Source organism: Patagioenas fasciata, chromosome 4 (genome assembly GCF_037038585.1).
Source record: "Patagioenas fasciata isolate bPatFas1 chromosome 4, bPatFas1.hap1, whole genome shotgun sequence".
NCBI classification, from domain to species: domain Eukaryota; kingdom Metazoa; phylum Chordata; class Aves; order Columbiformes; family Columbidae; genus Patagioenas; species Patagioenas fasciata.
Genome location: NC_092523.1, coordinates 69,711,745 through 69,848,954, shown reverse-complemented (window position 1 = coordinate 69,848,954; position 137,210 = coordinate 69,711,745). Strand labels below are relative to the sequence as shown.

General features: G+C 38.4%; 1 long non-coding RNA gene across 2 annotated transcripts; it reads right to left on the bottom strand.

Annotated features, from left to right (window-relative positions):
* Window positions 1-41,649: 41,649 nt before the first annotated feature.
* Window positions 41,650-120,399, bottom strand: LOC139827944 (uncharacterized). Of its 2 annotated transcripts, XR_011739084.1 has the most exons (11): window positions 120,267-120,399; window positions 118,194-118,363; window positions 103,854-103,953; window positions 94,233-94,458; window positions 93,440-93,549; window positions 91,753-92,079; window positions 91,558-91,647; window positions 89,217-89,304; window positions 84,784-84,856; window positions 69,098-69,192; window positions 41,650-41,831 (listed from the first exon to the last, which is right to left on the bottom strand). It is a non-coding gene; the product is annotated as an uncharacterized lncRNA (long non-coding RNA). The 2 variants fall into 2 exon arrangements; XR_011739085.1 differs by lacking the exons at window positions 118,194-118,363; window positions 120,267-120,399 and adding an exon at window positions 105,846-105,978.
* Between the last annotated feature and the right edge of the window lie 16,811 nt (window positions 120,400-137,210).

Here is a 137,210-nt window from a genome sequence, read left to right as displayed (position 1 = left end):
TTTTTTTAAATGTTACTTTTAAGTTGCTTTTAACTTTTCTCTTTTAGCTTTTTTACAAATGAGATCCATATAGAAATTTCTAGAAGAGGTGGCAGCAACCAGTAAGGAGGCAGACTGATAAAGAGATTAAGGAAATATTTTAGGCAATGAAACTGGAGAATAAACAAGACAAATAAAACCTGTGGTAAATAGTTAACTCTGATTGGTAGAAACAGGTAGAAGAAAACGATGCTTGCCTTGCTCATGGATTTACCTACGGCACGATCAGTGGTGTGTTTACCTGTTTATTTCCAGGCCTCCGTGCTTAGCTGGGCTGACAAAATTTACTAAACTGTGTACAAGGGCTTTTTTACCTCTTTTTTTTCCAGACCAGGATCTTACTGTTCATATATGGTTTCAATTGCTATGTTCTCCAACAGATGGACTGTAAAGCTGTTCAGTTTTCAATCCTTATACCTAAGAATAACAAGAAAAAGGGATGATTTTGCTGTGCAGTACCATTCTGTTCCAGTGAGTCTCAGTACTTAAACATGGTGCTTATCTGAGCCAAGTCTTTGTTAGTGGCTGTTGCAGCTGCCTCATAATTCAGCATGACTGAAGCTCTATCCAGAGTTAGCGGCGTCTCTGATCAGTGTCCCTTTGACCCGTCCAACCGCGCTTGTATGCTTGAGATCATGTCTGGTCTGGTTGCTGTTCCTCTGTCTTCCCCTAATTCCTCTTCTACCTCTCTATTTATTCCCTCAGCACATGTTACAAGTGGATCTTCTCCAATTCCTTCCTCCTTTTCTGCAGGGGTTTTGTGCCTTTGATTTCCTCCTCTTTTCCTTCTACAGCTTTGGACAATCTCTCAACAAGGACATTCAGTTATCTTCTTTAGCCCAGACTGAAATCTTTGTCATTCTCCATTAGCTTCCATAACACCAGCTTGGCTCAGCAGGTCAGTTCCTCTTCTCTGCTGCAGTTACCATATAAGCCACATGGCTCTATCACTGCCCTGCTATCTCCACCAAACTGATACCCCTGTGAGATCATCTTTCCCTGTCACACAGATTTCCAAACCAGCATCCTGTGCTTTCTTCTGAGTTGTTCTTCATGTCCAGATCTTCCCATGAGTTAGCAAAGCCACTTCAAAAGTGTTTTTCAGCCTCCATTTTTTCTACATTGTAATGAGGTCTACAGAAATACTGAAAGCAGGTATGCAGATGATGTGCTGGAAGGATTGATCATACTATTAACTAATCTTAGTTGTTTGTTTTTTATTGGTAGCGTTATCTATTAATCCATATTTGGGGGCAGCAGCTATATACTTCATCTTTGTTTGTTTAGCAGCTGGACATCCTGATTTTGGACCATGTCCTAAGTAATGCAAAAAATTATAAATAATAAAAATGTGGTTTTTAGATTATGATGTTGTTTAAATGCAACAGCAGTTACAAATTCTAGGGCATCACGTGAATTGTATAAAATAGAGACATTTATTTTCACCCATGCAAAAATTCAGTACATGAATTTAGGCTTTTATTTATGTTAGTTCTCATTGGATACTCTCTGCTTTTCCTCTACCTTTATACTCGGTACATTTGGGGAATACTCTTTAGGGGTCACAGTGTATTGCTTTCAGGTTCTTTACTAATGGATCTCACTTGCTTTTCATAGTGGTTTAATTCATTGGCTTGAATTGACCTCTGTTTTTCTTTAAGCCGCTTAAAGAAATGTCTGCACTAGTCTTCTTGTTAAATTTGTAGGCTAGTTGGACAATGAACTTTGCCAGATCTTCCTAGCTGATTTATAGAACTGAAATCTCCTCATCCTCCAGGGCATGCACTCTGATTTTTACGTATAATAACCTTATTTACATTGTTCCTACTGAATTCTGGCCAAGAAATCCTCTTATTCTCCCAAATGGAGTACCATGAGTGCTGGAGCACAGTGTATCATTTTTAGTTGGCTGGCCTTTTTGAGATCTAGGAGTTTCTAATCACAAGGGTTTTCTGAATGATTAACAAACAACACATCTGTCCTTTGGACTGCTTTGACTGACAAAGAGCTGCTCCACTAAATGCATCTGGGTTTTCTCCATCTGCACAAGATTATTCCCACTGAAGTTTCTGTATTTTTCTCGTCTACCTTAATTCAGCAAAAATGGATGCGAAAGGAAGTGAAATTTGGACTAAATTTACATTAGCCTAACAGCTCTGAGGTTACAAATGGTATAATAAAGAGCAGTATTCTTCAAGGAAGAAAATTAAGTTTTGATCCAGAAACATGAGCTATTGAAGACAGGCACAAGAGTGGTGTTTAATGGAGAGGCTGAAGCTGTAACTAAATGAAAAAAGCATTTTACAAGGAGATCCAGCGTGGTGGACTACTGGGTTCCTACTATATGACCCTTAACCCAACGTAGGCTTTTCTTAGCTTCTTTGTAGGCTTCAACTCTGTCTTTAAATCTCCTTTGTCATATTCTCTCTTTTGTGAAGGGATAATGATAATAAGATAACTTTATTCCAGAAGCAAAGGTCTGCTACCAGAATCCTAGATAACCTCTTTTATCTGGGAGAACTTAGCTTTTGGCAATGTATCTACCTCTGACACCAGCAGAAATGGGGGAAAAAATAAAAAATAGGGGAAATATGTTGGCAAGGTGGAGAGCAATGGAAGAAGATGCAGATGCTGACGGTGGGGAACTAAGGGGTCAAGTTCCATGTAAGCTGGTTATTTTCACTGGTTAAGGAATGGGATGTGCAGTGTTGCTACTACTTGTATAGCTGCAGAATGCTGAGATTTCCAGAATGCTGAAACCTGTTTATGTTGAACACTATACCAGTACCTGGGTATGAGAGAAAACAGAAAAAGTGTCCTACCCCAAATCCCACAACAGATCAGTCTCATGTGGAAACAGAACTGGCCACCTGTCAGGCGCATATAATGCATGTCAGGCTATTACACTTAATGAGGATGAAGTAGCATGAAGATTGACAGACTTCAGAAATCTGAGCATAGTGTCACAGAACAATAAACGCCATCTTGAATCTAGTTGTTCCAATAAGAGAAAAGAGACATCTGAATAGGTACTGTCGGGTGGTTCTTGAATGACTCAGCTCCAGGACATGGGAGTGCATCTCAAGGGAAGGATAAATCTCTAAATACCTTGTTTTCCTAAGCATCTGCTGCTCAGCTAGCTGGACCTTTGCTCTGACCAGAGATGATTTTCTCATGTGTTGAATAGCAGTAGATAGTAGGAAAGCAGCAGGGATGAAACAATTAGTCAGGCTTCCCATCCTAAATTTTTGGTGTTCCTTTTCATCAGTTACAAGAGCACTGAGAGATGTAAGTGATAAAGGATACATCATGCATGTGAACACTCATAGGACTGAATGTTAGCGACTGAAATGTTGATAAAATAATCCTGGAATGTAGTGTCAGAAACAGTGAAAAAGATGTCAGAAACAGTGAAAAAGATCACTGCCACAGGATGCTGCTGAGTATAATTATTTCGAACAATGATGAGATTTTTTTCTCTTTTTTCCATGAAAAATTATACAGTGACAATAAAATTAAAATCATCAACATGGAAGTGGGAAATTATAACAATCCTTCCTATGCTGGCGCAGAGATGATTTAAAGAAAAAAAAGTAGCTAAAAAGTGACATTAAAACTACACCTGGAATTAGATGCAAAGATGGTCTAAAAAAATATGGAATACTTCACACTTTCCAAGTTTCCCTTGCTCCAGAGCCATCCTTTTATAGCAATAATACTCATCAGCTATGTAGGTCTACAAAGAGAGTGTAATCTGTTCTTGAATTCCAAAAACTGTGTTAACATCTTGCATCCATGTACTTGTAGACCCTGAACGCTGAATTTCTGAAATCAAGCCCTGGCTAACCAGAAGCACTGGGCTAGCACTCAGGCCCTGAGCTCTGTCATACTACATCATTGGGTATGAATGGGAAAAAGTAGCTGAGATGCAAATTACTGATTAGAATAGCTAATCGTGCTATGTTCATGAGTAAGTCAAAGCAAGAAACAAAAGCTAAGTAATTGATCCATTCCTCCTTGTGCGCCTTGCCCAACCTTCTAAATCACTTGATCTTCTACCCTGATTTTGAGAAATTTTAGACAACTCTTCTAATTCTTTTCAGTCTGCGTATTTCTAGCTTTTTAGCATATGGCAAGTACTTTTATTTGTCTCCTTTGTAAAACAGAACCAAAATTTGCAACATTTTTTGTGCTTCCAAAGCTCTCTTCCCCACAGATATACTCTTAATGTTTTCTCACAAGGAATAAGAAGTCATCTTCATTCTTATTACATTGTCAACTACAGACACCAAGACAATTTGAAAGAACCAGGCATATGGTGTCCTTATGAATTTACTAGAGGCAAGATGTACTCAATCTGTATATCATCAATGACCTCTGAAAATCTAATAGCAAAAATTTTCTAATGTGTATAATAAGCAATAGAAGGGAAGGCTGAATTTTATGTAAAATGTAATGAAGAGGTCCTAAGCTTCAACACTGAAAAAGACAAACAGAAAACTCTCTGCTGGGAAATATTTAAAAAGATTAAATGTTTGGTCCACATAAACATTCACAGATCTATTCTAGTCTTCCTTCATTTGTATGAACCATTCATCTTTACTGTTTGCAAGTTCAGTGCTGTTCTATCATGAGGATTAGCAGAATCATGCATCTGGCCCTAAAATTTCTGTATAATTGCAGAAAGCTTGTTTGCAACTGACAACAGGCATTTTGAGCTAAGTCTGAGGCTTTTTGGATTTAGCAAAGGACAAGGGAAATATTACATTTCAGCAGTTATAGCTCTGGATGCTCTTGGCTGTAGAGTATGAAGGGTGTGTGGTGATTGATCAGATTTATACATAATACAGCAATACCTGCCTCCAAACCAGCTGATGGGTGAAATGAAGTATTGCGACACTACTTCCTGGTGTTCTGCATTTGGGTCACAAGTACAGTAATTCCAGTGTTATTCTTTGTGCAGAAATACAGAAAACAGATTACTTCTGGAGTATATATCGAAGTCCATGTGAAATTACATCTAAACAAATAAAAGGGCAGTATGATTCTATGTTTCATGCTTTAGGGGCTTTATCTTATTATGTGAACTTCTCATAACCTATTGGGGACAGCATCGGTCCTGTCCAAGTTTTGGGAACTGCTCTATTTCTCCCTTTGTAAAGAAGAGTAAGAACTATGGTCTTTGGTGTTCATATTGCAATTCTCATATTAACATCCTCAATAATTTTATGGCAAGAGCTTTAAGGAGTCTCCTGAGATACCATATACTGTTTGCTCTTTAGTCAAATATTCTGCCTTTACTGGTAAAAGGATACCCTGATGTTGTTTTATTGATCTTCTTCCTTGAATCTGGTTGGGTGGTTAACCTATGTACTTTGTGGTTGAACATCTGGGGCAGTGTTTACGATGAGAAAGCAATAAATTTTACTTTTTATTAGCTGCCCCTGTTACAAACAGGTTCTCATCTGAAGATCTAACCTGCCTAGGTCAGAGAGACATAAATATTTTGGCAAGATTTGCTATCTCACATTACTCCCAGTTTTCCATCCCCCTTCTCTCCTCTCCAAATATTTGAGCCATTCCAAAATTCCATCCTCTTTTATTATACGTTCTGCAATGGGCCCCACTGTAATTTGCTTACAGGCCATGGACTTCCCCTCTCCATTTTATTCTGTTAGTTTCTGCTATGCTGGCTGGAACAGAACTTCCTACATAAGATACTGTGCTACCACAGACTCCTAAATTCTAAACCAAAGAATGCATTTTGGTCGCTTAATGGAAAATGCAAATTTGGCATCACAAATATTGCTCGTTCAGTCAGATCCAGCTCCCTGCCAGCCCTGAAGAGTATGGCATAATGCTTTATCCAAGCTGTTCTTCCATTGAGTTGCAAACACGACAGACTTTTTATGGAAATACAAATAGATGTTTAGCATGTTTCAAACTAACATGGGTGAGAACTCTACATTCTTAAAACAATAAAATTACAAAAGAAATCAGTGTCTTGCCCTAAGGACTGCTTCACTGACAGCCCATATTACTTGCTTGCTTTCAAGTTTGAGTGACTCCAGCCAACAGTTCCCATGTTTCTCATAGATATTCTCATGCCATTAATTTACTCTAACAGGAGCCAAAAAAACACCTTTACTCCCTGAGATGTATTGGAGCAATATGTCCCATCTGACTTTTTTCTTTGCACAGAATTCCCAAGGCAGTGTCATCCTAAACCTGATTGTAGGATGGAAGTGTCATTCTTTCTAAGTACGTATTGGTACCAAAAATGTGCCCTCCTTCTTCCACTGTCTTACTGCATATGTTGCAATAATATTGTTTTCAAATTTTAATTGTCTATGTCATTTTTTTTTAAAACGTGGTTTTTATCGAGGAGAAAAAGCAATAGACAGTGTCCTGAAAATTTATTGGAGGCCCATAATTTGCCTCATACCTGGCAGAGATTACCAGATGGTTCAAAGTGAAAGTTAAAAATATGAATATAGGATTCTAATGTTTCCATTGGTGTTTCTAGTGAAGCTATGTAACACAAAGTGTACAATCAAAAAAGATCTCATGTTATGTCAAAAATACTACATTAGTAGTCCCATGTGCATTAATTCAGAGAAGAAGAATGTCTGAAATGTGTTGTATCATTGCAATCCAGCCTGAGAATCATTTCATTAATGAAAAAAGAACCAGAGTTTTCTCAATTCTGTAGTCCACTGAGGGTAATGTTGGAAGTGTAAGTTGCACGCCCTAGCAAAAGGCCATTTTGTTGTCATGGTCAGGTGAAAAACAAAGATTGAAAAGTTATGTTAAGAACTGGAGTCCAAGTTCTGATCTGTTGTGGCTAGACATGGAACCATTGACTCTACTCCAGGATGTACTAGTTTGCATTTACTGAGAAGCCGAGTCTACATGTGGCTCCAGAAAGTGTTTTCACACAGCGTGACACAGAAACTATGAAAATTGTGAGAGACACAATGTCCTGGATTAAGAGGTGGTGTCTCTCCATGTGTCACACAGGCCCACTGGGGGAGAGGCTTAAGCAACTGCTTTTTCATTTAGGTTGGTAGGGCTGGTGGAAGAGCATTGTTCCTCCTCTTTGGATTTCATGTCTCTCTCCAGTAGAGTTTAAATCCTTTGATTTTCTGGCTGTTGTGCAATGTCCAGCTATTTTTATGGCCATGGGGTGATATCTGAAGTGTGTGAGGGCACAAACAAGAGGGCAAGTTAAAAACCTGAAGTATTATATATATATCAACAGATTTCCTGCTAATTGTTTCTTTCCTTGGGCTTTTTTGCTGTTTATTACTTTAGCGGTTTTATTCAGTTGTTTCAAATTACACTTTAAGCATTCTTTTATGGAATTTGGTTTTGTTAGGTTTTTGTATTGGCTAGTTCAAAATAAATTAATGGACGCTTCTCAAGAGAAACACTGAAACTGTTCTTTTGGCACTAACTAGGTTTACATAACATGTGCCATACAGTCATGCATAGCTTCCAACCATCTGAGAAATGCTTACCTGTCAGACATTTTGTGACCGCATTGCCTATTGCCAAGTTGCATCCACTAACACCAGGACTGAATTTGTCCTGTACTGATATTATGGATTTGGAAGCTTCCAGCCAAACAGTTGCATAAGATACTTGGAACCAAGTTTGGCACAATTATGAGTGTGATCGGGTTAATCATTTTGCATTTCTGAACTGTAGTGTTACCTAGGGGTTATAGAGAAAATGCAGGTAATTCAGGATTCAAAAATTCTGTTGAAACTAAAGCTTGAAATATTTCCCTACCTTTGTTATAGGTCTCAATATTAAGAATACCGTGACATGTGTCCTCAAGTGTGGCTGACCTCCTCATGTTGGTGCTCATTCTGAGATGGCATTCTGACAGGTTAGAAATGGTTTGTTCCAGTCTGGCTGTATCTTCAAGCACTTTTAGGAAAAAAAGAGCTTGATGCTTAAGAGTTTTAGTTGAAGTCTTTTGCAAATTTCACAGTGAACTTCCCTTCCCTTTTCGATATCAAGAGCCGAAGTAGTACTTCTGGAACTTGTTGTCTCATTTCCCAGGAAGTGGAAATGTTCCTAGTACAGCTTGAAAGACTGATGGAAATACACAAATTTTGAGTTAGACTATCCTTGAGTTTCAATTCAATTTTAGTCCATACAAAGTGAGAATAGTTTTCAGTGATTCAACGGAGCTACTGTGATATCAAAAGATGTGCGATCAGGAATCACTATCAATTCAGTCAATCATGGTATGTGTACACAGAGAGTATTTTAAAATAATTTATTTATTTTTTCCTGTAAAACACTTTAACAAACTTCTTTAAAGTGACCTTTCTGCATTATGAGTTACATCCAATGATTTCCACAGGCTGATGCTTAACTGCTTCTCTTTTTCTGCTTGGAGACTTGCAAGTGTATTAACTTTATGAACTTCATGGAAAAATTATTGCTTTTTAGAGGGATTATTCAATTACCCACTTCAGGTAAAATGCAATAAATCTTATATTACTATAAAGCAAAGCATTAATCAGCAGACCCTGCAAGCGTGACGGCTCTGTTCTTCTGAATGTCCAGCAGGCTTAAGACAATATTCCTTCTCTTGATTTCAGTGCTCAGGGGTACAGGTGATCAATTCTTTTTATTCTGCAGCATTTTTTGCTTACTAACCTCTGTCTTAGTCTTCTGAATTGTCTGTAACTCCTAGTTGTCCTTGTGCATTTTGACTGTAGTTTAAATTCTGTTCCCCTGTTAAGAGAGTTCTGTACAAACATACAGACAGAGGCAAAATATTACCTACTTTTCCATTAATTCTTATGCTTTTAAAATGTTTAGGAGCCATTTTAAATATTTTTAATATTTTTTTAGTAATATGTTGTTCTCTGTTTGAATGTTAAATGTTAATTACAAAATACAGTTCCTTATAACTTACAGTTTGCTCGTTAATGCATGGGGAATGTATTCTGTTTAGAAAGGGAGAATTAAATCTTTAGACAGACAAGAATAAGAAAACTGTTTTCTAAACTAAACCTTCGTGTGAGACTTTTTTCACCATGGTATTTTAATGGATTTTGCACAGCTAAGAACATTCCTGGCAGTTATACCAAAATGGCTTGTTCCTCCTCAGCGTCTGTGTGGTGAAGAATTGCTTGCAAAGTCAGTGCAAGCAAATTTTTGTTTGTTTGTACTGGTTATCTTACAGACTGGAAAGATCTTATTACCTTATATCATTGCACTCTGATGAATGTCAACAGTAATGAGAAGCTAAGAAAATATTTTCCAAGGGTGTAAGTGAAAGCCTTCTTTGTGATGAGAAAATAGAAATATTCACACTGCAAGAAAAAAAATAGGGCATATTTCCTTGATTAATATATCTTTTATTGGTCTTGTAATCCAGGCACTTTTATTCACTTTTCAGTAGATGGTGCCAGAGTCAAAGTAACTTCTCTTCACTCCCTGAAAGTCTGTTTGTCAGTGGTGTTAAAATGTAATTTCAAAATACTATACAAATTCAGTTAGTGGATACAGATATGCAAGAAAAAGGGTTTGTGTCAGAAAGCTGTCTGGTGAATTTCAAGATACGTGGTGTCATCAACTTTAAACCCTTGCTAGAAGCTTAGCTTAGAAAGCAAACAGCTGGTATGTCTTAATTTAGCAATAAGCTGGTACCGAATCTGCTTTACCTGATAACTCCAGATTTTATATGGGAGAGGAGCACTGCTGGAAACAAAAGAAAATAAAAATTATAAAAAATGAAACTTATTGCAAAATGAAACATGACACAGACATAACACTCCTAAAGACTCCTTAGCTTTGAGCATCTCCCTAATAATATTTATTTCTAGCATGCATGCACCTTTCTCCTGATTTGTTGAAACATTTCTCTGCCTTGGAAGAGGAAAGACTTTTGATATTTATTTGCTTCTGTCCCCAGACAACCTAGAGCTCAGCATTCCCACTCACCCTGTACGAGAGTGAAGATCCCAGCCAGAATGCAGGTGTGGGTGCAGCAGTACAGATAAAATGGTTCTCATTGAGCTTGTCTTGCTGTTGTTGCATCTGGATGATGGTCATCTGTTTGCTTTGGTAAAAGCAAGTTTCCAAAAAGGATCTTTTAAACTATAAAACCAGTTGACACAAGATCAGAGCTACCTAGGCTTTTTTCTACATGAGAAGGTCAGGACTTCTTTTGTGGAGGATTTTAAATATTTTTAGCACCCATTTGCCTGCCAGGCCCTTCTCAGTGTGCTGGCTAGGTCAACAGCGTTGCTTCAGCATATTGGCTTTCTGCCGTGCCTGTGATTACTGTTTGTTTATTTGTACAACCTTGGTTCGTATCTGTAAGGCTGCAAACTTCTGCTTTCCAACATTTGAGCTGAGTTAATGCAAGGCAGGACAAGCAGATGGAGGCCTTGAAACTTGCTATGTTTTCAGTCCTGTTGCTGAATCCTGGCAGCACAGCTGTGCTACCAGGTATTCTTTCAGTATAGTAGCCACAAGTCCAGTGATCTTTGCTCCGCAGTATCCCATGTGTTGTCTGTGCAGTGAAGGTAATTTCAGAGACTCCAAAATGTTGCCATAATCTGGTGCTGCATACAGCCTTCAGGATGGGACAAAGGGATTTATGGATTGCTGGCTACAGTCTAGTTTTATCTGGAACAGGTGACCTTTTTTTGTTATCCACTTTGAAGTACAAGTGACTGGTCAAGTTTATTATACATTGTGATTGGCATTTCTGTCTGGGAATTGACTAACAAAATGGGTGGTGTTCTTTATAAACAGAATATCCACATGCTAATGTACATAAACCTATCAGACCATTTCCCTGTCTGAATGGATCTGGATACAGCACTCTATGTGATTTTTCCCCATCTCTGCATTCAGGCTGCTTTTCCATTCTTTGCAGAACATTCAGAGGGAAGCAATAACAATGCCTCCTGCATACATGTAAAGCACTGCACAAAGTAATACCAAGATAATTAAAAAATTCATACAAATATGTATTTACTAGCAGGCTCCAGAGTCAATGACAGTCCAATTTATACAGAAAGGAAATCCCTTCACACCACAGTGTAAGTTGCAATAATGAAGTGATATGGGTACTCAAGCACACTAAGTTCAGTGTTGGATTAACATAGTCAGTTCCTGAGAGCCCAGAAAAGCCTCCGACTAGAAAGGACCACCCAGCTCCCTGGCTGCAGTCTTTCCAATCACAGACAACCACTCAGGAGCTGAAATATTTCTAACATCCTAAAACAAAATTTAAACTGTAGTAAAAGGTCAACAGCCGAACCCGTAATATCTCAGAGGAAAAACAGGAGGCCTTGCAGGAACAGAGAAACACAGATGATTTTGAACTTTTCATCTTGTGCAGTGGCATGTGACTGGGTATTTTCTTCAAGTTTTTGTGCATAAAATTGGTTGGGCTAGATAAAAGTGACTGCAGAGCCATAATCACCTAAAACCCCGTTAGTTTCCAAGGCCTGAAACCTTTATGGCTGCAATACTCTAAAGGAAAATATTTGGGGACTGGTTAAATTTGTGGCTATTGTAAGTGAAGATAAAAGACATATTTAATAATATGTTCCTGCTGTTGTCCAGCATATTGCTGCCTGCATGAAAGCATGCAGAGTCCTCTCTGGAGACAGTGGAGGTAACTCAGTGCAATGGGATGGGAAAGAGGGTGTCACTGGTTATAATTCAATTGTCACAGAGTGCCTGAGGTTATTCTAGCAGACAGTGTGTACAGCTTCGAGATCTGAAAGGGCTTTTGGTGATTTGAAACATGCAGTTGCTAAATGCTGCATTTGATTTGTTTGTTGGAAGCTCAGAATAAAAAGGATAACTTTAAAAGGGGTGTTAATACTTTAGCCAGGGACAGCTGCCATCTCACCAGAGACACATGTGTGTAGGATTAGCTCCTCTCCTAAGCTCTTAAAGCTGATCTGTAATATAAAAGAAAAATTTTGAAATAAGCAGGGTCTGTGCTGACCTCCCATAAGAGGGGTAAGACTGGGCAGTGACCATGTGGGTGGTAGAGTGCAAGTTTCCATGAAGTGTGGGTGGGAGCTTCTCTAATAATTTACGATTATACTGGTTCCAGTTGGAGAAGGTTGGCTCACGGGCAAGGTCAACGCCCAGTGCATGACTTGTTCCCTCTTGTTTGTTTATGTGACATTGTTTTGGGTACCTAAAAATAACAGCTGCCTTATACAGTGTGACTTCAAGTAGAACTGATATGAAGCAGACTGGGATGAAAGTGCGCAAAGATGCTAATCTTACTATCAGTGTCACTACCATGTCCATCCACTTGGCAGCCATAGCTGGGTTGGGAGACACAGAACCAATATTCAAGGCAGTGTCAGAGATGACCATTTCATCAGGACTTATATCCAGCCCAGTGGAACCACAATCTACCTAGGAAGCAATGAGAACAGATTCCCAACTCTGACAAGTGGATGAAAAGAAGTTGTGGTTTCATGACTGTACACTGCTGCTTCAAAACCCGACATTTCTTAGCTATCATTATAAAATCTCGACGGTGGAGCACTGCTTCAAAAGATGCCATCTACAGATGTTCAATGTGGGCCCAATTTTCCCCACATCACAACAAAGTTACAGATGGAGTATCTCCGTTTGTTATTATTCATAATGAAAATGAAGGAAAAAATATTTATATTCTTATATAAGATTTAAAAAAAAGTTCTTTTCTTCATCTAATCCAAGCATTCATTTCTTTAAGTATACATATGGGCATGGTCAAACTTATTCTGACTAACTTTCAGCCTATTTGAATATTACAAGTGTGAAATTGTGACCACACATGTTATATTAACACTTTACGTAGGAAAGTTGTGTATATGTGAGAGAAAAATCAGATGCATATATGAGGTGAAAATGGAACCAGTTGAGAAGGCTTGGAAAGAAATGAAGGAGAAAAAATAACAAAATAATATTCTGTGTATATGCATTGAAATACTTAATTTAAATTTAGAGTTATCTAGACCATCTTTTTCTTCTAGTCCAACAGTTGTGAATACGTCATAAAGTAGCTCAAAAAACTTTAAAAAATAACTGAATTGCTCTTTTAGAAGAAATACTGCAGTGAAGGCTTTTAATATAGAGGCAGCAAAATGATGGTGGACTTGAGGCAGACTGAGAAACATACAAACGAGGCCTTAAGACAATCAAAACTGTGCAAAGGTCGCAAGATTTCCCCATTTTTGTTGCAAAAGAAATGAAAACTTTCTACGTAAACCAATAAAAAGTTAATTGGATTTCAGTAAGTTTTGAAGAATAGATTCTGTCCCTCTGTCTCCTTCTGTGTCCTTTAAACATACACATGCTTCATGAGGAAGTGATGTATGTAGGAAGAAACATTTCAAATATCAGATGATAGGTTGTTGGATACCTTAATACTTTTTTTTGAGGTCATGCATGTCTGGTGTTTTCTCACAGTTTTTGAACTCCACACCTCTAAAAAAGGCTCCTACATACTCTCACAAACACACATTTTCCCTGATTTTTGCAACTTGGCTTTTGAACGGATTTTGCTGATTCTGATACTATGTACATTTTGAAACCCATACAGTCTCCAGAAATTGGCTGAAGTCAATTCCTGTTTCCTTTCTGCTCTTAAAATTTTTTTGATGGTTGAGCATGGCTTAAGCTACATTTTGGTTGCAACATTGTTGAGCACATGCTCCGAGTGTTCCCTTGCAACACAGTTGCACTCAGCACTCATCTTCGCAAGCTGCCCTGGAGCAAGGCTTTTGGAAGCCCTCAAAACCACCGCGGCATCGGAAGGCATCTGATCTTCTGTAAAATTACTGAGAAAGCATGAAAGACAATCAATTGATGCCTACAGATGGAGAAAAATAAGACTTCCAAAAATCAATACTTTGAGTCTAATAATTTCCTGTGCATAAACAAAAATCACTGGGAAACAAATGGCTTATTTATTTATTTTAAAATTTCTGAATATGAGGTGATCTCTTACGCTCCCCTGCGCCAAGGTTGTTAAGTAGCTATCTGATTAATGAAAAGTTGATCAATACTGCTTACAGAGAGTGCAAACGCCTTGAAGATCAGTCCTGAAATTTGCTTCAAATTGAGCAAACTGAAACAAAGACTCATTTTGAAAAATGGTTGTCATTTTAGGATGTTTCATGAAGTTTAAAGCTACTACAGCACTGAAAGCCATGAAGATATCCCACGTGCCAAAAACATTCCAGTAGTGAGGTTGACATAGTTGTAGCACTAGCAGAGAGATGGATGTTGTTAAGAAGCGTGCACTGCCCGGTTACGTGTGGTTTTTGAGAATGAAATATCCAGCAGCCATCAGGAATAGACAAAGATGGCCCCTTGGTCTCACTTGCTTAGGGCATGATTCTAAGCTTCAGGCAAGTCCATGGTAGCCTTCTGCAGACCCTACTATAACCTAAGACAATTGTATTTTTAACATCGCTACCACATTTTACTGAAAAGTCTTGGTACTTTTAAGCTTCCCAGATAAGGAATTTTAAGGAAAAGGAAGAACATAAAGAGAAAGGGCTTCCAGGCAAAAGACAAGGAGATGAACAAAAGTGTCTTTCATTTTTTTCTTCTCTCTGAAATCTGGCATGAAGTGAAGGCAGTGACTGTGATAATAAAGACAAATGATAAATGAAAGCAGAGACACTTCAACATAATCTAGATAACAGGAAAATTTTAAATGGACAATTTAACATGAGGGTCTGGATGGAATTATTTTTCATTAAACAATCAAAGCTTGTGATAATGCAAATGAAATCAATTTTTAGCTGCAGGAAATTTTGAGAATTTCAGAGGAATAAAAAATATGAGAATAATAATATCATGATGGTAATTCACGGTAATTATAGAAAAGCATAATTGCACAACACAAGCACTAATCAAAGCTCAGAAGAGTACTTTGGCAATCATTAGGATTTCAAAGCTATTAGCATTTACCTTTGTCATTGGGCACCACACAACAAGCATTATTAATTTCATGTCAATCTAGCGCGTAATTTCCCTGATCAAATATCAGTTCATAATAACTAACCACAAAAATTAGCTTATCTGATTTTTGTGAAGTATTTTAGGAAAAAAGCTTTACTGGTCATTGCTTTGGAAGTAACAATGTTGTCCTTGGTCTTCGGTTATTTCTCAAGGTTTGTGGGCTGTGCTATATGTGTACAAATTCCACCAATTTATTTGCATCTACTGGCCTAAAAATGCTTCAGAACATTGTCCATGCTTTCCCTCTTCATGTCTTATAGGTATAATTTTCTGACCTTCGTGTGTCTGTGAATGTGTTAATAATCAAAGTATTCTTAAACTATGCACATATTTTGTGCTGCTGTGGTACATATGTAACTCATCATTTGTGCTCACTGTTAACTTCTAATCTGATGTACAGCTAGTCCTAATTTATTCTATGTATAGAATTTATGTGTCATTTGTTTGTTTGTTTGTTTGTTTGTTTTTCTCCCCTACTGACCAGCTATTCTTTTGCTCAAACCTGCCGTGACTGCCTAGCATGAGGAAAAGAACGTTTTACGGTTCATACTGTACAGGGATGGAGATGAAGGAAGCACTTGAGCAAATCAAAGTTGAATTTAAGAAAGAATATGAAGCTGGAGAACTCACAACATGCTCATGGAGAAGGGATGATCAATCATTAGGAGAGGAGCTGGTTTTCAATAAGACTGAAGAGGTACATGAAAGCAGAAGTAAACAGTTGAAAGCAAGAGTAGGTAGTTTGACACTGTGGTTTATAGAAAGGGTATCCGCTAGTGCAGGGTGTCAAACTCGTCTTTTCTGGGATCCACATCAGCCCCTGCAGTCTAATGAATAAAATGAATAAATGTAAGAAATATAATGAATAAAATAATGAGTGATATGCTTTTTTTCCCAGGTGAAGAATTGAAATAGTGAAATTTACTAAAGCACAAACAACTAAAGCACAGTTATTTAGGCTCGTATTGTATATAAGTATTTGGGGTATGCATAACGGTCTTTACATTCAATAGAAGAAAAGCTGTATTTTGTGCAATAACAGAAAAAAACAAAAACGGGTCTCTAAACATGAAATGTGACTCTGTGGGCCTTCTTGGTTCTTTTTATAACCCTCTTTATGCATTAATTTTTTAAAATTTAATCTGTTCTCTTACATTTACAGGCTTTAAAAAGTTCTATACTGTATGCACAGCTTTGAAAGGGAAGGGTTGTCTATAGGAGAAGATGTTGACTGGTAAGTGAAAATATATTTCCATTTGTTGATTAAGAAAGCAAGATACAACTCATCAAAATGTAGTTGAGGCCATTTCCCAGTATTGGGTGTAGTAAGAATTGAATATCTTTTCCTTTTCTCAGCTGACTCACTGTCACAGTGCTTTTCTCTGGCTTGTGGCAGGATTGTTTTTCTGTTAGCAACTTATTTTTTAACACACCATTCTGACACCTTGACAGTTCATGTGCTAAATCAAACTTTACAGTTACTGGCAGGCAGTTATTAGATGTATTGCACTTAATTAACTTTGCACCTAATTACAAGCAGTGCTGGCCGATTACAAAGGGCATAAATATATTAGTGCCCTAGCTGTCACATCATGAAAATGGCTGTTTGAACAAGTCAAGCAAAAGCAATTACCACGTTGTGTGCATGCTGAAGTGTAGCAGAGTGCAGAAAGAGGAATGCACTGTTTTACTGTTTGTAGGAATTTAGTTTTGCACTTTGCATTTCAGGTGACCCAGATTGAGCAAAGAGTATGATAAAAGATTTCCTTTGATCTGTATAAACACTTCAGGAGTGCCTCGTGGTGAAGGGAAAGCAAAAGTTGCATGGTAAGAGCTGACTTAAGTTTTGTCAGATACCCACCCTGTGTGTCTGTAGACGATAGAGCATGAGGATTCCAGCATTAAGGAAGAAAAGTGGTCTAACACAAGATATATTCTACAGATCATAAGCAAAACTTGTGATTCAGAATGACACTGTGCAACTGTTACATATACAGTAGTTGCCAAAATGAGAAGTAAAGCAGAATTTGGTCTCATCTGTAGAGGGATATGTTGTAAAGAACAAATGTTAGCACTCAGCTGCTGTTATGTGGAAATCTGTCTTGCGTTAGCACAGGAAGAAAACATCTCTGCTGGAAAAATCAGGAAGATACCCAGAATGATTTTATAAATTTCGTAAGTGGCTTTGTAAACAGAATCTATATAAGAGAGATGTTTGTCTGTATCAACTATGTGTTCCAACTACCACATGCTCTCTTTTGTATAGGAAAATATAGCATATTACAGGTGACTTAACTAATTGTTGATGCATATATAGCCATAGAGGGATGTTGTCTTCATTTTACAAGAATCCTGGCTAAGGAGGAAAACTGAAAACTGTTAAATATATCTATGTATTTTTTTCATTCCTTAAAGATTTCCTTTGTCTGCTTAGCAGCAGCAGAACCCCTGAATTAGCAATGTTTTGCAACAAAGCTAAACAAATTGTTTGTTTTCCCTTTCAACAAAACTTAGTCCCACACTTACTTTATTGAGCAATGCATAGACAAACCAACTTAGGCCCAGTCATAGCAATTTCATGGTCAACAGACTGTACCATTTATTTTGTACAAGATATATAATGCTTTGTACAAGACAGTACTGGGGTCACATGAACCAGTTTTCCTATATATTGACCAAAAAAAGGTCACTAGAACTTGACTTTGCTTGAGGCAAATGGAAAGAAACAGAGGGAGTCGTTATGTGGTTCTAAATTAGTGTCTGTAGGGCTTGTATGCAGTTGTTATTTACAAGCTCTGAATAAAGAAAACTGTGAAGATGTATGTAAACCTTTCCTAGCCCAGAACAGCCATTCATTCTTACTTCTAAATAGGCTGCCTGTGTTGTTTCTGATAACTCATGGAAAAGGTAGCTGGCCTTTAACAAAAATGTTGGCTGCCTTTGCAATTGCACTTGCATGAAAAAGTCAATTGACTCCTTTGTGAGCAGCTGCATAAAGTAGGAAGTGTGGAGATAATGTGTTTTCAAATGCAGCATTACATCACTGATAAAAAAGATTGCTTAATGCACCTTGGGTGGCCAGCAATTTTTACCCTGTGTAAAATTAGAGACATTGCTGTAGAAAAACAAACCCGTGCAGGAAAGTGTCCTGATGGAATGACGTGGTGAGACAAGCACTGGCAGGCAAGTAGCCTGTGCAAGGGCACTTTGTCTCTCTAGCCACTCTTCACTAAACGAGTCAGGAGCTTAGCCCAAGTGAGAATTTAAATCAGTCATGGGTTCATGTAGAGCTATATTATTTCATTTTTCCATGGCAAAATATACACTACTAAGTTTTTCACTGGTGACAAACTGTAGGGTGCAAGGAAGTAATGTGAAACAATGTGAGCTTGACTCTTCCAACACACAAAGTGAGTTATGTTCAACACTAAGTGTGTTAGAATGTTACTTTCTTAATTGAATGCATTGGCACGAACAAGTAATAGGTGAATAATGTTTAAACAATAAAAGTAAAACTAAAGCCCTGTGCATTTGTGGAAAATCAGATAAAACAGCAATGAGAAGTTATTCTAGCAATATATGTATGTTATGCACTTGAACTTTTTTCTGATATGGGTGGTCATTGCTTTGGCCTTGCTACATGGTGACTACTTTGATCCAATTGCCATTAGTTAAAATATTCGACTTAAATAGGCAGTTTATCTACATATATAGGCTTTCCATTGGATGATAAACCCATGGTGGAGGAAATAGGAATATGTACAGAAATACATATCACTACTTCTCAATTTTCAAACAGGATATCAGGGCAGGGGTTTCTGTGGATGCAGGGTGAGAGGCTGCTGACTGGTTGGTGTGTGAGAGCATGGGGGCCAGCGCCTCCGCCTGCTCCATCCTGAACAGGCTGTGGTGAGAGGCACTGCTCGGCAGCGCCAGGAGCCACAGCCCTGCCGGACACCAGAATCCAGCTTCTCCTCAGGGCTTGCAGGGACTCAGCAAGTGCTTGAGGTCCTGCCTCGGAGAGGACAGGTGCTACAGTCACTCAGTGCACTGCTGGGATCTGGTGCTTGCACAAGGCAGGAGCTCGTCCCCTCACTTGAAACATGACCATTGTATTAAGCACTGATCATGTGCCAACAACAGTTGCCCTGTTTTATTCCTTCTCTCCCCTACATGCACATCTGCATGCACACAGAGAATGGAAATAATGGGGAAGGGGCTGGGAAGTCAACTATGGCACCTCTTTTTCCCACTTGTGTAATATTTCACTAGCCACTGTGGGGTCCTTTGGCTTTCCATATTTATCATATTTGTGTTAATGGAACGTTGACAGAAGACAGAGCTATGTAGTTGTTCTTTTTATTCTGTAGATGAGAGATTTCTCAGCCATGACTTCTGAAGATGTATAATCTTAGTGCACTCCTAGGACACAGCCTTCTAAGATCTAAGAATGTCATCTTACCTGTCTTTTACCCTTTTTTGGAACCACCTAAAGAAAAACTGCAGTAATATATGAAGAATAGGCAGGTATGTAAAGGCTCTCTGTTTTGATTTTGCATCCAAGTCTGTTTTATTCATGGAAATGCATACTTTATAATTCGACTTTTACACACTGTTCTAATGACTCTTTCCATCTGAGTGCATCATACTATAGGAAGCTAATTGACTTTGACTTCACTGCTTCGGTTCCCAGTGGGATAATACCAGTTGTAATTCTTTTATTGATTGTTTAGAGCAATTAGCAGAAAACAAATTTCTCCAAAGAACAGATAATTTGGTTTTGTTACTCTCTACCATTAAAGCTAAACAATTTGTTATCTGAGAAAAAAAATAATAGGAAACACATTCCATCTGTTTATTAGCTGAAGAGAGACAGGTTACCTCATCATTAATGTCATCCATAATTAGCACTCGTGTGCTGCCACCATCTGCACTAGTGGCTGGCAATCTGTCAGCAGCTTCAAATGCCAGGGCTGATTGTGTTTTTCCATGCCAAACAATGGCAGACCGTATGTGATCCTGAAATTTGTAAACAGTAGTTGGCTAATGTAATTTAACTAGGCAGTTTTGTTATATATGTGGCTGCTACCCTGGGAAGGACATGCGACTTTAAACCTCCAGGGCAATTCCCTGTCATTGGGTCACCAGCACCAGGCCCGGAATGTCGCTCTCAATTAATCAGGTCTCTGGTGGTCACAACTGGTTTTTTTTTGCTTCTGGGATGAGGTCTGGAAAGGCGCTGCGGACAGAGTGACAGGACCTGCACTCACATCAGCATCACTGCCCTCCATGATAACTGACAGATAAACTCCACCATGTTTCACAGAGGCCTTGTTAATCAGATAGACTCCTTATTGATATATAGTAGCTAACTTCTCGTTCAACTCCCAGTTGAAAATAATGGATTGTGTTTGATGCCAGACGAAGTTTCTTCAAACAAAAAACCAAAACAATCCAGGGCAAAAGAAGTATTTCTGTAGTATTTAGGCACTAATCTTAGTTTTTTACTGACATTTTGTTCTCTTATTCTGGATCTAAAAAATGCATCCGATTTGAGTTTGATTTTGTTGCTTTATTTTGGGGAGAAAAAGATCTGAAAATTCTGAGTGCATAATCAAATAGTTTCTGAGGGTCAGACACTCTTGAGATCCTACATGCAGTGATTTAAAAGCTTATGTAACAATACATGTGTGGTGAAGGAGAGCTGTCTGCCATGTTTAAATTTGCATCATAGTTACTATAAAATAAATGATTATACATGTAAGTGGTTAGTGAGTTACTCATTCAGTAATTTTTTATTGGTAGCCTCCTGTTCTATGCATTCAGCTTTGTGAATAATATATACAAATACAGGTGGAAGTTAAATGCTTTCTTTGGCACGATTTTGAAGCCTACATTAAGATGTATTACTTCAGCTATTGTATCATGGAATATTTCAATTAGTGAATATCTATGAAGAGTATTTATTGCTAATACCTGGACATTTTTCCATCCAGGGCTACTGGAACAGAAAGCTGTTAAAAATGCGAGGTCCCACTGGCATTGTATGAGAATCCATTCCATAGTTGTATGGCAACATGCAATTTCCAAGGGACTGCTAGAAGTTTGTATTTGATGCATGAAGCCTAAGTATGGTCAGGAAGTAATTTCTTTTTCTGATGTGAGAACATGGAGCTGCCATTGAAAATTCCGAATCTCAGTGAAAGGTGGGAAGAATAATGAATTTTGGAGAGTCCATTACAATGCATTTATAAAGATCTGGTGTTAGCACGAGGTGCAGTTGGATGAGTCGGTCTCTTAAAAGTGGATAGAACTAGATCATTAGAGGCAATAGCAAAATGGGGAGAAGCATGAAGCATACAAAGAAAGTTACAATGTCTCAATATATTAAGTCCCCTTGTGTAAAAGTGTCTATATCTGTATGTATATGTATGTGTGTGTATATATAACTTGGAAGATGAATAATGTAAGGAAGTTGGTACTGCAATGAACAAGAAAGTAGGAATGTTCTATGACTTAATATTCTAAAATGTTTATTTATGAAAGGTAGTTTGCACTTGTGGGCTGCTGCAGCTTGCATTGAAATATTTGTTTGGGTTTCAATAGGTTTTAGGCCCAGCCCATCTTTTCTAATGTTCATTGGATAAATTCACATCATGCAAATTTTTACAGAATTTTCTGCCTTCCAATACCATAAGAAATAGTCTGTCCTAAGGAGTGTACACGAAGGTGGAATAAATATGGCATGAAAAAATCAGGTGTTTAATATCCAGCGGGAATAGCAATATGGTTTATAAATCTTTTGTTCCTCCTTTTGGTGTCATTTTAGTAATTTGTTTATGTGATGTGTCAACTTACATATAATAGAATATAGTTTTAAAGATACTAATCAGTTTAACTTGAGGTAATGGTGGATAAATACAGAAAACAAAGTCATTCTAGCTTTGGCTTAGGGGAGTAAAAAGAGATTTTAATGGTAGTGTAGGGATATTCCAGAATTTAACTGTAACCCCTCAACAACTTTTCTACATGTAAAGTGGAAAAACATTAGAGATACTAAAATTAAATATCATGCCTATACTGTAAATCCAATGTAAAGGTTTATTGTATCACTGAGCTCTTTAAAATGTTAACATTCCTTGGCTTCTTTTAGAAGCATTAACTAATTCCAGGTGTGTCACCTCAGACAACAAAGTCCACTGTTATTAGGCATCCATCACACAGAGCATGAGGTAACAATTCTCAAGGGGCATGTTTATATGTGAGAATATGTTTTCATGGTGTGGTGACTAACTTTCTTTTATTTCTCATTAGTTAAACTGTGCTCTATTATATAGAAATTAATTTCTGTTAACTTCTACGTTCAGTTAATGTATACACATCATTTAATGAACAAAATATACCTTAAAATATTAAATTACAGCCTTTCTGCCCCCCAGGTAGTAGATGAGGCTGTCAGACATGGTGGTATAAATTAATATGTAATGCTGCAAATTCCATTTAGACCAAGAGGATTGAAAGCAGTTCCCAGAGGCAGGGCTGGAGCCTTCTACTGGAGACCACTGAAATGAATTGAAAAGCTTATATTGACCTCATTAAGTGCTAAAATAAGGGTAGGGATGAAAGACAAATATCTGTGGGGAACAAATTAGGGATGCAGGTTATATTTCTCCTTTAGCACTGGAAGTTGGGCTTGGAGATGAGTAAGTGGTCAGTCACAGGTTGCCTAAATAATTATTCTAAGGTATTTCTAAGTGACTCTTTGTGGATCAGTATGATTTAGCTGTTTACAGGTGCAAAACGCATTCATGTTTTTCACTTGAGCTAAAGAGGAAATCTTAGTGTTGTCATCATCACAAACAATGGGGGCCACGATCTGAAATGCAAGTGGCCGAAGTCAACACAGATGTTCACAGAATCACAGAATGTTAGGGACTGGAAGGGTCCTCAAAAGCTCATCCAGTCCAATCCCCTTACCAGAGAAGGAACACCCAGATGAGGTTACACAGGAAGGTGTCCAGGCGGGTTTTGAATGTCTGCAGAGACGGAGACTCCACAACCTCCCTGGGCAGCCTGTTCCAGTGTCTGTCACCCTCACTGAGAAGAAGTTTCTTCTCAAATTTAAGCGGAACCTCTTGTGTTCCAGTTTGAACCCATTACCCCTTGTCCTACCATTGGTTGTCACCGAGAAGAGCCTGGCTCCATCCTCGTGACACTCACCCTTTATATACTTGTAAACATTAATAAGGTCACCCCTCAGTCTTCTCCAAACTAAAGAGCCCCTGGTCCCTCTGCCTTTCCTCATAAAGGGAGATGCTCCGCTCCCTAAATCATCTTTATTGCCCTGTGCTGGACTCTCTCCAGCAGTTCTCTGTCCTTCTGGAACTGAGGGGCCCAGAACTGGACAGAATATTCCAGGTGTGGTGTCACCAGGACAGAGTAGAGGGGAGGAGAACCTTTCTTGACCTAAAATTCACAAGTATCCTGCCTGGCCTATGAGGGCCATGTCAGGATTGTGCTGCCTGGCAGAGGTGAAGATGAGGGGAATGAGCAGCCGCTTCAGACCTTATTCTCTCCTCTCCTTTTTCTATTACTTGCACTATAATGCCGCTGCTATAGAAAGATCAGGAAGAAAAGAATTTAAATTAAAGGAAGGAAGATTTAAAAAACAAACAAAACAAACAAAAACAACAAACAGAAGGAACCAAGGTTGAAAATGAGGAATATAGAACTCAGCTCTAATCCCAGAAATGATGTAATTTCTGTTTGCAGACTAGCATTCATTATGCTGAAGTCAGCTACTTCTGCTGCTTAGGTCTTTGATTAATACATGTAAACCAGAATACTGTGCCTCTGATATTGAATCTTCTCCTTTTCAGGCTAAATTTTCATATATTATTTTTCAAAACACCTGTGGAGTTGGGATAGAAGAAAATAAGCAAGTCATGACATAATTTTTCATTTAGAAAAATATAACGCAATCTTATAATATTATTATAAATTGTTTCTTGATTGTGAATAATACACACACAGACAATTAATAATTAATTACACACAAAGATCAGTTAAGAAAGGTCATGTTAAATGTGACTTATTTGTCTCTGATTATCACCAGTCAAATGTAATTACATATTCGTCAAGTTGCAGCTCTTGAAAAATGGGTTAAATGTCACTGTAAATTGCAGGTTTTAAAAAAAGGTAATTAATATATATTTCTTGACAATTTTTAGTTAGGTGTTGTTTTTTTTTTTTTTTTTCTTTGTGGTATTTGTTTGTTTGGTGTTTTTTTGTCTGATTATACAACCAAAGCTTAAGCAATTAGAGCTGACTCAAAACAGACACAAAATACCCATTTAATTGTAATAAGACTTGGACCTAACTAAAGGAGCAGAAATGTCTTAGCACAATATACAAAGGCTTGCAGTTGGCAGAGTCTTAAGTAAATGCCACAGCACAGTGAAATTTAATAACAAGAATACTTCTGCTTCTGACAAATGAGCAAAATGTTGTGAAATAACTTCACTGAGTTCTCCTAGTAACTATGATAGCTCCATTATAGGCACATGGAATTTGGGATCCAGCTCTTAATATCTATATTAAAAGAGGCTGAAGACAGGCAGAATAGCTCCTTGCATGAGTAAATGACCAGCAAAGTAGGAACTACGGCCTTTCAGGAAATTATCTCTGTGATAATTTAGTTAGATTATTGCAAGAAGGATATTTTACACTTAATTTCTGGTTATGCACTAATATTAGACCTCGAGGTGTAATGATCTACTACTGAATTTCACTTCCAAAGTACAATAGGTATGTATATATATGGGTGTGTACAGATAACTTCCCTGGTTATCAATCAGAATTTGCCAATAATGGAAGAAAATTTTCAGACCTATCTTGTTCTCTTTATAGTGGGATGGCCTGCAGTTTTTGGCTTCTGAATTTTCAGGTGATTGATTTTGAATTTCAACCCCTTCCCTCCTTGCCCTGTGGATGTTTGTACAGTACAGCCAGAGCCAAGAGGAACATAAAACTGTAATTTTATTAAAGTATTGCAGTGACATGAACACACTCCTCAAGAGTCATATCCTTGGTAACATACTATTTGAATTTTGCTTTAGAAATCTGGCAGTATGGGCAATAGCCTGTCTTTGTGAGGGTGAATGAGCAAGCACATGCTCAGAATAGTCACACCAGCAGATGTTCATAGGAATATCTGTAGGCAGCACGTTTACTTGCCAGATTGCAAGGTATCAGAACATTTGTGAATCATTTTAGTCATCAGACTCTCTCTGACTAATTCTGGATGTGTTCCCTCACCATTACAGATATGAGCCTAAGCATCCTGCATGATCTATGAATGGAGAGCTCTTGACAAAAAAATCAGGCAATATTCATAATGGTGAACACCAACTCCACACATTTTAGCCTAACCCCCCGCCTTTTTTTTTTTTCACTCGCAGTTTCCTCCCTTGCTCTTTACAGCTTTTCTTCATTCTGTGCCATTGTTGGATACCTCTTCTTTAGATTTATTGTACCAACAGTCAAAGTTTGAGAGTCTTCTGAGACATGCTGGCACTGGCATTTTCAATCTGTAAAGCTGTTCAGAGCACTTCAACGTGATCGTCTTCTGGCAGTGCTGTGAGCAGCGCATCAGTGGCAGGTATCAGATCTGAGCTAATGCAGGTCAGATTTCATGGTGCCTGTTGATATTTATGGGGATGGAAAAAATTAAAATGGACTTACGCAGAATGTTGTAGCCTATGCAAGTAAATGCAAGTAAAAGGATCATGAAATTGAATCCCTCATCCATCATAACTGCTGGAGGTAGAGTGTAGCTAAGACAAAGCCAACCCCATGCATCAGAGCTAAGCTGTGAGCTAAGGCAAAGAGAGGTTTAGTAAGAATAATCATTGATAGAAATCCACTGAAGTGACTAGGGGTGTGTTTGCCTACTGATGCAATCCCACTGCAAGTTCACTTTTCACCTTCTTTGACCACAGTGTGGGAAACTTCACTCTCTCCCCTTCATATCACAAAGCATCTCATGTTGAAGAGAGAGCACATGTTATACTCCACACCAAAGCAAAAAACATGTAGAAAAAATTGCACTAAAGCTTCTTTCAACATCTTTTCTGCTGAGAAAGGTTGGCTGACAGGGATATTAGGTTCATCCATTTGATTCTCTCACCACTAGCACTGGCATGTGGACTCAGAAAATTAGCAGGTGTTTTTTTACTTTTCTTTAAATGTTTGGATCATGAGAAACAATTTGATTTTGGGTACAGAGCACTCTTTAGTAAATGTAGCCATACCTAAAATATGCTTCTTTGGTATGAATCAGAGCTGTGTCCTGGAGCCAGAATAATCTTGCCTCAGGTCCTGGTGGACCTGAACTGACAACCACTTTATTGACATCTGTGGTAGGACAGAGAATTGCCTCTTATTTTTTCTGACTCTGTTACACCTAGTAGTTGGATTTTTGGATATACAATCACTCCTTAGTGATAAAAGGACACTTTATTTTGGCTCATATCTTTTGAGATAGAATGAGTTTTGAACTTACACTTCTGTAAAGTTTCACAAATTCAGATCTAAGAAGATTTCAGAAAATTCTTTGCACAAATATGCATGCTTACTATTGAATGTTAGACTCAAAGCTCAATATGGATTATTTTCAATTATGAATCTAAGCATTGAGAATGCTGTTTTTTGGGTGTCAAGCTGATACAGGAAAAGAGGATAACTTTTCCGATCTAGATGCATATACATATACGTATACATATACATTGCATATACAAACAGGAACGGAAATTGCCTACAGAACCTTCATGCTTCAAGTGCATTGTGTGATTAGTTTTATATTCAGCCGTGAACCCATTCTGTGGTAATATTCCAGTCTTTTTGTTTTATAGTATCAAATGAAGACTGAGACATTAAAAACAGGGTGTAAGAAAAATGGAAAAATGTCAGTAAAAGTAGCTGATGACAACCTTATTAAAAAGCTATGCATGTCAGACCGTGTTCCTTCTGTAATGTATATGTTTGTAATAACAGCTCTGAATTCTGCAGGGACCTATAAGGGTTGAAGAAAATTGGTCAAGCAAAAAGTGAAGTTATTGGAAACTTGAGTACTGTTGAGTCCCATAATCTGCAAACTGCACATCTGCATAAGATAAATGTGTGCCCTGCTGATAGCTTTTATATTGTTCCCCTTGTGTACATCAATTTGTTTGTTGCATTGATTTTACTCTAGTAAATGTTTTATGGTGGGAATTATGTCCTCAGTTGCCATAAGTTATCAAGATTCATTGTCAATTTAATACCAATAACAAGGCAAAACGTGAAACTAGACAGGACAGACAGTGTCACAAAGAGAAAGGTGCTCTCTTAGCTAGAATGGAAAGCTTCTGGTGTTAGTATGTCTGTTAGTATACCTTTCCCAATCGAGAAACAGACTAACAAGGGGAGAGAATGATCAAAGCATTGCAAGTATTCCTGGAAGGAAGCTACAGTGTGCAATCAAGTCCAAGGACACTGACATAAAGAGTCAGGCTGTGCAAAAGACAAAAAAGAAGGAAAACAAAACCAATAAAAATGAGTAGTGAAGGGAAACGACTTATTTGCCTAGAAAGACAGAGACTGAAGAGACAGGAATAGGGTCTGAAGTTGGAAAAGCAACAAAAACTATTGACTTGGAGTGAAACTTGCACGAAAGAGGTTATCTCAGTGTACCAGAGTACCAAAATTATTTATTTGAAAATCTTAGAGTAATGTGAATTAAAAATAAAAGGAAAAACCTTGTACTCATCAAGGTTTTGAGATGGGACAAGCATGTCTTACAAGGAAAGCCTTAGGCTCTTGGTTTCTTTATGGTGCTACTCTGTCAGAAAAAGGCTGTTGATCTGAGGGAGCTACCTTGAGTAAACCTGATGATAGTAAGCCAGTAGGAATTATGAGGCCAAAGAAGTGGAAGAAAGCAAGAATTTCAGTATTTCCTTGCCTATAGGAACATGGAATAGTAGAAGGCAGGCGACGAGGGGCAATGCGAGAGAAAAGGCTAATAGCTTGCAAAGATGGTGGTCTGTTGGAGGAAGTAGTGTTCACTCCTCTGGATGGGTTGCTTGGCATGTTGAGTGCAATGCCTGTCAGATGCCTGTAAATGTGGTCTTGAACTGCAGTCCTGGACTTCAGCCATGTACTTTTAAGTAAATACTTTTTCAAAACATGGTGTTACAGGATCTGCCTCTATAGAACTCACTTTGCACTGAGTAGACCTTATGGGACATACTCTGGCTGAAGAAGATGATCTATGTACTCAGTAATCTTCCCTCTTCTGCCTTGTGGAGAAATCTTGAGATTGGCCAGCAGGCTCAGAACTAAGGATGGTGCTGAGCTGCTGCTGGAGAGATGATTTTATACTTGAGTGCTGGAATTTCTTTTCACTCCTGCCATCATCAACATCAGCTATTTGTTTGCTTCTTAACCCATGCAAGGTACTTCTTTAATATTGGAGTCGAGAATTAATACATACATGCCCTATAAAACATGAACAGTCTTATAGAAAATGATACATTAGCAAATCAGAGTGATTTTTAATTTGATATTAACTATAAATTTAACATCAGAGTGACATTCCAATGTAACTGTTAGCTTCCTATGCATCACTATGTTTGGAACAGTCTGGGGACATGCACTGAAGTTTCAGTTGATCTCATAAGAAGTGAGGAAGGGCTTCTCTTGCATGGCACTCACCTCACCTGCTGTTGGTCACCTGAGGGCTGGGTGTCTAGCACAGGCAAATTATCTAAGATCTTCTGTGGTTACTGGAGAGAGCCAGGACAACTCCATTCCATTTATCTTATGGTATCAAAATCCTCTTTGCTCTTCACAGTATAAACTGGAGCTCAAGTCTTTATACAGCCTGAATGGTTTATGAAAGACAGGTTGGCTGTGAATTCCCTGGAAGAAAAACAGGACTGCTTGTATAAGAGCTTTTCCTCAGGTTTGCTCAAATATTAAGTCAAAAACTACCGCCTGTTTGGCTTCAAGCTGAGGAAGAGCAACGTTTATACAACCATGCCCAAGTACATGACAGAAAAAGCAGATATGCTATTTATTTTCTGCTCTATATAAAGAAAAACATCAAATGAACAAGTCTATTTAGTGTGACAGACAAATTCTCAGTGTAATTCCATTTAAAATTCAAGTTTCTTCTGTTTTTAAATATTATTTGACAAACAAATAAGACATCTTAAAAGTTGGTAAATACTAAACAGGGAAAAATGTGGCCATATCCCTGAAAACTTTGCAGCTGACTTTCAGAATACACAGACACTTATGTAACTGTGGATATTACCAGCTGCATTTCCAAACTACCGAGCTGTTTTATCCACTTGGTATTTGTTTTATTTCCACTTGATAATGTACTCAGAAGAAATCTGCCTGAAAACACAAAAGACCATTGAAAGAAGAAACACTCTAAGTTGTTCCAACTACAAGAATATTGATTTAAATATGCTGTATGCAGGCATCATTACCTGAACATGGGTTTTATTGCACAACTGATCTGATAGCAATGATAGATCTTCCCCCTAAATATGTCTTCTCCAGACAGCAATACTTAAGTAGGCACAGTATGTCACATTTTATGACTAGAAGAATGCCCAGGACACTAAATCAATCTCTTCCAATTTGGTGTCTCACATCAATGAACTAAATGCTGATTTAACAGCTGCCACAGACTCCGCTGCACACGTCATCTGAAGATGCGATGTATCAGAGATCATGCCAGGTGGTACATCAAAGTAATGGGAACTGTTTTTCTTCAGTAGACTGGACACAATGGGCAAGTAGAGTATGCTTCACAGAATAGCATTAATTGATTTGTCCATAAAGGAAAAGAATAATCTGTGTATGTTATCAGGGTACATGCCCCAATTGTAAACTCTGAAAATTAAGTCTTTTTTCCTTTATTTATTCTATTTGTCTCAGGGTGAATCACCGTAGCAGCAAAATAACTCCTTTTGGTCTTGCACAAAAGCTTATAATGCATCACAGAATTAGAATCACAGGTGGCTTGTTGTCGGTGAGGCAAGTTGTTCAGCTTCAGAAACTATAACATGGAGGTTTATTGTTTATTACCTTAATGACTGTATAATATGCAGAAACATGCAAATGTTTGAGTTCAAATGGCTGTTAACATTCTTTAAATATTATTTGACAAACAAATAAGACATCTTAAAAGTTGGTAAATACTAAACAGGGAAAAATGTGGCCATATCCCTGAAAACTTTGCAGCTGACTTTCAGAATACACAGACACTTATGTAACTGTGGATATTATTGAGTACTGGTATAATAAGGAAGTAACTCCATAAAAGTCCATAATGAAAAGGTACACAACATTCTCTTGATAGCAGAGTTTCAATCTGTTAGCCACAAAGGTACTGAATGGGAGACTAGAAAATAGTTTAAATGGACAGCAGTCCAGATACAACCAAAATAAAAAATACACTTTAAACCAGTGATTTTCAATTTTTTTTTTTTTTGACAAATAGAGCATGCTGAACACGAACCATGTTCTTAAAACCCATGACGCACAGTATCAGGTGAACATATAGTTTAATATTTTCTAGGAGACCAGTTGGAGATGATTGACCAGGCTGACACATAGGTCATTTGTCTCTGAAACACAATTCGGGAATGAATACCTAAAAATATCTACTCTGCTGTTAGCCTGTTTTTTTTTTTTTTTTTTTTTATTTATAACCAATGTCATACTTCTCTCTTAATTTTGAGTTATTTTTTAATGAAGGGGTTTTTTTGTTTGTTTGTTTGGTTGGTTGGTTGGTTTGGGGTTTTTTTTGGTTGTTTTGGTTCGCTTTGTTTTTTTTCCCCCTTTGTAAGCTATTTAAATCTATGTTGCCCTTCACACAAAATGGGAGAGGGCACATTAACTGTACCAAGAGAGATGAAATAAAAAGAAACTGAGCACCAGATTCAACTGAAATGTAAGCATATGCAGTTTCACTGAAGAGTGAAACCTACATTCCCATTTGTTTAGCCAATATAACTCAGTTAAATTTTAATGCAAGAACCTGCATAGCTAGATGACTGGGCAGAGTTACCCACCCATGCTGTGTTGTCTTACGCCTGAAGTCTTATGACAACCCATGCCTACTCATCAACGGCTTCATCTTCCTGTCTGCAAATGATATTTCCACACAGTATTGTTTTGTTCGCATTTCCATCACCAAATTCTTGCCTCTTTTCTGCTGTCCTGTTGTTACAGTTCTCCTATACCAGTTTATCCTATTTCTTTCTCTTATGTTTTTACCCTCTACTCTGCTTCCAGCAGACATTGCTGTGTTGAATCTTGTTTGTCTGGGGAGCAGAGGATGAAGAGCCTTAATTCAGCGGTGTCATATCTGAGATCTGCTGTTTGGGAAAATTAGTGATCTTAATGTGAAATGTACAGTTGCACAAATGCAAGAACTTTGATGCTGTGTTCATCATGTCTCCATAATATCTATAGTGTCTGCTGTTTTGACTGAAAATATTTTTGAGAGTTAAATCTTCAGTTTTCAGCTCAAAAAATTGTAAGGACTGGCAACAGATATCCAAAAGTGTCCTCAAAAGAATAAATGTGCTTTGGCATATTTCTTTGTTCTTTTAAAGTAAATTAAACATTTAGTCCAAATGAAGCACTTACTCACTGAAACCCCGAGGAATTTCTTGGCTGCTGGCAAATTATGAATAATAGTAAAAGAAGAGAGTGCAGAAAGGAAGGAGGGGTCATGAAAGTAGATAATCTATGGGTGGCAAAAGCCATTCTCAAGGACTCTTGAGCTGGGTTAACTTCTGCTGAAATGTTCAGTTTCTGTTTCAAAGTGTCCAGTAAGCCAAAAGTGTTACAGTGTAAGCTTCTGCAAAGTGCTTTGTGCACTCACGTTATTTCTATTTTAAATAACTGATTATCCTTCGGTTTCATGTAAAACACTCTCCGTGCAGGTCTTTATATCTATTAGTAGAAAGTGTGTTCACTTGCAAATGTAGCGTGAATGATATAAAGACAAGCTGAGCTTTCCACTTTTCTGCTTTCTGTTAAACCCCAGGCACCAGTACAGGTTAGGGGTTGACCTGCTGGAAAACAACACTGCAGAGAGGGACCTGGGAGTTCTGGTTGACAACAGCTTGACCATGAGCCAGCATGTGCCCTTGTGGTCAAGAAGGCCAGTGGTACCTGGGAGGCATTAAGAAGAGTGTGACCAGCAGGTCGAGGGAGGTTCTGCTGCCCCTCTGCTCTGCCCTGGTGAGGCCGCATCTGGAGTTCTGTGTCCAGTTCTGGGCTCCCCAGTTTAAGAAGGACAAGGAATTACTGGAGGGAGTCCAGCAGTGGGCTACGAAGATGATTAGGGGTCTGGAGCATCTTTCTTGTGAGGAAAGAGAGAGAACTGGGTCTGTTCAGCTTGGAGAGGAGAAGGCTGAGAGGGAATCTCATCAATGCTTATAAATATCTCAAGACTGGGTGTCAAAATAATGGGACCAGACTCCTTTCAGTGGTACCCAACGATAGGATGAGGGGCAACAGAAGCAGGATGAAGCACAAAAGGTTCCATCTGAATATGAGGAGAAACTTCTTTACCTGGAGGGTGCCAGAGCCCTGGGCCAGGCTGCCCAGAGAGGTTGTGGGGTCTCCTGCTCTGGAGACATTCAAGACCCACCTGTACACATTCCTGTGCCATCTACTCTGGGTGAACCTGCTTTAGCAAGTGGGTTGGACTAGATGATCTCCAGGGGTCTCTTCCAACCCCAACCATTCTGTGATTCTGCGATTTTATTTTGCCATTGTCTTGCCCAACTCCACCACATATTGCTGTTTGCTTACCCTTCTATCCTGTCTGACTGAAATTGTTTAGGGCACAGGCTCTGTCAGTGTTGCTGTAGGTCATGCTCATTTCATCTGCAGTCTTTCATTGAGTAGAACCTTCATTCCTGAGGAAGTCAATGAGGCACGATAATAACATATGAACCATATACACAATATATGTGTGTATGTATTGACATTGCTCAGGATCTATGTGTAATCTCTATGTTATCTGAGGGCATTTTCACTCTTCTCACCCTGGAAAAAAAATGTCTGCCTTTAAAATCCTGGGATTCTTGGAGGTGTTGAGGTAGCTGTTCAGCTTCAGGAATGAAAATAGTTCAAGAAAGTAAAATCTGCATCTTGTAGAAGAACATGCTGAAATGCAATCAAGTGGCTTTGCATCCAGAACATTTCAGGAAGTAAAGAATGAAACAGAAATACCTATTCAGTCCTTCAACTCTTTCTAATTTTGATTTTAGAAGTTTATGGATTTTAGGAAAGGTGTTAAATCGAGGATAGTTTGATGAGATACAGTTACCACAGATGGATTAAAAGTTTATCTGAATACGACAGAACAGAAATCCTATTTTGCTACCACAAACCTCATGTAAAGGACACAAAACACAATTTTTCACTCTTTCTGCACACTCTGAAACTGTGTCGTTGGTGCTTTAGACTTCAACAGGGGTGGACAAGAAGGCACCATGGTTTGAAATACGAGAAAGGAGGAAAGAGAGGGGATTACTGTTCAGCTGTAATTTTTTCTGTCCTCATAAGCTGGTGTTGGTTTGCACAAATCAGGAGTCATCTCAGGACCATGTCTACACTTGTCATCAGTTTGTATTTTAAGGGATAGTTGTGTGGGTCTGTAGCACAATGTAACTATTTGTAGACTTGGTTACTGTGCAACTGAGCATGCACAATTAGTTTCAAACTTAGAAACATTAGTCAGACTATGTCAGAAAGTCCCAATATTTTAAAGGTACATGCATGTCATTTTACTGGAAATCTTCCTAAGGCTGTTTCATTGCCTATTACAAAATTATATCTGACATTAATGCTACATGAAGTGCCCCTAAGATCTGCTGCAGCAGTCACCCACCAGGTGCTGCAGGCCAAACCCACGGGTTTTGTAACTCCACTGACTTCAGAAGTTTGCATGAGGAAAGAACTGGGTCTGTTTTAGCTAGGTGTACTATAGTGCTCTTTGCAACTTCCCAGGTGTGTTATTCTCTTAGCCATCTTTCATGGAGTAAAGGACATTAGTTTTAGAAACAGTAGATTGTACAGATCCCAGGACATTTGCCCTGACTGTCATTGTCCTTTGAGAAAGTAGGATCTCTGGTTAACTTTCACTTGTGGGGAATTATATCACAGACATATTAACAACCACACCCCAGTTAAAGTGTGTACCACTAGGGATTGTCTTCAAGTGCAATAAGCTCACTATTATTTCCTATTTTTAAAAAAATAAGGAAAAAAAAAAAGATCACACTGCAGCTTCATTTTATGAAGATGGAAGACACAAGCTAATCTATAAAAAAAATAACACCTGAAAAAGAGACCGGATAATTTTGGAAATGAAAGGTTTTAAAAGCCCCACAGTCTCAGCAGCTTTAGTAATATCTTAGGGTTGTAATCACCTTTCCTGGTGATAGACAGACAAAAGGATGTTTTGTTGGAACCTGGTCCTATTCTGGGAAGTCCCTAAATCCATTTTTAATTTTATGCATACAATTAAGTCCCATTTCTGTTATGGCCAGTTCAAGGTGTGCTGTTGCCTTATCTGCTTGAAGGGCGAATGGGGACTTTCTGGTTTAATTCCTATGAAGAGCCATGGGTGCAATATATTCTCAGGGGCAGGGAAGGACTGTTGATTCCCGCTTTATGGCTTTTACCAGCCAGTTCATCCTAAGGAGGTGTGAGACTGGAGATTCATTTCTGTTACACTTTCCCAGACATCCTCACTGAGTGACCTATACAATTCTGTAAACTAAGTCATCCTTGCTTTGAAGACAACTTAGCTTGTGAGGACTCAGGAAATCTTTGATGTTGCCAGTAGCCATATGGTCCCATAATTAATTATAATTGAGCTGATCAGTACTTTGGAGCAAAATTTTAATATTATATGTATTTTTTTCTACGTTCACATTTTTTCTTCTCTGTAGCCATACAGCTGATTTTGAAAATTGATTTTCCCAGAGCTAAAATGGGAGAGAAATGAAATGGGGAAAATAGGAGGAAAGAACTGGGGATCTGCAAATGAAAGATTTCTTTTAAAGTGCCCAAGCAAAAAGGTTAAAGACTTGGGAATGGGGAAAGAAAACGAAATAAAGTGAATCGCAATCAGGATAAACTGTGTGGAAATTATTGATGACATTGCTTTCCCGCATTTCTACCATTTTTTCTCAGCAAGCCAGAATACCAAATTGTTGACATAGTTCTAAGACAGACATTTTAGTGTTTCTTTCACAGTTCCATTTCAGGGCTATGGAAGAGAGATTCCAATTTGTATTTAATCCTTAAACTTACACATGTGCCTTTTCCTAATGAATAGAGAATCAGCTATGCACTTTATTGTTTTTTCAGCTTTCTCAGCAGGGAAGATTGGCCTCTTTACATTGGAAGACGTCTGCCTGTGGTGTATGCATTTCAGAGCCTTCCCACCTGCTTTTGACAAGCTGGGTGAAATATATCAGTAAGTAACATGACTTTGAAACAAAAGTAAAATTGTGTATAATCAGGAGTAACTGAATAAGTTAATTCACAGTTCAATTTGAACAAACCTGTGACTAATATTAATCCGGTATTAATGGATTATTAACTCAACATTTATTAACATTTATATGCTAACAGATGAAAATGTTTCACATATGAACAAGGTACTGTTCTGTTCATAATTAAATGTTTGCCTGTGTAATATTTTAGCAGTAGAATAAAGAGTAGCTTTATGTTTAGCCAGGCTACTGATTGGAAGAACTGCGCTGTATTAAAATGGTTTTATTCAACCCTTCCTGCTCTCACTGTGGGAACACAGTATTGTGTACAAGGGCCATCCTAGTGCCTTCTCAGTATCAGGGAAGTTAATAAAGTCAAATTATTTCATACACTGCAGAATACATTCAATTGATGCTCTTGTAATATTAAAAATTAAAAGCCCCTTAGGCAAATACTAGAAACACACACAGTTGTGTTGTGTAAAGGACACTGCTGATGCGGGAGGAAGCAGAGAACACAGCGCTACCCAAAACTGGTTACCAAATGGGCGCTGTGGTGTGTGTAGGAATGGCAGTAAGACTGTGTGTAAGGTGATGTAACTGTGAGTCAATCTGACAAAATAGCTACTAACAACAGCCGAGTTCAGCCAGCTTGCCTCGGACACAGTAAAGTCAGTGGGAGCCTCACAAAATCTACCAAGATCATGCAGTCTGTTCAAAATACCTTTCAGATAGTATTTTAGTTCTGATCCTATGGAGACTTAACAACTTGGTTGATTTTGATCATCACACATGACCAGAGAAGCCAATTTTAAGCCTGCCTATTTGACATGAAAGAAATACTTTAACAATATATGTAAATGTTTAATTTCCATATGGTCTGATCCAATTAAGTCAAAATGGCATCTTTGCATTAATTAAAAAGAGGGACCCACCTCAGTTGTTTGAGTGCTCAGTCAAAATAACTGCTCTGAAATTAGGATCAGAAGCTTTTGTTTTTCGTTATGTCCTTAAAATTATATGCACCATATCAGGTGTAAGAGATTATTTTTGAGTCCTACCATGATTTGAGGTATTTTTTTTCTCCATCCCTGCTGTTCATGCAACACTAAACCTTGTAGGCAATGTTCCTGGCAAGACTGGAAAAGGAATGGTGCATACTGGAAGGTAAAAAAAAAATAATGCCCTGTGCAGTATGATCTTCTATCTTCACTTACTTGGTTCTAATAACGACAAAATTGTTGGGCTCTTCAGATAATAATCTGTTTAAATCTCTGGGAAAGTGCTTGTTTTTATCAGCATTAATTGCTTCCAGTGGGACTAAGCACTAGTAAAGGTAAGTCTTTGTATCATCAGGGACAAATTAGTAAAAGTGCAAAGGAAGGAGAAGTAGAATGAAAATTGTTCTTTTTATTCTTAATCTTGCTATTTATTGTGTTCTGACCCCAACAGCACACTTTTCTGTTTCTTGCTTGTGATGTTACCTATTAGTGTTATAAACATTGTCTAACTTGGAGGACCTTTTTCCTTTATTCATTCTTATTTTTCATGTATTTACATAAATGCTACCAATTAATGTTTGGTTTTGATGCAGCTTTCAGTGGGAAGCCAAGCTTGTGAAGATCAAGTATCCAAAGGTTTACCGTTCTGTTCGAGGAACACAGCCACTGCCAAAAAGCTTGAGGTTGATTTTTCCTTAGTGACTTTACCTGGATGCATATGGAGAAACATGAGGTACGCATTAGCTAAGGAGGAAGTATGTTATTTATTTCATTTTTTAATCATCATGTTTACAAATTTAGGTGGAGTATACTCGCTCTTTATTTGACATTTTTGAAAGATTACTGATGGAGGGATGAAAGAATAAGATAGTTTTAGTCTTGTAATAGTTTCATACTCTATACACTTTACTAGATGTGTAGTATTAGGTATAGCTATAGATGTTACATTTTTATTCTATATACATATAAATAGTGTATCTAAGATGAATATTTACCAATACTTTCAAAGAAAAAAAAATACAACATTTGTTTCCTGTTTTTATTCAGAGCCTTATCTGACAATTTTGTAGTGATATCCCTGCTGGCTTGATTTAACAATCTGTTTTAATGTAACCAAAAGTAAAAGGAAATCAATATAAATAGAAAATAGAAAACCATTTTTTCCCCAACTGCTCACTATCACTTCTGAGAATGAGCAGGCAAGTCAACATTTCCACGAATGCAGCAGCCCAGACATGAGGTGAATCCCTTGCCCAGAGGTTCTGCAGCAACCATAGTTCTTCAAGGCAGCAATGTGAGCTGGTCTGTCTGCCTTCAGTGATATAACAAGGTGAAATTTGTTGGTTTTGTTGTTTCTGGTTATTAAAATTCTTGAAGGCTCATGAGGATCAGGTTTAGTAGCTAACTTATTTTCTCTTTGTGTAATACATAGCTTTCTAATATAAGCACTATATAATCTCTAAACCAGTGCATTTTTCAATGGTATAAGTGCACCTAACTGCAGTCACTCTCTGGGACATTAAAGAATAACTTATATGTAAAAAGCAAAATGTTATCGCCTCTTTTATTGTGGTTCCTGATTACCTGACTTACCAATCACATGTAGGATTTTCCTCAATGGAGGTAAGTTTCACTGACCACAGGACTAGTGGACATCATGATTCACAAGCCTGAGGTCAGACAAATACCATGATCAATTCCCATATTTAAGACAATGTCTTTCTGCCTCTGGTGCACAGCTGCTCTCTAACCAGTCAGCCCTGTCACCCTTGCCCTGGCTATTTCACCTCAGAAGGAGAAAGCTGCCCAGTCACAGGGAGTCATGCTGGGGCACACAGTGAATGTGGATCCCAGTAACGGCTAAAGTAGCAGAAATTTTTGACCACATGATGAAAGGACTTCGGGCAGGAGGAATAAGAGAAGTCCAAGCTCTGAGTAAAAATAAATAAATAAGAAAACACTGCTGTGAAGAACCAGAAAAATAACTTTTTTTTTTTTTTAAACTTTTCTGTGAGAGATCTTTTTCTTTCGCTGGAATCATTAAACCTTTCTGTAATTAAGTGTAAAGCTTGCGGTGTTCACATACCCATCTCTGTAGGAATTCCTTGAATATTTTGTTTAGCATGCAGAGGTATAGCTTAAGTTGACCAATAGTAAGAGACCATCCTTGGTTTATTTTTCACTGGGGACTTCTACACCACACAGGCTTTCTGTTTGACCTTTGCATTTTCTTCAGAGGACAAGAGGTTGAAGCCTGCAGGACAACCAGAAATACCCAACATGGCACAGCTGCTCTGGAGAAAACCTGAACTGCTTTTGAACACAAGAAGTAGTAAACATCTGGGGATCATTTGAAACTGTAGCTGCTCACTCACTATGGAAGACATGAAAGAAGCAGTTCATGTTTCTTTTCTGGGTAGGGGATTGATCTTTATCACCACTTTCCCTAAACTGTATTAATAACAATCACCAGGGACAGGATAAGAACGTATATTTTAAAAAGCAGCAGTAGTTGCCCCAGGTCACAGAAGTAAAAGAGGAATGTGAATCTGAGTTTTACTTATTTTTTAGCCAGAAGCATGGACCTCTTTTGTTGGATACATACAAATAAATCAAGTTAACAACAGCAAGCAGAAAGAAAAAGTCCGTCCTGTAAGGCCTCCAAAATAATTATTTCTCTACTGCACCAAAAAGAACTATTTTTAAATTTTATTTTATTTTAATTTTAATTTGAGATAGATGTATTTGAGAAGGTAGTTCTTGCTCCCTAGAACATTTGGTCTAGTATGTTCTATACCAGGTCACTGAGACTGTTTCCATCTGTGGAGCCAATAATCTCTATAGCACCCAGAGGAGTGTCCTCCAGCCACCCAACATGCATGGCTTGCTTTGTGTGGAAACCAAGTAGAGGAGGAGAGAAGAAGGAATGGTCTTCTATAAACATACCTGGTGAGGTCAGTTTAGTCTGCTGGTATGAAATATCACAGTGAACTAGATGATATCCAGCAGTTCATTCCAACTTAAATTATTCTATGATTGTACTAAAAACTGTAGAAACTACTAGAAACTCAGTAGCAGATCAGAGATCAGAAGTCATGAGGAATCTTGCTGGCTGCAAAAGCCAGACTCTTGGTCAGTAAGAGATGCTGAACTAGAGTAGCCTCTTCCCCAGCCTCTGCACTCACCACGCTACATTGCTACCTGTCTCATAAATGAATTGGTTTTCTTGGTCAGAGATTTTTCAGGACCACACGCAAGCAGCAGACATGTCTTAGCTCAGAATTTACCACTAATGCTTGTCAGCCACCTGCTCTCCTATCAGTGAATCTCCAAGGATGCCAAGGTCTAGTGTCCTTCCCAGACTACAGGAGCAGTGGAAGCTGTACAGATATCAAAAGTAATGCAAGATAGTAGCAATGGAGGAGATTTTCTAAACTTTTCCTGACTATTTTTAAAGGAATCTTCTCTGCACAACTAGGGCTCGGCAAATTTCCAAAGCAGCATACTTGGGTCTTGCTGCTGTTACAGATATTAATGGATGTTAACTTGGTTGAGTCCCACTGTGGTGCTTTGAAAGCATACGCTTGTGTGTATAATAAATTAGTTGTTTTCCTTGTTCACAGATTTTTTGGGGAGTAGAACTACAAAAACATTCCTTCCCATAACACAGAAGCAAGGCCCACATATCATACTGCATTCCTTCCAAATGGGATATTTCTTTGCTGTACCTGGAAAGAATGTCAGGATCCCAGCTGATAAGAATTGGATTTCAGTGCAGTCAGAGGAGAACATGAAATCACTGAAGAAACAGACCACTTATAAGCCCACCAGCACAACTTAAGGAATGGTCCTTATCTGTCATAGACTAATTGGCTGGGGCCTACTCTTTCGCATGTCAGATCTCTCCCTGCTGGTCAGAGAATCTGGAGTAAGATAAATCTATGCCAGAAATAATTTATACTTATATGTGTATATCTGTTCATAGATCACAATGTGGCCTGCTTCTTATACACCTCTTCCATTTGTAAGCATCATCCCTAATTTAAAAAGGGGATGTATGCCTCTACACTACAGTAAACAGATTTTGTAAAGTTAGACACAGCGGTCATTCATCTTTATTGGGTCACATGTCAGTAAGGGTTTTGTTAAGCGCTCTATTATTTTGAAAGTCAGTTTAATGACTGCATACTATAAAAGTTAAAGCAATTATATGTAATGCATAATGAACAATATGACTTCCAAATGTTCACATGTAATGCACATCAGATTTCAGCTGAAAAAACAAAACCAAAACAAACCCCTCAAGGTTACAGTAAGCTCTTTAGAAGAGCCACATGTTGTAGCTTCAGAGCCTCAAAATATCAGCTGGTTTCTGTGCATGATCAGAGCCGTGGAATCTATGCCATATTCTGCCCTTTGTTTTCTTGAATCTGGCTGCAGTGATGATCAGATGTGTAGTTCTGCCAAATGCAGTCAGTGTTTGATCCACATACAGATCAGCGAATTGATCTATATTTTTTTTCTCATGGCATATGTCATTCTGACAATTTTTGTAAAGGTTTTAACAAAGACAGATACGGAAATACGGAATGACCTTTTCTAGAATTCATCTGTGTTTGCTTTTCTTATATTACTGTTGGTAAAATGAAAATATCTATAGACAGCAAATGAGACCAAGGACCATTGCACTCTTATGCTAGAAGACGTAGCCTTTTGTGAAACATTTAAAATCTAAATGCTGTGGACAGATAAAAGAAACAGCTTTACACCTTCCTAGAAAGAAGAGTAGAAGTGAACAGTTACGGTTGCCAAGAACACCTTGCCTTTGTCAGAAGAATGTCTCAAAGAGGCCAGTTGCTCTCATTCCAGTCCTGCAGCAAATTTCCTACTCATCTTTCCTGTCCTATTTGCTGTGTATCTGCTTCTAGTGTTCTTGTTCACCACTGGTGCCTTTTTTTGCCATCAGACTGTTAATTTTGTTTTTATTGACAGAACTGTACATTTAAGTTACCATAGTAAGCTGAGCTTGAGCGATTCAGGAACTCCTTACCTGTCCCTTTGTCTCAGCTTTTCCTTCCCCAGAAACAGTGGCACACAGGAAAGAGGCTGGGCTACAGGCAAGGATAGCAGCTGGATCCACTGTCGAAATCAGGTCTGTTTGTATTCATGTGGTGGCATGCTGAAATTATACATCAGTTCAGTCAAAGAAACGTTTCAAATAAAGATCATTAAATATAAAAAGGACAGTGAGGAAGCCTAGCTGGACCACTCAGACATCTTAGACTGGATTTCTCTGAATCCTTCTTTTGTAGGTGAACATATGTGTATGAGAAATATGGCCTCAGGCCCTGAAGTTTTGAACACTTTATTGAAATGGTTGTGAATTTGCTGAGGAGTGCATTGAAAAGTTTATATGAAGGGTTTGGCTTGATTATTTTTGCACCTACAGAAAAGCTGTAATCTCTGTTCTGAAGTAAATCAGCTCCATGGGAACTTTGCAGCTATTCAGATTAGTTTCATGCAGGTTGCTTATGAATATTCCCTTCAGGTAAATAAACCATCACTACCAAAATAAGACATTTAAGTATCACATTTGGAAACAAAATATGTTGTATGTTGAAATAAATTTTTATGCATGGAGTTTTATTTAATGCACCATTAATGTGATTTTAGGTAAAGCTGTCTAAGATGGCAAAGCAAATGCTTGAAAGAGTTTTTATTTTACTACTTTGCTTATAGTGTGGTTGGTATAAACTGCTTTTGTTAGTTTAATAACAAGGGTGGGAAGAGGCCAAGTGCTAGGAGATTAATTTAAAAACTAGCTCAGAAGAATTAGTCACAGGAGAGCAACTTCAGGGTGTCTGGCACATATCAGCATTTTATTTCATTGTAACCAAAATATTGCACATGGATTCATAAAACACATTTGTTGGGTTTTCTTTTAAGTTTCATGGTTTGTTCTTTCTTTTAAAACCTGTGGTAGGTCAGAATTAATGGTAGCAATTTCCTTTGCTAATGACTTCAAATATACTCTTTTAAAACACAAGTAGATGCCTTTTTAAAAAAGGACTGAGGGCCCTTCTAACACTATCAAGGTAAAGCATGAAATCGCATTTCTAAATTATGTATCTACATTTGTATTAAAAACTTCAGTAAACCTCAGCAGAATTATTTTTTAAACTACTGTAAAATGTATTTAGTGTTTATAGGTGAATTGTTATGTGTTTATATGGAAATAGTCTTTGTACAACAATACTAACGTCCATCTGAATATTATATGTGAGATTATAAAAAAGTGTGTGATTATTGGAATGGAACAGAAACTTAATGAGTTTTTAAAAAATATTTATTATCTCTCTCATTTTTCTGATCAATCTTTCTCCCTTTTGATGGAGAGGAAGAAACATCACAATCCATTCTTTGAAGTAGGGTTTTGAAGTTGGATAAGCTGGTTGTTTGCTTTCTGTATTTTAAAGTGTCCACCAGGGCAGCAGAAGGATTTGTTGATGTTCTTATCATGAACTTCGTGGTTATGTGTATAGGGGACATACCTCTGTGTTAAGCATTTGTATCCTTAGACAGCTTGAAGGCATTTTCATAGTACAAAATTGTGTTACTTGAGATCTTATATCTGCTTATGTCACATTTAAAGTAATCTGTAGAGAAGTTAAGTTTTTTCGTATTTTATTTTTAGTATTTAGAGCATATGATCATTATTAATCAGATCCAAACTAAGTGCCAATAAATTCCACAGGCTTATAGGCCAGAGATATATCAAGTGGCTTTGTTTGGCAAAGATGAAGGAAGTAAATTACTTCTTACATTGTGCAGTTGCAGGCTGTGATTCCATAATTATTGATACAAAGTCTTTGCTGATGGACAGAGTGATACAGTTGTGATCTGGATTAGGCACAGGAATACGGTTGCATTTCAGTTGAGTAAACCAGCACATTTAGGTCAATCTTTATGTCATTTTTATGTTTTCAGATGTCCTTTAAAAAGATGCACACACCCTGAAAACAAAACAAAACAAAACAAAACCCCCAAGTCTGTGGAGTGAGCCTCCTCCAGATTGCTAAGTTGTATTGCATGGATGCAGCAATTTTGAGTCAGTAGTAGAAGTCCATAAAGTGGAGATTCTTTTTTGGTTCATGACTTAAGAGGGAAACAAGTGTCGGGGAAGGCTACCCAATTAATGGACATATGGTTCATCACCGTATAGCTATGAGTGCGGACATATTTAGAGAAGACACAAAATTCTGGCTACAGCTGGCCCGTTATCAGCAGCACTTGTGCTATCTCAGCAGAAGGCTGTGAACTGTGATTTCCAAGCTGGTAAAGAGAGATTTGCTCAGATAAATGTCTTATGAGAGGAGGTGGTAGTGGGCAACTAGAAAAAGGTTAATTCAAGTGAGAAATGTCTTATATTAGAAAATGAAACAAGAATTTTCTCTTAGCAAAAAGAGCCTCAGTCTGATAGGTGTACTTTGGTGATGAAAATGCTGTATTAAAAGCACCCCAGTCTCCTCTTTTTTCCCCTTCCAAATGGCAGCTTCAAATTTCATCAAGGTTGCATCAACACTTCATCTTTCTAAGAAAGATTAATAGTGTGCCGTAAAGTTTCCTGTGGGTCTGCATCTGTCTGAGGACCTTTAAAATCTTATCTTCCCAGCAGGCTTTTTTTTTTCAAACCCTGCAGAAACAACAGTGGAGGTTTGCCCCACTGACCTCAGGCCGTCTCTTTCCAGAGTCATAGCAGCTTGTTTTCTAAGTGGATGTAGCATTGCACTTCAGAGGTGGCTGCTTTTTAATTATTTTGGTACTCTTTGTGAAGGGAAGAACTAGATAAGGTATTCACTGAGTTTTTTTTTCAAAAGAAATGACTAATAATCAAATTATTTGCTCGTTGAGGCCAGTCACAGGCTTTAAGACAAGCTGAGGCAGGGCACTAGTGAATGTTTAGGAAAAATCCATCCCTGCACTGTTGGGTTAGTTTAGTATAAACAGGAACCAAATGCCTCTTCCTTGGTTTACCACTTCATTTCTTCTATAGAGTTTTCTAGTTAATAATGACTGAAAATAAATTATTCAGCTCTCCATTTTCCAAGCATGGAAGTGTCAGTGCACTCCTTCCTTGCTGTAGGTGTTAACGTGTGTAAATACTGTTTCTACTTTGTATCTATAGCATGTTAGTTTGTGGCTTTTGCACAAAGACTGGTTGTGTTTGTTTTCAGCTACTGCTTACATAGTTTCTCTGGAACTTGGTTTAAAGATATCCCTTTTGATTGATCTGCAGAACAAAACATATTTTTATGGCTTCGTACAAATGACTCAAAATCATTGAAAAGTGAAGTGCCATTTAAATGCATTTGTTTACCTTCGTTTTGCCAGTGTCATTTTTCTGAATCACCTTTCTAAAGGAGTGGCGAAAGTTTTCATGCATTTCTAAATAGCTCAACACAGTACTTTTGCTGTCAGATGTTTTGCACAAGTGCTGTCCTGGGGCAGCTTGTTTTAAGACACAAGGTTTCTGATACAGGCAAAGTGCTACTGCGGCACCTACAGAGGAGTCATGGCTGTTGAGAGCACAGCTCTGATTATAGTTTATTTCCTGTTCTCAAGCACGGCACTTATCCCACTGTATCGTATAATTTCAAAGGATCCTTTGAACAAAAAACCTACATGCAGAAGTAATGTTTTGGGCTTTTTTTTAGTTTATTCTTTTTATTAAGCTCATTATTATTAATGAGGGTCTGATCTTAATCCTGGAAGCTTTACTACTCTGGAGCGAACAAAAATATGACCCGTGATGAGCAGGAGATTAGTACTTCCATGTCAAGTATTTTTACAAGAACATAGTGGTTGTCAGTCCTCCCACACCACTCTAGTTCTTCCAATCTTCCTATTTCTGCAGTGTCTTGAGCTTTGATTTCTGAATGATTTTTCTCAAATAAAAAAAAATCTTAGACAGTACATGGTATAGGAACAAGCTTCGATGATTTGAGGATTTCTGCCTCATGATGTGTATATGTATGTATTTTCCAACCCATGCTTGCAAGTCCCAGGTAATGCCATGAGGCTGGAGCATGATGTGTCTGAGCCCTTGCGGAGAAACTTGTGGGAATGTTGCTGGTTGCTCCAGGAGTTTCGTTTGTGTCCCACAAAGGCCCACACACTCACGACACACACACGGATCTAGCAAAGCAGGGACTAAGCAGAACAGCATCAAAGGCCTTTTTGTGAAAATAGGAACAATGCCGTAAAACTAACCTTGTGTTAACCTACTGAAGAACAGAGAACCAGAATTCTGAATGCCAAAATATAGAGAGACGTGTGAAAGGGAAAACTTATACAAAAGTAGCCTAACTGAATAAAACTATTTATCTTTAAACCACACAAGTCATGGTAATTAAATTAGGTCAGGCTGGCTATAAAGCTACAAAAAGCAGGCTGTAACTAATTTAGAAAGAGACAGAGAAGACCTGAAAACAGATTGACAGCCCCCCTATTATTTTTTATCTAATCGAAAGAAAGAAAGAAAGAAAGAAAGAAAGAAAGAAAGAAAGAAAGAAAGAAAGAAAGAAAGAAAGAAAGAAAGAAAGAAAGAAAAGAAAAGAAAAGAAAAAGAAACTAAACCTCTTTGATTTTTTAGGCTAGACAAAAGCATGTAGTCACATCTTTGATGTGTGAAGGTTTTCACATTGTTATTAGTGTTAACTGAGGATTACATGCACACAGATTTTACCTCAGAGAAAAACAGAACAATTGAATGGCTTGAAGTTCAGAAAGTGGTGGAAAGTTTAACAAAGAATAAATCTGATCTGAGCTTTATCATTACAGTATAATTTCACTGGCTCCTTTTGAGCATTGTCATCTGCTGCTATGTAAAGATAAATCCTAAACAGCTGTGAAAAGAGGACAATTAGATTTCTATTTAAAACCATTTCTTCACAAACCCCACCTGCCAGTTTGTATTAAAATAACTCTTTTTGAAAATAGTTTTGAATATTTACTTCTAATTTGAATGTGTCAGGTTGTATAGGGTGTGGGAACTACCATTCTCCAAAGTTAAGAAGGGAAAGATAAGGAGTTTATTTATAGGTGTGGATCCAGGCTAATTAAATGAAGTTTAAAATAGTATTTCAGTTGATTTCTCCAATAGTTTTCATTCTCCAAGTGACTAGAAAAATTAACATTCTAAGGCTGTCTGAAGGGTGAAGAGGACTGTGTGAACAAAATGGGGGGGGGAACAGACAAAAAGCCCAGCTTGGTTTGTGTTGGTGTTTAGTAGCAAACAGCACTTTCCCACCCCGCTTCTGTTTTGTGCCTCTTTTAGTTTTAAGTAACTTCTAAAGATTTTCCAGCAGCAGATGACGCTCAGCCACTACATTCATCTGAAAGAAGAAATGAACTTAACTTTACTCTCTGAAGAAAATATTTGAGATTTCAACACAAGGGGTTGCAAATTCACTGTGAAAGTGGAAATTCTTTTCCATTGCTACCAAAAGGTCCCTGAGGGTGAAGTTTTGACCCTGGCAATGTCAATGGAAACTTTACTCTCTTTCATTAAAGCAAGAGATATCCCTCATCATCATACTTGTGAGAAGGAAATGTGGATAGTACAGGACAAACTGTCTCATTGGGGTATTACTATTGGGTAACACCTTTTCTACACAATGAGAGAGAGAGATATTTTGAGACATGATAAGAAAATATAAAAATGCATAAAGTCAGAAAGGAGAGCAGATAGGGAAAAGCAACATCATTAACCATTTCTCCTTGCAGAACCTGTCCCTGCGTCTGGCTTGATACCTTGAAAGTAGAGAAAGAAGGAAGCAAAATCATTTGAAAAGGGCTCTAAGAGGGAAAGCGGACTCTGTTCACTCCAGGAAAATGTAATATAGAGAACATAAACAGTCAGAGCTGGCTTGCCACTGTTTCAAAGCTGAACTGGCAGCAGTAAACAGGGTTTATTTTTGTTTGAGAGAAGAGGAAACTCTCAACCTTCAACTTGAAGGGCACTCAAGGCTTCTCATCCATAGAAAGACAGAATTTTAGCAAGAAACTGCAAAACTAACAAACCCAAGAGCATTGGCCCAGAATTTGGCCCAAACACAGGCTCAGAGATTCTCAATTTTTTTGTTCCAAAACTTGTTGGCAAGACCTTCTCTTTCATTCTTCCCCTTCTCTGCCTGCTTCCTCATACATCTTCTTACTCTTCATCACTCTGCTTCTGACTCCACACTGCTTTGTGACACTGCCCTTGTCCCACCGCCTCCTGTGTGACATCTGCTGTCACTGGCAGAGGCTCCAGGGCTGGTCATCCAGTTCTGTCCCAGGCTGAGCCAGATCAGGACAGCAGGACATAACCTCTCAGGCTCTGAGCCCCTGCAAATGTTAACACTGCAAGACCCTTTTTCCTTGTCTGTCACTTTAAATTGCTTGTGTATAAAGAATTGTTAGTAGAATGGGTCACCTTCAAGGACAGAGACATTTCCTCTGACTTGCGCAATATTGAATTGATACAGTTATATTGTGAAGAGGTCAGGATGACAACCCTTTTCCTTGGAAATTTTCCTGCTTTGAGAACAGAACATATTTGAGAATGGTTGCTGTGGTATTTACTGGCACAAGACAACCTGCTCTACCTTAAGACTGAACTTTCAGTTTTGCCTTGGCATATCCTGATTTTAAAGAAGTTAAAGCCCCTTATGAATGTCATAAGCTCATAAGGAAGGTAGGCCACCTTTTTCAGAAATGTGTGTCTACCATTCTGCCTTATTCCTTTCCTTCAGACCTTACTAAGTAAGCGCTTTGCTTGATGTTTAGTGAATACAGTGGAGCTCTGACTATATCAGAAGCTGCCAATGGAGACGGGCTGACACCAAACTAAGAAAAAGCTGTTACCTCTGTAGGCACAGGACCAGGTGCAGAGTCCTGCTAAGAATTACTAGCTAGAGAGTAATACAGAACCGGAATTTTAAAGATAAACCACACAATCAGTTCTGAACTCCAAGATTTCAGTACAGTAATTTACTGTTCTGTGCAGTGTTCTCACGTAGGCAATATGTGCCAAGGGACTGAATTAAACCTGCTGAGTTTTGACAGGTTGGCTTTTACTTCATTTTTATTGCTTATAGGTGAAAGAGGACCTGCCAACCTACTATAGATTCTAGAACTACAGAGTTTGGACCATAATATCTTGATTTATTAGGTTTCTTTAAAAATAACCCTTCTATTTAACTAGAAGCTGTAGTTTTTATTATTTTTTGTATTTTATACTTAAGATAAATTGGAGATGGCACAAAGCAGTGGAAGACCAATAGCCTTTAGAAGCACTCTCCAAAATTAGAGTTTGTGAAATACTTTCCAAACATCTGCACCAACCTTCCAGACGACTGGTTAAAAAGATCTTCCTTTAATCTAAACCATGTTCCTTGGGATTTCTTAATGTAATTAATTCTTCGTCTTCTTTTTATACTTTGCCAGTGAGAAACTGAGCAGTGGTTGTTACCTCTGAGTGCTTTCCACTGACTCTTTCAGTTTTGGCATGTTGCTGTACAGTTTTGTTGCGTGGGGATCTCCTCAAACAAGGGAAAAATGTGAAACTGTCAGATCAGATTTCATATATTACTCTTGGCCTTACACTCACTAGACCTGGTACACAGTGCATTTTGAAAGACTCAGATCTTTTATAACCATATCCAGTCTCATACATACATTTTAAGTTCCTCATCTGCAGTCACTGGGAATATAGTTATTAAAGCTGAGGTAATTTGGATATTTTCTTTCTGTAAAGACATATAGAGTGATCAATAACACCAAAAATCATTTCTAATGTTTCATTATCCTTTCTGCTACACTTCTTACTGGTTTATTGACATGGAATTTTTCTCACTCTCTCTTTTTTTATTTTTTAGTCAATGTGCTTGGATGTAAGAATAGGTTAACCCAGTTTGTTTTATATTCAGCAACTTTGGCTTTTAGATCAGATTAATGCTTCCTTTTATTAAGCTTTTTGCTTTGTAATTTTCTAAAAAGTGTTCTTTTATCTCCATGTGTCTTTGATTTAGTAGATTTACATGCTTATATAAATGGCAAAATGTTGCAAACTATTTCAGCAAAAAAAGGGCACTAAATTTTTCTATATCTCTCTGATACACAAGGTGGTATAAAATCAGTGGGATTTGTGACTGCTTTGGTGGAAGGGCAGTGTTTAGGGTACTCAAGGTAGTGGTCAGAAAGTGTGTCTATGGGACTGAGCACTGAGATGGATTTAGAATTATAAGCTCCTACTAGGCCTTATGATACTATAAAATAGAGAAAGCGAGGACACGAAATCTTCTTTTTTTTCCCTTCTAGACTGTTGTGTCAATCCGAAAGCCATTAATTAGTACCTTAATTATTAGCCATTTTGTGGGTTGGGATGAGTGTGATTTCCCTGCACTACTGTGTTCCTCCTCAGTTAGGGAAATCAACCAAAACTGAAGATATGTCGACCTTTTGAGGCTTAAACAGAAGACAAGACCCTTGGTACAAAATCATTTCAGTGTATTTATACAGTGATTCCCTTGGCCGAGTGGGCCACACAAAGAATTTCCAGAGCTGAAAACATGAGCCTTGACAACTTGGGCTACAGTCTAAATTAAATGAAAAGGCTGAGCGTGCTGAAGAACATTAACAGACTGAAATCCCATGTTATTTGTGGGATGGTAACTCAGCGGCTGCTTCAGAGATCAATCACACATGATTTCTTTAGGAAAGAAGAATAAATTTTCTGGAACAAATAGCTGGCAACAGGTTATTCAGATGTCTTTTCTGAATGTAAACAAAACAAAACCATATTTAATGCTTGTGTTATAAACAAATTGCATCAGTTTCTGAATACTCTTCTTCATTTCCTTCACCCATATGAGCCCTTAAATTTAAAAGCAGGAGTTATTTCGTAAATCTCTCTCAAGTATCTGATTGTATTTTCGTTCTTATTTGTACAGGTCATGGGTGAACAAATCAGAGCAGAATATCTATGTTCTTTTGTTATGAATACAGTGGACCTTTTGATTGTGGCTGTCGCTGTTTCCAAAACCATTTCTTAGTATCCTCTCCATCCTGTCCAGGAGATTAGTAACTTCCTTAGAAGGATTATTTTCATCCCTCCTGTTTTTCCTTTCCATTTTTCTTGGCCATCTACTTGGCCATGTAGCCTACTATTCAAGTTCCATCTGCTTTTCCTAGCTCATATGAAAGTCCTTTTCGTATACACCAAATGTTGACCTCCTACTCCAGTGTTTGTTTTGACTGATTCTTTTATCAGTTCCGTATCCTTATCTTTTGAAATTTCAAGTGGTATATTCAGATAGTGTATAGTATTTCAATGTAGCTACTTTCAGTTATGTTTATTACTTCATACATCATCCTGAATTGACGACACTAAATCTGTCATCTTGCTTAGCGGAGGGCTCTGCATGAGACATGAGTAGACTTTCCTTCTTTTTTTTTTGTCCTCAGCACAGTAAGCTTTCCTTCCTCTAGTCACTGTTTTATTTTTTAAACAGATGGCTGTTGCTTCTCTACATATTGGAATATGTATGTCAGCGAGAGTAAGTCAGTGTTCTATCTTGCAAGGTAAAGAGCTTCTCCAAGCCAGTGGCATACCAAGAGTGTGGCTGGGTTGTGTTGGAACATGTTGGCAAAAAATCCATCCCAAACCATCAGGGAATAAATCCTCATGGATTCTAATATTAGCTGAAAGTCTCTCTCTTATTTCCGAATTTAGCTCAGCTATTTTTTCCTGCACTGGGAAGATATCTGTATTGTCTCTGAGAGGACATTAAAACATTTTTCCTTAGTGAGGTTCGTGGATAATATTGCCTATGCTGGTCTTAATAACAAGCATAAAGAGGCCATTGCCTAGAGAAACTCTGCAATTCATTAGCTAGTTTTATCTTTCCTTCAAAAAAGAAGAAAAAAAAATTGACTGATATGCCCATCCAACACTCTCTGGAAAGAAACAATTCTTCAGCCAGACCGTTCCCTTCTCTAACAAGAAAGCCAAAAAGAGAGAAGTCATGCATTAACGTTTTTAATTCCCAAACAAGAAATCATATAATCTAAGAAATGTTTTAGATTTAGAAAATGTGATGGAACAAAAGTGAATTCTCAAAAAGAGAGCTTCCATGGTCAACTTCCCATAGGTCAATGTTAGCACGCTCCATTAAATTTTGTCTCTGAAAAGCAGTTTTTGCAGGCAAATATCAGAGGCTGAAATAAAGGACAGTGCATGGAAGTGAATGACAAATATAGTAAGGTTATCAGTGAATGTAATGTGGAGGAAAGTGATCTTTAATGAATAAAAAGGAAAATTTTTTTTTTTTTTTTGGGGGGGGTGGGGGTGGGGATTGTCCCTTGTTTAACGGAGCCTGAAACTTTGCTGTAAGTGGTATGGCCAGAAAATCTGTGAGGTTTGCTCGGAGTGTTTCACCTTGTGACCAGACACATTATGGAAGCTGCTGTACAGCGCCAAGTTCAGTGTGGAGATTATTACACCACTTAACCTCATCCTCAGGTCAGGCCCTCCTAGATCCATTAACTGTCATTTTGTTTCCTCCTGCTCTCAAAAGCCTTTGAGATGGTCTGAAAATAAAGGGCCTGTTTTACGTCAAATAATCAGGCATGGTTCTAGTTTTGATCTCCTAACCTTTAGCAAAGCAAGGCGGCACAAGAACACTGCAGCATCGCTGTGGTACAGCATAAGCAACCCTGTGTGACACTGGTAATCTCAACATTGAGACACGATTTCCTGTCATCAGCACTTTAGTAGTGTTATTAGCTGGTAGAGTCAGTTATTTCACCTACTGGTGGCAAGCAAGATTCTCACAAAATGATGAATGAAGTTAATTCTGCTTAATTTTTAACATTTATTGAGAGTGTTCCACCACAGTTTAGGAAAAGAAGATTAAAAATATTCACTTGCCTAAAGAAAAGTGACTGGTGGGCTGAACAACAAGGCAATGGAGGATGCATGACCAGTACACATCGCATTCCAGCTGTTCTCAGCTGGACGATGTTCCTCTGGAAGCAAGCATAGATACAACTCTCCTGATTGTATCTTACTTTGACCCAGGATCCTCATATACAATTTGAAATTTGGCCTTAGGCAAATAACCTTAATCATGGCTCTCCTATAATTAACATAAAACCAATAAGTCTTGCTTAACCTGGAGAACCTAATAGCTTTTCATTTATAAATACATATGAAGCATTTAGATTTAAGACAGTACTGCATGGGCAGTACAATAACTGGAGGACTTCTCATCTTATTAATTAATCAGCCTTTCCTAAGTGAAAGGAAACAAGCTTTAGTTTAAATAAAATATTTTTTTACTTTACTATGATTGTTCAGGACAGACTATTACTAGAGGTGGTCTTTAATACAAGACTCATGTTATCCTCAAACCATAACTCTTGGGACCACCTCTTTCCTTATTCCTCTTCCTCCGAGCAGGAATGCTGCAGCAGAGCACAGTTCAGCACTACACGCCCCATTAAAGGAGCTTATATAGCATCTGAGGCCTATAGGTCTGGTGGGAACTTTTGGCAGATGCAAAAATGCCTTGGAAGACTATAGGAATGCTGATGACCTGGCAGTGATTTATAATATTGCATTAGAAAAATAAATACCTGCATAATATGGCAGAAGCTGTCAGAAGGGATAAAACAAAGATCTGCAAGTAACTATACTGTGCAGCTTTCCAAACCACTGAACCTGCTGGTTAGCCTAGGCCTCTACTTCCTTCAAATCCTCATAAAAATTTATTACAGATGGGTACTAAGAAACTACAGGAAAATCCTTCTCTGTTCTAACAGCATCTCTGCTTTATGATAGTCTTGCCGTTCCTTTTTCTTTCCTCCCACAGCAGGAGAGGTTTTCTCCAGCTGAACATGCTTTAATCCTCTCTTACAAATGGTAGAGAAAAAAATTTATCAGCTTCTCTGGGATAGCCAAGGGACAAAGTACCAAAAAGCTATACATGAACATGAGAGACTTAAATCACACTTGCAATTGCTGGCACAGTTTCAGCTGCTGTGCAAAGAACCCTGACACTATTTTCAGCCCAGGTATTATTTTCCTCTGGGGGTTGGTGGTAACTAACTGCCCAATATATCAGAACAAGACGGTTTTGTGTAATTTGGCTTCTCTGGTGCTACGTATTCATCAATACATCAGGACCAAAAAGAGCCCAACTGAAAGCAAACCTGGGAGACAGCATGACTTGGAATTGACTGGAGGCTGGAGTAATGGAGCAGAATAGTGGCATGCTGGGGACCAGGGCCTCGCAAATGCCATGCCCTTTTGTACCACTCCCTGAGAAGAAAGGCATTACAGACTCAGCTTCAAAATCCAGTCGGCCATGCTGTACTGATGAATCTCCTCTCACGCTGGCAGACCTCAGGAGAGCACAGACCTGGCACTGGTTTGCTGTCCACTTGTAGCCACTCGTTTGTATCAGCGCAAGCACAACGGGTTTACAATGAGATACTGGGAATTGTGGACTGTGGTTCCCCACCATCCTGCTTATTTCTGAGCACTACACAAGCGACCCAGGCTCTCTAGAGGAAAACGGACAAGCAGCGTATTATCAGATGACATGAAGACAGTAGTTTACAGAGATGTGGTCCGTCCTAAAGCCCTGATGTATCCCTTTGACCCTGACACAAGTACCTGCCTACTTATAAACTTAAAGATGACCAGTCTAAATCATCATTACTTCAAAAGGCCTACTCCATAGTTTCAGGATGTGCACCTGAGTGGTTTATTTGCAGAACCAACGCTCTTGCCTAGCCAGATGTTTGAAAACATATACCCTATCATCACAGAGGTAGAAGTTATAGATTTATATGTTAAGTTTTTATGTGATTAGTTTTTTATTTTAGTTTTCCCAAAGGAAAATCTGATTTACAGGTTACTAGTGTAGTATGTCAATTTATCAAAATGTTTCTCTATGTGTACACTTGTTCCAAAAAATGAACAAATTGTCTATTTTTTCCTGCCACTTGCTGTAATGTGTTCGCGAATCTATAAGGGAATTTCATTCTGTGGGATCTTATTCCTCAAGCAGTAAAGTCTGAGAACTGAAAGCTAGATTTGCTGGAAATATCAGGAACTGGGATGTGGAATTCAGAACATGGGGAATTATATCAAGTACCAAATACCAGTAATAGGTAGCTGTTCAGACTATCTCATTTTTTCCCAGATATTTATTGGCATGGCTTGTCTGACAGCATACATCACATTTGCTTCATAGGTAGCACTTGTCCTTTGTCATGAAATGCATATAAAATTTAAGCTTATCCTATATATTGTTGTTAATGCTAAAAAAAAACCAAACAAACAACAAAACCAAAAACCAACCAACCAAAACACCCAAACCCAAACAAAACCAAAAAAAGAGAATTATTAGGCACTGAAAAATCCAGACTTTTTAAACATGAAAAAATGTAACAAGCATCCACAAGCATTTTGAGAACTGATTGGCATTCCATAATGAATAGCACAAGAACACATTACAGCAAACCAAAATCTTAGTAAAGGATATCAAAAAGCATAAAATCTGTGTGTTACAAAGCAAAAAGCAGGACAAATGCAAGAGTTAACCAAGTATCTGATTCAATTATAAATGCCCTGAATCAAGATTGAATATGTAGAGATTTTTTAGTCTGATTTTAATATTGTAACTATTTTCATTCATTAGGAGGTTACAGAGAGACAATCTCTTACCTCTCAAGAGAATGCTTCTCGCTGCTTTAATAAGGGCACAGATCTAAATAAGTTTTACATTGACTATGAAGTGTCCTTAGTGCATTCCTGGCGACAGTAGGTTAAATCTTGAGATAACCACTTCAGCCTGGCTGCATACTTTAGTATTTTTCCCCCTTCACAGTTGTTAAAACTTTATATAGAGCCTCAAAACATCTCCAGATGGACAGTAACTGTGACTGCCACTTACGAAACCAGTATAATCTAGCACAATACACAAAGTAGGGTAAGTGTGGAAGGAAAACAAGTTCTGAATAGAGGACCTCCTTGGAATATTGGATCAGCCATCAGACACACCAATTCTGTTTAGACAGGCCTGTTATACACACCCAAACGTTCTGCAAAACAAAGCACACCCCCAACCTTTCACCACTGCAACGCCTAAACACTTCTGCCCAAGGGTGGTCTTCACCCTCCTCGAGGCAGTATTTGTGCCTACATCTTTATTCACAAAATGAAGCATTTGTTTCCATAGTTTTTTGGCAAAGCTGAGACACATAAACCATGTTCATCCTCTCAGAGGAATATTGTATCTTGGGAGTTTTATTTGGGTCTGACCTTTTCCAGTGTGCAACAGCAAAATATGAACAAACAGATCACTGTAGCATTGCGCTGCCATTCTGCCTCCAGTGGATTCCCCTGCACACCTCCTTCAGCCTGCTTGTGTGAAGCCAGGATTATCATGACCATAACAGAGAATTTAGTCAATATAAGAACATTGTTATTGGAAATCATGGTCTTTGTTCGCTCGTTGGAAAATGCTTGCTAAGCACACTGAATAGCAATATCTAGTCGCTGCTACAGATTTTTTTTGTGCTGGGTACAAAAAATTACATACTTCTTTGGATAGAATATGCATATATCACAACAGGATGATTAGGTATGGAGGCATGAACTAAGAAAAAAAAAAACAAACACAAACCTTGGCAGCTTTACAGCAACTAAATCTATGGCTTAATTCCTCACTCCAGATAGAATAGGTGCTTAATTCAACTGAACTTAAATCCAATGCCTATTTTTACTCGCATGCATGTTGGCACAGACACATTTGAGTGCAGCGGTCCTTCTCAGTTATTTCCTGATTAGTCACATATCACAAATTTCCAACTGTATAAATTAGAAATTAGGAAAAAAAAAAGGGAAATTGTGATTTTTATTTGTGGTGTTTCATCCCCTTTCTGCCTTTCTCCCTTTCAATTCATTGCAGCCATGTTACGTGATAGAATGCTGGTGCAACTGTTGAAGTTGCATACCTGCTGCTGGTAGAGAGGGTGTGTGTTTAAGTATGTTGTGCAAAAGGACAGCATCTCTTAACACAGGGTAGGAGTACTGTGCTTTAGTTTGCCATTTCATAAAAAAGGTTGCTTACCATGTGTTTTTAACAGAGCCCAATCTTCTTTCTGAAGAAATTGGCTAAGAGTGTTAAAAACTATTTAATTTTTTCTTCTTGGTCTTTTTATATCACAACTAGACATTGGCAAATGAAGTATTTAATTAAGCTGCAAATATTGCTGTGTATTGCAAAGTTAAACAAATGCTGTGTCATTCAGCTATCATCTCAGATGAACAAACTTAATTAAAACTTTAAAAAGTTTGTTATAACTTAAACATTCTTGGAGTCTTTTAACCAGCTGTCATATAGCCATATAACGCTATTCTACTGAATAAGAAGTTATAATTAAGGCTTTTGTTGAAAGAAAACAAAACAAGACAAAACAAAACGGAAGTTCTGATATTTTTGTTTGGGTTTCCTTCATGTTGAAAACAAAGCTTTAGCCTTTGGCATTTCAGCCCAGCTCCGTTTTGTACCAGAGGTGACAGAGCCACTTGAACAGTTGGTTGCATGTAAATGTGCTGAACAAGAACCACATCATAAACAAAAGCACACTGGGGCCTCAATAGACAAAGGACAAGACCAGAATATTAACCACAAATCCTGCCTAGGTAAAAATTTCTTTTGCTTGGTCATGGCATATAACAAGGTTTCATGCCTCGCTTTCTGGCATGTCTGGTGCCACAGACTCCCCAGGAACCTTATTTCATTCAGATGTCTGCTTCTTAATGAGCTGATCTTCAGAGGAACAGCTATTTACTGATTCATTGCTGGGTTACACCTTTATCACATGATTTTTTTCTCACAGTAGTTAATGAAATAGAAAACTCTCTGTGTTGGGCAACTCAAACCAGAACCAGTTGCTTATGCAGCCGGCATTGGGAATGTGTGATTCCCTAATTCAGCAGTAGAAATTATTTAAAAATTCAATAATCCATCAAGCGGCTTAAGCACCAAGTAGGAACTCTAGGGTACATTAGAAAATATACGGTGTCATTAGACAATACTGTGTTAAACATCAATATATACAAAAACTGATAAAAAGTGATTTAAACATGACTGTGTCTTCTTCACGCCTTATGGCTTTCCCTACTTCACACCTTTCAATTTTTCAGGCTTGCACCTTTGAATACAAGGAGACCACTATCTATGGGCTAATCTTTAAAATTCATTCTGTCCAAATGCCTGCATTTGTGGAAATGTTCAACACAGCCCTTTAGTGAATTAGGGCTGTATGAGGAAGGTTGGGAAAGGAGTAAATGAGAACCTGCAAGGAGAGAACTAAGAGACTTTATGACTTGACTCCTCCTCGTAGTTTAAAGTCTTGATTTTAAATTTGATTGTTTTCTTGTACAGAAAGTCCCCTTGAAGGCAAGCTACGGCCTAAATTTACCATGTTGACAAAATAAACAAAACATTACTTTTTTAGATAGACATCAACAATTAATAAATCAATATTTGTATCTCTGTTTTCCCTGGATATTTTTTTGCACTAAATTTGCTTCTTGAAGCAAAAAGTAACACAGTTGAAGACCAGCTGGAAATATTGAGCAAGCTAAGTATGAAAGGTACACATGAAAGTGTTAACTCTTGGGTATAGCTATTCCATGTTATCATTGACCATCAGTATTTCATCAACTTAGCACAAAATAGGATGCATTTAATTTGGGATTAGTATGCTTAGCTGGAGGGAATGTTTTTCTAAATTTCCTTCAGTCATTAGTGAACTTGAGGAGCTAGATTACACTATAGAGTTGTATTCTTGCACCAGATGATAGATCTGTTTAAATCTAGGTGGTCTCTAATGATTTCACCAAAATTGCTTGACTTTAACTCGCAATAACTGGAATTGAAAATAGTCTGTGTAATCAACAGGCTCTGCTATGTGTAGCACCATTAAAAGGTGACGTAAGAAAAAGCTTGGCTTGACACAGAATATAGCCATGGACGAATGAAAAGACAACATTTGAGTGTGGAAATGCTATTCTGTAACAAGGTTCTGAATTAGTAAAATGTGAATCTAAAGTCAGAATTGGTGTAGTTTTTCCAGGTGAAGGAGAAGGATGTAGGATTAATGAAAAGACAGGTTAGTTTGTCTCCAGCACAAGACTGCAAAAATAAAAGGTTAGAGAGGCAAAGAGGAGAGAGGCATTTTCCTGAACCCCAGCCACCCAAAAACCTTCCTGTCCTCTCTCCACCCAGCCTTTTGCTTTCAGGACTGTTTGGACAAACATCAGTCAGTTTTGTTACTTTAGTCTTTTTTGCTGATGTCCTGTGGATTTCCAGCTTATTTCTGCATAACGTGAAAAAATTCATATTTGCATCACAAGCTGACCAAAATGTTCTTTAATTATTTCCCATGAGCTTCGCTTCGTCCTCTGAGTGGGCAGCACTGTATTGCTACAGTGAAGGGCTTGTCAACACTCCCATTATGGATGTCTAATTTTGCAGGATACTGCAACCCAGCTCACTTAATTGCACAGAGCTATAATTCGTTTTACAAGTTTTCAGGAAAGAAAGTGCCAGTTACTTAACATTCTTTTATTAAAATAAATTGGCTTTGTTTTTTGTTTGTTTGTTTTCTTTGGTGGGGTCACAAACATGATGGGGAGGGGGAAAAGTAACTAAACACAGCAGAGTCAAAACATGCCAGGTTGCTTCTTGTTAAGGTAGCCCTTCATTCCTGTCTTTAGTTGCCTTTCTCAGCTACTGGGTTTTAGGTTTGAGTGTCCGTCACCCTAATGCCTTCCAGAGGAAATTACTATCCAGCTGACTTTTTCTTTTGTAATGTCCTTGTTTCTCTCTCTTGCAATCCTCATGTGATTTTGAGGACTACAATCTCAAGATTAGAGATGATCATTTTTTTAATGACTTACTGGAACATAAAAGTTTGACAAACAAGATACTGAGGGACACTCACTGCTTCAGCTGGGTACCACAAACCACCCATGTGTGGTCCACGTGTGGCCTCTGTTACTATGAGTAGGTGCTTTTAGATACTAAATGAATATCAATGTATTTATCTCGGGGATGTCTTCTACTAGTGGCTGGGGAAAGCACACATTAGCTTCTTGTGAAGAATGTTATTGCCACTGCCAGTAGTGGTCCGCTCCTCCTAGTGATGGTAAGAAAAGTATCTTCATACTTGTGAGGCCTTCGAAAGTTTTCAGAACATCTGGATTTGGTTCAGATAAAACTCTGTAATTCTGAGTACTTATGCACGAAAAATCTTTGAACTATTTGAAGATTGTCAATAATATCTTCTGCATTTGTTCAGTCTGAAGAGTTCTTACAAATTCAGATTGGAGCAGCTGAGGGTGAGAGAAAGTTCACCCCTTCTCAGTCATCCAAATTGGCTGAGGCAGTTTTATAAAACAAGTGAAGTGAATGCAGACACGAAAACTGGGGACTGCTTGATATTGCTCTAAGCCAAAAACGAAGCAGAAAGAAAGAGCAGGCATTGCTACTATAGCTTACATCATATGTAACTGAAATAAAAGGGAACAGGATTGATATAAAGTGTGCGGGTGAGGCAGGCAGACACATGACATTGGAGTTACAATGTCAAACATGAAACTCTTTCTTCCAAATGTAAATCCAGAGAATTGTCAACAAGTCCCCATCCACACGGAGCAAGTGAAAATGTGATTGTGAGGGGCCTGATGATAATCCTCGCACAAATGCTGCTCTCCTTCAACCTGGCGTAAACTCAGAAATCTTCTGGCTGCACTGGGACTGCTTTACATTGCCGTTAAATAGAGCTGGAGCAGAGTTTCTGCCCATATCATAACATGTTTATCCCCAAGGCGAATGTATGCGTCTGGTTTTTGTATTTGAGTTTTTTCTTACACAGTTCAATAGTTTTGTGCTAGTAGCCTCAGGGATTTTTAAATAAGATGAACCCTTTTACCTACAGGACTATAAAAAGAAAAAAGCTAATAAGGGGCTATGAGGTGTTATGGCAAAGGTGATGAGGTGCCTTTATGGCACAGCCTGAGTACAACAGGCAAAATTCCCATTCCACCATTATCTCAAGAAAGGTGGAGAACAAAGCTTTTCCCAACTACCCCTCCTCTGCACGTGTATGCACAGGAAATCTTACGGCACTGTCTGTGGCACATTAAATGTTCTTGCTCAGCCAATGTTGCTAATTCCCAGCTGAAAACGAATGGAAATCCACTGCTGGCAAACCTGAAGCTGTCAGAGATTTAAGCCATTACACTCAGTCATATTTATATTCTATTAATGATAGATCAATCTTAATAAAGATGAGTTCCACTTCTAGTTTCAGTTGCAGTCTATGTGGTATAGTGACATCAACTGCCATACAGTATATATTGAAATTTCTCACCAGCGGGAGGGCGCGGACAAATTCTTCACAGCCACCTTTTTAAAATGATGGATGTATTAGCCTTTTTTCTTGCCAGCGAGATGCTAGGAACTTGGCTTCCAGAGTCTTGAAATTTGGCTTGGCCAGGTCATTTAGTGTTGAAATCTCAGTAAGCAACACTGTGCTGTGTAATCATCCCCCAGACAACCACACCAGGCTGTTACCTGCAGCTCACAGTCTGCACCCCACTCTGAGAAGAAAGAACTAGTGGCACCAGCACAGGGCCAGCGAGTTGAGAAAGGAAAATACACTTCTTCCTATCCTTCACTTTTTAAATCAGTTAGAATCTTTTCTTCTACATTAAAATGTATTTAGATGTTTCCCGAGGTCAAACAGAGAATACTGTGTTTGCTGTTTTTAAATCAGTAATCTGAAAAAAAAAATATAGAAGAATGAATATATGCTTCAAAAGACACATTTTATATTAATATATATACAAGATGGATTACAACTTAAAACATTATTTCCCATATTGCTGTCAGAGGGTTGCATTTGCTCAGGGCTTTGTTTCAGAGGTATCAAAACATCAGTAGAGGGGGCTCCAGACAGTTTTACATAGATGAAATTTTGCTGTATCAGCCCTAAGCGTTCAGCTCTTAACATGTCCCAGGGAGCTCTTGGCAGAGGCTTTTGGGCCTCATCTGACAGTATCTACCCTAGGAAAGGAGTGGTTTGATACTATCACAATACAAATAATGAATTATAAAGATTCAGAGCATCAGGGTTTTTTTTTGTTCAAGATGGAGGGAAGATGGAAATGGGAGCATTTCGCTCAGTCCTATTTTGGAATTCCAAAGATTTAATCAGCTATTGGGAAAAATCACATCATTCAAGGTCACTTTTTTTTTTTAATATAATAATTTAGAATTACAAATTAAATATTTAATTTTGTGTTTGTTTGTTTAAATAAAAAGCTCATAAGACTTTTAAAGGGATACTTTTAGTAACAGGACAATTAGTAAGAGTAGAAGGTGGGAAGTATGACTAAAACTATATTACAGCTCTTTTTCGGAGCTCACTTCATCTGTGAATACAGGTTACACTGCTGATTCTGTAGTTTTAACAATAAACTTCTTCTGTTATCAGTCCTTTAACCTCTTCTGAATTATGGTTCCAACCCACTTGGATGAACAAGAGGGAGAAACACTTTACACTAGCCCCCATATTTTTTGTATACTGTTTTACCCAGCATTTATAAAATCTTTCCATAATTTATAATAAAAATGTATTTATATGTTTTCCCTGGTGTGTGAGGGGAAAATTACATTTAACATGCTTGTTGAATAAATAGCAGGTAATTGTGAAAAATAGTGGCTAAATTTCTACTGAGAGAGGGGGCTTTGGTAGTGTGCTGAAATTAATGCTAGGTTTCCAAGGCTTTCCAACATTATAGATCTATGGTGAGTAGTCTTCTTCTATGTTTCTTGCTCTGCTTTGTAAAAAGCTGTTAATACTAATTAAGTTCCTTAATATAACTTAATAATAGAAAATACAAAATAAAGCAAAGAAAAAAAAAAAGAGAAGAAAACACTAAAAACGAACAATAAAAATCCAGAAGTGATTGTTAGCTGTTTTGCCTGGCAGTGTAGGTGTTAAGGGTGCCGACTTTTGGTAAAAATTGTATTTCCAGGCATTGCACATTGACATTGGACCTATAGGCATTCTCCAAATTGGTGTTCTAATATTTGCAGTAGGTCTGTTCCTCCTCCTGTTGGGAGCTGGGCTGGATTCGCAGTCCCTGCAGCACAGGCCTTGGCCCGGTGCAGCCTCGCTCACGGAACTAATTTAATTTCATTCTGTCCTTTAAGTATTAGTACTTTTTCCTTGAAGTACTTGTAAACACATTGAAGAGCAAAATATGTCAGCCATTTGGATTATGCTGTTTGGAACTGTATTGTTTTTCTCAAAGATAAAGCAACAGTTAATTTTCTGCTTTAGTTATAATGCTTTTCCTCAGCATCAGTTGCTACTAAATAAGTCCCTGTAATTTTTCAAGGGCGTAACTTGCAAAAAGACAGCAATAACAATTACATATTGTTTTCAAATAAGATGCCATTTTCATTTCTGGCAGGCAGAAATGGGTTTTTAATGTGTAACATTTGTTTAGTAAAACTCACAGATGCTTCCTTGACAATTGCAAAGGAAGAAAAGAGAGGAAAACAAACCCAAAGAGAAGGCAGAAAATATAAAGAACAAATGAAAGATTCAGCTTCCATCACAACTATTCATCTTGTGTCCAAGGTTGATTATGCACATTTTGGCTGAATCAGATGTCTGCTGAACCTGTGCGTAGCAGGGGTGTGCTGTGATTTGAGTCCCTGCTTTGCTGTAGCCTTGCCTCCATTTCCCACAAATGAAAATCTCTGTGTGCTACCAGGAGGCCCCAACTTCGTCAAAGTCACAGCATTTTGACATTTGTGCCCCCATGAGAAAATTTGGCTGAGCAGGACAGATTCTTCTGTTCATTACATATGCCTGTTGTATCCCCAAGGTCTGTCTAACCCTTTTAGTTAATAGAGTGTGTGAATTGCAGTGGACAACATTTTTTTTTCCTTTGGAGCAAGAGAAAATGTGTTAAAACCTTTCACTGATTGACTGGTTATGTGGTAAACTAAAAAAATCCATCATCCTGATCTCATGATTCCTGAACTGAAAAAGAAAATAAAAGCCTTCCTTGCAAGGAAAAACCCTTTAATGTCAAGGCATTGAGTACATCAGAGGGGACACAGATACACTGCATAAAGTAGGACAACCTTGCAACTGAGAGTCTGGAGCCCTTTTAAGTACAAGAGGCAAACCTCTATTATTATCTCTACAACTATTAGTATAAAAGGATGTGGGGCTGAGAGAGGAACCTCTCTTGGGTCACCCAGGCAGCTGTAGAGGTCCAGGGAGATCTTGGTTCTCCCAACTTGTGCAGTCCCTGGCTAATCAAACGCACACTCTGAATCCCTTTGCTCCAGTCCAGTAAAAGCAAAAGTTGTAAGGTAGAAGCTTTACAAAATATAAAAAGAAATATCAGTACAAATACATATGATAAATACAAATGGCACCAATCTCATTCCAGCAGATGCAGTGCACTGTGAAATGGCAGTAGGCTAACCTGAACAAATGGAAAAGCCAACATCTACAGGAGAGCCAGGACAGTAGCTACAGCCATTGCTTTTTCCATGTCTATTTTTTTGAGCCCTCCCATGAATCTGGTGAGTGGCAATAGGCACTTTTTTTTTTTACCTGAACAGACACAAATGATAAGAGTTTGAAAAGAGTCCATCACCTTTGCCTCATGGCTGGTGCAAGGGAACAAGACAAAGTTGGCTGTGAGTGCCTTGATTTAAGCGGTGGGACAAAACCCAGAGTCTCCAAGCATTCTGTGTTAAAAAGGAAAATTGGTGATGTCACAGGGTATCTTTAAAGCAAGCCTGCTTACCTGTGAAGATCGTGTTCCCCAGGCCCAGCAGGATTCAAGCCACTGGAAATGGTTTCGTTCTCCCAGCTGTAGGCTGGGTTCATCCAGGACTCAGTCCACCAGCCCTCTTGCCCTCAGCTTCCCACACTTGCTCCATCTCCAGTCTGTTTGGACTATTTCCTCACTTTCAGCTTCTCTGCCCTGTTTCTTCTTTTATGCAGACGCAATAATCTCCAGAGAACAGCTAAATGGGTCATGACTAGTACTTCTCCATGCCTTTGTTTTGGATGGTAAAATCTTTGTACATGGAGCAGGATGCCTGAATCTTATATGAAGCAGCTTCAGTGAATTTTCCCCTGTCTGATCACAATGCCTTTCATTTGAATAAATGTCTAGGCAATCCAGTATTTACCAATCACAGCAGAACCAAGAAATACTGCAGTGAAAATAATGTTTCCTAAATTTAGGTACTCTGCGAAAGTGTTCAATTTGTATTATAATCTGATACCAGCACATTATGACATTTAAATAAAAATTGTATCCCTTCGTAACATCTGCAGCTCTGCCCTATGGCTGCCACCCAGAAAAAAAAGGCAAGGCGAGCTAATCTCCACAGTGAATGGGACATCGCATCCTGACTTTGGTGTACAGACGGTGTTTTTCTGTCATCACATAAACAACTCACTGGCACAAAAAGTAATCAGCAGGCATGGTTTTGTAATGGATGGCATGCTGGGAAGCAAGCAGTTCCCAATTCACAGAGCAGCCATGCTGCCTCAGATCAGACTATAACTTGTGATAATATTGTGCTCAAAATTTCCTCTAGAAAAGGGATTCCCCAGAGGGCTGCAGTACAGGAGGTATTGTGCTTCCTCATTATCCACCACAAACTACAAACAAAATCCCTGGGAAGCAAGCAAAATAAAACATGGCAGAGAAATGCATCTAGTTCTTATCCCATAGTAAGTCCGGTTGTAGTTTTATTTCCCTCCAGCAAGTAAGAAATGCTTTCCTCTTGTCCCTCCTTTCCTACCTGTACATGTTAGACCTGGATACTAGGGATAATTGTAAAAGTAAAAGGAGACTTAAAAAACCGAAATAAAATAAAAAAAACCCCAAAACCAACCAAACAAAAAGCATAACACCACAAATGAAAAAAACACACACACACAAAAATGAAACCAACCATAACCTCGCAGGATTTTAAATTTTAAATATCCAGTAATAATCATGTTCTAATTCATAGTGATGCTTTGAAAAGTCACTTGCATATAAATCTGAAGAATCTTTAAAGATATTGTAAGCCAGATTCACTGGTGTCCTCTGACTGATGTTTGTTTAACCTGTAAAATTTCCTTTATTTTAAATGCAGGTAGGCTTTCAAGCTATGCAGATCATACGTATCTAAGAAATACACACAGGTTTTAGTACAGGACACCTGTATGTTCAGTGTGCCTTCCCACATACAATGTACTTGCTGCATTGCAAATGTCTGAGCAGAAGCTCGTGCTATGGCTTTCTGTTTCCATGCACCACCTCTGCACTGCTACAGCCGCTTCTTCAGGCTTTTCTTGCCTGAGGCTTTGCCTGATGCAGTTTTAGTTCTTCACACCCCGGAACTCCATCACTCACCTTGGAAGATTGTTCCACAGTTTAGTAAATATTACTATGACATTTTTCACCCCTGACATTCATCCTAAATTTTACTTTTCTTAATTTAATTCTGTTCTCTACAAATCATTTTTTTCTCCATAGGTATTAAGGTGTTCCTTTTTTTTTCTGTTCTAGATAAAGTCAAACTACTAGCAATTGAAGATTTGCATTATTCCTTAGGTGGAGAGACCTAATCTTGAGGAGGTGTAGGTAATTACGGATTGTACTTAGGGGTCCGCTGAAACTTTCTGCTTGATTAACTGTCCCTGCAGGGATGATAATTGTTGTTACACATGGAAGTCTCAAGGATGGTGCAGCGGCACGGCCCCTGCAGCAGCATTACAGGGCAGCACTGATGAGCGCTGAGAAGAGCTCTGTGCAGTGTGGGAGAGAGGGAACTGTGTCCCACCTCTAAAATACTGGAGACCAAAACAGACCCATGAAATCCACTGCTGGAGGGACCGTAGATGATCTTCTCCGCAGTCTATTGCAGCCCAGTACAGAAACAGGGAAATAGGACTATTCAAAATGAAATTAATAAAAACAGGAAGCAATAGGTTATACTCTGATTTCACATTGGCTTAAATCAAGAGCTGCTCAAGCAATCCCATAGAGTCCACTGGGCCTGAGTGCCAAGTGAAGCAAAAGGCAGCTCAGACTGAGGTGATGTGTGCCTCCAGGTTTGCTTTTACATAATTGTTTTTCCACTGGTGATGCTTACAAATCAATCACAACTGGTACTAACAGAAGACTCCAGGAGCAATTCCTGGAGCTTCCCAAAGCTTGCCTCTCATAATTCAGATTAAGCTTCAGGCATTTTAAAGTTAATAAACTCATTTGAGCAAAGGGCTTATTTGAAATCCACGTTGGAAAAAAGTGAGCATAAGTGTGCTAGTGCCAAGCTATAAACACATTTATACAGCGCAGTAAATCAATACTGCTGCCTTTCCTCAGAGAGACTGGGCCAATTAAGCTGAATGTACAGGACATGATGATGGAAATTGTTCAGCTTATTATGGGAGCAGTAGCAAAGACTGCAACTGTATTACCCTGACTGAGCCTCATTTTGACATTCCCCAACCTGGCCAAATTTTATCCAAGTTGCTTTAAGCCTGTCATGCATTGACTATTGGAAGAGAACAGAGATTTGGGGGAGTGAGAATTATCTGAAAAAAATGGTGGAAGTCAAAGAAAGGGTTCAAGGAGGGCGATAGCTTACTGTTTCACTCTCTGAAAAACTTTGTAAATGTTTTTCCTTGGAAGAGCCATTCAAATATAGGCTGGGCTGGGAACACTGCACCTTTTTCCTGTAGTCAGCAGCACCTGCTTAAATTTAAGCCTGTAAGTAGTTATGTCTATGGAACTGTTCATAGGTTGGCTGTCTTCCTCTGGACTGGGGTTAAAGTTGTTAACTTTATGAATCCAAATTTATCTTGATAAACATGCAGGGCGTGGAAGGTATGGAGAAAGGCAACGAGAATAATATACAATGAAAATGGAAAGTCATTACAAGCGTTGCGTAGGTGCGGCGTGAGGATGAGCAAATGGGAAGAAACAGAAAAGGTGATGCATATCTACATCTGCCACTAGTACAGAGCCTACAAATGTCCTTGGACCCTGTAATGCGATAGTGCTGCTACAGTCACTGCACTTCCTCTCATAAATTCCTACGTAAGAAGTCTTATCATCTGACCAGTGACTTTTTGCAAGCATGAAAATATTGAGTTTTTCTTATCAGAGCATTCCACTCAACTGCCTTAATTAGAGGGCTTCTCCCCACCCTCACCACCCTCCCCCATTTAAGTGTTATGCAAAATACAAAACAAGGTTATGAAAAAAGGACCTGATGTTATGGAGAGCTGGGTAGATTTTGGTGCATTAAGGTCCTGTAAATTGTTTATATTTTGTGTTTATGTAAAACCTATCATTGACTATTAAAAGTTAACATTACCTGAATAGGTGCTTAAATCATAGAAAGTTATGTGTAGTTGGGAGCTGACAGCTGGTAAAGCTGTCTTTTAAAAACCATACGAAATGCATTAGAATGTGCACAAAAAGTAACTTTATAAATGAGAGAAAAGAAGGAAAAAGCCTAGTATCCCCTTTAGAAGGGGAGAATTCATCCTTTGAGACAACTAAAAAGGGGATTTGAAATGTTATTTTAAAGTTTTCCTTTTGGAGCAAAAAGTTTGAGCTCACTTCTTTTGTCGCTGACCCAACCACTAACGTAAGCTGGTCCTGTGTACATTTTACCTGTGTGGCTCTGCTGTTACCTGTTTAAAATGGGAGAAAGAGATTTCTCAAATCAAGTGTTGAAAGGCAATTGCCAGGTAATCAGCAGTGCCTGCCCCGATCCTGATGACCAATCTGCCTCATCAGGGGCCTGAACACTTTGGAGAGATTCTTCATCCTCTGGCCAGGCAGAGGAAACAGCCACCTTTCCTCTTCTCATTCACACAACTTGCCCTGTGAGTGAGTGTGGGGGTGGTTGTTGTTATGTTTTGTTTATTTTGATTTTGTTTTTAATTATATGTAAACTTTGTACTAGCTATTTTTCTGTTCATGCCTTCACTCGTCTTATTACTCATTTCACTGCTCATTTACTCACTGGGACAAAAATTGCTTAAGTTGAGACAGGCATAAAGAAATGTCTGTCTGCGAACAGAAACAAAATTCATTCACCTCATGAGGTTAACATCTCACTGTACCATCATAAAACAGATACAGATTTACCCTTGAATCACAGAAAAGGAAAAGCAGGGAGAGAAACACATAGGCAAAAACCACCTGGCATCAAACTGAAAGTCCAGAAATATCTCATAGTAGTAAGGCAATATACTCACAGTGCTATCCCTGGCAGGAAACAGCCAATACCCCTAAAGATGCATTCATAATCAGCTTTTTACTTGGCAGTCTGTTGCAGAGGAAATGCTGTCACCTGAAGAAAAAAAAGGAGACATCTTGGTATGAGCCATGGAAACTTTTCTTGCCACAAAACCTGACTTATATTAGTATTATCTAGGTGGAAAAAAAGCACACAGGCAGGAAGCCCAGCGGCCTCTGACTGAAATTTATCTCTTGAAGCATCCCTGGTCATATGCTGCTACTTACTTTAATCCATTTACTTCATCAGTGAAGCAAGAGTGTATTTTTCCCACTTCTTGGCTTCTGTACAGCCTGAGTTAGTGAGGTGGTTATACTCATAGTAAAATATATCCCAGCTCCCATCCTCTCTCTACCAAAGCTGTTATCTGCAGAGCAAAAAGAGTGCAGAGTGGAAGATAAAAATCTCATGTGTCAGCTGTTGGTAACTAGAAAATGATTCCTCTGTCTGGCTGCCTCTATGAGTTATGTCAGCCTAGCTATTCCCCTCAACATGGTACTGTGCCATGCATAATCTTTCATAGGTAGTACTCTTAGGTTCTTGATATATTGACCACTTCTTCCAGTTCCTTAGTCCCACTTGCTTTTATAGCTAGGATCTCTAACTTAATTTGTCCTTTTTATTATTTTGAAGAAGTTTCGAAAGGCAACTCAGAAGCTTCTTTGCCTTTTTCCAAGTGTGCTTCACTGTTATAGTGTCTGTTATATTGAGTTTGCATCGTCCTCATATCTGCAAGGCATGAGAAATTTCATTCCTTGCAAGTCCTTTATAATAGCTGAACTTCTTGTAAGGATTGCCAGTACATTTCATTACTAATAAGTCTGCATTTCAAAGCTGCCAAAGGCTTCACGAAAGCACCAGTCTGGTGGGGCTCCAAAGTTGCTTTTTCAGCCTCACATTTAGCCTTTGCAGAATACCAGCTGCACAGACACATACAATAAACAACTTCATGACTACTAGTTTTCATTTGTTCATTCCCATGCCTGCTTTTTTTCCCTTTCTTTCGCTTGACATCAACCTATGAGCCAGGGATGAATGACTCCTTTTCATCAGTACCTACTAACATTATAAAAGATGTCCCATTGCCTGAGATGGGGTGTATTAAGTAGGTGAGGTTCTGATGCTCCTTTACTGATATCAGGCTTACATTCAGTGTAACTAAGCCAAGTTTAGCATCATTATTCCTGATTCTCAGTATAGCAAATAAGATAAAAATCTGCTCCAGTGATTAAACACTCAGAATAAGATACACAATTGGTTATTATCTTCACATGAGGCAGCTTAGACTGCTATAGCCTCCTTATTTTCTCCTCCTGCCCTACAGAAGATTTGCCTTAGTAGAAAATACGAAACCCTCAGTGGGGTTGTCAGGTGTAAAACATTTCATATAATCCCCCCAAACAGTTGACTTATTTGTGGCACATGATGTAGCATGATATGGAAATTAAATATTTAGGTTGTATTTCAGCATAAAGTCCACAATAGGCTGGTAAAGAAGTCTGCTTGCTGCTTGTTTTTCTACAATATAAACTTGTAAAAGTGCATTAGGTCCTCATCAATTTCCAGTTTATCTTTGAATGTTCCCCAGTAGTGTTCCCAGTAGCATTGTGGGGAGGAGTAAAATGGCCATGGGGATTTCAGAACAAATCTTTTGCAGAGAGATAATAATTTACAATATGTACGTTTATTTACGTCCACCATAATTGCTACATCTGCTTTATTGACACTAATTAATTAAGCTTCATTTAATTAATTGTGTTCTCTGAGGAAGCTGGTGTTGACAGTTGGCAGCTGGTAATTGAGAGGGGAGCTGTAGAATGCAAAGTTCTTGACGGCAGCCCTGGTTTGGAGTCCAGCAGCTCTCCATGCCGCTGCCCACGCACATGCACTACGTTGGGCCATGGAGCACGCTGGAGCTGAGCCTTCAGCCTTCCTGAAACTGCCAGAAAAAGCTTCTAATGGAGAAATAACAGTCCAAAGTCTGAGCTGAGCCTAAATAAACCCCAAACTCAGAAACAGATATGTAGATAGCATACCCTGAGTTTCCTCTTAGTGCTCTCAGTGAGACCTCCTCCTCTATTTATTTACTCCTTTAGGGTTATTTAAACTTCGTCGGATCAAACTCAGATGTGATGGGACAGACCTTCTGTTGATCTGGATAAATTTAATATCAGCCCCACATCTCTGACTTGCACATCATTCCTGTGTGTGGCTGCATGTCTTGTTTTACACAGATCGGCAATCATGCATACAAATGCTCCTGTAATTTATCCCAGAGTTGCTGAGCTGTTTATATGGGCAACTTTCCATCTATTCCTAACACTCCACATCCTACAAAGGTGTTTTCTCTTGTTCCCAAAATCTTATTATCCAGTAATTAAATTTTAGTAAAACAGCTATACCTTTGAGAGCTTCTTAAATCTTTGAGAGATTCTTAATCTCCTAACTGACTCTTTGTGACTAAGGGAAAAAAAATTCTAGTATTTTCAACAGTACTATGTTTCCTACTAATTTCTTGTCAAAATGGTATATGTTTAGCACCTCTCATCTATGCTCTCACTTGAGTTTGGCAATAAAACCTTCACCAACAATCATTTTACAAACAAAACCTGCACATTTCTCCCTGAAAGCTATTTTAAAAAACATTTTATTTAAAGAAAATTCTTTTTATAATTTTGTAGCTTATAAGCCCTGCTCCCAGTCTAGCTTTACTGATTTCAGCACCATTGCTCCAGGAATACATGTGACTCACTTGATTGTTTGTGGTGGCCCGATGTCGCATGCATTTGCCATATCCTTGGCAACAGTGAGGCTGCCCTATAGCTATTAAAGAGGAAAGAAGTGGAGTGAATCAGAATAAGCCATAGTCCCTGCAAAAAGGGGAAAGAAGAAAAGAAAGAAAGGAACAGCCATGAAGTGGGGTTTGGGAAGGTTAGGCAGTGGTTTGAAAACAACGATGCAATGAACTGAAATCCAAAAGATTGCTTGTCTACTTTCTAGCTGCATCAATAGTCATTTCTCTGTTAATTACCTTCTCTTTTGTGGAGTTGGTGCCAGTAGCAGTATCATAGCGGTAGTGCTGTTGTACTCATGACAGTCGAAGGGTATACAAGATGCAAAGCTTGCACAATGCCTGTGTTTGGGGTACATGCCACGGGATCAGCCACCAGACAGCTTTCAGGAATGAGTCGGAATGCCTGAGTTTATTTTGGTTTGCTTGCAAACATCTGAGCTCTTGGATTTGGGGAAAAAAAAAAAATGTACTGTATCTCATTCACTTTAACGTTTCACATAAAAATTGGATCAGTGGTTTATAGACAGCAACATGGTAGTTTTCCCTGCTTCAAATGCTTTATCGTCATGCTACTCATCCAGATGGAAAGGTTCTCCAAATAAAAGCCTAGTGAGTTCACTTCTAGCCACTTCAGCTTGCAGATATTTGTCTTGCTTTTTGCTGTTGGCAAGCCTGTTCATGAAGGACATGACTAGAGGCTTATTAAAAATGCAAAAGAATCTCTCTTCCTGTGCTCTTTCATTTCATCTTTCCTGCATAGCAAGTTATCAGCGAACACTTGCCAACATGTGATTGCTGTAACACAGGTGATTACAAGAAATAGGAAATATTTGGGTTTTCTTCTGAATGCTTTCTGTCTCAGTCTGTACCCAGGGTGCTGCTTCCACTTGAAAAAATTTTTCACTGTGGTTATTTGAAGCCCACGGATTATAGCAAAAAGGGCTGATTATGTAAAAACACAGTGACATTGGGCCGTCAAAGCAAAGTATCCTCACCACAAATCACAGCCTGGGCCCTGAGCCACAGCTGGATTGTGGAGCAAGAGGGATGCCTTTGTGGGAGTGGAGTGGGAACGTGTGCTGCTGAGCAGGACAGTCCAGCCGGTGCACGCCCCCTGTCCAGGTCTCTGCTGCGGTTCTTATTAATGGGATTGTGTCAGCCTCTTGACACAAGTCTCACAATTGCTTTTGTACATCTCTTGCTTCTGCATCGGATGGGGCACAGAAGACAGGGAGCACTGGCAGAATATGTGAGGCTTTAATATAAACAATCTGGAGCAAAGTATTTGCCTGTAAAAGACTTTTGATGTGTAATAGAAGCCGTACTCCTTCGCAGTGCTGAATAAATTGTAGCCCAGGAAAAACCAAAGACTTTTGCTAAGGGTTTGAATTTTATACATTAACTCTGTCTCATATATCATGTTTATATATATATATTTAAAAAAAAGGAACATATGATTAAGTGGATTCTTTTTCTTTCCATAAATGCAGGCACGCTGCCGATATCCACAAACTTCATTTTAGACCGCGTCAAAGGGAGCAGTCTTTGCCTTAGGACTGATACTTCCACTGATAATTTCAACAGAATCTATTACTCAGGAAAAAACTGGTACCTCAGATGCCACATAACCAGGGCAGGATATAACTCGCATAACTTCAGGTGTCTAAAAGTTGAGCATCTAGTCTAAACTGCTTGCTTTGTCTTACTCCATAGTGAATGAACAGAGAGATATTTCTTCACAGGGGAAAAGTTCCCTCCATAGCACGGCTGTAACATAGTTAATCCTTGACTCCTAATCAGCTGTAGCTGGGTAAGAGGCATTCCCCTTCATTATGCTCTTAAATGTCGAATCACCACAGCATCTTGATATGATGTATTACTGGGTAATTTTGTGAAATTCCTTCCCCCTCGTATTATAAACTGTATAAAAAAGTGTAAAATTGCTCCCTTAGCAGGATGCTTTCATTTTAATTTCAAACTGATCAATGGCATGAACTATAATTTCAGAAGGGTTGCTATTATTGTTAAATTAAAAAGTCAGAAGTCAGTTTTGGGTAGAACAGTTTGGTTTTTAGTAGAGCTTATTTCTAGAATGAAGACACAGCTTTGATAAAGTTGGAACACACACAAACTACAAATCAATGTTTTTGTTAACTTCCAAAAACCGCCTCCTTGGCATGCGGTGGAACTGCTGGCAACTTCTGCTCTAGCTGTACTAGTTGAGACCAGTGATATCTGTCGGACTACTGCCAGAAGGACCCCTGTCATGAAAGGGAGCTGGAGAGATCTTCCCCCCAAAGTAAAGCAAATGACATGGAAAAATGCTGAGAAATGCAATTCAAAGCCAGGATCATACCCAGGGACAAGATTAGGACTCTGGAAGGTTTCTGGGTCTTGGAAAGCTGGGTTCATAGGAAAGGTGGTAAGTTGACTTCTAATATAAAGAAGGAATCTCCCAAAAATGGGGAGTGAATGAGTTTAGGTAAGTGTACAATAAATACTACAAATGCCTCATGGAAAATTCTAAGGAGAACAACAACAGAAAGTCCAAATTATATTGGCCTTGGTATGTAAGCGTTCACTGTGGAAGTTGGGGTAAACATGCTCATGTGACTGCTGAGAAACCCTGGGTTTTGCAGAGAGGCCATGCAAAAAGCTTCTCTGGACTCTCTGGCTGTCGGTCAGCTGTTTCCAGCTGGCGGGTGATGTCTGACTGTACAACAGCTTCCAGCTGCCCAGAGCAGAGTCAAACAGGTCCCTGCAACCCACATGCTCAGGTGGTTTCGGCGCCTGGACCAGAGTGCCCAGAGGAGCACTGCCATGGCCACCACATCACACAGACCACGCATGTGGCCATGGCCGTGGGCACTCTCATTTGCATCTCTTCATCAGTAGGTGTCTCAGCAACGGATCTGGGCTGATGAACATCCCGTGCTCTGGTTCTGCCTGGACCACCTGATCTTACTTGCAAACTGCTCTGAATTATGCAGACAGAAACTGAAACCTCTGTCTTCTGCACTTAAGCTATTAAGATAGGATTTACCTATCATAATTGTAAACTGAAAAAGAAAATGGGTTATTTTAAGGTGCAATGGAAATCATCAGTATCTCAAAACCTTTTCTGAAGGCAAATTGTCTTCAAAGAGCAAGAGTTCTTTGTAATTACATAAAAAGCAAAGTGCTTTCTCAAGTAAATGCCATGCTAGATTGAGGTTTGTGCTCTTTAGTTGCCTTTTAGTGAAGGAAGGGTACTATGACATCTGCTAGAACAAACAAAGCAAATTATGGTCTGGCACACTTTGACTCACTAGGGCCAGGAAGAGATGTGGCATTGGCATTTAAGCTAAAGAAGAAAATGAAAAGTTTGTGGTAGCACAGGCACATGCAACGTAGTGTCTGTGGTGAGTACACAGCATGCTAAACTAGGTGAAAGAGCTGCCATCCAGACAGGTCTTAGACTGTGCTCACATAAGTGTATTGCAAAAACAGTAGCAAATGCAATGTCAAAATGCTCACTGAATAGCTTGTAGGCCTGGGAATACCCATTTTTCCATGGCTCCTGATAGTAAGTATTGCTGGTGACATGTCGGAAAAAGCAGCAGCAGATCTAAAGTCTCAGCTACTCAGTTCCTAGAGCTGTTTCTTCAGTACAGTAGACAGTGGAGATATCAAGGTGAATCCTTTCACTACTAACTTACCCTAACCCCTGTGAAACATGGAGATCACGGTCATCTGTGTTCCTGGTCAATACCAACCAGACTTTTATTTTTGAAAATAATATTTGACAGAATCAGTTGGTGAACACAGCTGGCTTTCGCTGCCCTAGTAATGTGTTCAGTTCAAAGAGCTAGGATTGTGTGCATCCTCCTCATTGCCCTGTCTTACATACAGACACATACATTTGAAACAGAAGTATCATATTTGCTGTGTTTTTCCCCCGTTTTGTTATCCACAGTTTGACACATTTACTAAAACTATTCCTTTGTCTTTTTTAGTTCTGAGTAGTAGGCTGAAATTTCTTTAGTAACTCTGCAGGAGCTTGGATGCCCATTTCTTATTAAAACTAACAGATGTTTCTTTCTCCTACTTTGCTCTGAAACTTTCAGCTGTGAATCACAAATGTGGTAGGTCTCCTGCAGCAGAGAGCACAGTAAAACACCAGTCCGTGGCCCAAAGCACCTACTCACCAGCCACTACTGGACCAGACCAGGTAAATAAAACTCTTTGGTAATCAAAACTGAGGGTATACAGGTTACTCCTACTGGACTATTTTAATGTTAATTTTGTGTACAATTTCTAATCCAGAAACAGTAACTCCAGCTACTGGGACCATAAAAAGTTTTTCTCAATGTTTTACGATGGAGAAGCTCTGAAGAGAGCAAGACAAATTAACACAGGAAGAAAGAGGAAGCTCAGACTCTGGCATGTGCAAAGATACGTACTGCATAGGGTTCCAGGAGAGAGGTTTTCCCTGGAGGAATTTCCAACACAAACAGGATAGCTCAGACTACAATTTTGACTGGCATGTATAATATCTCAACCCAAACTCTTCCTAAGCACATACTTGGTGTTTAACTGTAAAATGAGCTGAGGAGCTGTTATTCTTTAAAATGCAGAGATAGAAAAATGTGAAATCTATGAAGCCAAGGCAAATGCTTCTCTTTACTTTTAATATGTCAGCTTGGATCAGCACAAATTATAATACCAATAGCTCATTTGTTGTGAATGAGAAAAGGTTTTTCTTCACATTCTGAATTTTTTTTTTTTTTTTTTTTTTTTTTCAGAATTAAGGTCACCAGGACCAGCCAGTGATAAGTACAATCGGCTACAGCCAGGTTAGGTTGTGCTATGGACTATGATTCTATGATTACTTAATAATTTTGGCATTATGGAAATAAGGAAAGCAGGAAACAGAAATGCATGAAAACAAAGCAAAACAGTTTTTAAGATGAGCTGAAGAACTTTAACCTCACCATGTTGCAGAACAGGAGAAAGTCCATGGAGGTCAGAGACGTTACAGTGACTTGACACCAGTTTGAGTGCAGACAAAATGTGACGCATCATGTTTAAGCCCTTGATATTAGACAGTAACTTCAAATTCCATTTAACAGGAGACTAGCTACTGTTGTAATTTCTTCTTACCAGCAGAACATTTATTTTGCTTATGGCCCATCTGGAGACTGGAAGATGACCTAAGAATGAGAGGTACTAGGGAAAATGATGGCATAACTTTTCTGTCCCACCAATCCTTGTCTTTCCAGGCAGCCACAGGGGCACTTGGATTCTCACTGTGATTGCACAAAATATTCAGGTGTGAATAGAGAGAACTGATGAAAAAATTTCCCTAACAAACAAACCCCAAGCTATTCGAATTGATCTCAGTAAACAGGTTTTTTTAAAAAAGGTATTTTCTTGTTAAATGGCACAGAAATATAAAAAGGTTTGGAGCTCCTGAGTCAGTGACTTGGGACCTCTGCAAATCCAGCAATTGTGAGGGATTTTGAAAATCCCTGCAGGTGTAGCTGCAGCTTTGTGTCTTGAAATGCATGCAGAAATCAAGATTTGTGTCCCAGGTTCATCCTGCCTCACCATGGCAGTGGGCTAAGCTTCTACCAGCCCCAGGGCCCAGCTGTACTCAGTGCAGAGAGGCAGCGCCAAGAAGCAGCTCAGCAAAGCTCAGCTGTGGCTCTCCAGACACCTCTCACTGACAGTTCAAGGGAGTGCTAACCTGGGCATTTTGACTAAATGTATGAATTGAGATAGGGTGGCTGCAGGGACTTGGAAGTACAGGGTGTAGTGGAACACAAAGGGTTTGCTTCTGAGCCCGAGGTGGTAAAGAGCAGCACAGAGCAGAGCCATACAGGTGTTACCTGTGTAGCCGTTCCACTTCCATTTCCAAGTGTTGCACAGGGAGCACCAGATCAGACTTTTCTTCACCTCTGGTACAGATGAGTCAGCCTTCAGTTGAGCAGAAAATATGCATGAGATTTTGTTTCTTGCCAACAGCTTCTTGCTAGTAGGAAACTATTTGTGATGTCTTTGGTCCTAGAGAAGTGCCGGGCACAATTAATATTCTTTAACAAAGCATTTGGCTTGCCTCTGTTGAACAAGAAAGGTCAGAGGCTAGGGACCTATATTGAAAGCTAATTGCTGAAGTTATTTGTTTGGCTTGTGTTGGACACTTGGATCCTGCTATGCAAAAGTTACAAGTGCAGAGTGTCCTAACTACAATATTTTAATTTAAATGCTTATGGTACAAGAGAGAAACAATTCACTGATCATCTCATTAGAGGCTTAGCTATTTACATCCAGACAGCTTGTCCTCTTTGATCTTGTAAAAAAATGAATGGAAGTTTAGGACATGTTTATTTGCTTTTGTAAAGGCTTGGATCCAAGCAAAACACACATATATCTGGCAAATAACGAGAGGTTGTAAATGTACTAAATACCTTTGACCAGTACTAGATTCCAAAACAAAGATTTCCAAGGTTAAAGAATTCAAGAGTGCAGACTCCTGGCTTCCATTTGACTCCCATTATGAACCTCATTTCTGTGCTACTAAATGAAACAATATACTTCTCCCCGTGGATACATGGATGAGTTATATCATCATTGTTTGGTTTTATTTTTTCTCCTTGTAGTCTTCAAAAAAATGGAAGAATTGTAGCCTAAACATTTCATGAGTAGAGAAATCTCTGCTTCCATCTATTGATGAGCAAGACAAGAATGCCCATAAAACTATATGATTTGTTTAGGTGTTTTACCCAGATCACTGGATAGACAGTTAATCTTGAGACCATCTGTTGGTTAGTAAAAAAATATGGCCCTTCTTTGTCTTTCACTCTTCCAGTGGCACTCTGGGGGGAATCATCATTACATTTCAGTGACCACAAAGTCCTACCACACTTCTCAGCATCTGCACTGGGAGGATTTCTCTGTAAGAACTCTTGCAAGGGATTTAATGAGCAGACACGATGAAGAGACAAGTCAGTGGCAGAGCTGAACAATCATGCAAATCATGGTAACAGCAGCAGAATTGAGACATCTTGAAGTTGGAATAGATGATCTTCAAAGATCCCTTCTAACCCAAACAATTCTGTGGCCTTCACTGAAAACTCCTTTGCTCAGCCATGAAATAAAATGAAACATTCGGACTGGATTTTAGGAAAAATATTCAGAAAATTAAGGAATACCTATTCACAGGGCTTTGGAAATAGGCCTGCTCAGGCAGGGGTTGGACTTTTGGAGCTATGGTGTCCAAGCAGTGCTAAGCTATAGAGAAATGTAGCAGATAGGAAAGGAGAAATGATGTTGAGGAAGAATGGGTACCTACAGGAAGGGCAGTGCATCAGCTGCTGACCAAGTCAATGGACAGTTGCCAAAGGTACTGAATGAAGGACATGGTTTTATTTATTGTGCATTGTTTTCCCAAAGTTAATGGTATCTTTGCCTTGCCATTAGCAAAGGCATCTTTTTTTGAAGAGTTTCACACTTGCAAGTGATGAACTATTGCCTGAAGGCACTTGGAAAAACTTCTGGATGGGAAGGGACACAATGCTGTACACTAACTTCAAAGGGAGGGCCATCAATTTTTTTAACATGGTCTTGTTGCTTGCACAGGCTCTAGCTGAGTTCTGGATATCCAGTGATTAGATGTGATGGCAAGATCCCAATTGGGTGAAGCAGAAAGTATCAAAAGAAAGGAAATTACTGGCATCAGATGGAAGAGCTGAATTACTGAGCTCATCAGCTTCTTTGCTTGATTTTTCTCAGCATCCGAATCTTAAATGAAGCCTCACTGCCATTGTTAGGAGCAGCATTTAGTTCTCACCACACTCACATCGGTGGTCATTGCTATTCTGAGGTCATTTGGAAGAGGTACAAGCATGGTAAGGAATGTGAAAGAGGACCGGAGGGAAAAGGTGCTGCTGAATAAACCCGTACTGGGGTGAACACAGTGTGGCGACGGAATATCATTCAGCAGAATGGTTTATCACTAAAAACTGGCATGTTGCAGGCAAACTGAGATTTTCTAAAGAAAATGCATCCACAGACAGCTGACTGATGAGTTCACATTATAAAAGACCGTTCAGGAGTTCATCCACTGAAAGGCCATTTATGGGCTTTACTTTCTCACGGTCCCACTCTGGAAAGAGTTACTCCTCTTGTAAGAGTTACACAGCCCATGCATATCCACCCATTGTTTCAAATTAAGGCAACATCAGCTGTTTTTTCTATTGTGAACAGGGGCCACGATGGAGGGCTAATTGGTTCTGTTCAGTTAAATGTCTGTTTTATGGGGCCAGACTATTGCATACACTGATGCTGGACAATGGGACAGCAGTCTGAATCTGTGGTCTCAGTTAGACAATGAGCATTTAGGCCACTTCTGCGGGATTTGGCAACAGAACTCCTTGTTTCTTTTTCCACACATTTTTTTTTCCCAAAAAAGATAATTAGGTAATTCATAGTGGATAATGATTATCCATGGTTTGGAAGGAATTTCCTTTTGACAAAAGCTCCTCTGCATCTATAGCACAAACTGAATTTACTGGAAACTTGCTATCAGCCAGAGGAAGCAAGCTTCCCAGAGAAAATGTTTAAGGTGTAAAGTATTTGTTAACTTGTCAACGCTAGATACACAGAAAGATCCATAAAGGTCATTCCTAGCAAGCTATATTGCATTCTTGCTAAAGAAAATTTGTACATCTCTACCACTTAATGAGATTATGGAGTCCAGGTACAGAAACACATATTTCTGAAAGAATGTTTTTCTTCTGTGTTTTGGAATTTTGTTTGTTTGTTTGTTTGTTTGTTTGTTTGTTTGTTTTGGTGTTTTTTGTTTGTTTGCTTTGTTGTTGTGGGGTGGTTTTTTTGTTTGGTTTGGTTTTTTTGAGGCTAGTGATTACATGCCAGGTTCTCTAAGAGACAGGTCTCTGAGCCTGCTAGACTCATGTTTTACCACCTCTATGGAAAAAAAAAAGAAGAGAATCCTACATAAGTTTTAAACAACCATTTAGTTGTGTAGCATCAGGGTACAGGGTTTATTCCAGCTCCTCTTCCTTTCTCAGAGACACGGAGGGTTGAGCAGCACAGGCAGCATTTCAGGGCTGTTGAGGGGCAGAGGTGAAATAGCATGTGTGGCTGATTTCTTAATCCTGACCTTTCCATTTTAATGAGGAAAATTAAAGTAGCCTTGTAGCTGTCCTAGTCTGACAAGATCCTTGCTCAGAGCAAGGGTACCCACAGGAACAGGGGAGGCAAGAAGGTGGCTTGAGTCACCTCTGAGTACCTGTCTGTGGGGCTGATAATTTGGAGGATTAAGCCTTAGTATAGAGTCCTGAAAAAAAAAAAAAATATATATATATATACACATACATACATATATATATATATATATAGTTTTTCAGGACAGAAAATATAAAAAAAAAAAACAAACCAGGGTATTTTCCCAATGTGCTGCTATAAGACAATATGGAGATTGGTTAACAGACATTTCCTTTAGTTTGGGCGGGAGAGGATCTGCAGTTTACAACGCTGCATGTTCATATGCTGTTTGAAGACAATCCATTTGTCTTTCTGCAAATTTAGGTCACTGGAAGAATATGAGCTTTTTTAAATTTTTCAGGGATACACTTTAAAAAACATAAGGAGATAGAAAAGAAAGGAAGAGTTTAGAAGATTATTATATTTAACACATTTCATAGAGGCCCCTTTACAGAAAAGAATTCGTTGCAAAATGGCTTGTTATGCAAGGTAAATACAGTTTTCCCCAGTACTGGGTTTTTTTCACCTTCTGTGCCATATACAAACCTGCTCATTTATTCACCAGAAACATCATGATAGAAGTCACAAAAATGATCATCTAGCTTCCCCTCTTCAGCTCACAACAGTGCATGCGGAAATGAAATACACCTCAAAATGTCTGAATATATCTATCGAGTAAAAGCTATTAGTTTTGTGCTTTTTTTTTTTTAATTCCTTGCATCATAGTGTTCACACACATTCAATTTGCTGCCAGGTATTTGGCTAATTCAAAAAATATAATTAATTTGAAACACTGATATTTATTAAAAAAATCTGCTGTTGTTTCCTTTAGCGTTTGCTTTTGCTCTGTGAATTCTAGCAATGCTGCTTATGCCAAAGAACTGAAAACCATGGAGCTCTGATTATACCAGCCTGAAATCCAAGTGACCTCTGGGTTAGAAGGGATCTGGGACAGTTTTTGTCTTGTGCAAAACGAGGGTCCCATCAGGGCCTATAACAAACACAGTCTCAACCTTATTTTTTTAATTATTATTATTATTTTTTAGTTTAGTGAGCTATCTTAAAAACAGTTAATGCTCAGCTCTTGTTACTTTGTGTCAGTTCCAGGATCTCATCACAAACAACCATCAGGATTTTTTCATCTTAAATGAACTTAGAGCAAACTTATCTCTGCTTGTTCCTGATACCAGTGTTGTCCTTAGGTTGCTTAGGGAGCTTTTTTCCCACGATACTCATCTCTAAAACATACTCAACAACCACGGTGTCTTCTCTTATTTTTGTCAGGCTGTGGAAGCCATGATCTCTACTTTTCTCATGTATGACAGATACCCCATTCCTCCCATCATCCTATCACCCTTTTCACCATCGGTTTGGGCTCGTCTTTGTTAACTGTAGCTGGCTGAAATTTTACACGGCCTTCCTTGTGCAGAGCACTCTTCTCAGCACCTTGTACAGTGGTGATAACACTTCCCTATCTCAATCCGAAATAATTTCCTCATGCATCCAAGTGCCACTTTTATATTGTATACTGTTATCACATTTATATGCTTTCCTAGTGTATTTCCTGGGCTTGTGTTCTTCATGTGGCCAAGCAAGACACACAGACCTTTTTCTAACCCTAATTGTAATACGTTATTAGTGAAACAAATCACAAAAAACCTATACGGTGAAAACTGCTTATCAAAACCCACTTATAAAATAGGCTGTCAAAGGTCTATTGAAAAACAACTATCTACTGAAAATGAAATTACACCTGGATGTAGTGAACATGCATCAAGTGAATCAGCTCTGTTAAAGAAGCAAAAAGTGAATTTTTGTTAGATATTATTGTGAGTTGCAAACAAGAAAGCATTTTTATTAACTGCTTGTTGTTTGCATTGTGCTAATGCCAGGCAGCCTCCCACCAAAATGAAACTTCTATTGTACTGGGTTTCAAACAAACAAATTAAAGAAAAACAAAGAAAACATTCCTCAGCAAAGTACTTCCCACTCTTATTTAAAAAGAAAATAAAGTTCAGGGAAGGTGGGCTTTTAGGTCATGAGCAGTTGTCAATGGAAATAACACCTATAGTTTCATTTTACTATGAGTAGCCATCTGAAGAAAAACTGCATAGCAACTTCATAAAAAGAAACAGTACAATGTGAAACACCATCACTGCCTATGGAATCAGGACCCATGTCATCACAAACTTGCATATAAGCACAAGCATATATTTCTGCAGGTTTGCTGTAAGTTTGCCTTGTCTCCCCACCTCCATTTTTGACAGGGAAATGAGTACATCTGGTGACCGCTCATCTAGTCAGCTGAAAGCTGTGCATCCACACAACCTGCAACCAGAGGGGCTGAGTATCTTCCTTCATAGGGAACCTGGGAATGAACTGGATGCATTAGGAAAAGCTCAGGAAGCATAAAGAAGGTATTAAGAAACTACATTCAGGGCATGGCAGATAGAGCTGCTAATGGTATGGAACATGAAGGCAGATAACTGTGTTTGATTTTACACTAAAACAAGTTCTAGAAGAGCAGGCGTATTTTTTTAAAGGCATTGTCTCCTCCAAGATCTGTATTTTCCTCTTGTCATAATTCTCCTCTGTAAAGGTTTAAAAAGGTCAGGTGGGAAAAAAAAATCTGGTTTTAAACCTCAGGAAAAGCAGATTGAACTGAGGTCTGATTTTGAATCAGTATGTGCCAGCTTGAAACCTAACTGTACCACTGCTTAAGTTTAGCACCTTTGGAGAAGAGCATGCCAGTAGTAATTAGTACAATTGCTGAGACTGTTTCAGAGATTCCCAGGACGTATATATTTAAAAACAAACAAACCCAACAGAAACAAGTATCATCATTAAAAACAAAGTAGTTGAATAGGATTTGCCTTGTTAGACTCTGACCTGTGGATGGCAATCTAAAGGCAATGCTGGAAGCAGTGTTAGGAAAAGCCCCAAGCACAGGAAAATCCTCCAGTAAGAAACAGAAAATGGTGCTCACACCGTGTTATAATAATGAGTTATTCACAGGCATTGCTGGCTTCCAGAGTTTATCCTTACAGTCACTATATTGTACAATATTTCAAACACTGACCCACTCCAGATCCCACTCTTTTAAAAAAAGAAGAGTTGGCCAAACTGCTACGACCACCCCTGATGTGATCAAAGAGAGCCTTATTGATCAGAGGGAAGTTGGCTCAGCAAAGGAAAACACAGTGACACTCTTTGGATTTATAGTGATATAGTTTTAGTGATATAGTTTGATCCAGCTACATGAAAGCCACCTGAGAGGTGACAAGAGGCAAACATCCCAGGGGTGGGATGTTCTAGGCTATGCACGGGAGCTGCCGGCTTGAGAGCTGAGTGAAAGGGGAATAGAAGAGGACTGTAAGGAAACAATACTCCTCATAAAAGGTGAAAAGTAGCACTATGAAGCAATGGGAAAAGCCTCAGATGTGAGCCTCAAACAAAGAACTGTGGTATGTGAGAAGCAGAGAGAGCCAGCTGGGAATACCACTATGAAATGAAGCAAATAGCAGCCTGAAAGGAGCCTCTTTCCTTCAACCCTAACAACATAATGATGCAGCTGGAGAACTTACCAGCCTACCATGGCAAGATGTTACAGGGTATGTCTGAAAGCCACATTCCTGGTAATCTCTGGCCTCAGATGATCTATAGAGATACAACAGGAAGGAGAGGTGAACCAAACTTAACAGGACTTGAAGAAAGGAACTTAGACTGACGGGTGAAAATGTCTACAGGGCTGTGGGGACACCAGCCTTTGTGTACATGGCTGGACCGCTAGCTACCGCTCTGGTATTTCTGTAGCTCTCCATATAAAAAGACAGAATGCAGTTACAAGCCTAGAGGCCTTTTGTGTCATTACACAATGTACAGAGTATGAAAAACATCCTAAAAGCATCCTAAAAAGAATGCCGCAAGATCCACAGAAGATTGCTACATTTCAATTTGCATTTGGGGAAGGCAGAGACTGAGGCAAAACAGAACTTCTTAGCAGACTTCAAATAGACAGCATTCATGTTTGCCAGCTTATGGGCTCAAACATTACTCATCTAGTCCAAAGTAATTAGGGTTAATGAGACTACATGTAGTCTAAATGATACATTTTCTGTGAAAACTATTTCATGCTACCCGTTTACCCCATAGTGGAATTTGAACTATTGCCCAGTTACGGAGTATGCTGACAAAATTAGTGCAACATTTAAAGATATATGGGGAAAAAAATATTTTATTCCACTGCTGCTGAACAGTTTCAAAGCAGAAATGGTATTGCTTAGCAAGTGCCCTGTTAATCACTGGCATACTGCAATAGTTTCTTTATTTGAATTCCAAATATTCTTGCCCTTGTATTTCAAATGAAAATATCTGGACTAATGAAGGCATTTAGAAAAAAAATGTACTTTACCTAACTTCTTGTAGTACAAAACAGTATTTTCAGAAAACAATATGAATTTTACACATTACACTAACATGACAAAATTTAAGCACAACTCTTCTTCATGTCTCACTGCTGCCACTAGAGTGGGTCCAGTAATAACTAGAAAGAAGGAAATTAAAACCAGCAGAAAACCCACATGTCTTTAATGCCTGTGGCTTAATTATACAGCTGCATTGTGTGCTTAACTGAAAAGTAATAAAGGCGCTGCAAGAAGCACCATTAATGAGTCAGCATCACCCCCTGATGATCAGCTTAGTTACTGGAATCTTTCTGGTTGAAATACCTTTTATTTCTTATGTTCAGCTTTGTCTCCATTGGTCGATAACCAGAAGTCTCCAGTTAGTTGGTACTAGTGTAAACAGCTACCAAAGGGTGAAGATTGACATAATGAGCAAGATCACAATCTAATCATAGCAGATCAGCAGAATGTATCCACTATGCAGAGGGTAAACTCAACAAGAGAATGTTAGAGAATGTTGTTACAGAAGTAACAACTCAAAAGGGCCTTTTCTTAAAGTTGAGAATAGTCTACCATGGGATGAAGGCACATGGTGAAAACATGCAGGATTGGGATGATGCAGAGAAGACAGCAGTGAATTATCCGTATGTCCTAGAACTTCTTGCTATGAACAACTTCAAGATATTAGACATTCTTGAGATACTTAGCATTCTACTGTCTCTTCAGGGACTTAGGACTTGGCCAACTCTAAGTTTTGGAAGTTGAAAGCAAGCTTTCCCTAAAGGCAGAGTAACTCAGTAAGAAGTGCTGCAGAATTGCTCTGCAACTTCCAGTATACAAGGTTTGAGGAAGTATCCCACAACATTTAAAAAAAAATCACATTTTTACTGATGTATTTATGGAAAATGGTTTAGTAAGACTGAAGGAAAGCTGTAGGTACGGAAAGAGAAGAATAATCTCTTTTTGACAAAGATAACACTTTTTAAAGAATAAGGTGTTGTTTTTGTTCGTGTGTTTTGTTTTGTGTGTCATCTTGTTTTGGTTTTGTTGGTTTTGTTTTATTTTTTTAATTAAAAAAAGTCACTGCAAAGATAGCTGTCTTGGAATGGCCACTGAAGACACAGGGAAAGCACAACCTCTCTACCCACTTGTATCTGAAAGGTGTCAAAGATCTCTCCAATAATGACATGTACCATGGATACATCCATCAACACATATTCAAGATGAGCTCCTGTGTCAGTGCATGTGAGTGATCTCCAAATATACTAGTGGATTTGTTTTCTGTAGCGTCCTTCTGCAGTCAAGGTCATGGGTTGTTGGGTTTGTCTGGTGGCTTTGGAAACAGTGCCTGTCTGCTCTGGATTTAAACTTCGTTTCTACAGAGCTTTCACTAGCGGATGCTCCATGCTGGTGTTGCCAAAGAACAGGAAGTACAAGGAACACAAATCCTCGTCTCTGAAAGCTGGATAATTCACTGGATAATCTCCATTCTTGGTGAATCGAATGCCAAATGCTATAAATTGTATTAAAAAGATCATTGTGAACACAGAGTGCTGCAGGAAGTAGCAAGCTTATCAAAGATCTTTAAGTTGCCTACAGTATCAAATGTTATGTTCACAGGGAGAACAGACAAACAAATTGGCAGGATATGTCGATAGAGTCTAGACTGAAAAAGGTCTCCTGAGAAATTACTTTCCAAGTCTTTAATTTATTATATTTTATATATTTTTGTCTACAATAATGCAGCTTTTCACACACTCCTACTGTGAGAAAACTGTAGTTAAATGATACTGAGAGGGAAAGTAAAGGAATTACTGTGTTCTTTTTTATCTAAATGCATGTTTCCCCAAATGCAACTTGAAGTCCCATTCAGCAGAACATTGACATATGTGCCTATGTCATTCAGATTGCCTACACGCTTCCTGTACTCACTGGAACTTGTCTGATGCTCTAAACTACATGTTGAAATGCCCTACTGAATCAGAGCCACAATTTAGGTTTCATTTTTTAAGGTGGAGAATGAAGAGTTCACTGTTCCTCCTGGAAGCCACGAGGTTTTGAAAGAAAGGAGAAGATGTGGTAAACTTTGTACCCCTCTTCTCCTGGGTGATGTCAAGTGTACTGCCAAACCTGACTGGTCTAAAGTACTCCAGACAGTGAGGTGCGATGTGGCAGCATCAGCTCCTTCATCACTGTTTCAAGCATTCTCAGATCATTGGCTTTGCATGTGTGTACTTTGTAGCTGTATTTGAGGAGATGAACATCTCTTCAGTTAATGAAAATATAATGGAAAGCATAGAAGAAGAGCAGAAACTCTTCCAAAAGACAGCATTACAGAGGACAGGCCTGTTCAGAAAGAATTGCATTAAAGACTTATGAAGGAAATCCCAGGCTACAAGATAGTATCTTCTTTTTAAAGAGCGATTTCAGTTTTATCCCGTTTCTCATCAAAATGGCTTTGCAAGAATTTATGTCCAACTTGCAAGAAACTTGTTAAATTTTAAAAAGCCAATGCCATGCTGTCCTTAGTGTTTTGCAGCATCACTCACTGCTTCTCCCTTCTAAGTCTGGATGAAGAATTTAAAGGCTAGTACAATAGGAATTGTTCTGATTTTGTGAAACTGAAGGGGGAGCGGTTTTTTCTCCTCCAAGACAAGCAAAGCCTAATCCCTAGTTCTTTTTAAGGAAAAAACCACTTCATCTGAATGTGGTAGAAAGTAGGTATTATAGATTTTTTTTTTAAACACCTCTGCACTGTGTGCGCTTGTGGACGTTCTTCATATTCTACTAACATAGCTGCCATTGCATGCATGTTAAAAGAAAAAGTGAAAAAAGCACAGTGTCTGAAGGAATCATTAGTATTTTATTCCTCCCAATATGGTTATTTCTTGATTTTTTTTCACTTTCCCAGAGAAGTATATCAGATTGTTCTAGAAGGGATGCCTTATCTACAATGGATGCTCACTAGAGCATGCTATCTTTTTATCAAAACATAGGCAGTTGATTCTGAAATCACTACGATTTTATGCCACAATAAAACATATGGTATTGAAGCAGTTATTGCTGGTTATAGACAAACAACCATTGAGCACTCCTTACGACATCTGGGGAACCTGTCTTATCCTATTGATTTCTTGTTGCTTTTTAGGATATTTCACTGAATGAATGAGTACAAATCAACTACAAACTTGCACAGAAAAAACACACACACTTCAGATTGCAATCTCTGATTATCAGTGACTAAGAGGTCGAAGGACACCGTCCCAGTGCCACACTCAATATTCCTCACAGGTTAGCCTTTCTACAGCCCTCACTTTTCTTTGTCAACTGCTTTCTGACAGCAGAGTTAGAAGTTGCTGGTGTTATCACTTGAATTTTTCACTGCATATAAACTTTTCTGCTGTCCATCCCTTCTCTGCCAAAGAAATTACCTCTGACCTCTGTTGCCAAATTAGGCAGTCCTTCCTGTTATTCCTTGATAATTATCTTTATGGTTCTTTTAGGGAAGCCTTAAATGTTGCCATATTGTTCTTTCATTTCACCACAGAATTCTTATTCAAAAGCAGCAGTAACGCTGTTTAGGATTATATGCAGGGCAAAACACACTGGAATACCTTAAATGATGGCTCATCGAAGTCTTGAAATTCACAATATTGCTCCAGTCATCTTTTTGTTGATATCTTTGAGTCTTTTCCATAACTGCTGAAAGATAAACGTGAGATGATATAAAGAAATAAAATAGAGCAGTTAATAGGATCCTACCAGCACTACCCAGCTCTGACAGTTTACTGCAGTTTTTGAATGTATTTTTTCAGTCTGTCATTCCACAAATTGTCATAGCTCTTCATCTTTTGTGCTTTCGTTTATTAACACATCACTTCCACACCATGTGACCCACCATACTTGTTCTCTCTGAGCAGTGCTGTTTGTGTTTGAAGTGTTGTGGAAACAATAGTCTACCCAAAACACTGAAAAGCTTTGTTTTTCTGGTAGTGAAATACTGGTTTAAATATAGGGAAATACTGTGTCCATTACCATAGCACATTTAAGAAGAATTATTTTAAGAGCTATTTTGCCATTCTTGTGAATCTGAAACAATTGTGGTGTTTTGCTGGTTTCTACTGTGTAATTTCAAAATGTAACCATCTTTCCAAGTTGAGTAATTTGGAATCTGCCCGTGCTTTGCAGTTTCAAGATAATTTGATCTGAGTATCAGTTTCATGTAAATGTTTTGACAGTAATGAAAATATCCTCAACATTGCTACATACAACTTGAAACACCAGTAAGGAATTTACATGCCAGCAATGAAAGAGCATGATAGGCAGGTTAAAAATCATTAATTCCTCTCTCCAAAACTGATATTTTGCCACTGAAAGGTTGGAAAACAAATCTATTTTCAACAGGTTATTTCCTCATTGACATGATACCGGCAACATCTGTACAGCTACCTCTCTTCTGTGGGCAAGCACTGTCCAAGGGAGCTTGAATCAAAACAACTCTTGCTTGCTTCACCCCACAGCTGTGGGGCCAACACAAGATACAGTGTTTGAGGTGTTAAATAATTGGAGGAAGTGAATAGAGAATGATAACAATAGCAACAGGGAAATTTCTCAAGTGATTTGAGAAGGCTGTCTGGTGCAGGCTGGATGTTTGATTATGTATGTACTGGATACCCACTTCTCTCTACTTGAATAATACACCGGAACCAAGGATTGTTTACTTTAAAATATCAAAATGAGAAATGACCATGTTCTGAAAATAAAACCTGGGAGTTTCAGCTCTGCCACCTCCAGGAAAGCCCAGTGGGAGGGATAGAATTGCTAGAACTAGGGGAGGGTTCATTTTCCTTATTTATTATCATTTAACAAAATCTGAAGGCATCTTCCTCTGCAGAGAGGAGGAAATAATTCCTATGCAGCTCCAGGGCCATGCAGAGGTTATGGTGCCCATTTCACTGGCTGTGTTAAACAACAGAGGGCTTCAGGATTGCACTTGGGCTGTATCGACTTGCCAAATACCAGACAAAAAAACAGAAGAGCACATGTACAGTGAAGTGTTTCTGACTTAGTAACCGATGAAAACACAGTGCTCTTCACCTGCCCTCTCCCCCCAGTGTTCTCAGGTACAAGTTGAGTTCCACTACTGGGGAGATTGAGAGTGCATAGTCAGCAGACTGAAGGTTCCAGACAAAATGTTCCTGTTAATTGATGATCATTTTTGAAACCTGAACATTGTGAATCAGTGCTGTATTCTCAGCCTTTGCTCTGAGTCTGCTTGAGATTAGTAACCTAAAGCTTCATGGCAATAAACTCCAGTATCCTATTGAGAAGGACTAGTGTTCGTGTTGTCTAAATACTAACAAACCAAACCATGCTTGTGCATTTCACTGAAGAATAAAAAGGATTGCACACATGGGATATATATAATACAATGTGAAGATGTCTGCATCTGGGGGACAGACCGTAGCTGCCACTTCAATTCTGGGCTGAGGCAGGGAAGGCAGTGTCAAGAGCTGAGAGGGACTTGCCTTATATAGAGTGAAATGTGGTATTACTGACTTCAGTAGCAAAATTCTCAATAACTTTTGTGTTTTGTCCTGGATACATCATTATTCCTCATATATGGAAGCAAATATTTTTGACAGAACAAGCATAATTTCTGCTAATCAGAAAATATGTAATCCCTTAGACAATTTTTAACAATATTTATGAAATTTGCATCTTGAATATATATTGCAGAGATATTTTTCTATCCAAAGTTGCTTGTTATACAGATTCTGAGGACTGTTATTTGTTGCTTGATTAACTTTTCCACAGTATTATGAGTAGTGTGTTTGGAAAGGACTTAGAGACAAATCTGGCTACAACCTTATAGAAAACCTCTCAAACGAATACAATTCACTAGGTTTGTATTGAAGTAGAAAAAAGTGCATTTCTTCATGTTTGTTAGCTTACTTTAAACAATTTGTTCTTCTCATTATGGATCCAGTTTAAAATCTTCAAACATTGAGAGTTTTTGTTCTTACAGCCTCCTCCATTTTCTCCCTTGTTTGTATAAAAGAAACATGCAGATTATCAGATACCAAATAGCTGGCAATGCTCTATTTGCTTTACCAAGTAGAAACTCAGCTGAAGCGCTCAGCTAAATACCTTGCTCATTTCAGTCCCATCCTTGTAGACCTGCGCTGTGCAGAGATCCCATCTCTCGTTTGCAGGCTTGCGATCCTTTCCACAGCACGTTGCCTCCAGATGTGTGGCTGCGGTGTTGCCAGGGGTGTGCGAGCGATGGGGATTGAGCTGTGACACCGGCTGAAACCTCCAGCCCCTCCAGCCCTGCCTGTAGCCACTTCTGAATACGTTTTACACCCTCACCCGTGCTGTAAGGTTGCAAGCAGGGAAATCACTCCAGGACAGAGGACATCCAACAGGGGACTCACAGAAGGGGTAGACCTGTTCACTGCCCTGTCCCAGGGAATACTGGGCAGAAATTGAATTGATTGAAAAAACAGAACTTTAAAAATCTCTTTTTAGCCTTTTTTTTTTCTTTGGCTTAACTCATTCTGGGTGGATATTCTTTACAATGCTAACCTCTTTGATCGATGTTAAGAAATCTTCTCTCCCATTGCTGCATTACCAACGTTTCAATGAAAACACAGTCAGTTTGATCTTAGTTATTTGTGAGCTCTTCTTCTGCAGCTTGTATCTCAGCAGAAAACCTAACAATCTGTTTGTGGTTACTGGGAAAAAGATATTGTCACCTTGCCAACATAATTACATTGGTGAGTGAGGGAATAATGAGTGAGAACAGATGAAATATTTAGATATAAATAGGCTGTTTTCATGTGCTGTGATTGTCGCTAATAAGGCAAGGACGTGTGGTTTGTGGTTCAGGGACAGGATGAGGACCCAGGACATCTGGGTTCCTTTCCCAGATTTACCACAGTGTATTGAAGAAGTCATCAAGCCTCTTTGTACCCCATCGGTTGGAAGTGGATAACAATACTCTGAGGACTAATTCTTTAAGGTTGTCATTTTCAGATGTTCAGAAGGAAAAAGTGATACAAGTGTACAATTTTACATGCTAGAAACAGGTCCAACTAAAACTTTAAATCCAGATACCCAGAAAGTTTGTGAACTATTTTACCTTATCCTGACTTTGGGACTCTGGCCCACTTGCAATTTCATTGCAATGACAGAAAAACAAGAGGAAAATTAAAAGCAATACAGAATGTTTGAACAAAATCCTGTCCAAAAGTAAGTGATCTTATGTTTTCTGTGGAAAGTTTTTTGTGCCTAATAGAGAGATGGCAATGATGTCCTAAAAGACTGAAATATACTTGTTGGTTCAAAGCCTATAAACTATTAAGCCCTTAACTCAAGGTTTGGTAGGATTTGAAAAGGACCTACAGCAGCCATCTACAAAGGGATGCATTTCCCCTTGCCTATGTGTATTTTGCCCACTGCAGCTGTAACTAATAAATCAGTAAACCATAGATTAAAAGCATGTAATTAGCAAAAAGTAATTAAAGCCACGATACATTCTACCTCTGAGTAAATAAGCACATTTGTTGTGTAAGTCATAGTGGAATCCCCCTGTCCTGGGGATTTGAAAGCCTTGAGTTTAAATCATGAGAATAATTTTGGGATTTTAGGTTTTCCAGTGCTCATTTGAAACAATTTTAGTAGTAAACCCAATGGTCTGTACTGCAATAATAATTTTTTAAATACTGGTGAATTCTGGGCATCAGATGGCTGTATGTACATTAGGAAGCTGAGCAGCCAAACAGGAGCAAATCCACAGTTGGTACTGAGGACCCCACATCCATATTATACTCACGGTTAGGTTTTTCGGTATGGCCCCTTGTGTGGAATGGCTGGAGAACAGGAATTGTCCTTCTGGAGTACGTTTCTGACGTTGGTTTCACTCAGCAGTCTGGTTCATATGCTCTGACATACAGTGCAAAAAAAAAAGCATAGTCAGTGGGAGTAATCAGGAGATTCACTTCAAAAGTGCACTTCTCATCTGAAATGCCAACCTACCTTTGCCCCTGTTTGCACTGTTCTCACTGAATAAGGGCAGCTCAAGGACATTATTCACAATCAGAATGCATCTTGGCTAGGCAAGACTGAGGACAAATTTTCCCTTTCATCAAAACACAGGTAAGGCTTTGGGCTACATCACTGGAGTTGGACAAAGCTAAAGCAGCAGCTGAAATACTTACAATGTAGTATAATTTCAGACTTTTTTGAAAGACACTTATGGCTATGTGTAAGGAGAATTGGCTTCAGTTTGCTGATTTTATCTCATTTGAGGAAAAATTTTGAGAACATTTCGGTCCAGTGCAATATTGGCATAGGAGGCACGATATTAAATAGGGAGAATTAGCTCTTCCCCATCACTTTAAGCTAATACAATGCTTTCTGTGACACTAAGTGAAGAGCAAATCTACTGACACACAAGAAATGCTCCAGGAATCTACAGTGATTTGCTTATTACCTAATTGCATTGTACACTAAAATGGAGAATATAAGGCTGTGGTTAATCAAGCCCTTCCCCATCCCTATCCCCAGTCCTTGCTTTCACCAGTTAAAACGTGGGCACATGGCCTGCCAGGAAATCATTAGCACACCTTGTCTGAATCCCCAGTATGGAGACACAAGAAGCAGCATCCCTGGGGTTACTACTGAGTGCTCCCAGAGGGGATGAAGCAGTTTGCGTTCAGAGAGGTCAATGAAGTTATGTCAGAGCTGGTGAAAACTGGTGAGCTGTCAGCCAACATGCCTCATTCTCCTCCGGAGTCTTAGAAAATGAGTGTGCTCAAGGATACAGGGAATAGGTACCAGGAGGCTCATCATCTGTTCCAAAAAAATGACACTCAGTGGAATGGTTAACAGCATTACACTAACTTCCCTAAAAAGACATCCCAATCCAACACACACACATATATATTTCTAGCAGTGTATCTATGTATGCGAAGTTGTGTAAATAGCGATCTTTATGCAGTGAGACAAAGCAGCCTGAACAACCAGAAGATTTAGCAACAAAAATTCTTTTCCTATGGCATAAATCCCACTAGTAGTAATTTCATCTTGAAATAGAAAGCACAACATTACATTATTTGAGCACAAAGGCCAAATTTCCCTGGTTGCCAGTTAGACCCTGAGCTCATACAAACACAGCAGGAGAAACCTGAAATGATTTTGTTTCCTAGTGGCACTAATTCCATTGCGGGAGAAAATGTAATTATATTTATATTGACATTCTAATGATAACGTTGCAGGCCAGACTCCGGTCTGTCTGTTAGGCCAGATAGAAACGAAGCACCAGCAGAGACCTGAGGAATTTCTGTTCCTCTGTGGTGTGCCTGGCAACCTAGCCAGTAATTTCATCAGTTCATTCTGTGAAAAATCTAGCTAAGGTTTAATTTTGTTTTAACTACAAAACCTCTCCATTTTGCATTGATCATAACATCCTCAAACTCCTTCTGGAATTTGCAATACGCAGACTAGGCTTTTGTCCTGTATTTTTGTAAAACTTGGTCATTTTTTTGCTAATGTGTATGTTAAGATCACCCTTCTGAAACCTCCCTCACCTGAGCTTGTTAGATCATCAGTGGAAACTGCATGAACTGTTCATTAAACTAACACTGTGTTAGCAAAATAATCCATATACTTGCCCAACTCCATCTACTGTCATAGATAAATATTCAGGACAATACTGAAGCATACTATCTAAACTCACAGAACTGAGGAAGAAGTGCACTTTTCAAAGCTCAAATATAGATGCAGGTGCCTAATTCAAGGCAAACCATAGAAGTTATGTCTTCAGATCTGTGTCTGTCACTGACTCCAGAACACACAGAACATGGTGGGAAGGTCCAAGGCCTCAGCTGAGAGATGGCAAGTACATCAAAAGCGTTCTCATATTTTCTATTTGCTTTGCAGCTTGTATACATACACTTGACAAGGAGTCTGCAAGGTAAATGTGACCTGTCTTTGAATGAACACAAGCTGTTGTGGAAATTCATTAAATTGACCAAATTGAATGTACTTCCAAACTTCAGTGTAAGAAATTGATTTTTCTAACAGTTTCTTATTTTTTTTTTCTAGAAGGTTTTGTAGAAGAACTCATCTATTTCTTGACAGATCTCGTGCTTGGACAACAATGATGTTTGCAACTATAGAAATATCATCATTGAAGCAAAATAGGGACTATTTATGCAGATAATTAAAGAAATTGTAAATGAGAATCAAATAGACGTTTGACACTTTTTGACTGCACATGGGTTAGTATATAAAAAAATAACCCAAACTTTAAAATTACTGAATATAGGCAAATTCCTAGAAAACCACCCCAAAATCTCTCAGTGGGAAATTAAGATGGAGGAAGGTGCACATTTGGTTTCGGACACCACAAAGAACAAAGCAGGGGATTCAGAGGCTGGACTTTAGGTTGGTTGTTCGGAATTTTCTACACTAGGAAGCTTTGCAGTAGTCAAATAATAAAAATGTCTGCATTAGGCTAAAAATAAAGGCTAAGAAATTTGAGAACTATTGACTAGAAGCTCTTTGGTGACCCTGTTGGAGGCATCAATAATATTTATCTTATCATTAAAAACCAGGTGTAATAACCATCAGAGAGAGAGAAAACAAGTCACCAGAAAATACACGCACTAAAAAGTAAGCATTCATGATCCAATAAATTCAAAAGCCTTTAGAAAATGAAAAAGTAATGAAAATTACTTCCAGATAGGCTTACTAGTCCTAGAGAGATGTGAAATGTTAAGATTACATTTTGATTTGGTTGTTCCTGAAACTCAGGTTGTTCTGAGTTTACTGAATATTGCTCTGTTGTACTCTTTTGTCTTCCCATTATACAGGAAAGCTCTATGGTTGTTTTAATGTGATATAAAAGCAAACTTCAAATAATTCCTGATGATTTTATATATTCCACTATGCATGCCTATCAATTTGCCTGTCTCTTGAAAATGTCATCAAGTCCATGAGAAGGAATAACTACATCAAGAGATGAACGGAAGTAAAATCCGTAGTGCAAACATTCCTGATGCACAGGAAGAGACTGCACCTGTTTTTTATGGTAAAATGTTTTCTGTGCTATAGTAAATGACATTCAGTAGAATGTAAAACTTGGTTGTTCATAATAGAACAACATTTCATCTTAACAGAATCTATTTCTTTTTCGTTATTAGTTGTATTTCTTTAGAAGGCACTGTAGTGTGTTACAGATCTATGGATACTGACCTAGATCATGTTTTCTTAAAAAACTGAAGTCTGCCACTGGAAGTTTCAATTTCTCTCTGAGGACCCTCTGCAGACTATGCTATGCTTTGCACTATGTGCAGAGTATTAAGATGTTCTGAAAAATATCTAGATATTTTGCAGTCTCTGAAAATAAAAGCAGAGAGCATCTCATTACCTGTCTATACCATTTCTCTACAAAATATTCTAACCAAAGAGTTCAGAATCTTACTCCTGTTTCCTTGTTCCCTCACTTCTTTAGAAATTGTTTGTATCAGGTATATCTAACAATAGATACTTGATCTATATAGCATGGCTATTGATCTGATAGGCACTAGTGATCGAGTCCCAGTGATGCCACTGCACTGCATTGGCAAATACAGCACATGCTCTCCCTTAGTTCAGCTGCAGTGCCAGTAGAACATTACTAGTAATTTAGTATTTCCAAAATTCTGTTGAGTCATCTCAGTACAGTCATATGGAGTTTCAAGAGACTTTGGTGAAGACAATTCTAGATTTAGTCAACAAGGGGCAACAGATAGATCAAAATGTATTATTATTTTTTGGAAATACTGCTTGATGTTTCATCAGGAGAATGCTACAGCAAGCAGAATCAACTCCAAAATACAGATCAGGGGAAGGGGCGGGTGGGAAGACAAAACAAAGCACAACAAACAAACCAGAAAAACCCACCACCACCAAAACTAGGAACAAATCCATCACGTACAACTTTTTTAACTAAATGATTCCTGTGGAAGGAACTCAAACATATAATCTGAAATTTAGACTCAAATCCATACCATATTTTATGTTCAGATGTGTCAACACTACATCGAAATTGAGCACAGGCTTGTTAATTCTGTCAAGAATTTTTGCAGTAAGGCGGAATCACCCGCAATAATGCAGAGTACACAGACTCCCACAATATTATGGCCAAACTGCCTCTCCTCCTTGAGGGAGGGCTGATTTGGGGTTTTTTCCCTTTGCCTTCTGAAATCTGTGGCATCCATTGTAAACTTAACCAGCACTCTTGGCTGTAAAATACGTCATTGATGGTGGCTGAAATGATGCTTCTTTAGCTGCTTGGAACCTCAACAGAAATTCTTGTAGTAGATTTGTCATTGTGCATGTATGTGCATACATATATGTAGTAGATACGTATGTGTATATATAATACAATGTAGGCTTAAGAGCACAATGTTATAAAAAAGAACAGTGGGGTATTCATCATCATCAAGGCAACTCTAACAAGGACAAAGTACTCAGTTGTGGTATTTTGGTGAAAATGGTCATTTCCTAGTAATAGAACTTGTTACTTTCTCCAGTGCAGCCCTTTCCACGCTCAGCCCAACTTGCCACTTTCCCATGGCCATCCGTGCTTTTGGGAATAATCCGCAAAATCCCTGCTGAGGTCTGCTGCTTGAGCGCATGAGTAGTCAGCGCACCGTTCCATGCTGCACATTTCAGCATTTGCTGTAAGAATTTTGTACAAGGTCTTTCATAAACTTTGTTGTATGATGGAAGTAACCTACCTTGTATTATGTGCTCAGTGCATGTGACTATTAAGACAAAACAGCAAAGAAAGATTTTAGCAAGATTCATAAAGTTCTGCTGGGGACGAATTCTGCTATTCCCATGTTAAGGGCTGCCCTTGCATTTCAGGGAAGCAGAACAAAATATGAACTTCAGTTATAGTGATGAATTTTTTGATATAGAGCTGATAAATGATCACAGCAGACCTGCCACCCTGGAGATGCCTTGCTGCTGCAAACAGTAATTGACTGCTGGCAGTTTGAGGTTGTCAGAATCACATACAGGAGATTCAGGCTGGACCCTGGCACCATTTTCCTTGTGGTTTTGCTTGATTATTTATCAATTTCAGTTGCCCCAGTATTAAAAGAGAGGCCTTCCAGGAAAATGGAAGTTCTTTCCTGAAATTCAATGAGGTGGGAATAGCAGCTGTTCACTGCTGATACATTAGTTTAATATATAGTGGCATTTTTAGGTATTTATCCTGGCTATATTAATGCCGTATGTTATGGTACGTGTGCCAGCCTATCCCCTTGTTTTCTCAAGGCACTTTATCAGTGTGAGATATTGCAAGTTCTACAGTCAAGATCATATGAGTATTCATTACTTCTCCTACATGAATGGTGCCACTGCCCGGAAGAGAAACAGTGCCAAGGGAGAGTGTTTAAATTGAGGGCTGAAGGATTTCAAAAGAGAACAACTCCAGAGATAAAATTATGTGCAAACCAGAACTGAACTAAGTTAATCAATTAAAAGATAGAGCTAAATAACTTATGATCTTTAAAAGTTAGACTAGTTGGGAAAAATGTTGTAGGGCAATCAGAACATGTTGTTTTTTAAAAAAACTTTAAAAAAACCCCAACAACCAACCAAATACAAAAACTTATTTTTTGGGATCAGCTGAGCTTGATCTTCTTTGTTTCTTAAGTTTTTTTTTTGTTTGGTTGGGGTTTTTGTGTGTTGTTTGTTTTTATTTGTTGTTTTGGTTTTTGTTTGTTTGTTTGCTTTTGTGTTGTTTTTGTTTTCATATACATACACCAACACAAAAAACACTGTTATGATACCTGTAACCAGGATTCCAGCAGACAGCTGCCCTAGCTGACCATTATGTGTGTTGCAAAGCAAGTCAGTTAATGTAGATTAATTTTTCCTAACTTAAACACATAAAAGACAGGCATTGGGTCTAACCTACCATCCCATCTCCCTCTACTTTCAATGGGGAAAGAGAAAAAGGAGGAGAAATCTGGGTTGTGGGTGGAATCCACTTGGAAGAAAGCGCTGGTACATTTGAAACTCAGTTTTCTCTGTTAAACAGACATTTTATCAGTCCTTAAGATCCAGAAGAGGTAGGAAGATGACCTGGGGACATTCAAATACAAAAGCAGCAAGAAGCACACAGGAGCCATTGATGGACTGTGCACTTTGTGAACTCCGCAGCTGGACATAGCTGAGAGAGCTTCTCAATGTTCACAGTCCAAGCCTGGAGTGCAATTTGGCTGCGGTTGTCCTTTTTCCACTTTCGTCAATATTAAAAATACGTCCTGTGTATGGTACTTCTTCTGGCATTCACCACAGAAAGGCCTTTGCAGGCGGAGTCCAACACCATAACATTTTTATAAACACTTCATAGAAGTGCACAGATTTCACAGGCTTACATTGGCTTAAACGGGAGGAATTTTATGTACTTTACCAATGTTACCAGAGGAAATATAGCTCCCAAATGCTGACTTTTTTTCCCCAAAATACAGTTATAATATGGGCGTGGATGAATGTTGGCACTGCCTCAAACTTTCTTAAAGGACACTTAAACCATTTTAGATATGGAACTTTCACAACTTGTTTGTTCTTAACTGTAAGCTTTGCTTCTGCTGAACTTTTTAAACTTGGCTAGTGTTTTTTTAAATTATTCTAAGATTAAATATCCGCCTTCACTGGTCTGAGTTTGTATGCGCAATGCAAAACTGAATTTTGAATGTTAACTGGTTTTTTATCTTGAAAAAAATTCAAAAGGTTTGTGCAAGTATCATAGAAAAATTAAGGAAAAATACACACTGAAAGTAAATACAGATATTTGGGAAAAATACCAAAATCCTTTGCTTATGTGCAGAAGCTGTCGGAGCACTAACAGTGGTCCATCATTTTCCAAAGTTTTGGGGTACCTTGGTGTTCCTAAAGGTAACCAATTTTGTTAAGCTCTGTCTTTTAGAGATTCCTGAATTGGTTAGTGAGAAAGAGTTTTTCTGGTAGTGGATCATTTCTTCATAGCATTGATTACAATTCTTTATAGTTCCTTTTTTCTTCTCTTCTTTTTTTTCTTTCCCAAAGGACAATAATACCAGAGGTATAATTCTGAAACCAACTGAATTAAATTGCTATAAAACCAATACTATTGAAATCATGTTTATTATACTCAATATCAGTGCATTTTGTTTGTTTTTACCTGGAAAGGTTTACGTAGTAAATTTTTAATATATAACACATTCAGTTTATAAGAGATGTAATGGGAATATGATTAAATTTATCACTAGTAAAAATGCACCAATGACAGCGCATAACTCTTAAGTATAAACGTAGCATCACTGGTAGTGGTAAATTCTAAACTTACGACATGAATAGGAAACCAGTATATGAAAGGATCCAAGTTCAATATTGTGGTTCAAATCTGTCTAATTTCATTTGGAATTACATTTATCTTGCTGTCACATTTAACTAGATCCATAATATGCAAAAATAAAATATGTGAGTTAGAAATGCATTTATCAATTTGAATAGAAGAGCAGACAATCTGAACTTTCTATTTTATTCACAAAATCAAGCAACTTGGAAAAAAAATATATTTTGCTGGCTACTTTAAGCCATTTCTCCATTTTTTCACTCCCTACTGGAGCTGAATTAGTATCAGCAGTGTAGCAATACTTCAGAACAAGGAAGAGCATTTTTGCATGGATCCTGCCATGTCCAGAGTACTGGAAATGTCATAGCAGTTTGATTGGAAAAGTCCCACTTTCCTTTCCAGAGGAGGTTTGAAAAAGCATCTGTGCATTTGGATGATCATCTAAATTAAAGTGAGTGTGGCAGAGATTTCCTTTAGCAGTTTCCCTGTCACTAAAGGAAATTGGAGGGTAATTTTGTAAGTCAAATTACAGATGCCTGTTTAGCAGCCAAACATTGGTTCAAATGCAAATCAAAAGACAAATTAGAGGTATGTCCTTGTAGATTGCTTTTGTGTATTACAACTCAATACTTCAGAATTGTACTAGATCATGTATAAAGCCTTGTTCCTGAATCAGAGAACTCATAGTCCGTCTGTATGACATACGAGGGACTTTTTAAAAGTCCCATTAATTCTAAAATAGTCATAATCTGAAGCATAAATTGTGGTTTTCTTCTTGCTCTCTCTAACTTTTTTCATATTACCTGGTGTGTATGAGCCACCTAACTCACTTAGGTACTGCTATATCACTGGACATATAACTTACAAATACAAATTAAAAATTAATTATTAAACTAATATATAGGTGCTACAGGCTTTTCCTGAGCTGAGATGGGTCATTCCTTCCTCCTAAACACTTGTTTCCTGACAAAGATTTGTTGGGACAAGAATTCAGCTTCTGTCAAGTCTATATCATCTTTATTGCACTTTATCAGCTATTGACCTCCTCTAAGTTACTATACGAATATTGAATACTGTACATGAACTGTTCATCGGGATGTTCATTGTGTAAATATACAGGTTTGATGTATCAGGCTGTTAGAAAATGTTGAATGGCTTCAGATAAGCCATGTCACAGTAAACTCTCATAATATAAAGCCTGAGCTGTTCACAAAGTTGTTAGTTTTTTACCTTAGCCACCTTGGAAAGTTGTTGTAGCAGGTCTGAGGGCCAGACAACCATAAGGATTGTGGCTGAGTAAGATATCTTTCCAAGGAGCTTGAAACAGAGGTCACCACTGAGGAGCCATTCAAACCTGATCAGCTGTGCTCATGTTGCCCTGTAAAACCACCCTCTCCCATACCAAACCTACTGGCTGCTTGTTGTCTGCTCGGACCAGCTCAGGAGGCCTAATCACTGTGCAATGAAGTAACCTGAGGAGCGCTCAGCTTTTTCAGGTCCCTTCCAAAGGCAACCTGATCAACCCAGCTCCCCACAAACACCTTGGCCAGTTGCTGCCCTGCCCAGCAGTGCCAGGGTGGGTGGCAGACGTTGTCCCTCTCTGCTCCTCACCATATGTTTCTCCCCGTCTGCATCCCCTGCCTGCAGGTTGCAGGTGAGCAAACCAGGTACACCAGAGGATTCCCACCACATGTTTGCTTGCTCTACCTCTGGCCCAGCTAGCAATACTGTTTCTAACCAGCACTGTCCACATTAATATAAATGAACACACACACACACACACACACACACACACACACACACACACCCCAGCAAAGTCAAGTGGTCCCTAGTGCGTCCATAAAAATAAATGAAATCTTTGCTATGTGGAAATTTAGCACTCTGGTAGAGATTTGTAGTGTTTTAAGTTATATCTATTATTTTCAGTGGGGTATCTTTCCCACACAAAACTAAAATTTCTGTTTTCTCTATCACGTTATTTCAAACAGGGTCAGCTTGTAGGAGTTTACAGTGCAGAGAACTAAAATTAGCAATATAAATCAGGTGGCTCCATTATTTCAAGAGAGCTGAGTCATGCTGTGCTGGTACCAATTTTGCAAATATTTGTGCATGAGTATTTATGAGGAGTGAACTCTTGTCTATATGTGTATTCTGCTTAGCCTGAACTCAGTGGATATAAGTTAAATCACAGAGCAGCTAGTACCTAGTGGTTAAGTCTGCATTTGCACTCATGTAAAACACTAAAGTGCCCTGGATTTGCATCTAAAGTTGACATTTGATGTCTAACTTGCCCCTGTAGGACACTGCTAGAATCAAACTCTGAGTCTTGTTTCTGACTGCTCAATGCCACATGTGATCTCTGTACCTCTCTAAGTGCACAGAACAGGTATGTAAGACACCAGAGGAGTAATATTATGGTTGCTTTGCACAAATAAACATGACTAGAATAATGCTAGAAGCAAGGGGAATGAGGTCTCAAGAGTATAAATTTTGAGCTGAAGAATTAATTTATGTTTACTTGAAAGAGCTCAGTGAGGCATAAAAATGTTCAGGAATGTTTAATCCTAAAGGGAATGAGATTTATCAAAGCAATTTGAAAGGATAATGCATTCATTTCTGGTTCTACAGGCAAAGAAAAGCCAGAAGAGTCCAAAGCATTAGCAACCTAGAAGCTATTCTTCGTGCTGCCAACTTAGGAGCTATTTTTCATGCTGCTATCATTACCTCAAGTTTGATGCTACAGTGAAAGGTAAATCTGTTTCTGGTAATCAATTAATCAGTTGTGATAGGTATTAGTTTTACATTTAAAGATCAAAGCAAACATATATAAACAATTTTGAGTACATACATAACCGCTGCTTTATGTCCTTGATCTTTTTTTTATATTCGGTCATCACGGTATCTCTCTTCTACCTTCTTAGTGAGTCCAGGAGCAACTGGATGAGCAACTGGAATCCGTATTGAAAAAAAAAAAAAAAATAGTTAATTCACTGATAATATGTAATGGACTAAAAAGTTCAGACAGAGATTATCTCAGCTGGTACACTAGACTAGAAGATCTGTTACTATCAAACTCATTAGAGAGACAATTAAGCACTTTCCTAATTGTGTTGTTTTTCTTCCCTCTGAAAATAGCTATCACACAGATCACCAAACCATGAATAATACACAGTAACTTAAACAAAACTTCTATTTATCTGACGAACCCTAAGGACAGAGCTCCCCATAACTAAAATTGCTATTCAAAGATTATAATGCTATGAGAGGTTGGAAGGTTGGCAATTTTCTTCTATTTTTGAGAAAGAGCCATTAATGTGACAGATTCCACCTAACTCTTTCCAGAAGTGAACTTGGTCTATAGCTAAGCAATCTGCAGGTCATCACTATGACCAAATCCTGAAGTCTTTACTGAATCCCACCTGGGATCCATTTGTGTAGTTTTTATGCTTCAATAAATCTGGCCCTTTAGTTCTGTTGTCCTCTGTTCACAGTCTAAAGTTTTCAACTGAATAAAAATGAAGGCACCATTTTGAAATCCCTTACAAAATGTCTATTTTTCAAGCATTCTGTGAAGAGATTAAGAGTACAGATTTCAGTTCAGGCTCTAAGTAAAACAAGTAAAAATTTTGTTTGAATTCAAGTAACTATAACTTTATTGTAAGGGGAAGTAATAAAAGTATGCTTCATTTCGTATCTTAGGACAGACTCCTAGCTATGGCTTCTGTACAGTAATTTTAAAAGATTATGAGCCATTCATCTCTACTTACATGTAAGGGGTTCTTCTAAAGTTACTTGACCATAAATCTAAACAAGCAAATTGATGGCAGAATTACAATTGTTTTGGAAATGGTATTAAATGCACAAAGATTTGAGCCTACTTTACGTGTAGTAAGCTACTGAAAAGACAAAAAAAAAAAAAAAAAGAGGACACCTGACAGTCTCCCTATGTTTGAGAACCATCTAATCTTTGATTAAACCAATACCTTGCAAGATCATTGACGAGGTGAAGGTTAAGTATCATGACCATATTAGACTAACTACTGCACAGTTGTACAAGACGTCAAAGACTATTTCCGGCTACTGATCATTTCTCAACCCACAACACAACAAAGTTCCAATCTTGGAAATGCCTCTTGGAAATACCTAAAGCTTTCTTCCAGTCTAGGTGTTCACTGCATGATCAGGGCTTCCATTAGGTCTACTCTCCAGTCTTTACCACTGATTGACTAAAATGGAACATTCTTGGTGCTGTGCCATATCATAACAAATTTAGGCAGGTCAAAATCTGTAGGTATGTCATTCATGGGATTTATAAAAGACATGGCTGCAAATCTTCCAGCTAGTTCCGATCCACTCTTGCCAACTCTCCTGGATGCTCAATATCTGTAGAAATCTCATCCTCTGACCCTTAAGTTTCCTTCAAAATGAATGAAATTTTTTTTTTTGCAAGTCAGAAAGTGGAAGTGTGGAAGTGTGGAGAATTATTTTTCTTTTTAAAGTGCATGTAGAGTTTTAGGTTTGGTTTCTAACACACATAAATTAAAATAATTGTCATTTGTATAGTCCAGAAGTTTCTTTTTTGACTGTCTTAAGTCCACCATTAGTTCTACATGTTCTTATACACTGATTTGACTCAAAACTAGTCTAGCTGCTTTTTTACAAATGGTTTTAGTTTCCAAGTAAACTAAGTGGCAGAGCAATTTAAAACATACTGAATTAATTTAAAGCATTAATATCCATAACTGGCTCTAAATCAAAAAGAATTACGCTAGACTTAGTTTTATTTCTGACAGCTCTTATTTTTAAAGTATAGTAAAGCATATTGCATATATTCACTTACTTTAAAACAGCAAATGAAGAACACAGGGATCAACATATTCCTCTTTTCTTCGTATCTAAGACATTTATTTATACGGAAGAAAATGCCTGATTTCTTTTCCCTTCAATACAAAAATAATCCTGTAAATGCACTTTTCATGTCCCAATGTGTAGCCACTTTGTTGAACTTTTAAATTCTGCAATTAGATAAATCAGATTTCCTAGTGAAGATCTAAAACTGCAAGTACAATTTCTCTTCAGCTCACTAGTGATGTGTACAGTTACTAACTTAGGACCAGATCCTGTAAACACGCGCCTGAATAGCTTCACCATTAACAGCTGGTCCAGTGATGACCATTACACTGTTCATGTGAGTTAGGGTGTGTCAAATTGCTCCCTGATGTGGAAGATGTGTGCAGGGTACCAGCCTTGATATTTTAACAGAAAACAGTAAAAAGATTGCACAAAGAAATAAACTAAAGCCAGGAACATCAAAAGGTCACTAAATGCTTTTTTTCACATAATTTTTTCCCCTATTTTTAGAAGACTCAATTTAGAGCTCTTATTTGCTACCATCCACAAACACCAATACAGAGCATTTTGTAATAACTGATGCCAAGGAAGAATAGTGCATGAGGCATTTTTGCAAAACTGGCTCTACAAACAACATCTGCTGAGCCAGAAAGCAGCGTATCCCTCCATATGAAGATCAAGCAAGAGTGGCCTGGTTAAGGCCTTTGATGAATTATACATCTCATAGCAGCAACGGCAGGTCCTGAGGTCCCATTTTGGTGACCTCAGCTTGTAGAACACTTGCAATGTAGTATTTGCATTGTAATTATTTCATCTCAGGCCACCAAAGAGTCAGGACAGATCAGCAACCTGCAGTCATTTCTGGTTGTAACTACGCTGGTTGCCTGGAGGCTGGCCAGCAAAACTTGCTCTAATAGTCCGCTTACGCAGGGCTGTACGTCATCCTGATTCGTCCTCACTTTATCCTGGCATTTGCCACCTTTATGCATGTAACGCCTGCAGGATTTGACCGACACAGAGGCTACTACCACAATCTGTCCCCGTGACCTTTCCAGGAGTGTTAATGATTTAATGCTAATAGCTATCCACTTCAGAAAGAGTTGTGGAGACTGGGGCGTAAGAGGTCATTATTGTTTAAACACATTTGCTTTGCTTTTCTTCTCAGAAACTTTAAATCAGAAGAAGTTTCCTTAAACAGAATGCCCAAACTGACAGCTTTAGGATGTGTGAGAAAGACACAGCTAATTTAGTGCAAAAGATAAGACATTTCCTTGGGGAAGCACTAATACCAGGCCTATTACCCCTCGGTGTCATTTCAGATTAGTGTACTACAGAGAAAGGGATTCTAAATCTTTTTAATTGAAAAATATTTGTCTTTCGCTTATTAAAACAAGTTTTTGCCTAGAGGTTGAGTTTGAAAATTAAATCTGAATTCCATTCAATTTCTGTACAGTTTCTCAAAAAGAGAAAGAAGTTAGTGTGTTGCCTTGTTAATTTATTGCAGATCAGAGAAAGGAGAAATATATTTCCACAGAGTCCCAAATGGAAGAGTTACATAAAAAGATGATTAGAAATACAAAGTCCAGACATAACTAACTTGTTAAGATTTGCCAGCTGTCATAGACACATCCACATGTGTGAATACATGTGCATGTATGTCATAATTATGCATGCAAATTGGAGGGATAATTATCCAAACTTGGTGGTTGAGGCACCAGCTGAGAAAAGAACATAATGTGCCTTTTCTCTCCCTTTTTTTTCTGGCTGAAAGTTTCAAAAAACATTAAAACCACTGATTTTAATCCATGTAGGTTTTTGATTCATAAGCCATGAAATGACCTTACAAAAAGGAGAAAATGCAAATATCCTTTTACCTTTAGCATGTTCTGAGCAGGAGCATTCCAAAACTGTAATCCAGGCTTTCTCAGTACCTGACCCATCCAGAGAATAATTGCATGTGGCCTTGGACCGGTCCACTTTTTCCCAAAACAAAAGAGATTTGAAGCAAAATCCTCACTATGACTGGTGTAGGCACTAACACCAAGAACCTCCTGGAAAGTATGGTTCCTTTAGGTACAGATGACAACCTCCAAGATTTGAAAACCATTAAACAGATGTAGTTAGTTATATACTTATATCTTCTTCTAAGGAAAATGGTACCTTGTTATCTGTTTTAGAGGTCTGAACGCAAAGACTTAAATGCACTCTAATTTGGGGGGCAGTTTATTTAAAATGGCGCTCTGCAAGTTCATGTTTCTATAGAAATACAGTCTGCCCCCGGTCCTTGGGTAGCTGCTCAGAGAACACTTGTTTATCATGGTGTTTTGGAGTTTTTCTCCCCAATAAAGGAGTTTCATTCTTCCAACCAACTGTACTCTCTTCACTTCTCATGCTTTCATAATGGTCGTGTTCCCTCTGATCATTACTAAAGAAAAATATTTTCCTTTTCTAATTAAATCCTTAGCCATTGTTTTTGTACTCTCTAGATCTCCAGAAATAGGATTTCTCAAAAAAAAAAAAAAAAGTCTAATTAAGCCATTTATCAAACTTTTCCAAGTGGGTAGAGTGACAAATTAGCCCTATCTTCCACCAGCAATCTGATGGATGGGAAGATAAAGATGCAGAGGCTGTTATTTTAGCTGGAAGCTCTCTACTATATCAATTGTTTGGCTGTAAGTCAAAAGAACCTAAGAGATGACAAGAACTAATGATGGGTCCATGAAGTTTATGCAGCATGAGGCCTGACTTCAAAGGAACCTGTCCGTATTAGCAATATCTCTATGCCTTCTTCCTGGAAAAAAAAAAAGCTTTTTTTTTTTTTTTTTTTTTAAATTTACTTAATCATCTTACTCTTTCAGTAAATGGAAAGAAAATGCAGACTAAATAAATGTGCATAATAATATATTGCCAACAAGTTCTGCTTTTCTCTACAAATATGAAGTGGTTGTTATGACATTACTTTTAAGTCCACCAGGAGAGTCTGAGACAGGTAGACTGTGAAAGCTTTTCCCTAGAAGTCTTTACTTTTAGGCTATTCCTGCAGAAGAACCAGACTCTCTGACAGCTGGCACACCATGCACAACTTGTACTCATGGAATCAAGCATGGAGACCTGGTCAGAGCAAGTCAGTCAACTTCAATAGGCTCAGGTCCTCTAAAATTGCTCCAGATTGCATGACGCCTAACCAAAATCAGGTTTGCAGGGGTGGTTATGGAGTCAGGATGAGAATGCCAAAAGTATCCCTAGATTCATACACGTAGTGGGAAAAATCATGGAAGACAAAACTCATTTAGAGAGTTGGATCAAGCCTGCACCACGTCTGGCTCACAAAGATCCAAAGCCATGCAGAAACATGCCAGAAAATAATTGAGGGCAAATTTCACAATTTGCTTGTGTATACTTTTACTTTTCCTAAGTGTTCACTCTTGGTGGTTTCAGGATACAGGGTTTTGTGTGAGGTTGATCTTTGATCTGACACTGTTCTGATGTGACAGGATCACCTTTGAAGTTTGTAACTTACACCTTTGTCCCTTCTCCCTATGTTTTTTAATATGCATCCATTTCTACATTTAATGGAAACCCTATCTACAAAGTGGAATACAATTACTACTCTGCAGGAAAACAGAAAGAGAGAAGGATATAGTGGCCAGGATGACTCCAAAGAAAAAAAAAAAGAGAGAAAAAACATCCAAAAACCTACTTTCACATGTGATTAGAAAAGTTTGACTGAAAACAAATCATTTCTGCAGATACTGTAAGTTATTGGAAACTAGAAGTAAAATCCATATATTTTTCACAGGGAAACTATTGAAAAATTACTGTTGATGTCCCATTTTTTGTTACCTTTTTCTTCTGGAAATAGAAGAGCATTCAACTACTGGCAGAGTGAAAAACTGTAGTATTGCTTTATAAAATCCAGCTGCAGTAATTCTGCATAGCTGAACATTCATATGCCTGATCAGCTTAATTCATCTTTTCAACAGAACATTTTTACAGTATGGAATTAAAAACACTAATGCAATGAAAAGAAGAGAGCATTAGAGTCAGTATAAAGCCATATTCAGCACATCCTACAATATTTTACCTTTGTTCTGCAGTCTGGATTTAATATGTGTAGAAGAAGCGCTGTGCAAAACTAGGGTATGTAATCAATCTTGAACTTCCCAGTGTCTCAATAAAATGCCCTATATTCATCGCTCTTCTATAGTTATCTATCCATCAAGCAGCTTACTCTGAAAGTGAAGAACAAGTGGCTTTACACTCATGGAATTTTTATTTTTTGTTACTTTTCGAAGGGGGCATGCCATTTAATCTGCCACGCTGCTTTTTAGCCTAAGACATAAAGGCAGTTTACATTGGTTTATCAGCTGTAGGAATGTCCACAGCCTCTGACGTTTTTTTTTGAGGAACTAATAAAAGACCTTAGAGTATGTGAGGTCCAACATAAGCAATCATGGAAAAACAAAAGAGAATTTTTTTAATACTAAAACCATGCTTGGCAACTTCAAAACAAGGAATTAAAATTCTGGTTGAGAATACAATGTGAACCATGCAATGCCAAATAATTCAACTTCTTTCTTCCTTCTGATGTGCTTGATATCTTTAAGTACCTAATGTACTTTCTTAGCTTAGGAACCACATTGTGAGTTCTCTAGATGTCATTCACTTGTAACACTTTGCATGAAACTGTAAATAAAGATAATGCAATGGCTGGGTTTTTTTTACTCAGAACTGTATTTTTTCCAAGCAAGATTAAGTGTAAGTATTATGGCAATATGCAATTAGGTGTTCAAATGTTCTAACTCAGGAAGGGTATTCCTTGAACAAAGAAGCTTAAATGCAATTTGAATGAAAATTAAATGTTTTTCAGCAAAAGATCAGTACTGAAGTTGCCAATGAAGCAAACTGTGTTTTTATTTATAGTTAGCAACATGGTCCCTGTCTGGCTGCCCTTGCATACTGTAAATAAGCCTGGGCAGACTACCTGATTTAAGATTATTTAGGAGACAGGTATTCATTGTCTCAAGAGACAGGTAAAACAACTCCCCTCATTCACTTAGCTTGGCTCAGGGGGGTAGTGGTTAAAACTCAATCCTATTTAGCCTTTCTTCAGTAAACTAAAAAAAAGGATTTTTTTTTCTTTTGTTTAAATATGGCTCCAATTAGTGAATATAGCAAGCTCATTCAGAACTATAAGCATCAGATTTTTCAGTCTTCTGAATTTCCCAAACATTTAGCAAACAACATTAAGAAAGTTTGTTCTATAATTTACGCTTTATGACACAATTCAATGGAAGACTTTTTAAAAGAGTTTCCTCCAAAATAAATAATAACCAAAAGGTTATTCCACCCTGCACTTGTCTTTTATGTGCCAGATAACTGGTTTGCTTCACTTCCATTTCACAACTTCAGAAAATAGAGCAAGTCCGTCTATCTACAGTTCCTGCCTGGAACCACAGACTTCAGCAGTCAACTCCAAGTTAAAATATAGATTAACTCATGTTTCATTTCTATTTTAAGATCATATTTAATTAGTTTAGGCTGAAGGATACAGTTTGCCAATAAATGTTGCCTAGTAGATTTTGCAGAAAATAAGTTGGGTGGAACAAAACTGAAAAACAGATAAACAAACCACCAATGCTATTAAAGCTACATGCAGAAACATACAGAGTAGCCTTGTATGAATTAGTGCTTTTCCACCAAATCTGTGAAACTGAAATGGAAATATGGTAAAGGAATCAGAGTGCAGAGAAACTGCCCAGCTATTGCGGTGGAAATACAGATTTCAACCATCAAAAGGACTTGTTTTTCACTTGTCTTAATTTCTCCTTCTTCTAAATCATGTTAATGTTACGTCATTTTTTCAAACCAAATTAATTTTAATTTTTTGTGTTGTGAACAGCTTTTGATTTTAAGAAGACTTTCACAAGAGTATTAAGGAGAGACATTTTGCTTACCAAATTATACATGAAGAGAGTAACAATTTTAGAGCTGCATGTCCTATTTTAGCTATTTGCACTATCAGTAAAAGATGAGTTGACCTGTTTGTGTTACTAAAATAGTCAAGGATCTTTAAACAAAAAATCAATCTCATTGAGCTGAACAGAAATGGCGAGGTGTAACGTGCTCACAGCACAACCCAGTTACTTGCCCATCCTGGCACTGTAACCAGTAAAACCCACAGTGTGTTTTGCCCAGCATGAACTGGGGATTATTGAAAATCTTAAAAGGTTGTTTTAAAAAAGTGTTATCCAAATTCTAGGCCAAAGAACTTTAGTGAGGATTTTGGTGAGCATCACTCTGTGGACTTGAAGTGAAAGATACAACCTTATAAATGAGACACAAAAAGAGGCAGATCAGGAATGATCAGAGATATTTAAACTGAGATTGGACATGACACTTAGTGCCATGATCTAGTAAACGGACTAGAGTTGGATCAAGGGTTGGACTCGATGATCTCTGAGGTCTTTTCCAACCCAGTCAATTCTGTGATTCTGCATTTGAAAGGATGGAGTGACCTAGCTCTAGGTAGAGAAAACTGAGGGGCTGCATGACAACATTCTTAAAATACATGAAAATGAAGGAAGTAATAGTTTCTTGATTATGAGCTTGATTTGTGGCAGGGCAATGTCCAAATGACCTCTGAAGTGGCTTTCAGACCTTAGTGAAGGGATATGTTATGTGAGAATAAACTTTCTGTATGGTTCCAGAAGCTCTTAGTAACAACAGACGGTAACTTCATCTAAAGCTTAAAGCCTTTTAGGATGGTTCACAAAACAGAAACCATAAACTTAACACAAGAGTTATGTTTTTATTTTTTAACGGATACTGCTTTCTTCCCTAGGTCACCTATGCACTTTCTGCAAAAAAAAAAAAAAAGGCCTGAATTTAAACCATTCCACCAGCCTGCAGAGATTTTGCCCTTGCTTTATTCAAAACTTGGTGATTTGAATCTAGGGGTTGCCAGTCACCTCTGTTTATCTTGTAACTTTCATAAACCCTTTTAAGTACCTCTATCATCATAATCGTAGAATTCTATGATTAAATTTATTATACCTCATTTATTTTGTACTATCTGCTATTACTCTTCAGGATGAATATTAAATACTCTGCATTCGAGCTCTATTTTCTGCACAAAGTCCTGTGTGTTACTAAGATATAGTTAGTTATTATAACATTCAACTAAGAGTATCAAAATCTTTACACAGCGTAATAACTTCACTAGATGGCAGTGGAGAGAAATATTACTTTACATTATTTTCTTTTTATTTTTTCATAAGACAAGGAAATAGCATAGTAAGTTCTGCAATTTATTAGTGTTGTCTGTGTTAATGCTAGATCACAAGACAGCAATGTTTTCGCCCACACAAAAGGCTGAGGGCTTCTGTCCAGTTTAATCAACATGCAAACATTTGTCAGAGCACTGCCACACTCTTCCAGCGCTAACACAGAGTGGCAGAGAGTTACATATACTCATCTTTCATCTTTGAAGGTTTGTGTCACAATTCCTCTTCCCTTATCTTTTATATATATTAATAAACATCATACTTCCATTGTCATAATCACTAAAGCTATCACAGAGATAAAATTAATACCATCATTCATTAACCGTGCCCAGGACCAGAAAGAGAAGGCAAAGAGCTGTTCCCTCCCTTATGCTTGCTCTGCAGTTGGTGGAGCGACAGACTGAACATGACCCAGTGCAGATTTAACGGAAGGGAATGGAAGGTTTCGACAAATAAATGCTGATGCATTTACAGAAGCAGCAAGATACTGCTTCGCATGGAGAACATGAAAAATTTTTTCAGAAGCTCAACTGTACCATGGTCTTTCCTGAAGCCTAAAGTCAGAGACACTGTTCCACAGAAAATCGTAACACTGATGATATAAACACCATGGAGAAAATGAGCAAATACTAAGAAACAGTAACCAGGTGATTCAAGGAGTTTTGTGCAAAATAGTCTCTGTATCCAATAAAATACTCCAAATTCTCAAGACCTCTTTATACCACTCAAATGCATGTTTGTTGGGAAAACTTAATGTCCCTTACAGGTGACTCAAGAAAAAAAGCAGAATTTTTCAGACTTCTGACAAAACTCCAAGAAGAAATACTTTAAGCAACAAGTTCTGTCACTTCAAAACCTTCAAAACTTCAACCTTTTGAATACAGAGAATTGATGCTTGGAAGTCCTTAGGAATTAATACACCTGAACAAAAAATTAAAATCTGGAATGAAGTGGATGATTTCAGCTAAGGTCATCACTTCAGTTAAAAAGCTATTGGTAAAATTCTCCAGAAACTATGGAGTTGTCTGGCTTTATTGATAATGTTCAGAAAACTCAAATTGTCATTCAGAACAATAAGGAGTTGGAAAAAGCTTTGTTTCTTCTAGAATCAGCTGTAAAATATATATATATAATTGTTTTTCCCCCCTAAGGTTTGTGTCTTGCTTTTGTAGAAATGTTATATAAAAAAAATCAATTTGCTGCCTAAATGACACTTTTTTATACTACGCCTTCCTTTTATCTTAATGATGTCCAAGATTTTGTCCTTAGAGGGTGGTACCTTCTCCTCTGACATCTCATCTGCTTGCTCACCAAACAGTTTGCAACAGCTAACAGAGATTCAGGATATTGCAAATGATAAAAAACAAACCCAGTTCGGTTGCAAGTGACTTCTTGACTTATGCCTGCTAAGCACAAAACTCCATTCAAAGCCTTGAACTTTTAAAGGCGTCATTTTCTACATGTATTTCTCTGTAAATATGAACAGATGAGAAACAATTCCTTATGGCATTCACTCTGAGATTTTCCTTGTTTTTTCTCTTCACTGGCTGTTGAGAAACAGAAATATATGGAAGTGCAAAGCCCCAGGGTTCTGTTAGTGACACAGTGGGCTGGACTCTCTGCTCTGCAACTTGCACATGGCTCCAGTCAGACAAATACAGACAATGCACAAAGCTGCCAGATATAGTACAACTAGTTGCCTAAACCAACTTGATAAAAATGAATGACTGCTCCCTAAGCATTGAGAGGTAGGTAAAAATAAGTAATGGATTATGTAGATAGATACCTAGGAAAAAATACACTTCAAATTAGCTCGATGGATTTCCCTAAATGGAGATATTGTAAATAAAGAGCTATAATTTGTTATGTTTGTTAAATTCAATCAGCAGAAACACGAAAGATCAACATAACAGAACAGTGATGCAACTTACGTTCCCTGCAACCCCAGTTACAGGGAAGTAATTTTCTTTTGTCATTAACATTAGACACATTCATGCTGGATGCTCCAGGATGACTCAGACACACAAGAGACAGTTAGGTACCCTGGTAAGAAGCCAAAAGTTCTCTCAAACAGCCAAGATACTGACAAAATGGTCCTTTCAGTTTATTTACTGCACTCATTTAGTTCCCCCCTTTTTTTTTTTTTTCAACTCTCAATTTAATGTTACATGAAAGAAAGTCTCAATCGCAAAATAAAGGTATGTGTTACACCTTATCCTTATCACTTTCCTCCAAACCCACTCATAAATCAAGGCAGTGCAGTTTTGCCTGGAAGCCATGCCATCACATTACTCTTAATTCAGCAACCTTAAAGTAAGGGGCAAATCAATATTGATTCGTATGGGTGTTACTGCAATAAGTCATGAAAATGCTTTAAGGTGTCACTGATATGAATATGATATCTAGACTTGCTCTGTCCATATTCATGTCAAATGAAGACTAAGAGTGAAAAGAAATATTCACCTAGCTATTTTCTTCTATATTATCTATGTCTGACTGTGTATAGAGTAGCTTCCCTGGCTTTTCAAAGCTGTACAAATATTTCCCAGTCTGCTTAGTTTGCATTTAATTTCTCTTCCCAGCACTTAAATTTTGTACTACCACAAAAAATTCAGTGACTTTTTCCTGAGACTTACAGGAAGGACTTGCATGGTGGGGATACTGGTTAAATCTATGTCCTTTGACCCACTAAGTTGAAAAGAACCTGCACAATGCTCAGCTTGGAAAGAAAACTGAAAATTGCTGTATTACAGTTATGATAATGCATCATTACAATGAGATGCTCTCTTCCTAATCAACTTTTAAATATAACTGTCTACAATCCATTACATGTTTTATTTGTTCGATTTGCACTTGCCTATCAACATGTAAATTAGATTGAACTAACCACAATATAACTAGAAAATGAAAAAAACAAGTTCCTTTTTTCCCCCAACACAAAGTTGTTCCTTCACATGGAATCCCCTACTGAGTGCAAAATAGTTAACTCTGGGTTACCTCCTCGGATTTCCTAAGAGTTCACCCGTGTTTCTCTCTTCTCTAAAGGGAAGTAAACGTTGAATTGTCCCGTGTCTATAACTGATTTTTTACCACAGCCTAGTTAGTTGATCAGGTCCATAAAGATCATAATTGATCAGCAACATTAAAAGTTTTCTTTACTACTGTTTAGTTTCCTGTGGCTCTAACACAACAGAAATGAAAGAAAATTGTCTTTTATACACCTTCTCTCTACAGTTTTTGCTTACCAGTTTCTATAATTTAGTTAACTCAATGTGCTTATTTTGTAGCAGTACAAATTTATTGTTTATTATAAATAGTATTTATGTGGAAATTTAAAAGGAGAAAATAAAGACATGAAAACAAATTGCTTATTCAGTCACGTAGAATTTTTTTGATTCAGTTCAGGCTCCAGAGTCATGCAAAGCAACTCCTTAATTTTCTGTTATCCCACACTGCACAGTTTCTATAAAATCTTTTATCGCAAATCTCCTAAAGCTGGGGATCTGCTCTTACGTGCCAATGCATTAGTAACTACATGGCCAGAAGAAGTTGATGCATGATAATAACTTTCTTCTGCTTCCTTGGCAAGGAAGCAGCTGAAGGCAGGATTAGTGGGGGTTGCAGACATGCAGCTGCCTGGCGTGACAGCCCACACACCCACCTGAGCACCAAACACCAGAGAAACCTTCACCCTTTTCACGACCACAGCCAGCTCACTCCACCCAGCTGCGAACTGGGGACAAGTCACCGTGAAGAGCAACTCTTAAAGGCAGGCTGTTAGTTTTGCAATTGAGTTAAACTTTTATCTTTGCATTAACACATTTCAAATATTTTCAAATGAGGCATTGATTACTTTGTTATATTAGAAATCAGCATGTTCTTTCTTGTGTTTGTCCCACTGTTGCTATTTAGCCAAGGTAACCAGAACTTCCAGTGATATTTTAAAGCCTCTCAATTGCCAGATGATGGGTGCACAGTTATTTTTATTCCACACCAGGCCACCCAAAAGATTTCTGAAGTTTGAAGTGCTAATCTAAAATGACTGCATTTTTTACAGCAATTGTGTTACACCTTGATCTAGTTCTGAAGCTTAAGTAACAGTGATATGGAGCTTCATTCTGAGTGCCAATTTCCAAACTAAACTAAAGCTTTATACTCAGTAAATCCTTGACCAAAGTGGATTATAACAGAAAACCCTGATAGACGGTTAGTTACAACAAAAGCAGTGGAATAATACAACAGTATATTTATTATTAATCCCAAACCAATTCTCTCTTAGAAATATATTTCATATCACAGGCTCTCACTCCTGCTCAGATTTGTAGTCTGTCTTCTAGCTAGTGTTTAAAAATAAGTATTTGAGTTAGAGATACATATAGCTTGTTTAACTTTTCTTGCTACCCTTTTCTTTCACAAGCCATGAAAATTTGCAGTGCTGTGTTGCTTGTTCTGAGCCATAGATGTGAATTTTCAGCTTATGCAGTCACACTCTATTGGTGATTACTATACAAAAACATTGTAACAGTTTGTGGGAATGAAAGACCATCATTTTTGTGGAATTGAATTAATTGTATAAATTTTACTCCTGAATTGCACTGGAAACTTGAAATTGTTACATAATTAAGAAATCCATTCAGATGTCTTTCCAGCTTTCATTTTCTGTCTTTGATGCATTTGCCACTGGGTTTTTCACAGAATATTAAGCCTTGCATATGGTTTCATTTACATCTCCAACGCAAGAGACCTAGCTTGCCATCGTGTGTAGTTTAGGTCTCAATTGTAGGTCACATATAACTAGAGGACACACAGAAAATGAGAAAGTCCTAGCACCTCTGTGGTTATCCTGCTGAATAATTGCTTCAGTAGCTGAATTTTGCAGTACAGATGTTGGTAATTTGCTATTGAAAACCACCAGTATCAAACTGTCAGAGTCAAGAAATGGCTTTAATTATTTCCTCCCTGGAGCAGTAATAGCCATTACTCGAATACTGCCAAAGCTGGAATGTGTTTGTGCTGGTGATTTCTTAGCACATTCAGTGGAGGCAGCTTACCTGCTGTTGCCAGGCTTGCTGCTGTTGTAGATTTGCTCCCTTGTTGGAAGAAACACAGAACAGAACGATTGCTTCGCCGAGGGCCAGATCATCTGGAGACCCCCTTCATGAACTTTTGTTATTTTCCCTGCTCACCAAAGACTAACATTGCTTTTCTGTTTCATTGAGTACTGAAAACAGAAAATAAATCAGACAGAAAGCTGTTGGAAAAACCTGTGGAAGGGAATACTTAAATAAAATATCAGAAGCTACAGAAAACTTGGTGGAAAACTGCACTAAGAAAAAAAGGGAATAAGAATAAAAAAGAGCAGAAGAACAGGAGAACAAATATTTTCAACAGTTTATAGCAATTTTAACATTATTCTCTGTCTTCCTTCAAATAAATCCAAAACCCAGATAATACTGATGTTAATATGAACATTTCCATGGGAGTCTGCAACTGGTTTTGGCTCATGCTTCAAAAGAATAAATAAAAGTCCTTGAAAATAGCTCTTGTGCTAGGATTTTTTTTTAACTCATTCTCATGCTGTATCCATTTGGGAGGACAACCTAACCTCTGCACCCCTGGAAGTTATCTTGTCTCTGAAGTGGGATAAGGCTTTTCTCCCTAAATGATTGCGGGGCTTTTCGGTCCTTAAACAGAGGATATTAAGAAGGGCTGATGCAAAGTTTTCGTGAAGTCTGGAGGCATTTGTCTCCACTGATCTTGGAGGCCCTCACATTAAATCCTAGAAGAGCAAAGAATCATTAGGATGTTCATGCAACAGCCACGCACTTGGCTAACAGCAGACTGCTCTCCCTTTGAAGTGCACGCTGCAGATATTTGTGCATATAGAGACTATGTTTCCCCATGTATAGTAACCTTTTCTTCTGCTGACTAGTGCAACATCACAAATGTAGCACTAATGGTCTCTGGTGCTGGGGTCCCTCTGTTTGGAAATATTTGCCAGCCTAAAAGTCTTTAAGTCACTAAGAACTCACCCCTACGTTGTGTAACATGTTTGCTATTAATTTATCCCGTGTTCATAGGTACAACTAAGGAAGAGGTCAAGGAATGTTTTAACTACAGCCAAATTTTCCTTGACTTTGTTTTTTTATTTCCTTTCTTTTTAGGCCAGCAATGAAAATTTAAAAATCTTGATAAAAAAATAGAAACAGTTACTACTTTAAAACAAGCAGCTCAGAAAAGAGAAAAAAAGGAGTTTTCTTTCCACCCCAGTGAAATGAAGACCTGCACATTCTGTTGAGATTTTGATCGGGCATTAAGATATTTTTCCAATCAAGCTTCTGAATGAATATTTCAATGAGGTGACCACTTCTAATAGCAGTAATTACTGCTGCTGGTATTATACCACAGTAATGATAAGAAACACTATGTGTCAGTATCATCGGCTGTTTGACAATTAATGAAAAAGGTTATAATGCTGGTTAATGGAGGTTTGTGATCAATAGTTATTGAAGTTCTGCTGTTATCCCTCCATGATAGCTAAGAGCATAAATAATTATGAGTTATGAAATGCTCTCTAGTGTTTCTGCAAGGGCAGGAATTGCTCTGATTGCAAGAGGCATGTCTTGTGTGTGGCATATCTTAACCACAAAATTGATATCTATGTGCAGAGTCTGGTGTCATCGACATTCAACTCACAGCTGAAACTATTTTGGAGTTTTGTTAAGAATGACAAGGTCTGATGAATGGAGATTAATGATTAAAATATTTCAGCCTTTCTGAGTCCTTACACAATGTGATGGCAAATAAGTCTTCAAAGAGATTTATTTTTGTTCCTAGCAGCTGGATATCTAAAGCCTGCCATTCCTGAGGGAGTCCCAGAGACCTACTTGATGATGGGAGTGTTTCACAGCTGTAAGAGACTCGGATTGTTAAACAATGACTTGAGCTATAACATATTTTAGAGACTAGACTCTTAAAACCCTGAGGTTTTCTAATTGCCTGCAGCCAGCCTGCTTATCACTGGAAACCTGTGAGCTCCCATGTTGTAACATGAGGCAGTGAAAGCCTGTCTTAAACATGTAATTTAATTACAAGGTAATTATTCCAGGAAAAAAAAATAATACCTCATTTTTCTGCTGTCCGAGGTGCAGGTGGGCCAGGGGTCTTGCTGACACGCAGGTAAGGTGACGTGATTCCTGATGGACTCCTGCAAGGGTGCAGCTTTTTGAGCACCATTTGAGAATGCACAAATGGTAACTAAACCTGTGATGAGAGTCATGGATAAATGGTGAGCTTTATACTGTTGTCAATGGCAAGGTGAAATTCTCTTTGACTGTAACGGTGGTGCCAAAATTCGGGCTGTAAGATCAGATCCTGTATTATCTCTTCAGAGATACCTGAAATGGATATCATCAATGCTCTGTTCTTCAAGGCGCAATGACACTAATAATAACAGAGACCATTATGAACGATAGAAAAATACTCCTTATTATCACTAGTGTAGGAAAACAGGTATGAAAATTAATTGTTTTGTGTACCTACAGAGAATATTTATTTGCAAAGGATACAGAGAATATTTATTTGCAAAAGGATTCAATTACAAACATTTCCATTTTGAATTTGAACAAAAACTGTACTTGGACAATGCCAGAAAAACTTTTGTAAAGTGCTTTTGCAAAGAACATTTTATAAGCCACATGCACATTTAGAAATCACTTCGAAACTCTCATCAAAGATTTAATTACAGGCTCTATAGTGATCTATATTACCAGACCTTGATTATTTTTGCAGAATATGCTACATTAACTTACATATTATGAAGTTGTAGATTTCAAGAGCTTTAAAGTATTATAATTAAAATTAAATAACCATAAACAAAATTAATGAATAACATTTTCTGGTTCGTATCCCCATTTTTTATGGATTCTATTCACTTTCTGATTAGCATGCCAAAAGTAGTAATTTTCTATCATGCAATCATAATCCTCAATGCCTGCACTTGTGGATGTAATTCTGCTCAAAAAACAGAGAATCAAACTACACAAAATTCCAGAAATGCAGGTACTGCCTTGAAATCAAAACCAAAATCAAACAAATAAAACTTACAGTGAGTGCTTTAATATTATAGGAGATAAATATATTAATGACTGTTTTTAGGAGGCAAAAAAAGCCTCATGAAACCTGGCATCTTTCTAAAATTTATCCCTTAAAATATTTAAGACAGTTTTACAGATTTCTTCTTTAGCTTGGTTTATATTTTGTAGCAAGACATTATTGGGGATATTGTTTGCGTTAAATGCATTTGAGTTAAAAAATCTTACTTTGAAAAACCTAATTTTATCATTATTTCAAGTAGGCAGTGAGAAGAGTAGAATTAATTCACAATAGCAATAGCTACAACTTCCCTGGAAAATTAATCTTTGTAGAACCTCATACCTAATTTCAGGCTGGTAAAATGCAGTGTGACATTTTAGTTTAACATGGAACAACATTTTGTTTGACAATAATTTGTTATTTTCAACCTGTTTTGACAAATTTTAGTGCTAGACATTTTTGGCTACTAATTTTCAGTGAGCATGATGCTGCCTTGCCTCTGTCATATACAGCAACTTGTCACAAAACAAGTTCTACTTTATTCTCCCCCCCGCCCCGAAATATAATTATGTGGGAGCCTGGCCCACAGTAAAAAGAACAATTTGTTTATACAGTTCCAGCCAGTTTCCAGGCATTACAATTTAAAGGCTGAAAAATCCAATAATTTTGGATCAAAAGTAAAAGCCAATAGTGCCAATTTTGAAGCTATTGGTTTTCTTGTGTCACTGGGCCAGAAATCAAACTACCAGCACTATGTATGTTTATAGGTGAATAGCAACTGAGGAAACATGGGGAAACTTTAACTCCAAAGGTGGATGAGATCCATGTGTCAGAATTATCTGAGCAAAATAATCAAGAATAAAAAAGTTATTCCTATGAAGATAAGGAGATAGTTTAAATGAAACCCGTACTTAAGAAATGCCACTGCTTGTTTACATAAAATGAATAAGTGGAATACCTCATGGCACTCTATGAACTTTAAACATCCGTTTACATTTTTGATGATAAAAGGATACTGCTAGGAGGAGAAATGATGGTTTTGCAGTCTCCCATTTCTCCAGGGACAATGCTGAACCCAGTTTGGATCTAGGAAAGTTTTAAATTCCACAGAAAAAAAAAAATCGCACTTACATGTTTCTCACAGCAGTTTGGCACACTTCTTTCCTGCGTATTTCTTGATAAAATGGAGTTACTGGCTTGATCCATGTAGCTGTGCCTGAAGCAAGAGGTGCAGGACACAGTCCCAGCTGGTCCCCAAGGCCACTGGTGTGCAACCTGGAGACTGCCACCCTCCCCAAATGGGTGTGGGCCAAGCTGTCATCTTCTCAAGAGACTGACTGCAGGTACTGGCATGTGAGGCTGCTTAAAGCCAGTCCTTTCTCCTTTGCAAGACCTTGATGGCCATGAGAATGAAAACTAAAAAAAAAAATAAATATGTCATCTGTTTGGGGATGGAGAAATGATGGAGCTTTTCTTCACTGCAGGTGACTATCTACTGCATGTTCCAGTAACTGCTGGCCTTCAGGTGGTTTTTCCCCTCAAGTGGTTAAGTAAAATAGATGTAGATAATGAATTTAATTTCCACCTGAAGCTTTTACATCATTAAGTCTATAGGGAGGTAGATTCCAGTGTGTCCTCAGCTGCGGAAAGAGAGACAGGTGCAGGCTAAAAAAAAAGGGCTTGTTATAATCACTCCTCTTCAACACAGCTGGTTTAACAAGAGCACAGAGGTTTATTTGGACCATGCTTGGAAAATGGGAATTTCCATCTTTTTGTTCTCCTCTTAATGTAATGTGCAGAAAGGTCACTTGTTCTGGCAGTGGCTAATCTCTGACATCTGAGCAGATCCTTAACTGGGCTAAATTGCCATAGTTCAGCAGCATAAATAGCCACAGCAGCACTCGTTGGCTGAGAATCCACTCTAAAATGCTTTTGATTAATTTCCTGTTACCGGGTTGGTCTTCAAATGCCTCTAGATAACTTCCTGGCAGTGCAGTTAAAACCCAATTTGCAGAGTGGCGTTTCCATAGTATTGCCTTTGATTCACAAGCCAGCCCTTGATGCTTTCTATTTGCTGTATTTACCCACCTCTGTCAGTGGCCTCAGCACGTGGCTGACTCAAGAACATTCTGCAATCTGTACCAACACTGTGCAGAGGAGCAGCAGCAGTAATGCCACCCATCCATCGCCTAACAATTGTTCCACTGTGTATTTACCAGTCTGTGGAGTCCTCATCGTCTGTGGAATGAATTTGGGCCCTCCTTCCTCTGGCACATAGGGCTGGCTGACATATATATCCCGCTCCTTGACGTCCCACTATACATTTCTGGCTCTTAACTCTTAAAAGTTTTTGCTGTTGGGTTATAACGGCAACTCTTTGGTAGCATTTGCATGACCAACAAATACTGATTTAAAAAAATGGATAGCCATCTCCACAGTATATTTTAAGAAATCCTTAATGATTTATTATTTTTTTTTAATTAATGTGCAGTTGTTTGGACTAAAGCTATTCAACTGTAGCATTTTATGGTAATTAGACTTTACGTACAGTTGTAACATCAGTGGGATTTATAGTAATAAGATTCATTTACTAGCACCAGGTGGAGAAGGATGTATTTGAGCAGCAGAAACCAAAAACTGAACAGCGATCCTCAGCATAGGGCCACTTTTTTTTACAAGGCTGTAATACCAGGATTACAAGATCAATTTTTCTGTCATCTACGTGAGTTCTGATGAAGCATAACGGAACTCAGAGAAGCTGCTCTCAATGGAAAACATGTACCAGCCTCAGGAGAGCCCAGTGCCAGCAAGTGATCCAGTTTTTGTATCCATGGCTGTATAACTGAGATTTTACTTCCAATCATATGTAAAATTGCAAGAACAACACAAGGGGGAAAAGGACCATTGTTCGCAAAAATAAGAAAAACTTGAGAAAATCTTAGAAGCTTGAAGGTAGAAGGAAGAATATGCTCTCAGGGCTTCTTGCTCAAGTGCCAGTGACCACCCCCAGATAGGTCAGTGGAGGTGAGCCAGAGGCAGGACTCTGAACTGGTGGTTTAGGCACAGTTCTGGCAACCCCTGTTTCCTGGCTGTTACTTCCAACCAACACACTAGAAAATTAACTTACAGAGATGGGAGGAAAAGGGAAAAAAGGAAAAGATAACACTTCATGACAGATTTTGGGCCACACAGTGACAGTGAGGAGAAGGAAAAGCATTCACATCCCAACCTGCCTGTACTCCATCTGTTTGCAACAAGATACTTAGTCCCTGTGTAAGGAGAAGGAAAAGGGATGGTTTTTTTATTGCACATTCATGTAGGTTTTGAAAGGAGGAAACCAAGCAAGCTAAAATTAAATATAATTTTCTCTTTTTTCCCCATAGATTCAGTCTGGACAGAAGCCAAACCGCATTTTGGAGGGGTGAGAAGGGCCCAACATCTGCTTCTGGTATAACTGTTTGTATCTTCACTCTAGGAAAATTAGGTTTGAAATAATCTCAAATTGTCTGACACCTGTATCCTATTAGAAGTGACACATGGAAACACCTTCAGCATACCGAATTTAGCAGCATGTCAACAGTTTAAAGTTAACAGGAAAAAAATCGGTAAAAATCATTGCTTCCCAGTTTCCGCTGAAACAAGTCTTATACCATTTCATAGGATCATACTGCAAGTTTGATACATAAACGTAATGGGGTTTGAATCAGCAATTGTAACATGGTTTGTGTCCCAGGCTAATATTGGAATTAAATTCAGCATGCACCTCAAGGTGACTGGTGTATTGTATTTTGAGCTCAGTGGAGCTACAGGCTGGGTGCCAGCCAGCGAGCAGCTAAGACACGGACACGCAGCGATTTCAGGGACGGGTTTTCTGAAGTTTGGCTATAAATCTGAAGTTTAGCAACTTTCATCTTATTAGAATAGTGAGCAGACCATCTCTTATTTGTCTTTAAAAAGGGAGACAAATTGCTGTTACAGAAGAGAAATCCTGCATGGCATAAATATTTGCAAGTTTTTAGACACAGAGGCTTCTGAAGACATGCATCTGGTTTTGCTAAATCAGCTGTGTACTTCCCTCAGCGCAAACACTGAAGTGCATGTAGGGATTTATTGTAAACTCTCTTCCCAAACCTATGTAATCTCCCATTTGCAAATGCCTTTCATTTAGGAACAGATCTGGTGAAACCTTCCCGAATAATACACTGGCAATGAGATACAAGTTCTTCTGAGAAGGACATCTATTAAAAATCCATTAAACTTTATGACTTTCATAAAATTTATGCTACCTAAAAATACATTCTCCATTACAAAAACATGTCTTCCCATTCATCTTTAAACACATTCAGTTCTTGAGAACTTTGAATCGATTTGTTTTGAGAGATTAATTGGTAAAGGGAAACTGTTTTCTTTTTAGATAGTTTCAGCAGATCTGCATCTTCAGTAAGCAATATCTAGATTCAAGAAAACAGGAAAAAACACTAGTCCTGATTATTTTTCTCTTGTGTTCGTGCCAATTATTTGTAACCATGTAAGTGATCATTTTATCATCAACATAGCTGTCACAAGCAAAGAGGATATTTACAGAAACACAGGTAATTCAAAATGTCGTTTAAGAGTCGGAAAATAGCAAATTCACTTTTGGAAATTTAAGCAGAAGGCCAATGCCAGGGTTTGTCAGCTTTTAGACATGTGACAGGACTGGGAGGAGATTCTGTCCCACTGGTACCAAGGCTGCTGGGAAAATAGAGCTGGGACTCAGGGAGACACCTCACTCTGCCCTGGATTCTGTGACGAACAAATGACCAGCATGATGTCATTGTCACTCTTCTGCTTGGGAACCTGTGGTGGTGCACACAGGGGAGTGCTTTCATTCCCCTTTTTCACTTGTCATTTTGTCTAGTCAAAAGATAATAATGGTAAAAACCACGAACTCTCAGTAATACCTGTTATAGCTTATCTGCTTTCTGCATACAAGTAAATAGCTCATGCAAGAACAGACCAAAAAGTTAAAAATATGGGCATGCATTCTGAATTTCCAAATGAATCATGACACGCTAATGAAAAATACGCAAAAAGTAGAAAAATGGGGTAAAAATTGAAAGATAGAACAATAACGCTGAACCATTTTGGAGTAAGAAAAAAACATGCAGGACCCTGAAACAAGAAAAGTGTTAAGGACAAGTTCAGAGGTTTTTTCAATCCCAGGACTAGCCAAGTGGACTTCCTGTATGGAGTGGCAGTGGTGACACTAAACAAAGGGCAATATGTAATGTTTTGCATGCATCCATAGCTGAAAAAATATTCGGGAAAACCTGGAGCACAAGGAAACCTATTTGTGTTGGAGTTTATTCTGAACGAAACAGGTCCAGTGCAACAGCCTGATTTTGGAACAGTTTAATAGAAACTGCTCTCATGGTCTTCCTTAGGTTTAAAACTCTCATTTGGGGATGAGAGAGAGGGAGAAATAAATAATAGATCCCTCCAAGCTTCCCAAGAAAGAAAATGATAAATTGATGTAAGAAAAATGAGTGTGTTCATCTGAGGAACAGCTTTAAAGCAATATGAATTTGAATGAAGCTCACAGCTTCATATTGCAAACAGTCTTCCAAAAAGGATGTTACATGATAGGACAGTTCCCCCAGAAGCATGCTACAAGTCACATACTTGAGTCATTGAACAACAGCAACAGTCTGAAGGGAACAGTGCAGGACAGGCAGTAATTCTTCATTAGGAATGTCTGATTAGAGTTAGCTTTCTAAAGTATTTTTGCCTATTACTGAAACAGATGAGAGAAAGATAAAGCTGCCTTGTAAAGAGCTGCCATACCTTCAGGTCCACAAAAAATCTTCAAGAGACAAGATGCCAGCACGGATTCAACAGGGCTACAATACTGCTCTTCCTGTATTTTTGTCATGTCTCAACTGAGGTGCAACTGGAACATGGATGCAGAGCCCTGTTATTCAGATGTGCCGATACTGACCCCAGGACGAGCTGTCCCCCGCCCCATGGGCAGCTTGGCCTCTGAGACAGACTTCAGCTGCTGGCAGAGATCCTCCTGCACATCCTACAGCTTGTTTATTCCAACTGAGTTGTCTGTAAAGAACTGAATCAACAGATACACATTTGTGACTGTAAACATGGGCTGTGAAACTCCAAACTGAAAGGTCAGCATGGCCTCCTTGCACATCCCAACTCCTGGCTTTGAACTTTCAGAAGTCAATTTTTCCTTGGTACTTTTGATTTTTAATTCATGAGCCCTCTTCAAAGTCTCAGAAATTTTTTGCTCTCCAAAAAATAGCCATTCTTGGTTATTCCTTGCTGGACCTTGCTATCACAGATGACAAATGTGTAACAAAGTAATAGGTACTAAATTTTGAATACAAATCCCACTTCTGTTGCTAAGGAAGTACGCCACTCTTTTAAAGATAGCAACGTGGTCTTATCCCAGCATTTGTGTCTTCCTTTCCTCTTTGCTTCATGAAAATATGACTCCCTGCAAGAGCCTGTTCGGTGGCTCATAATGTCTCCTAATCTGAGCAGGAACAGCTCAGAGACTCTGGTGTCAGAAAGGAAAATACCCCAGCTAGAAATCAGCACAGGGGATGCATCCAGCTTCAGTCACCTCTGCCAATTGTGCTGGCTCTCCTCACGCTTATAAAGACCACAAACCAAACATAACTCAGAGAAGAAATACAGAAAAAAAAGTGGAGAGAAGAGGACAAAGAAATCCAGGAACTGAGCTGATGAGTCACTGGTGTCTCACACCTGGGTTCTGGGACCTGCAGAAACATTCTAATTTTGGTTGTTAAGTAAACTCAAGATTCAATAGCCTCTTGTTGGCAACCACAGAATCATTTCACGGTGGTCAGGGCCTGACTGCCTGTCCTGTTGCCTGTCGCTCTCTCTAAAACAAATTAAAGCACACAAGCAGCATGCCTGTGTCTCAAGGAATATTTCAGGTGTTTGTTTTCTTCAGATTAATAAAGATGTTATTTTCTTTGTTTCTTTAACTCATGAGACTTCGTTCCTAAGAAACACCATGCTTGTCATATGCCCTTTGTATTTCAACAGAGCAATTCCCCTTTGGAAGCTTACTGTAAGCTGTCTCAGCTCCGATCCACAGGTCTCCCTGAAGCTGTTGATTAAGCTACACCAGTCTGCCTTGCTGAAAATCTGCCCATGCTGAGCACTCCCAGCCATTGCCACACTGGTGTCAGCACCCGAGTCAGCTGCTGGAGGTTGCTGGTTGGCCTTGTGTCTCGTTTTTGCACATAATTGTGCTGCGAACTTCAGGGCTCTTTGAAAAAATTATCTGAACTGCTTTCTACAAAACTTCTGAATAAAGAAACTCTTTCATATAATGCAAAAAGAAACCAAAGGCCTGTTCTAGCAGGAAAACCACTGGCTTGTTGTCCACACCCTGCCAGCCTTTCCCCACAGCCCCCCTATATGAACGGGCAGTGCAGGACTGCACCCTGGAAAAACTGCCCACCCCTGGCTTCCCCTTCCCTGAGGGTCTTGCCAATTTTCCCCCTCGTAACTGGAAACACATCCCACACGGGAATGAACCACAGCCACGTACCAGATGTGCCTGGCTGTGTGGTAACAACTACTGCTGCGTCCTCCTGTCCCCAGAAGTGCAGCTATGACATGATCACAAAAATCAGCGGCTTTCCACACAGAAGAGCAGAGATCCTTGCTAGAGATGCTGCTGGTGACACAGCAAGAGTGAGACTTGAGAGTGGGATCCCCTCAGGCCTCTTTAAGAAGTTATACATGCAAATAAGTTGTACACAGAAAAATCCACACCATATCCCTCTAATAAAATGGGATATGCTATATATATAGACGTGCTCCAAGAGTATGCACTATGCTCTAGCCGTGTTCCCAACAGTCTCCTAGGATGTGACCCTGTGTGTCAGTTCCTAGCTGGGTCTATATTTTCAAATTGGTGAAGGACTAAAAAATGCCTGTTTAAATAGAAATGCTGGCTGATTCAGAAAGCTACAGAGAAAACGTCATAGATATTTTTCACTGATGTGTACAGGAAATGTGACAGAAATTTCAAGCCTACTAATATTTGTCATTAATATAAAGCATACTCTCTTCTAATCTATTGGTTTAACAGGAAATACACTGCTATGGTCAAAGTAGTTTTAAATGCTTTAAAATCCAGTAGTGATCATTTTCTTTCTTCAGTTATATTAACAACCTCATATATCAAAACTGCCCTTTAACTTCATTCTAAGGTGTTCCAAATGCATAAAAACGCAACTTAGAGAAAGAACTTTCTGAAAGAGTGAAATCTTCTGTCTCACTGAAACAAGTTCTCTCCTCCCTGGTCCAATCACGCTTTCAGATCTATGGAAATGTTGTTCAGTTTGTCTTCCTAAAAATTCATTAGATTGAAAAAATAAAGGGGTTGTTCACTTTAAACTTTCGATAGACAATGACAACATGATTGAGGAGAAAAATGCAAGCAGACTTAAGTATAATAATAATAATGGACATTTTCAGCATCATTAATCTGACTAACTTTTTTCTAATTTGCTTTCTGAAAGGCTCAAATTAAAAAAAAAAAAAATAGATCCTATTGACTAAGTCAGCAAATGCTCAGTGTTGCTCAGTGCAATGTGAGTTTGAACTCACTGAATTGGAATTTCAAGACTCTGAGTTCATTTAGAGAATAAGCATCTCTGAGTATGGTTGTGCTTTAGCAGCCAAGTACTTGCTTAGTTCTCACAGAATATATGCAGTGCCTATTTGTGTGACACAATACTCAGCAATTTTGATAAACTTAACCACAACATGTTATCACCAGTGGAGATTTTTCTCCGCTGAACATGTAAAGGCAACTTTTTCTGAGAAAATGTGGTTTTGTTGCTTTCAGACACAATTTGACAACAGATTGCTCATACACTGACAATACGACCAAGTATTGGTGCTCGTGTTATTTGGATAGCAATCCCATAACATATTGCATCTATCAAGCAATTACCTTGTCACTAGCTCTTTAAAGTCTAGAAATATGTATACGCACAAGCAACTTTGTTGATGTGTGTCATTCTCCACACAAATAACTTGCAGCTGGGAAACTAACAAACTAATTTGTATCTTCTTGGGCAAAAAGATTCTCTGACAATTCATTGTGCAGAGGAAATCCAGACTTCTGAAAATATTTTTTTGCTGATTCTCTGTGGTTCCAGTATGTTTTTATTGCACTTTAAAGCAGGGATTGCAACCCTAAATCTACAATGTTGAAATTATTCTAAGTTTTGTTATTGACTTCAGCTGAAACAGGAATGAATTTGAATTCAGCACATAGCTGATTGCTTAGGTAAGTCTCCAGACCCAGCTGGCTGAAACTCTATGAACACATAAATAAAGCCCTATATTTACTCTTGCCCTGGTATTTCTAAACTGCATAGATTATTACAGTATTAAAAAGGGAGTCAGGAAAAATCCTTACACATTTTAAAATAATAAAATAGTTTTCTTTACCTGCTATCAAAATTGAGAAAAATTGTACCCTCTTTTTGTCCTCTCTCTTCCTGGAACACATTGTGAACCAACCAATCAGTGTATATTCTGGTTATTATTTTTTCCATGCGTATCTGCATTCCTAGCATGGTCTAGAATCCGAAATCTGACAAAATTTCTTTACAGGACAGATCAATATATCTTGAATATGAATTAAAAGAAAATTATCAATGGAGAAGCTAAAATCCTTACATTTCTCACTTGAAGTCAGTCAAAGCCATTAATCTAAACTGCTAACATGTCTGAATGGAACCCTAAAGCTGCATCATGGCAGGCAGCAAACGCTCATCCAGTTTTTATATTACCCCAAGAACTACTCAAGCCATGGTGGCACAGGGATGCCTCAGCACTACCATGGGCACTATTACGTCATCTTCATTCAGAAACACCTTGATCCTGGCCCAAAGTGCTTAACCACATGCCTGAATCTAAGCACACTTGTAGAAGACAATGCAATTACTGGAGAAATATTCTACAACAAGACTGATCCTGTGTATGTCTATATTCTTCTCTACTTTCTCTAACCTAAAGGCTGGGACCCATTATTCTTCCTTACATTGAAGAGCTAGTTTTTTACTATGGTCATCTAGAAAATCATCATAATTATCACCGCCACCATAAAGTGATTAAATAGCTGAGCAAGAGAAATTCGTCAATTGCATGAAACTGATTCCTTCACTTCTACTCTTTTTTTTTTTTTGCAAATGACAACTGTGTGGAATAAGGATCCTTCTCCTCAGTAACCTCTGAAATAGGTGATATTAACTTGTCATTCTAGTAGCAACAGTAACAACCAAAATATTAGAAACCACATTATGTAATTTGCTATATTATGATGTGTTTGGATAGCAGCTGTGAAGTTGCCATTTTTTACAGCTTTTTTGAATTCATAAAGACAAACCCCACAATTTCACTGTGTTCATTGCCTCACTAAGATAACCGTATTTCAAGTGACTTGCGCAAAATTTGCTGCCAGAAATAAGATGCTGTCTTAGTTTTACAAAAGAGTGTAAAGGAATACAGATGCAGAGCTCTGTCAATCCTAATAACAGTAATGGTTTCAAAGGTTGCAGTCATTTCACTAGATTGAATTTAGATGTGCTTTCAAACACAAAGCAATTAAAAACTGCTCCAAGAGTCATCCCTGTGTCCAGTAGCTTGTTGGATTGCATCAGGAGATAATGGATTGACACTATTACTGGTCTTGGCCAAATGCTGCTGGTACATTGCTCAAGGTCATTTGCATCTTACCTCTGCACGTGCTGGGTGATGTACAGCAGCGCTCAGCTGCACTGATGGGTTCATCATTTTCCGAAGGCAGTGACCAATGTCGAGCAGCTGGCTGAAAGGCTGTTTGATCTTCCCACTGCTTTGCAAGCAATACCACACTGCTTGGGAAATAAACAAACAAGCAAGCAAACAAACCCCACAACCCACTATTGAAAAGATTTATCAGCAAACATAGTAAAGCCATGCTTGACTTCGTGTCTTCTCTTGTTCCCCAGAAGCAGCACATTTAAGGTATTTCCTGTCTTTCATGTCACTGACTGAAATGTATCATGAAGCCAAAATTTGCAACCTGTTGTTTGTTTTAGTCATTAGGCATGACTTTGTCTCTTTATTAAAGCTGCAGCCAACTGTTCACTGTTGTAATGCATATTTTTTTCAGTATTCTCCCTCACCCCTGAACAAATAAGTAAAACAAAAAAAAGCCAGGCTGAAAGTTGAAATTCATTCAATTACCCAAGGCTGCTCTGTCTTACAGTATCTTTATTTCCACATCAGCACATGACACTCTGCTCTAGACCACCACAACATTAGTCACAGAGGGAAAATAACCTCCACCTATTATTCGGGGACAAAATTCAAAAGTTACTGAATAACAATTAAAAGAATCTACAAGATTTCAAGAGCTGATCAGCCCCAATGCTTATCCAATTGAGCACAAAAGTTGGAGTTTACTGGTTGCAACTTGGTTCTTCATTCACTGATCTGTCAATAACATCCACTCATTATGGTTTTATATATATAGATAATGATATATATATAGATAATGATTTAATGATATCTTCTCTGCAATGGCATGCCATAAGTTATGAAATTAAGCTGTTATCTTCTCCAGCAGCTGTATCTTGGAATATCATTCACAAAACTGTTACCTGGTATTTTAACTTCTGGCCATTTTCAAAGTCAACTGAAGACAATTTACAAGGACAGTAAAACACACCAAGAAAGTAAAATAACAGCCTGTTTACATTTTGATCCCTGTAGGTGGTACTCAAATACAGGTTATGGTCTCGTACAACTAACTTCATATATATGTGTATATGTTTTCAACAAACATTTTTAAAATGAAAGAAAATCCTAGAATTCCCAACCATATTTAGAAGTCCCTGGCCATCTGCTCTTCCCCTACAACAGCCTGAATTGCAGATGCCTGCAGCAGTTGCTCTGGAGTTGGAGACATGGGCTGGCCCAGCAGCTCCTGCCAAACCCACCAGGTAACTGATGGTTCCTGACAGCGCTTCTGTCAGTGTGGGCACTAACGTGAATCTTTTCCTTCTATCCTGCCGCTAGTGCTCATAGATCTCATAGACAAGTAAGGCAGTTAAATCCCATCTCAAACTTTGTTAAAATTGCTGAGCTATTTCCAAAGTTATGAAGGAGAGACTGGCTGGCAGACTGCAAAGGGCTGGTGTGCCAGCTTAAAAGCAGCCCGTTCCTTTCATTCAGCACAAATATCCAAACCCTCATAATTAGAAGACAGCCTTCAACTATGTTGCACATACAGTTTAGCAACTACTTTGTAAATTATAACACAACCGTATTTTTTTTTTTGGTATACTGATTTGACATCAGTTGTTGCAAGCAAGTTGGAAAGACCTAAAGGTCAATCCATCCGCTAATCTGCAGACACAGTTGTGTCATTTACCCACGTCCCCTCTTGTAAATCAGATACAGGCTTTGTTGTTTTTAATGGTTTGGGAAGACCCGGCAGAAAACTGACAGAATATCTGCCAGTTTGTTCATTCATTTAAAAATGTTGGTCTGATGGGAGGACAAACATTGAAATCAATTCTACAACAGCAGGAGTTGAAGTCTTTCAATTTTAGGAAAAGTTGCAGGATCTCAGACATGAGTCAGCTCTTTGGAAGAAAAGGATGGAATATTACAAGTATTTTTGCCCAAGGACTTCACCAAGAGGTAGAAGGCTTTAATGGAAAGAGTCAGGTCATGCCATGCATCTCTCAGACTCACTATTTCCAGTCTTTGTGTGGTTATACACATTTATTTTGTAATTGGTGAGTTCTGGTGGAGTAGGGGTGGCACAGGCAGTTTATACTCTCTCTGTTCTCAGTTGCAGATAACACTATGCAGTTCGGACCCTCAGCTGTAGACTAGAGGCTGATAGCCTAAATTATTCAATTGGGAATTACTTTCCCTATACCTTGAAGTACTTTACTGACTCTCATTACCTGCTTTATTTCTGGATTTTCTCCTTAAACAGATACTAAACAGATAATTTTGGGGAAGGTTTCATAGTGAGAATTACAAACATTTTTAAAGTAAGAAGATTCTCACTTAGAGGCATTTTCCTCTAACACAGTCCATTAGAAATTGTCTGAAAACAAACAATAGAACAACAAGGTCTGTTTGACTGACAGCCAAGGCAGAGCATCTTGCTAGCAGAAATAATTTACTTTATGATCATGGAAACTTGTGTCCCATGAGTCACATGAGTCAGTTACAAAGCTTTGCATAAGGTTAAAAAACAAACAAACCAGCAACAACATACACAAAACCCTAACCACCCCCATCTCCAGAACTTTTGACTGTATCGCAAATCATCATCATCACATAGTAGAAAGGTTATTTCTAGTATATTAATGATAGACAATCCAGAACTGGGAGTGTAGGTTGATGGGTGGGTGTTTGGTTGTAGCATTGCCACCAGTGTCCCTTGGGCATTTATGTAACCTTGGCTTTTTACCCGTGTAGTACAATCAAAACACATATCTTTTAATACTATTTTCATTGTCTGTCAATTATATGTCATTTTGGGTTATGATAAACAATGATTTCAACCTCACATCCAAATGGGATTTGAAATGCCACATGAGATGTGTATTTAACACGTTACATCACCACATCTATTTTAAGTAAGCAACTATACACAGTTCAGATACTGCACTTATGTCAAGGCAGCAGCAAGTCCCCTTCACTGAGACAGGGAATATTACTTTTCTCTGCTTTGAGGTTGATTGGCCAAATCCTCATACGTCAGTTCTCAAGCACAGACCTTAATCATTTTTTTGGCTAGTTTAGATAACCTGACTTTGCCATTCATAACTCCGCTATTCACAGCTACATCACTTAACATAGTGTGGAGAGTATTCAGGGGTCATGGTATAAGACACACATGAATCTTAACTACTTACCCCATGCTCCTAGGTCACCAACTGCCATTATAAACTATCTTAAAGAGAAGGGACAACCACTGCATTTCAAACCTCTGCCTGCCGATTTTGACCATCTATGTAAATCAGCAAACAAATTTCATGATCTCTTGTAAGATACAGCCCAAAATTTACAATTGTTTCCTGACAGCTATCCAAAGAGCAGAGGCAGGAATGCAACTTAATCCAGCAATGTCCAGGCCTCTTTAAAAACAGGCAGACGTACCATACATCTAAGTCACTTTGCTAATTAGCGGGTAAGCACATGTCACTCCAGATAAACATCTGGTGGACAAGATGGATGACCATAAAAAGTAAGCAACAGCAATTTGACAAGAGCGAATCAACACTGCACGTCAGAAGTGAGAGCAGGGGGTCAACAGAAGAGAAAATCTGTGGAGGATAACCAGCAATGTTTTATGTATCAATTTATTTTTTGACACCTTACAGAGGCCACTGGATTTATTTCCCTGTAACTTTATCTAAAATCAAGATAAATTTAAAAATAAAAATGAAAGTGATTTATAGGAGCTTGGATCATAATGAGAAGGTAGATTCAAAGACTTTACAACTAACCTATGTATTTTGGGGGAACCTGGAGCCAACATAATGCCTGTCTTCTGTAAACTGAATAATTTATATGAATTACTCAGTGCCCACTGACCAAAGGAAATTCTATAAAGGAAAAAGTACTCCTATATTTCATAATTGAAAAAATATGACTGAGCTGAGGGAAAAATAAGACTGGCACATTCAAAGCATTGTTAGGAAAAGGACTACTGGTCTGATTGCAACTCACGTGTTATTCAGTCAACTGCCTGTAACTATGAGATTGGCACTGTTTAAATTCACAGCTTTTGAGAAGGATGAAGCTTGCTCCCTATTCATCTTTGTCACCATCTAAAGAATTAAGAGAGTGGCTGACAATGGAGAACAAATTAATCATGTTTATTGTGACAACCATGACTGCTATAAAACAGATACTCTTACAGCACATGCTAACCTCCCCCACACTTTTTCTTTCCTTATCCAAAACCTTTTGAACATTCAGTTCAGGTCACCTGAGACATGTCTAGAAAAGCACTGATTCCAGGAATAAATCAATTTCAGGTACATGAAATGTAAGTTGCTCGTAATACACTATTTGCAGTTATGTGTCTTGATGTGCTGTTGTTCTCACATCTCAAGTCATGCAGTTATGTCTTAAAAAATGGTTTTGAACAGTCTTCAGGAACAACCAGCTGTGTAGAAAAACCGCTGACCTAAAGATATTTATATTTGATTTACTTCCATATTTGATTTGTATCTGATTTACTCTTTACATTAGAAGTGGCTGAGGACAGGGAGCACTTAGGCAATTTATGAACCAAGGTCAACACAAGCACAGTCAATATGAAATTACTGTTAAAGCTAATATTCCAAATTTTCAAACGGGCTAAGCAAAGACTGTAGAAGGAATGCCTGTAGAATGTTGTAGACTGACAAAACCAGGAAGACTTCAAACTAGGGAGTTCAAACTGACACACAGACTCTTGTCCTGAAAACAACTTCTTCCTCGATGTTGTGAGGTGTTAACAACCTTTGTCCAAAATTATATCAGTGTAATGGCTGTAGCCATCCTCTTACCTTTCCTGGCCCTACATATTGCAAGGTGCACCTTGCATGGGAGGGTTTGCTCCTGCACACCACACCCAGCCTATGATTCTCCAATCTGCCCGAGAGAATTGCATTCCTATTTCATTGCTGCTGTCCCACAGACACATCACAACAACACCAAAGTTTCTCAAGCAGAACAGCCCTATCCTAGCTAAGATAAAGGGCTACACTAGCACCATTCAGTCTAGGCCAGAAAGAACAGTAACAGCCTAATTTTTCAGTCTTTTCACACTCCCACCATACCACATTTCTCCACAGCTAAGTAGCAGATAGCTGTGTTACCCACATGTACTGAATATTCTAACACGTAGTATTAATTTG